At 41.4% G+C, this 121,896-nt stretch overlaps 2 protein-coding genes across 7 annotated transcripts; one reads left to right on the plus strand and one right to left on the minus strand.

The window, feature by feature from the left end:
- Positions 1-29,776: 29,776 nt before the first annotated feature.
- Positions 29,777-38,698, minus strand: DLL1 (delta like canonical Notch ligand 1). Its single transcript, XM_014263357.2, has 11 exons — positions 37,792-38,698; positions 37,287-37,598; positions 37,021-37,081; positions 36,531-36,788; positions 34,015-34,075; positions 33,409-33,539; positions 33,093-33,262; positions 32,737-32,953; positions 30,979-31,771; positions 30,749-30,863; positions 29,777-30,387 (listed from the first exon to the last, which is right to left on the minus strand). Exons 1-11 carry the CDS (start codon positions 37,849-37,851, stop codon positions 30,382-30,384), a joined length of 2,184 nt encoding a protein of 727 aa, XP_014118832.2. The 5' UTR covers positions 37,852-38,698; the 3' UTR covers positions 29,777-30,381.
- Positions 38,699-45,178: 6,480 nt separating this feature from the next.
- On the plus strand, positions 45,179-120,428 carry FAM120B (family with sequence similarity 120 member B). 6 transcript variants are annotated; one of them, XM_088052795.1, is made up of 10 exons: positions 45,179-45,205; positions 46,016-47,061; positions 51,390-51,570; positions 57,706-57,801; positions 63,980-64,152; positions 67,854-67,946; positions 83,594-83,800; positions 87,708-87,816; positions 89,071-89,184; positions 120,407-120,428. In XM_088052795.1, the coding sequence occupies exons 2-10, from the start codon at positions 46,042-46,044 to the stop codon at positions 120,409-120,411; spliced, it is 1,998 nt and encodes a 665-aa protein (XP_087908921.1). In that variant the 5' UTR covers positions 45,179-45,205; positions 46,016-46,041; the 3' UTR covers positions 120,412-120,428. The 6 variants fall into 6 exon arrangements, with proteins under 6 accessions (XP_087908921.1, XP_087908919.1, XP_005518625.2 ...); XM_088052793.1 differs by lacking the exon at positions 120,407-120,428 and adding an exon at positions 114,103-114,217; XM_005518568.3 differs by lacking the exon at positions 120,407-120,428 and adding an exon at positions 92,108-93,886.
- The last annotated feature ends 1,468 nt before the right edge of the window (positions 120,429-121,896 follow it).

The raw sequence follows: 121,896 nt of genomic DNA on the forward strand, positions 1-121,896 counted from the left end.
TTGAACATATGTTCTTTTAAACTCTCTTAAATCTACCAGAGCCTTGCACGAGAGAGCTGTGCGGCCATGCTGTTCAAGAGGGGGGAGGATGACAAGGGGGTATTGAGGGTGACTGGGTAAGTAAAACATAACCTGAAGGTGGTCAATTTAATGCTGTGTTAGTGGCCTGAACTTTCAGTTCCCAAAGGGAAAGGATGATTAATGCCACTACCAAATGTATACCCATACCTGACCCTGATCTCATCAAATCCTGCTGCCACCATCTGCTGTTTTTAATTCCTCTGCAATATTTGTATTTGCTACCTCCCTCCTACAAAGAGAGGGAGAAAAAAAAAATGTTCCCTGCTTATGAATGGTGTGATCTGGTTGTACTGGCTGAACGCTGGCCAGGAGGCATCTGTTGCTTATAGTCCTGACAGCATCTGCTACTATTTCTCACTTTTCCCAGCATGCTGTGAGATATGGTTTCTCCCAAAGGTGGCCTTTGTATGCACCATTGTCAATTCCATCATTGTCTGCCACAGCCTGTTCCCACGATGCAGTGGTAGTTATTACCACGCTGCAAAACCTTTTCTTGCAGGCTATCTGTAATCTAAGATATTGTGTGATTGAGTTATGCAGTTAACCCTTTTCCTATGCATCAAACCATTAAAATAAAAAGAAATAGGCTGGACCATTTTTGGTAGGAAAAGCTCCAGAGCTTGCAATGGATGGGAAAATGAAGCGGATTTTTTTTTTTTTTTTTTGATAGGTTGTTTTGGTTTGGGGTTTGTTGGTTTTTTTGCTTTTAAAATTGTGACAGTTTGGCATTAAGTCAAGGTTTAAAAACAAATGAAGATACAAAAAACAAAAAATGCCCCAACTAGCAGTTTTAATTCCTTTAAAAATACTATAAAGGATGCATTGTTTTTTCTCCTGATTCCTGATACGGCTATTAAGCATTGTAACCAAATGTGTGTGAATGCTATTATTTATGTGTCTGATCTTTAAATACCCTCTGCTAGTGGGATACAGACTGAGACTTCTGATGGACATAGGCGTCCCAAGCTGTCATCTTGCCTTGTCCTTCTGTCAAACAGTTAGTGTGTCAAGCACTTCTCCTGGGAACTTTTAGAGTACGAGACTGGAAGCGCAGAACGGTCCCGTCTCCAGAGAGCCACTTTTAACTCACGACAATATCCTTGGTGTCAGCTCAGAATAGCCCACTATGGGGCAAGGAGAAAGAAAGCGCAACAGATGTTACTAGTAAAACCATGTTTACAATTCGGTCAAGTTATTGCCCTTATGTACCTTCTGACCAAAGCCCACTTAAAAGACGGCCAGGTTCCTAGCGGATGGATTTTTTAAGTCAATTCTGTTCACATAAATCCTCACGTAGAGAAACGGTGCCATTAAAAGAGACATCACACCTCTCATATGTACGAGTCTCTCTCTTTCCCCCCAAATCATCTCCAACACTGCAGACTTTCAAATAATATAGTTACGACCTACATATGTATTTATGGCAATTTCTATAGCCACATAAGCATTGTAAATATCTCTCCCTATAATACATAAATCACAAGTGATGTTTTATCTCCCCAAGTGCATTCATGTATCTCTTATCCTCTTTTTTTCCTCTTCAACTTTTCGTTAATTTGGAGCTACTTGGTACACATAAAATCACACTTAATCCCCTCAGAGGTACCTTTAAAATTTCATAGTAGTTAAAGTAACCAAAATGTATGACTCTGGAAGTAGTAATGATAATTAGCTGAATTTTTAAATTCATTTTAGTGTTGACCAAAATACTGGAGAGAGGGAGGGGAATAAACAGCTATGGAATTTGTGAAGAAGGCTTTTAAATCTAAGCCCCCCACTCCCCAAATCAACATCTCTCCTTCTGCCTAGTCTGAAGGAACTGTCAGGCAGTGCAAGTTTTGCACATGGTGACAAAACAGATATCAGAGAATCATTTATAAGACTGCATTTTGTTACTGTTCCTCTTAGTCTCATTTGTATATTTTGCATCATCTCTATTACATTTTTGGGCAGAAAAATACCGAGGAAAGGAAAAATTGTGGCTTTTAATATCTCTGTGATTCCTATTTTAAATGGGGACTAGTGCTATTTTAACAGTGTTTTACACTGCCAGCTCCAATAAGGCCAAGTGCAGTATTAGCATGCAAGGAACGTGAAGAACAAGTATTGTATAGACATACTACTCTCTTTAGCACCAGATCACCTTGCCTTCACGCATTTGCAAGTTATTTAAGGTCCATTTTCAGTTTTATCATAAATTTAAATGAGGACTGCTGATTTAAAACTGGATTGTGCTCTCTCTGTGCATGTAACAAGTTTAGGAAGAATAAGGGCACTTTACAGGCTAAGCCAGGTATGATGTTAGACAACAGATCTGCTGAGTTGCTGCTGGTTAAGACCATTTAAAATACATTGCTGAATCCACAATCAAGGTCCTCTCTGCAGTCTGAAATCCTTTTTCCACAGGCAAGAGATAACAGAAAAACGTCTGGGTAACTCATTCACAGCTTTTCTCCCACTAAAATGAGATGAGCTTGGGGAAGTACAGGCCATCTACAGCTGGAACCCTGGACTTAATATCTAGTCTCCACAATAGCTATAAAATCTGAACAAGTTCATTTGCATGGAGAAATAAATTATTACTTTTTAAAAACTGAAGGATGAGAAAGCATGCATGTGAAGGAATTCACACATACAAACTGTGTAGGATCCACTTTTATACAAATTTATATCCATAGGCAGAAAGCGATAAAATTATCTTAGCACCCAGGAAACACGAATTGTGTCATTGAGCAGTATTATAAAATACAAATGCTCTGAACTATAGATTTGAAACTACCGATTTCTTTCTAGGTCGGCTAGGAGAGCTAAATTGCTGCAAACCTACCACCCACCGTTCCTGAGTCTGTAGTTCCCTGAGGCACCACTGTATCCTCTGCTATTGCCATGAAGAGACGGGATCCTTTACTGACAGCTTTTTTTGCAGGAGGACCTGTGTGTTTACTATTCCCTGTGACAAGGTGAACCAAGGTAAGACCTGTCATGAAGGGCACCATGACCTCCCGGAGACCTTCAGTAAAACACAGCAAACCCTAGATGTGACGTGGGGAGGCACGTAAGCGCTGCTTTCAACAGAAAGAGATTTGCACCCTAATGGCACGATATGGCTTCAAGGAGCCTCACTGGGTGCTTTTCCCAGTTTCAGGCCAACCATCCAGACTCTGCTGCTCTTCATTTTCACCGCTCTGTGCTGGTGGCCTGGCTGAAGGCAGCGCACGGCTCCTGTGAGAGGTGCCAGCCAGGGGCACCAGCCCCACCTGAACCAGCGTCAGTCAGCCTGCCCGCAGCTGCCCTGAGTCAAGAGCAGCACTGGCACCTTTACAGAAAAGCCTGTGTATAAATGTTTTCGCGTGTCAGGAAATACTGCAGGGAGGCAACAGCGATTTTTTTTTTCCTTGTTGTTCCAGCAGCAGGAACAAGTATGGACAAAATTCCATTTAGGATGGGTGTGCAGGGTATTTAGGTGAGGAGCTGTTGCCTCTCCTCCTGCCTGCAGCATTGCTGCCAGCAGATCCGTTCGCAAACAGAGAAGGGCCCCTGCTGTGTGCGGGCAGGTTCGGATGGCAGGCGGGAGCTGCCGCCTGCCCCTGCTCACCCATCTCTGCTTGGTGCGGGTTTAGCCAAGCGGCTCCAGCTCCCGCCCCGCCGAACACAGCTGGAAACACAGCACAGCAGCGGCAGGAGAGGCCTGTGCTGGGATCGGGAAGGGGTCACAAGGGGAGCAGATCACGGGTGACCGCCCACGCCACCACGGCGGCGGCCTAGGTGCTCGCCCTGGGTCTCCGGGCCATGAGCCACCTCCTTGCCATCGGCCATGAGGCGTCAGCCAGCGGCCTCCACCCGGCCACCGCAGCAGCGCCCAGCGGCGGGGCCGGCATCCTTCCTCCAGCCTCCTCTGGCCTTTCCCGGCCTTCCGTGGCCTCTCGCCGGCCTTCCTTCCCCGGCAACAGCGGGGCGGCAGCCAATGGGGCCATGGCGGGTCAGGGCGGCACGGTGGCGGCCGCGGCGGCGGCGGCGGCGCGGGCCTTTGTGCGGGGTGGCAGGTGACCACGGCGGGGGAACAAAGCGGGGTCAGGGCGGGAGCCGGGTCCCTTTTCTCAGGCCCATGTTCTCCACTCCTCACAATCTGTCTGAATTTAACTTGCCATTGAGGGCCCTGCCTGTAGAAAACAGCTTTATGTCGACTAATCCAGGCAGAAGTAAGGGTAGACACAGAGACAGGTTTGAAGGCGGGGACGTGGCTATTCTGTTGCTTCTTTTTTTTTTTTTTTTATTCCCTAACTCCCCCTCCCTTTCCCGCTGCCTTCAGTGAAAAGTTTTCTGGGGAAAAAAAAAAAAAAAAATGGTGACAAGATTAATCAGCCCGTGGAGCTGAAACACATGCTTGACTTAAACAACCTCTTTGCTGTTATTAACAACTGCTCCAGCATTTCTCTTGTTATGCTAATGGTACAGATTAGAGTAAAATCTATTCCTTCTTTGCTGAACAGGCCAATTGATAGAGGCTGATCTATTTTCCTCCCCCGTTTTAATTCTTTTTTTCTCCAGGCACAAGTGTTTGCAGCAGCAAGAACAACAGAACATGAAAAAATAAATTCTAAAAAGCAAAACTGCACACAAGAGTGACTAACCACCACATTCACTACAGTCATTAATAAATACAAATCTATATCATTCTCCACTACAGCCTGGAAATAATGTCTGAATGTTGTAAGATACTGACCACAAAAGACAGGAAATTCAACACTGTGTCTGATGTCCTGTCTTTAACTCATTCATTTTTTTTAACCTGCAGACGAGTGCCTGCTAAAGGAGATGGCTTTGATTAGTTTTATTACATTCCCTGGATGAAATATGAAGGAGAAGGGAGTGTTGCTGGCTAGTCCTGGAGAGGGCAGCTTGGCTCAACACCACACCGTGTGCTGGAGTGTCATTCGGATGGAAGGAGACAGTCCTGTTGCCAGCCTAAGTTGTAAGGCCATTTGCTCTATGGCATCAAGGGGAGCAGCGAGGGGCCTGCGTGTCAATTCTGGGCTTGGTGGTTTGGTCCCTCCTGTCAGCTTGGGCCTGACCCTAAGTGCTCTTTAGTTTTGCAGCGTTTCCCCCCACAGCTTTTTTGTAATCAAAGCCTGGGCTCTGTGTCGCAGGTAACAGCAAAGATAACTTTGCAATCTATGAGTCTACAGTATGGTAGATATTTAAAAGCCTAATATGTCTGACATGTCAGAGGGGAGCATTCGGCACATAATAGCTGCTGAATTAAAGTGACTGCACCATCAACTTCCATTTGCAGCATGTGTATGTTATTTATATTAAACCCTTTATCACTTCCTCTGGATTTGAATTGTTCCTATTTAAATAAGTGAAAAAATATCATCACCCTGGTTTGGCACAATCCTAAATCAGATTAAATCAGTGAGAATCCTCCCACTGATCTTGCTGATTTGCTAGATTTGGCCCACCACTGTATACAGCGTATCTGTATACAATCACTGCCAAAAGGTAAACATCTGCTGCTGCCTACCTCCTTCTTCAACACAGCCAGACCCAGTCACAGCTGTAAACGAGCTCAGTTTCCACATTCCATTACTTCAAGAGTCCATTGACTTGTGATGCCTAAAGTATTACCAGGCTGATCTGCCTGGATCCAAAGACATAGAAGACAGTCCTGGGCTAAGCCTAGATTTGGAGGTCTGCACTTGGCTAGCACTAAATTTGATTAGACAGATTTCATAATTGCACAGAGTCAAAGACCACAGGGATTTTTAGATCATCTGCTCTGACTTTCTGCTTACCATATGCCATCATATTTTTCCAAGTTACTACCATATTGAGCCTAATTACCTGTACTTGATTAAAACAGATCACCCATCCTGCTTTAATGAGTTGAAATTAAAAAAAAAAAAAAAAAAAAAAAAAATGGCTACCTCCTGTGGTAGTTTGTGCCAGTATTTTAATGAATTTAAGTTTGAAAAACATGTACCTAATTTCTCATTTGAGTGGGCCTTGCTTCTGTCACTTTATTGGGAACAGCGAGACGAATGACACAGACTCTCTTGTGGAGTCGAACTGGAGAATTTTTCTCAGTTTATTACCTCAGATCTTTTTTACAAACTGATACGTGAAAGTACAGAAAAGAAAACTCTTATTGGTTAGTAAACTAACACATCACCATCATTGGTCAGTGGGGTACACCACCCCTCGACCGTCTCTTGCAAGAAAACAAGGAACAGACAAACAGCACCTGCAAGGCTGTCTTCTATCTCTGTGGATTGTTTTAATTCCTCCTTATGATTTCCCAGGCCACTTTCTCAGGAGAGACTGAGAAAGTTATGTGGCCTGCTATTCCACAGGCACTATACTGCCTGCTTCAGAGTTAGCATCCATATTGCTTCCATATCCATTTTTGCCTGCTTTGGCCTTCCTGAACCTGACATTTTCACCTTGTAAAAATATGAAGATTTTTTGCAAACTTGTATCTATACTTAATTTTTTGGCGCAATGTAAGCTGGTTGAACTCCTTAGGGTGTTCAGTGAAAGCCGCTTCCTTGATCTTTCTTGGCTATTAAGTGAGGATTGACTGCTGGCACTTGCAAATCCTGTGCAGGTGCCCAAGGACTGCTTTGACCCCTTTGCCATAGCTCAAGCAATTTGTCCACTGTGAGTGCCACCCCTTTTCAAAATTGTCATATTTCAGGAGGGAAACCCACTTTAACCAGGAGTGGCTCACCTATTTTGCTCCTAAGTGTGCACCATTTTGTTTTGTTTGCCTGACACACAATCACATTGCTCCATATAAACTGCATATATGTGTCCTCAAGCATTCCACTAATACTTTTATGTAAATTTATATTTAGAAGGGCAATTATTTACTCCAAGATAAGCAGGATGAGCCTTGCATCTGGCTGTTGTCAAGTATGCTAGGAACAACCTCATTGAAAGATAATTACCCAGGAATACCTTCTTTTCCATACAGGCCAATGTCTAGCAATTGATCTGTTTATAACATTATTTATTGTGATTTTTAATATATTTCAGTCTTATTTAGTGTTCCATAGCATCAATGCTGTATGAAGTATATATTTCTGTAGTGATCTTTAAAAGTTGAACTTCAAATCTCATTAAAGGAGTTATCTGGCAAGTTCAGCTTCCTTTGGTGTCATTAATGCAAAAAATATTTCTATCATCTAATTCTTTATTGATTAAAATATTTACCAGTGTAGGCATTATTCCCCCTTAGATAAATGGTAGGCTGATTGGGTCACTGTTTCTTGATTCATCCTACTTGCTGTCTTTTAATGTTTTGCACTCTTTACAGCTGGAGTATCTGACTCTGAGGTGAATTTAAACTGAATGTCAACAAACTGAGGATTTCGTCAGTCAGTGGTTTCCGAACTTCTGTATGTAAGTTACAGATCCCTGACTGTCATAAATGACTGTCACTGAAAGATGTTGTTTTTTCTTCCAGTAGCTCAGTGTCTGAAAGGTACTTCTATGAAAATAGGAGGACATCAAGAAAAGGGAAAGAAAAGGTTGTGAAATACCTATTTTTCCACATCAGTTTTTGTAATCTTCATCTCTTAATATTTATCACATCAGTAGGATTTCTTTTGTTCCTACTGTGGCTTAAAAATTCTTGTTCATTGTCTTTAGCAATTCCAGATATTAATTTACTGAACTTTGGCTTTCCCTTATCAATTTTCTAAATTTTGTCCCTTATTATATCCTTTAGAGGAAGTTATTGGGTTTTTAGAGCCACCACAGTGTTCAGCACTAATGCCTCTTGTATCAAAAAACTGCAACCCAACACAGTATCATAAAAAGGGATGAAGACAGCTATTCTTGCAAATCAGTGAGGAAAGAGAAAAACTGGCTACAGTTGTATATATTAGTTATATAGTAATATTTGCTGTTATTATTATTATTATTATACATCATTTTTATTCCTAATGCTTCAGCCAGAGACAGTGAACTTTCTGAGACAGCAGATAGTCAGGAAAGCTGAACAAAACTACAGTTTCCATTCACCAGCATTCACACAATTTGCTTTGGTCAACATACCCTGCAATCCCTGGTTTACCCAAAAAATAGCTTGTATACAGAATCTGTGCCTAAAAATAAGTTAGCAAGAGAACTAAACAAAATAATAAAGAGACTCCAATTATATGTGTACATTTTTTTAAAAATTGCACAATATCCAGTAATAAGCACTTTTTCAAGCATGAACTACTCCATCATTAGATGTGTTGTGCACTGCTTCCTGTGTTGTTTATGCTTCTGTAGCATTACAGAGTCCTATTTGTGGACCCATTCTATTTAGGCATCAGCATTCTGCTGAACAATACCAGATTTTGTGGTCTTTCAAACCAGCTACTGGTTGGAGAAGAAGTAATGCAGAGTTGGGAGATTTTCTCAGTGTGGAAGAAATCAGGCTTTCTGGATTAGACTTGTGACAGCCATTCACATTTCTGTCTGTCATGAGGTAAACCTTAAACATTCACCTTTTAGTTCAATGCACTCCAAGGGGAATATTGTTTCATGAACTAGCTCCTTGGACAGCTGATGGTGTACTGGACTCAGGCTGGAAAACAACTGATTAGGCAACATTTCATAAAAGCTCCAGGGGACAGAGTTTATGAAATGAATCAGAACATATTAAAGAAATGCCTAGACTCTGCATCACTGTTTTAGGGTTTGGCTGCAAAAACCTTTGTAGCCTGACACAAGCTTGCTCTGCCCACACTCCAGGCAAGCACAAACTCTTTCCACTCTAGTCAAAAACAAGGAAACTTTGTTCTAGCAGCTGTGCAGCTGTCTTAGTGCTGCATGGGTCCAAGGTGGTTTCTCTTGCATCTCTCAACAGGACTTCCCAGCAAACGCTCAGCATCCCTTTAGCCACAGATTTCAGTTTGGAGCTGCCGTGGGTCCAGTTACTGCACTGAACAAGCAAATTATCACACAGCACCATACAAAAAGGTATTCTGCATACTCTTGTGTGCACAAGAGATGGGCAAAAATGACTTAAAAATCCATTGTGTAAGACCTCTCAGCAAAAAATATTGCTGTACAATTCATAAGAAAAAAATCTTGTTTCTAGAATTTGTTGTAGTTAGACAAAAACAGGCCAAAATCTTCTAATCTGGAGGTGACTTCTCCAGGAAAGATGCAAAAATATCTAGTCTAGCAGTTTTTCAAGGGCAGAATAGTGTTCTTCCCAAGAAAAACAACTGGTAAAGCCACAGGTACCAGCCCCATGCTGGGACTGTGCCAGACTGCAGTTGTTGTACACTCTGAATGAATGATGCCAGTGCTGTATTAATTTGGCTTGTACAAGAAGATGTTCTGTTTATTTTCATAAATATATATAATTATATAGTCTATCTTCTATGTTACACATATATATTGACTTTGCAGCAGTTATTGTCAGTGTGCAACAGTACTGAATTTAGCTCTTCATTGGTGCTCTGTGCAAATTGGAGTATAGCTGTTGAAGCAAGATGCACAGAAATTGGAAGAATCCCAAAGAAGATGAGAGGAAGCTGAATAATTTCAGGCAGTCACATTCAGAAAAGTCTGATTTGCACTAGGATTAGAGTCTTCAAATACACAAAAGGTCTCCAGTAAAGAAGAGAATAACCTGCTCTCCTAATCCACTAGTCAGAAGCTTATTCAGACATTAGAAAAACTTCCTGACAGTCATGACAGTGAAGCACCCAACTGGATCACTAGGAGTAGTTGCCAGATCTGTGTCACTAAAAGTTTGAGAGAAGCAGATAAAAAATATTTCTCAGGACGGGGCATGATCCTGCTTTGGTGCAGTGCTATGGACTTGAAGACTTCCCAGGGTACCTTCCAGGCCAGTTTTCTCTGTTTTCAGTATTACAACCTGAATGTGAAGGGCTCACTCTCCATAAAAATAGAAAGAATTCTTCTTCTAAAGGCCCAAAGAGCAGTGTGTTAGCAAGCTCCAGCTTGTAAGTGCTGAAAGCTACAGAATAAGGGCTAGTGCTAGCAGATTTGTGTGGGTTAAATGAAAGTGTCTGGAGGAATTAGCTGCTGCCCACTCCTGGTTCTCAACCATCACCCGTGTGCTGGAAATGCAACTGCAGACATGATAAAGAAGCAATTATCCCAACAAAATCAGTTATTACCAGTGATTCATATGGTAATGATGGTGGTGAGGATGATGATGGTACTGCTGAACTGTAGTGAGGATGATAATAACCAGTGTTTTAGGGGATGGATTACAGGTTTAATCAAAATGAATAGTTTATCACAGATAATGAATTTTATGGGGGAATATGGTCCTAGAAAAATGCCTTATTCTGAATGCCTGAAAATTGCATTGATTTAAGTAGTGGGCTACCATATTTCCACTATTCATTTAGCAGAAGAGAGAATGTAGCATTTTCATGTAGATATTCTTTTCCATCCTTAAAATATGGATATTAATGTCATGACCATGGCAAGGAGAACTGCTGCAGAGCTCCACATCTTTATTGGCATCACTTGTATAAGCTCTAAAATTTTACTTGAGTCCCATTATTTGTTTTGTCCCTGACATCAAAAGAAAAAAACTATAGATGTGCTAACATAAAACTAAAATTTGTGAGCATCTTGTGAGTTTCATAATCAACAGTTCAGGAGACTATTAAGACTCCTATTATTACAGTGGGACTTAAGCACAGATGAGAGGGAAGTTCTCTCTGACAAAGAATAAATGGAGAAGGTCCCGAATGGTATTATCACAAAAGAATTTGTTAACCATATTCATTTCCCAGCATATGTTTTTTTTTCAAACAAGAAACAGGTTAGAAGCTTCATTTATATGTTGTAGGAGGAGACTAAGGAACAAAAATGAGAGAGAATGGGGTGATGAAATTAAAGAGTTGTCCATATTTTAAAAATGGACAGAGACATTTCAGATCCAAGAGAGTTGCTTTATTCACCAGAAGAAGCAAGTCTGGGGTACTAGCATATCTCCTGTCCCATTCATTTAACTTCTCCTTCTGTAGTTTGCATGTTGAAGTCTCTGTAAGACTGATTCTTGTTCATGATTTTTTGCTACCATTGTTGATTTCAACCTATGCTGTGCTTTACTTCACCAAGTACCCTCCAAAATCAAACAAGCTGCAGAAATGCTGAAATCAATACATGCCTCTTGAAGGATAGATCTTTTGTAACACAAATGGGAGAATGACTAATAGATTACTGAAGCCTTAACAAAACCTCAACAGATCCCCATATGGTGCATTGCAATTAAAAAAGTAGAGGATGGATTTCTAATTTTTTGGATGGAGAAAATAAAAAGAAAGCATTTTGGACAAGAAAATGAGTGAGATGGAGACAGAAGTGATGTGTGACCATACACCAGATAGAAACCCTTCTTTCTGAGCCTTTCATCTCCGGGTCACTGATTCCAATCGAGCCCAGGTCGATAGCGAACAAAAATCATTTTAATCTGATGGCTGTTTGCTGACCTATGTGAAATGAACTGGTTGTGTCAGTCCACTTCCCAGCTGACAGCTCTCCCCATCATCAAGGCCATTGCTACAGGTGGCAGTAATTGGTGCTTTTTTGAGGCCAGCTCAGCTAAAAGGCTGAAGAATGGAAAAATCAGTAGGGCTGAACCACCTCCTCCTCCTCTTGTTCAGCTGCTCCCTCCAGGTGAGTGCTGGGGGAAGCTGGCACTGCTGTTGCCTGCACCACGTCTGCTCTTTGAGCCAACAAAAGACTTCAGGGCAAAGGGGAGTCCTCTGAAGTGGTAAAGACCTCTTGTCAACACAGATCTTGGGAAGGCTGAGGGGTAGTAAGGCCCCAGGCCGGCAGTGCTCTGCCAGTGGATACCATTGTTTGTTGGTGGCCCCAGGAGAGTGTTGGTGTGAGCATGTGGCTCTGAAAGGACCCATCAGGCTATCAAGCCCAGTCCCTGGAGCCTAAGGGTCTATAGTTAAAATTCTGCCTGCAAAACAGGACCAAGGCCTAAGCCTTAACTAAAATCAGAAACTTAACTTAAATCAGTACTGATGTCAGTGGAGGGACATTGGGACTCACATGCAGGTTGTCCAAAGAACTTTAATAAGCTTATGTGAGGGGGAACCTGACAAAGTGAGCTCAGTCTAAGATGTTGAAATAATACAGGAAGAAATAAAAGGTGAACTTTGAGAGCTTAATAAAAAATAATGCCCCGGAGAGGACACCTTTAATCTTTGATTTGATCAGTGTTTCTCTGAGCAGCTGATACCTCCCCTGTTGTGAGAAGATAAAGTATTAGGAAGAGGATATTTTGAGGAGGACTTCCAATTACACTGTAAGCCACAGCCACCTACCTTGTGTCCCTCAGATGCCTCCTGGGAATGTTGAGTTTGCCATGGCACATAAGAGATGCCAGAATGGTCTGGCTAATGGGAGCACCAACAGGTCCTCCAAAGCCTGCCCACATGGTGCTGGCCAGTGATGTTTTCCACGAGGTAAATCTGTGCCTCCCCCACTGCAGACAAGAAGAAAAGCAGTGTGAAGGGTGTCAGAACTGCCAGCAAAGCTGTTAAACCAAACCTCAAAAAGTGGAAAATGCACCTTGTGTCTGCTTTCCCTTTCAGGGACACATCCAGAAGTATTAAGAGGGCGAGTTCCCATCAGGCAGTCTCCAAGTAGAAGGATCCATGCTGCTTGTGGATTATCTGATATCTGAACGAGCACTCCACAAGACGATTGTGTGCTAGTGCAGCTGTGAGACATGAATGCATGTGACATAGACAAGGAATGAAAGAGGCCTTAAAAAATTAGGAGGAATCTGTCTTTTGCACATTGTGCCTTGTGCAAGTCTTTAGCATACGTGCTCCTCTCACATTTACACAAATGTCCTTTTCAGCACCTACACCAAGCACCACTGGTAATTGGCAGACTAGGTACTAAGGACAGCAGCACCTCAATTCTCAAAGTAGACTCAAAAAAAGACGTGGTTGTCCCTCATGTGGTGCCCTCCTGAGATCCCACAATTCCCTTTCCATCATCAGATGGACTGTGGCTAGAGGCAATCCATGTGGAAGGCTGGAAGTGGTCCTCACTGGCATATATAATCTCTACTGTATTTCTCTAGAGCTGGAGAGAAATAAGTGATATATCTGCATGGAAGATATTCCTTTTCAGTGGTGATCCCCCAGTTTGATTTCTGTCAAGAAAACTCCTGGAAACTTTGAGCAGCTTCAGTCTGGACACTAATGAACATGGTCCACAAGTGAAGCTGTCCATGCACACAGAATTCCTTTGTAACTTCAGACTTTGTAGCAGTCTGAAGAGTGGGAATTCTCAGAGTGTTCCCAAAATCTAAAAGAAAGCTGTTGCTTGCTTGCCAGCTGAAAGTATTCAGAAGGTCATAGGAAGAGGTAATGGTTTTGTAGGCATTGGTCCTACCTGAGCCTGAGTTCATCTCTAGGAGGATGAAGAGCAAGCACTTAGAGGACTGCAAGTCAGAGGTCCCTGTGATGACAACTGAGCTATCTGGGCTTTGACTGAAGTATTTTACTTTCTAGGATCCTTTCTCTGTTCAAATGAAATTAAGCTTACTTTGCTCAGAGGCTTACCAGTAGGGTAGGGGCAAGATTAATTTTGCTGCCATGGATGAAGAGTTGGAATGAATATCCTGCCATGGTCAAGGAAGTTAAATGGCAGAGCCAGGATGTAGAGTGTGTGGGATGAGCCCATCTCCACAGTATGCTGTGGGATATAAGGTCTGTAATTCACCAAAGGGTGAGTATTTATATTAAGAGGAATGTCATTCAGATATCATAAATGGATAAACTAAAACATGCATTGTGTGTTATTTGCTAGTCTTCATCTCTTAGACTATAAACCATAAAAAAAAGTTTAGAGGCAGATGGAAGTATCATCTAGAGATGAACTGCACCTCCGAGGTTTCTGACATTCCTCTGAATAATTTGATCTATTCATAACTTAAATCAGTACTGGAATAAATAGGCTGTGAATGGCAGAATGCTGTTTCAGGTGGAAACAGAGAAATTTCCACAGTGGCTCAAACCTCTGGTCCATTTAATTCAGTATCCTAGTGGAGTCACCAGCACATGCTTCTTCAGATGTTACGTGCCTGTAATAGACTGTTCTCTGAACATACACCTGTTTTGGCAGTTTATATCTAAATATTACAATATTGTCAGCTCTTCAGAATTTGGGTGAGCCTCAGTGAATATTCATAACTTGTAAGCTAGGGGGTTTAGGGCACTGGAGTTTTACGGTAATTGGGCATTACACGAGACCACCTACTTCATTAAAACAAAATGAAAGACAGAGTCAAAGCCAGGCTGCAAAGGTAAACAGTGCATGAATTCACTGCCTCCATATTTAAAGCCTTCAAAGCCTTTCAGTTAAAATCCTTTTCCGCTCTGGATCTCAGCATGAGTCTGGCTGCAGGGAGGTTTTGTGTGGTGGCCTGTCAGCTTCCATCTCCAACACAGTGAAATTCAACTAATTGTAAGTGCACATTGCTTCAGGCATACACTGCACACTGCCACTCGGGCCATGCACACGCGCTGTGACCCCATCCACCTACTGCAGAATGTGGTATTCTCTCCCCACACACACACACACTTCTCTTTTTTGTTACTTGCAATCACTGAAAAGATGACAGGCCAGAGCAAGGAGCAGAGATCCCTGTTGTGTTTCTGCAAAAACCAGTATGGAGGGATTTAAACACACAACTACATATGTGCCAAGAATTGCAGCAATCTTTGGATTGTGCCTCCATTAATGAAAATGGGTTGGCCAGAGAGCACAGTGTGAAGCTGTGCCTGCCTGTGGGCTTTGATCTTACCTGCTGAAGCTGACCTCACTGCCATGTCAGGCTCTGCAGTGCAGCTGAGGATCAGAACGCATCAAGAGAAAAAGAGGAATAGAAAAATCAGAAATACCTCACAGTTGAAAACCCTCTGTGACCCAAAATAGCCTCTCTTAGTGCTAATTCTGAGCTGCTTGTAAAGTTCTGCAAGGTTCATAGGAATAGTGCAGTCACAGATTACTCGTGAACTGTCCCCAGCAGGCTTTTTTTCAGCACATTCTAATTCCTCAGAATTTTCCATCTGAACTTCACAGAAGTTGTCTATGTTTGTTTTCTATTTCTAGTTTGGACAGACCAGTCTTTAGTTCTGTCAAAGCAGGATTTCTTCTCTCTCTCCTTAAACAAGAATATTTTTCAGCTATTTAATTTGGCTAATCAGCTTGACCATCACAGGTTATGAGTGATGAACTGCTTGCACGAATGCCATTATCTTCAACTGGACTCTCTTCTGGGGGGCACAGTGTAGGACTACATTTGCCTTCCTCCCCACTAAATTTCCTAATTCTTCAGCTGAGAGGATCATTCGCATCATTGCTGCTGCTGCTGCCAGTTTATCAGCAAACTACAATGTCTGAAAACCATACATTTTATCCTCATATGTTCACATTTTGTCTTTCTTTGTGTGCCCAGGGAGTTAAGCAATCACCGACTCTACCCCACCTAGCATCCTTTGTACAGTCCTCCATGTCTTGAGGCGCATTAGGATCCAGATACACTGTGAGGCCAGCCCTGTTAGGGTTCTCAGGCAGAACACAGATGTCTCCAAAGTTCAGTGAGCTCAGCCTGGAGGCAAGTGCTTGTCCATAGAATCATAAAGCTCCTGTAGCAATAAGGGAATTTTAGGGAGCAATGTGATCCAAATCTCAGAAGCTGAATCGTACCAAGATTCTCCCCAGCAAAGGGGAACTGGGCGTCTGAATCAATCTCTTCGTGCCTCAGTTTTGTTTTGCTCCTGCATAAGGTTCTGGAAGGGGTAATTTCAATCCCACCCTATGCCTTTATTGTGTGTTAGTACCTGATCCTTCACTGCTGACTCAAGGTGCTACAGTTGAATGAATCATGTAAGTAAGATTAATACTTGGTTATTTGTTATCACAACTTTCAGACTGATCCTCATAAAGTTAAGCTCAGTTCTGAGCAACTTTCCTGATGTGACTAGCTTTTATTTTTTCTGTTACTCTACTGCAGAAATGTTTTTTATCAGTCAGATCATCTGATAGTTCTGCTCTCATATTCGACCTGTGGTACTCTGTAATTCAATGCTGCTTCAGTGACAAAAGCATTGAAAATCAACCACATAAGATCAACAATTTAAATAAATATAACTGCTCTGAAAGAACCCGTAATCCAAAAGGCTGTCACTGCTGCTCACCATTGAACCTCACCACTTCTGCTCACCTAATTATGCAACACTTTTCTTCCCAAGCCATTGCACCTGAAGTGCTGCTTATACTGTACTTGGAGTGCTCTGAAGGGCTATTTGCCATCTTTGTGAGGCTGCTACTTCCTGACAGAAGTGATCCCATTGCTATTTCTACTTTGTTTTGGGGGGAATAACTGAAGTGCTAATGTTCAGAGGCGCTTCTACACTACAAGAAGTACAAGTGCAACAATTCCTTTTTTGGAGATAGGAAATTGGAGCATAGCAGTTAGCCCAATATCTTGTCCTCAATTCAGTGTGAGAACTATGATCCAGAAGTACTAGACCTCTCTCCTGACTTTGAGAACAGCTTTGTCCAAAAATACAATCTAGTCATGGGAGCTCTGAGGAAGATAATAGCTGCCACTAGCTCAGCCAGAAATTCATTGAAGATAAGACAGTCTCAAAAATATTTGAAGGAACAGTTCAATTTCATTAAATAAATTTTAAAATCTCTGAGAAGTTCATAGAAAGAAACAGAATATGGTGATATGTGTGGTGTATGTGTGCATGTATGTCAGAGTTACAGATAAAGATACACATGTGTAGAAAAAAAAAAATATATATAGTCTCTCCCTAACTATTCTCACTAGTTTTATGACTTCATTTCTTTATTTCTAGGTGCTTGATAAATTAATTTAAAAGAAATAAATAATTCTAAGTATTAGAGTCAAGAATTACTTTTCTTGAACCATTTGATGTTGATATGAAATATATTGGATTTTTCTGACAGAGCAAAGACAGTCTCTGAACATATGGACAGAATGAACTAGTGTACCAGTGAATTCTTGTTTTCAAGGGCTTAAATACTAGGAACCTATAGATTTTTACTGATACTCTGCAAGACATGCATTCCATGCACAAGGCTTCACAAGGTAAAAAGTGGCACCACAGCAAACTGGAGACACAAGTATTCCTCTTCTCACTTAGCCTGAAATGTCTCACCCATTTAAGCTCACGTTTCCAAGAAAAGATTACAATTAGGAAGAAGCAGATTAGGTAGAATTGAGTGGCTCGTCTGATCTTCACATGTGTTCTGATAGGTTTTGTGTTTCTGGAGGTAGCTATCCAAGAGAGGGCTCCCTCCTTTTAAAGGAGACTCCAGGTCTGTCATAACAAATGGGTTCTGTCAGAACACCTCACCCACCTTGTGGACAGAAAGCTAGTTTCTAACACCAAAGTGTAGAGGGAAATGGAGGAAGCAGAGCTCAAAAGAATGACGAAGATAAATCCTGTGTCCTCACATGCCCTTCTTTACACAGGTTCTCAAGAAGAGCCAGACCCACTGTTTCCACAAATTTCTCAGAGCCCTGACTCTTGTCTCCTGCCTTAACATTGTTTTTTTTGCAAAAGGCTATTAAATTTTTCCAACCAGGAAACTCTCGATGGACATCTTCTGGCTCAACTTGCAGAGCAAATTGAACTTTAAATTCACAGATCATCTGCCTATTGTCAAATTCGGATTCTTCCTTGAGCATTCTAGATATGAAAGCAAAGCATTTTCTCACAACAGGATAAATTCACTTGCCTGTTCTCCCCTGCAATTGCCCTATGGTTTCTCTGAGAAGCCAGAAATGACTAGAGTTATTGCTAATATGAGTGATTTTTGCCATGTTGACAGTGTATCATAGTCATTAACAATCAAACACTGAATTTCCCCTGTTGTATCTTTTTCTTGCAGCTAAAGACATTTTTCATCTCTCTCTTTCTTGTCATGCTTCTTCTAAGATATCCATAGGGTGCAAAACTCATGATTAGCCTTCCACACTTCTAATCTTGATAAGCAATATTTTTAAAGAGTTACTGAGAAGTCAGGAGGAGCTGGTTTGAGGTGAAGCAGAAAATCATTAACCTTCAGCTAGTCAATAATTCCCAGGAAATGTCCACTGTGCAGACATTACTGCTCTGATGATGAAAAGTGTTATATAAAAACAGACTATAATTATGAGGTGGGAAGCAGAGGAAAAAGTTGTTTTTCTGAGAGTACGTGCCCTCCAAATTTTATTTGATTTTGATTTCCTTTTCCTAACAGTATTAAACGTAAGCAGAATGAGCAGTGGGTTGCTTTAAACCATTGCTTCCCTCATATGTAAGCCAGTTTGTACAGACAAGTGGGGAGATTTGGGCATTTGGGGTTTGGGGGTGGTTTTTTTGGGAGGGATTGATTTTTTTGTTGGTTTTGTTTTGTTTGGGAGGGGTTTTTTGGGGTTGGTTTTTTTGTGCGTTTGGGTTTTTTTGTAGGTTTTTTTTTTCTTGTTGGTTTTTTTTTTTTTGTTGCTCTGAATACTGTTTATTTAAGTGATTGTTGGCTCTTTTCCTGTCCTTTGTTGACCCCAGGAAACAACTTTTTTTTTATGCGTTTCCATTCTGGGATTTCTATTATCTACTGACTTGTGCTGGGTGTACCTCAGTGAACAGGCCCAAAAGAGAAGGAGAGAACTGAGGTTCCTATTGAACTGAAGCCAACTTGTCCTTCGGTTTGAGGCCCAAGAAAACCATCACTTGAATCAAAGCACTTTAGAAGGTAGTTTACAAGTCTGCTTCCCAAGAAGAAACCAGGATGCAGTGTTATCACCTTCATGAAGGTAAAAGAGGTGGTTTTACAATTTAGTGGAGAGAAGCCATGCTGTTAATTAGTCACATTTATTTGACAAAAAAGTGGGGGAGGGTGAAAAGGGGAAAGGAAGTTGGGAAAGAAAAACAGAACAGAAAGGAAAAAAATCTATGATGAGGTGTTTGGCAGGATGAAGGAACAAAAGGAAGGTTTTCTGCCTGTCTCCTGATATTTTCCAACTCAGCAAAAAAATCCATTGTGTAGCTTAAGGGGAAAAAAAAGTTAAAGTTGAAAGCTTAGTGTGTGAAAGCAACTGCTCAACCATTGTGTAATATGGGCTAATGTAATGTCACTGTTTCCCCATGATGTAAGTTGCAATTTTTGTTCCAGTTGCTGTGGTCAATGTTATCGCTTTCATTTTCAAAAGGGGGCAAGGAGGTGCATGGAGATGGTATTTCTCTTTACCCCCCACCACCCCTTCCCCACTCCCAAACAAATACTTCTGTTAGGACATATCAGTGCTGACCAGATGTCACTGATTTTCTTTTTTTTTTTTTTTTTTTTTCTTTTTTTGCATGTGTCCCTTAACAGCTGGCAAGAATATCAGCTCAAATTATTCACCACAAGCACACTCTTTCTGTTTGTCTCCAGATAAAGGGATTTGAAATTCTGGTTGTCAGAGAGGGATGCTGAAAACTGTGGAATGGATTTCTTTGGGGAGAGGGAATACTTCTTGAAGAACTTTAAACCAGTTGGGGATGGTCATGACTAGAATGCACATCCAAAGACATCCCTTAGGGTTGGCACTTCATGTTTTTGGAAACTGTTTTAAGCCCAGGATGTTTTCTTGGAACCACTGTGAAGTGTGCATAGCAATCAGTAATTCTAAATGTAGAGACTCTTCTTGTTTTGGTCATGTCAGCTAAAAAAAAAATCTTGGATGTGGTTCCAGGTGAGAAATGCTGTGGGTGGATGGCAAATAGACACCACGGTGAAAGATGTTCTAGAATTGCTTGGCACCATATCCATGTGTCTTTGCTCCATCAACCTGCAATCTCTACATTTTGCAAATGGGCTGAGGGCAGTGCTGGGTTTGCAGTGGGACCAAACACAGCCCTGGTGTCACAGCACCTGGGATATGGCAGTGGGGACGTAGCAGGTGGCATTACACCTGGAACCATATTCAGTGGGTGCCATGGTGCACAGCACACAGCAGGGGCTGATTTATCCTCGTAGATAATGAGCTACTGGCCCTTGTCATCCATGTCATTACCTTCTGCCTAGCCATAACCTTCTCCTTCTCCCCTAATATTTACAGTTCTGTCTGCTTTTCTCTTCAGAACTGTCACAACTAACTGGTGTTGTATAGAATAGTGCAGCGTTCTCCCCAGTTATGGCTCTGTTGCAAAAAAAAGTGTGTTTTCCTTATGTGAGCAAAGATAATCAAGTGGGTCTGTATATGGAAGTCATGGCTTGACAGCATTTTTAATGTTATCTTCAGATGGGTGAAAAAACAAGATCAGATGAAGATAACTCGGAGTTTCTGCCTGCTCATACACAGTCAGGATACAAATCAAAACTTTAGCTCTGTCTCTAAATGGAAAAAAATCATTGTGTTTATTTCATACTGCATCTTGTCTTTGGTGATGTTTTTAAATAACCACTTTAAAAGAAAGAGAAAAGTAATTTTAATGAACAGTAAGCAGAGAAACTCACCTAAGAGTATGTAACATATGACATAGCCCAGGTATGGTATAGTTAAGCTTCACCATATTAAGGCTTGTATTCTATTACTTATTGTCTCTGCTGTTGCCTCACGGTTCATAAGAATAGAATGCTTTTCTAAAGCATGCTAAGCTCTTGAAATTGTTGTCGTTCATATTTACCTACACTTTAGTGAGGAAACTCTAACATTTTGACATAGAAGCCTTTCCATATGCCCCACCACCTCCACCAGTCTGTGAAATCCATCCAGTTATGAGGCCACCTGCTTTGAAATGCAGACATGGGAATGGACAGTGGATTCTGTCCATTTTAGGATGCAGGGAGATGGGGCTGTAGGCCACTGGAAAGGCAGTCTTGAGTGACCTAGATTTCTGTAAGAAATTCTGCCTCCATCTGAGCAAATACCAGCCTTGCCATTGACTTCAAAGGGGCCAGGATACAAGCCCCTGTGCCATCTTTGCTAAAACTGAGATATTTCTGAAGTGCTTTTATATACATATAAAATAAAATTATTAAATAAGAATTAATTCTAATTATTACTGTATTTTCCGTATTATTTTCCATCACCCTGTTTTGTTTGTTTCCCTGATGGCCCTTAGGCACAGAGCAGATGTTTTCACTGAGCTGTCCTCAGTGACTTTTAAATTACTTCATCATTGAGAAATGGCAACAGTGGCAGCCTTTCTTGTGGCATTCAATCTCATCATCCTTCATATGCTTACAAAAAAAACAGCTTCAGGGCCAAATACAACCAGCATTGGAACCACCATCTCCAGATACCTCAGGTGAAAAGAAAGAGGGGCATGGAGAGGTAAAGCGGAGGAGAGAAAGGGGAGGAGAGAGAGGGGGAAACACAGAGTGAAACACAGAGTGAGAGAAAATAAAAAGGAAATTAGCAGAAAAAAAGAAATTAAAGAAAGCAAGTAATTTGTGTAATTGAGAAGCATTATGGTTTGAATCCTCCTGAATTATTGATGGCTTGAAATTCAAATATTAATTTAGATTAAACCTTGAATCTGTTTAGCCTTAGAAATAATTGGGGAGCACATTATTAGAAAAAGGAAAAAAAAACATTCCTCCAATGTCTTACAATGGAGTATTACTGAAAACTTCTGATTCCCCCAACAGAAAACCTATTTTAAAAAAGACAAGTCATTAATCAGTAACAGCTGCTCCCAGCACCTGTTATTTATTCCTGTCATTAACACTTCCTTCAGCATTTCTGACAGAAATGAGTATCTTTTCTAAGTGATAGAAAAGTGATCTTTGGAACATCCCCAGAATTCAGTGGCTACATTTGATCTACAACGTGTGTTTACATCTTAGCGCAGCTTTTCTTTTTCACTTGAGGGCTCCTTCTCTTTTTAAAACGTAGATTCTAAAAGCACTGAATATACCATACCTTTTGTTGAATATTTGTGGAGCCTCTAATTTTTACAGTGCCATGGTTAACTGGTCACAGAGGCGGGGGCACACAGTGCCTGTGGGGTGTGTACAAGTGCCAAAGTATTCCCAACCAATGTGGCCCCCCCCAGTGCCTAATTCTCATTGAGGTAAATGGAAATGCAGAGTATACAAGCTGGGCTTTCAGTGATACAGGTGTTGCACTGTTCCTGTATCAATTTTGCCTTCTGTCAGAGCCTCCCTGCTCAGATCAAGCGTAGCCAGGGTACTCCACAGAGCTGCAGAAGAGGTTCCTCAGCTGGCTTTCCCCACCCTGACACTGTTTAGAGGAGCAGGGTTCCCCAGGCAAAACCATGTCCTGTCTTACCTCTTCCTGCAAACAACCCTCGGCTGCCTCCTGCCCTTTCTCTTCCCAATGCAGGAGGCATCTAAACCAGGAGAAAACATAAAATCAAACAGCAACCAGCATTGTTTAGAGACACTTTCCTTTATGTCCATTACCTGTAGACTTCCAGCAGCAAAACTAATTTGGGACAGCTGCATTCCACAATACTCCTGTGCATGTTCAGAGGTAAGGCCTAAAAGGCAAGCATGATTTGAAAACCTTATTGTAAACAGTAATTTATAGTATAAAATAACATATAAAAGATGTGTTGATGTGGCATTTGGGGACATAGTTTAGTGGCATATTTGGCAGTGCTGGGTTAACAGTTGGACTTGATATTAAGGCTCTTTTCCGATCTAAATTACTCTATGATTCTCTGTTTCTGTGCGTAGTTAAACACAGCACCAGTAAAGAAATGTAAGCATACGTGTAATGCTGCTGCTTTTTGTCACCATTTTCTTTTTCTAGGTCTCTGTTTTTGCTTAATAAATATCTATGAAATCTGTTTCATGCTTGTTCATAGTTAAAACATTGAGATTTGTAGTGGTTTCCTACCACCTTTAGATAATGCTTTTCATCTGAAAGCCACTGTTTTCATTTCAGACTGTTGAAGTTGTGACATTTCTGTTAGTCTTGGGGTTTATAATGTTGTTTTAGTAAAAAGTAATCCATGGGGCTGGATTTAGGAGAACATTGTTTCTTTAATACACATAGATAAAGAAAGTAGTGTATTGTATTTATCAAAAGGAAATGTCAGCAGAACTTTATAGTCTGGTAATTAGATAACGCAGATAAGTTCGCTGAGTTTGTGTGCTCACAACTGCCATTCCAGATAACACTTCCTGAAGTCAATTAGAAGAACTTACACAACATCATACATTTTTCACGGTTCCTTTCTTTAAATTGATACAGAAAGCAAGAGAGAAAGAAAGAAAATTAAGATACAGGCTAAGACAAGCAGGACATGTAGTTTACTCTGAACAATCCTGCTTGCTTTGAGTGAGAGTAACGGGCATCCAACTTTTCCAAAGACGCCCACAGTCACAGAAGCAGCAGCTGTGCCAAACCATCACCACTGCAGGGCCCTGCAGAATTCCAGAGCCCTTTGATTCATGCTAAGGTAAAACCAGACTGAAGTGAGAGTTACATTTACATTTTTCAGACAGGTGGCCTTGGTAAAGACCCGTTTGCATGTATGGAAAACCTTGTAAAGTAAAATCTCTTAGTGCCTTAAAAAGGAAAGCACACAACTAACAGCCAAATTATCTTGGTTGCAGAACTTGGATCATGCAGAAGGCCTGATTCTCCTCCATACAATTTTTATTTTAAATGTCGATGAGTGTCATGGTTTGACATAGCTCGGTTTTTAGTTAAAGTATTTTCACTCTGTGGCTGTTGAAAACTTTCTGAATTGTTCAGACTAATGGTAAATGACTATGGTAAAGTTCATACCTCATTACACTTTTTGCCTCATGTAATTAGTTGTTCTTGAGAATACCAGTTTTTTCCTCATCCAGGCTACCATTAAAAGTATTTTCTGATATCTGGCCAAAAATGCAGTTTGCTTATACTAAGTACAACCCTCCTCAGGACACTGAATTGCTACTTAGGGCCAGAAAATGGGATAAGGGGGAGAACTTATCTTTAAAAATGCTCACATTCTACAGCAAAATCAAAAGTAAAATATACAATGTTTTAATGAGACAAAATTCCCAGATGAGTTCTATTTTTATGGGGGGAAAAAAAAAAAAAAGAGAAGAAAAAGGAAGTTTCCAGATAATTTGTTGTTTGCTGGGAAACACTTGTCATTTTGCTATCTTGCTTCACAAAGAAAATGAAACTCATAAGATGTTTTCAAGAGGGTATTTCAGTTTACCGTTGTTGAAAAACAGTTTCCCCACTGAAAATCTCCGTTGTAAAAGCATTGACTTGCAAGTGTTATGGAAAAACACGGTTTTCTGGTAGGTAAAAATTCTGATTAGAAATGACCATCAGCTGCCTCCAACATGAATGTCTTGGCAATGTGGGGAGCAGAAATGTCTCTGCAGCACATCCTTGCTGCAATAAGGGCTGGTCAGATTTGTCTATCTGCTGGACTTTCCCACAGAAAAGTGCTGTCGTCACAAAGTTACAGTTTCATGTTATGAAAAACACCGGTCAGCCCAGTTCTGATCCTTTCTCCTGCTCTGCCTTCAGCACCCTGGGAAACTACCATGTGAAGATACAATAACTTGCTGTAAGCGCTCAAACCTTATCCAAACCGCCATGTATTTTTTTTGAATGATATTGCTTCTTTATAGCTGCACAGCCATGCTGTGGTACAAACTTGCCTTTATTAGCACACTTTAGATAAATAAACAAGGGAAGAGTAGGCATCTGCACTGAGGTACGTGACTTTTTCAATATAGCTTCATCCACACTTCAGATGGTATTATTGTATTCCATTAAAAGAAAAATTTCCCTGTTCCTATATTACACATGCATAAGGCAGGCTTTAAAGTAAGCAATGCCAGTTGATATAGTTGCCCTAGCAGGTGAAATGGATCTGCACTGACCCTCAGAGTTACTTCCACAGCTGACACACACCATTCCTCATCTGTGCCAAGGAGTAAGGCATTCCTGAACGTGTTACTATGATACTCTGGGTACACCTGTCCTGGAAAACTAAGCAGCTTCTGGTCTCTAAAATGCAATCGTTTGTAGGGTTGCACTGCTATGGTGGTCCCTGACAAACTTTTGCCCCCACAGTTATCAGAGTCCCAGGCTGTTCTGTGGCACAAAACAGGAGCCATCCCTCACAGGCAGGGTGGATGCAAGCAGTTGATTTGATGGAGTAAGGCAGTTTAACACTGTGGGTGCAGACTGATCCAAACTGACTGGCTACAGGGCTAGAGAGCAGCCCCAGTAGTGTTGAATTTATTGGTGCAGGAGACAAGGCTGCAGCAGCAGGAGAAAAGACGAAGGATATTTCTTCCTAAGGAAAAAAGCCTACATGTCATGGGGATGCTGTGACCTTCAGGCCCACCACTGTGATGCCCTGCCCCACTGAGTGGGCAGCAAACCCCCACATGACACTGGGTCTGTCATCCACCTCTGCTCCATCGAGAGCAGCAGGAGCAGCCGTCCTGTTGTCACAACAGTAGGCTCCAGGCTGCATCTGAAAAGCTGCCTCACGGTACGTGTTGGGTCCTTTTTGGCCAGGCTCTTGATTTCTCTGATTTGCATAGCAGGTAACACAGACACAGGCAAAAAGCCAGGTCTTAACAGCCAGGTGAAAAATGTACCTCCCAAGGAGGGAAGGGGAGGGAACAAAGAGGCTCCTCATTCTTCTGAAGTAGATGTCAGGTGACAGAAGAGATTGCTTCTCAGGTTGGGATTTGGCCTAGGAATAGTTCCCAGGTAATTTTATTTGGAGTACATGACTTTGGATGTTAAGCTGTAACAATAGGGAAGTTTCCCAGAGTCTGTCAGTAAAAAATTCCCATCTTCATAATTTCTGCAGCTTTCCTCCTTGACCCTCATAGTTACAAACTGAGTTTAATCTGTATCTCTACCTGCAAAATTGTTTTGCTGTAAGAGAACCTACCCCAGCAGAGGCAACTACAGACCTTGATTGCAGATGCCAATCTGCAAGAGGAGGCTGATGGCACTGTGGCCATCCATGTCAACACTGTGGTGTGTGACATCCTCTCTGGGCCATAGACACACAGCTGTATCACATTCCCCCTGTGCACACTGTGCACACACATAGCACCACAGCTGCCTCCCTTTCCCTTCCAGTTTGTCTCCTTGCTGCCAGTGCAGGGTTTGCATATCCTCTTTGAGATGATGGATGTTTCAATTGTGAGAGGGGTCTCTATGCCATGCAAGTGACTGAAAGTACTTTGCAAAAATAGCTCACCACCTCACAGACGAGTGCAGAGTCTGATGCGCAGAAATAGGAAATAGCCGTACTTGCCTAGAAGTGTGTTTTAACATTCCCCACCACCACAGTATCCTCTCACAAGCACAAATGACCTTCTGCCTATTAGAGCAACCAGGAGGCCCCCATTTTCCAAAGGTCCTGGAAAGATTAAGTGACACAGGTCCAAGGTTGCACAGGAAGTCTGGAGGGAGTGCTGGAAATAGAAGGGGGCCCTCCTGAGTCTCTCTGCAGTGCCTTGACCACAAGACCATCCTTCCTCTCCCAAGGTTACACGTCAGGTCTGTGGTGGAGCCAGGAATAGCACCCAAGTTTCCTGACATGCTAACTGTCCTGCACTGTGTACAAAGTAAGCACAAAAATAAATTTAAATCCATTATAAAGCTGTGTCTTGCAATTAAACCTAAGACTGCTGTCTGAACCTAAAGTTTTCTATGTATTGAAAGATGTGACATTCTCAAGAAATCTCTGTCCGCTAGCTGGGCAGCTAATAACTCCCAGCAGCTAATCTCTCCTGCTTCTTCAGTGTTTCTAATTTCTTGACATGTCCTGTCTGTGCCAATAATGCAAATGCCACTTGCCACACAGACACAGGCTGGCAGAGGTGTGGGCTGAGGAATGCCTTCTCTGGCCACCCTGTTGAGAACTGGCCCCAAACAAGGAGGCCAAGTCCTCCCTGGCTGCTGCAGGACAGAGAGAAGGAGACGTTGCAGGTTGAGGTATGCACAGGAATTAACAGTGCCACAGTGATAGCTTGAGGAGAGACCCCAGGTCCCCAAAGTCCTGGCTCCAGGGGGATGAGTGTCCAGGGCACAGACCTGGCTAGGCCAGCCACAGGTTTTTCATATCCAGCACCCGGAGGGCCACGCGCTGCGTCGGTGTGTGCAGCTTCCCTGGGCAGAGGTGGAGATGTGCTGTGTCAGGAGGGGCATGGTGCCATGTGTCCCTGCAGTTTGCTGGAACCTTTCCATTAATTTAATGGGCTTTGGATTGGGCCCTGAATTCTCAGCTGTCCCAGCTAAAAGGACTCCCCAGACAGGCTCTCCTCTCGTTTTAGAATGAGGAGGCCTTTCAGAAACCCTGCTGACCAGGAGGTTCCTGCCATTTTTTGGCAGCAGAGCTCCCATCCTGGAGTGAGCACAGCCCCATCACTGCCCCTTGGCCACAGTGTGCATCACCTGCACACATGGCTCCACATCTGCATCTGCCATCCTCTCTCTCAAGCAAGACATGCTCCGCTTCCACCCCCTGTCCAGACCATCCATTTTTTCATCCCAATAAGGCCCAAGTACTACATGTAAGGAGAACCAGTGCTCCACACTGCATTCCTCAACCTGCTCTGGTCACTGAGAGTCACTGTATACACACATACTCAGGAGAATTGGTAGGCAAAATAAATCCCATGTGTGACTGTAGCCCTAACCCTGCTAAAGACAGAAATAGAAGCCACTGGGCTGGTCTATGTAGACATCATTTCAGGTGCTTCAGAAGAACGGGACCATGCCCTTCCCTTTGTCTATAGTTTTCTGTCACTCACCAAACTCAGCACTGCTGATAGCTGGCACACTTGGACAAGCTTATCTTTCCAAGGCTGTTTTATTTTTAAGCAAAAATAGGTAGATGCCAATTCTGTGCATTTTCACAAGAGCAGGGAGGTGTGTGCTTTTCCAGACCTTTACCTGACAGTAAATTAAAGTAGATCTTTCTGTAGCACCAAAGACCTGATGTTACAGAGGTACTCAAACACTGATGGCCTTCCTTTTGTTACTGCTATTTCTACAGAAGCAGCATTAAGAAGGCCTAGCCAGGACCATGGCACTGACTGCAAAGTGCAGTACATCGTAAGAGACGAGCCTGCTCCATAAAGCTTGGAAAGAAGAGGAAATACAGAGAAATAAAGTGCTTTGGCCAAAGTTTAAAAACAAATGAGCAATGAAGATAGCAACAACACCTTCCAAGACTCACTTTTCTGATCATTCTGTGAGATTATGTTGCACTGAGCACCTGCTGCCATACACACCATCATGCCTCATTTAATATATGATGCATTGATTGATTATTGGCAGGTTGTTATGTCACTGCTCAAATTGAAACTGCTGTTCACACCATCACTGACAGGCTGGTTTTCAATACCTCACATCACTCTCCTTACGAAAACTTTCCTTAAAAGGATACTTTGGGATAGATGAGGATGATAACCATGTCAGGACAGTTTGTGAGAAGTGAGCCTGCATGCCTTGTTTAAGGTTTTGCTTAACAAAAAGCTAAGCTTATAAACAGACAAGCCTCTGCAGTCATTGTGAGTTTTCCACTGACCTCACACGAAAGTGGAGTTCCAGTGGTTCATGTACTTACGCGCACTAAAATATGGGGAATACGTACAGATCACCAGCTGCAATAATTGCTTGATTATATCTGCTATCCCACTCGCTGTGTTTAGGCTATCATCCCCCTCCCTTGAAGTGAATGGGGACAGGTTTCAGCATCTTCACAAAGCTGCAGAAGGTGTCCCACAATGATTGGGGTTGGGCTTTAATGGAGTAAAAATTAGATGATTCTCTAGATTTTCCTTATGCTCCTGAAGTGGAAGAACCCTTTGCCTGTTTCTGAAGGATCTCTGCTGATTAACATGCAGCACAATGTGAAGGCGAGCTTGTTACAGCAAACTAAATTGGGGAAATTGCTTGAGCATTCAGAGCCAAGCCAGGGGATGGGATCACACTCTGTCCCGCTTATGAAGGCAGCAGGTGCCAGGGGCAGAGCAGAAACCACAGACGCAACTGGTACTTCAGTAGGTGTTGTAGTCAGGGGATTGTGACCACCGGTCAGTTCACTGTTATCATTTCCTGGAGAGGGAAGTCTGGGGGAGTTCACGGCCCATGGGAGCGCATCAAGGACATGAGCTAGGGGCCCTCCCTCACTGCTGTGTCCCAAACTCCCGAGGATTCCAGGCAAGTGTTTGAGCTTGCAAAAAATGAGGAGTTGAGTCACAACAAACCCCATGTCTGGATTGCAATGGAGTGCATTCAATTCTTGCTCTTCCTCAGGAAGTGACTCCATATGTGTTTATATAAACACACAGCCCAACGTGACTGGGCAAATATTACTCAAGGTTTTGCTGTTTGCCTTTGGGGTAAGACTGAGCACAGCCATGGGGTCAACAGGTCAGAAGGTTAGGAGGGGAAAGATGGAGGGTCTACACAGAGCAAGTCGTTCCCCGGTCTTTGTAACAATCTCAGTCCTACTCAATGCCCCCATGAGTCCACAGAGGCCTGCCAGATAACTGGTTGCAAAGTTCAGTCGGTTCATCATCAGATATGGAATAAACATAGCACGCTGGTTATCATTAATAATATTTATTTTGGAAAAATATTTTAAAAATGAATTTCTTCATTAACAAAACGGTAAAAAAAAATCAAATAACATTTGCACAATATTCCATAAATACATTTATATACAAAAAAATATAGTCACATAGACCCGAAGTGCCTTTGTACATATTTACCAAAAAATTTAAATTATAAAAAAATGAACATCACAAAATACTCAAGCTTTACAATTATCATGAAAATATTTTTACAGATTCAAAAAAATAACACACTTTTTCTCACCTAGTAAAAACACATTTTAGTATCAAAAAAGACAATAAAGGCAGTGTTTGTGTCTCTAATTCAAGAAAAGACTGGCTCATAATAATCCAAAATATACACTTCAGGCAGTGCATGCTTCTTATGTAGTAATTAAGTCCATTCATTTAAATATATATAGAAAAGCAACTGACCATAGTGCAATGATAAAATTCATAAAAGGCAGTGCAACAGTAATCCTTGAACACAGACCCTTGCCTGGTGTCCATCTTGTTTCTTTATTTTGCAGTCACTTTGCTAACTTCAGTAGAGAACCAGCTCAAGCCTGAATTTAGTTTCTCAGCAGCAGTCAGTGAAGGAATCTATCTCCCATTCCTCTTTCAGCAGCATTCATCGGGGCATGTCTCCTCTGAAATTGTTCTGAACAACCACCTTGCCATATCACCTCTGGTTTACACCTGGAAAGAGAAAACACAAGCAGAGATCAGGAGAGGTTAATGAAACATATGAAGAGTGCTGTAAGGCTGCAGAGGGTCAGGACTCTGCATGATGCACACCAAGCGGTGTGTCAGCACACCTCAACCCTGCTACCATTGTACCCTAGTCTACACAACTTGTCAAACCTACAACAGCCACAGCAGCAAGTCACTGAGCTTGTCTTCACAACATCCACAGCACCCCAAACAAAAGCTGGCTGGATTTCAACAGGTACAAACCACTGTGGCATTATGGAAATGAGTTTATCTGTATGTATTGGATATATGTATTGGATGGGAGCTGGGGACCAAGACTTCTCTCTGCTGTTCCAACCCTACTAACCTCAGTTGCTATGATGCACTCGTCTTTCTCTTCTGATATGACATACACCGACTGGTACTTTGTGTCCTTTGAAGTGGAATATACTGAATCTGGTCGCTTCCTTTCAGAAGTATCACTATTGAAGGCAAAAAGAGAAAGAACAAGTGAGATGGCTGTTGCTTAATGCTACCTATGGAATATACACTCCCTCTTCAAAGCCAAGCTGCCCCCTGCACTCAGATCTGAGATACCTCTTTAGTTGTACTGCACTTTTCTCCTCTGCCTCTGAATCATACGTTTCACACTTGGCTTCACATTTGCCGTGCTCCTCCTTAACTGAGTCCTCATTCTTGAGTTCATGCACCAAATTGTAATCCACTGATGGGTATCTGACTTTGTAGCCATTTTTATCAGAGTTATCGCTGTGAAAGTCTACTTTCTTATTTGTGTTTTTAATCTGCGTGGCACCAATGACACTTATGGAAATGTCCTTCTCGCGCTGGCAGTTTGCCAGGTTATTCATAGTCTCTGTCTCACTCCTGCAGGCATCAGGCTGGTGGTGCCTCTTCTGCACCCTGAGCCTGACACAGACGACCACAGCAGCACACCCCAGCAGCAGCATGAGGACCAGAATAATCCCAGCGCAGACGGCAATCCAGGGGAACTGGGAGTTCTGGCCTTCCGTGTACTTTTCAGTGAAGTCAACGATGACGGGTCCCTGAGGTGGCTCAGGGAGCAGGAACTGGCAGTTGAGCCCGCCGTAGCCCCGGGCACACTCACAGACATAGCGGTTGTTTCTTTCGTGGCAGGTGGCCCCATTGTGGCAAGGGTTGTGCTCGCATCTGCTCACTGGGGTGCTGCAGTTCTTCCCGTTGTATCCTGGGGGGCAGGTGCAGGAATAGTCATTGATGCCATCCTGGCAGGTCCCTCCATTGACACAGGGGAAGGAGGCGCAGTCGTCCACGTTGTCATCGCAGTGTCTCCCAGTGAAGCCAGCCTGGCACTGGCAGATATAGGAGTTCCCCAGATCGACACACTGGGCTCCTGCAAGACAGGAAGGGGGACGAGCTGAGTGGTGGGCAGCCAGACACAACAACTCGCTGCTCTCGGGGCAAAAGGCACAACCAGCAGCTGAGGAAAGCTTTCCTTCTGAGAGGTAAGCTCAACCTTTGCCAAGTCTAATCCAACCAAAAAAGCACATATGTTTTTAAGAAAGAGTTTTGTTAATCAGATTTATTTTTCACTCTCAATCTTATTCCTTTTTTAAGATTTCGCTCAGCTCAAACCAGAACACCAGTCCAGGTCAGGTTAACACCACATCTCATGTTACAGAGTTTGAGTGGCAATGAATAAGGAGGAGTACAGTACAGAAAGTCTTCACTAGTTTAATCAGAAGAGGAAAATTACTGTTACCAGATTCAAAGTAATAATGTTTAGCACTCATGTGGTATGTGCATCTACAGACCTCTAAGACTCTTTGTAAAGGATTGGAAAGTAAAATCTTCTGTGTTTTCATGCATGAAGCTTCAGACCAAGTCACTTGGCCACAGCCATCCAATCAGAAAATGCAATCCACAGCAGTGGCCCAAGCCACACCATTGCTTTCTTAGTACAGATTCTTCTCCACCAAGTCAACTATTGACATGACTTTTTTATAAGATAATGTAGTGATAGGGCAAAGCATAATGGCTTCAAACTGAAAGAGAGCAGGTTCAGATAAGATAGTATGAAAAAATTCTTTACTGTGAGGGAACAAGCTGCCCAGAGAAGTGGTGGATGTTGCATTCCTGACAGTGTTCAAGGCCAAGCTTTGAACAGCCTGGTCTAGTGAAAGGTGTCCTTGCCCATGGCAGGGGCTTGGAACTAGATGACCTTTAAGGTACCTTCCAACCCAGACCATTCTATGATTCTATGATTGATCAGTGTGCGTTATTATGAACTCCAGACCAGAAGCCAAAGTAAGTCTACAGTCTCCTTCCAGAAGACCACTGTAGCATGTTTGGCCTTACCATTAGCACAAGGGCTGGAACTGCAGTAATCGATTTTCTTTTCACAGTTGAACCCAGAATAACCCAGTGGGCAGCGGCAGCTGTAGCCCCCGTCAGGGTTGTCGGTGCAGCGCCCACCATTGAAGCATGGTCCATCAGCACAAGTCATTGCACTCAGCTCACAGTTCTTCCCATAGAAGCCTGGAGGGCAGGTACAGGAATAGCTGTTCTCGAGATCCTGGTGGGGAAGAAATGAGAAACTGTCAAAACATCTGTCTGAACTTGCTCTGAAATGCAAAAAGGGATTTTGAAAATTAGTAAATCTGGTATTAACTCCTCCCTTGGAGTTTCAGATGACACAAACAACTCAAACTTACAGTGCAGCTTCCACCATTCTTGCAAGGGTTGGCATCACATTCATTGATTTCAATCTCACAGTTGGAGCCTGTATAGCCAGGTCGGCAGGAACAAGTGTAGCTCCCCTGACCAGTATTGGTGCACGTGGCACCATTCTTGCAGGGCTTGTGGTGGGTGCAGTAGTTCAGATCTGTAAAAGATACATTTTCTTTTTATAAAGAGAGCAGCCAAGATGCTTGCTACTTTGCAAGGCTAGCAGGGGGTTGGGTGAGCTGAAAATAGTTGCCCGCTTTCTGCATTTTAAATCAGATGCTGAGGCAAGGACTGAGAACTCACCCTGGTTGCAGAAAAGGCCACCCCAGCCTTCCTGACAGTTGCACTGCCAAGGCTGTTGACAGGTACCATGAAGGCAGCCTGGGTATCGGATGCACTCATCACAATATCGCCCCTGCCAGCCCACTCTGCATCTGAAAAAAAAGATGACAACAAAGTCTCATCAGATTTAGACTTCTCACAGTTGGAAACCCTATCACAAACTCTGCAAGCACACTGATGCCAGGGATCAAGTTTCCTAAAAGCCCTCGGTGATCCTTCATGTGAGAAAGTCACCAAGTCGAACCATAGCATCAGCTTTCATCAGTCCTAGCTGTTTCTTCCACTTCCTTAGATAGACCCATGGCTCCAGATAGTTAATCTGTTCACTCTAATAACAAAGAGCCAAACCTCACACACAGCACTGTAAACCCATTAGGTTAATATTAATACCACTGAACTTTGACTTATGGAATATTCTGATCTGGCATCAACCGGGTATCTCAAATTTTCACCTGGTATGAAGAAAGGCCTTTAAACCAACCCTTCAAATGTCCAGTGGCTTCTTTAACACCAGAGCATCAACACTGAAAGACAAAGAAGGAAGCAGGAAGGGAGTGGAAAACTTACTTGCATTCCCCAGGCTTGTCGCAAAAGCCGTGTTGCTCGTCACATCCAGGCAAACAAATTGCTGTAAACAAACCAAGCAGGGAAAAACATCAGCACTGGTGCCAAAACAACTCTCTTTTACAAGTCTGAGTCTGAGAGCACCTTGCGGGTGGGGAGTGAGTCCCTTTTACTAGTTCGGGGCAGTTAAGCGTAGCTGAATTAATCTCTGGAGTCTGCAGGAGTATTGATCTTGCCCCATAACTGGGCACTTCGCTTATCACCAGGGATGAGCATTCTTCTTAATACAGTTGCACACAGACAAAAGAGGGCTCACAATTGCTCCCTTACCCACAGCCCCTCACCCCCCTTCCCTTCCCAGTGAGGGTCAGAAGTCCTTTTTTCCAATTCTATGCACACAGCTCCACCTCTTAATATCCCCCGAAAGTGTGTGTGCAGATAAGAGTGGACAGCTGGTGTGCAGGGTGCCAGTGCAAGACAGCTGCTCTATTGTCTATTCTCTCCCAGCAGCTGCCCCACTGCAACAATACCCCGGCCCCGGAGCCAATGGGGCCGGCGGCCGGCGACCGGGCAGCCTATCCCTGCCCACAGCTAATCTATGGCACGCGCGTGATTTCGCTGCAAAAAAACTTTTTTTTTTTTCTTATTCAAATAAATAAGTCTAAAGTTCTTCCTCCCTCCTTCCCCCACCCTCCGCCCTGCTCCGAAAAGGGGCGGGCGGGTGGGTGCAGCCCTGGTAAAAGAGGTAAGCGGGCCAGCGGGAGGGAGGATGAGAGAAGGGAAAAAAGGGACTTCTGCTCATTACTTCGCCTGGTTATGGAACTCATTAAGCAGGCACTGCAAAGTTTTAATTCAACAAAGCCAGCCGGAGACAATGGCATGAGAGGGGAAGGAGGGGGGAAGAAAAAGAAAGAAAGAATCAGTGCTGATAATCAGATCGCCTCCAAGTTGGAAAGAATGGAGCTGGGGGCAAGGCAACGGGAAGCAATCTGCAACTGGCAACTCCACTCACTAACGGCAAAACATTCTTTTTGCATGCACACATAAACACATCTCCCCTGCCTAGTAGGTTTGTGTCAGTGTTATAAGCTGTTTTTTTTCTGAGAGGGAAAACACAGCAAAGAACGTACGTAATCAGTCAAGAAAGACGGACAGCCTTCTGCTTTGCTGTGGGAATAGCAGAGATGTACAGGCATTCAAAAGTGCTGACAGCCCCAAAAGAGCTCATTATCAAAATGCTTCCTTTTTCCCCACCCCTTGACACAGCTGGGCTAGGCACTTTTGATCATAGGAAAGGTTGTAGCTCTTATTTAAAACACTATCAAAAAAAATGTGAGCCCCTTTGCCTGCTGCTTATTGTGCAACATCGTACCATGAGCTGCTAAAAGCATCCTAGCAGTCACTAATAGTGTGAATAATCAATCAGGAATGGTTTGATAGCAGCTCAGCTGAGACCACGGTGTAGGTGGGTTTAAAGAGAAACAAAAACACAACAAGAAGAAATCTGAGAGGCTGCTTTACAGCCTGGAACTGTCTTCTTCCTGCCTGCCTGGCCCTTTGATGACTGCAGAGGAGCGCTGGCCCAGTACGTCATCTGCCAGCATATTTCAGATGCGTGTGTACACACAAACAGAGAATGCCATCACAGGCTGCAGCAGGGGCTCTGTGTGCACGTTTGGGTGTACACTGCTATGGAGCTACAAAGGGCGGGATCTCGTACAACCGGAAAGTATCTGACATCCTGGACTATCCTGTCTGGGATCTGCTTACTGTCCCAGCATTTCCTGCTGTATCAACACACCACATTCCTCAAAAACTTCAAGCTCTGGGGTATGTTGCGTGTCCCTCACTACTTTATTAATATCAATTATCATGGCAATGGCACAGAAGAGAGCTGGGGAAGAAGCTGAATGTTCTTGTAGTCCCATGTGTAGCAATTTCTGTTAGTGGCAGCATATGAGTACCCCAAATGAGAGATGTACAGTCTAAAAGCCATAGAGAACATCTTGGACTTCCCGATATTTTTCTTAGTACAGGGTCACAGAGGATCAGACCATAGCATGCCTACCCATAAGCCTGTCACATAGATGCTGCCAATGTCTAGTTCACTCCCCTGAACTTATGTACCCTATAGGTGATGACATCAAAGTTGCGTGGTTGGAGGGCAGATAGGTGAAAAAAGTGGTCCTGATATATTTTAATAAATCCTCGAGCAACTGCTCAACATTTTGCCTCCTGATTAAATGGTCTAAGGCAAATGAGCAAGAGTGTAGTGTTGGCACTGACGTTTTCTCGGCTTAAGAAGGGGCTGTCTGCATTAACTTCCTGTGGGAATGCTGAGGATCTCCCATCCCTCTCCCTGGTAAGGCTTGAGCACAGAACCAGACATCCACCCACCATAGCTTGGTTCTCCTTCCCCATGGGGCCTGATGTCAGAGAAACACCCCTCTGCCAACCCCAAGAGCTCAGGAGACACTGCTGCAAGGGACACCCAAGGAGACAAGGAGGTGGATACTCACGCTCAGTGCAGTACTGGCCTTTCCAGCCTGGGTTGCAGACTTTCTCGCCACGTTCTCCACAGGTGAAGTGGCCAAAGGCATCGTCCCGGGGGCGGCAGAAGACAGAGCAACCTTCTCCGTAGTAGTGCTCGTCGCACACAAAGCGATAGGAGTACTTGAGGTCAGTGCGGCCACTGCTGTGCAGGTCCTGGGACCACTCCTCTCCCACTGCCAAGTGTCTCTGGGTGGCCAGGCGGCTGATGAGGCGTTCAGGGTTTTCTGAGTGAAAGTGGAGAGTGGTTAGAGAGCCCAAAGCAGGCAGGGCATAGAGAGGTCTCTGGTGGGAGGGGAACCGCAGAGGCAGGATGACATGGCTGCATGCCAACAGGTTGGCCTCTCTTGCCATAGGTCTACTGTAGAGGAGAATGTGCTACACACCGCAGAGAAAGGGGCCAAATAGGGCTTCAGGGCTGGGATTATTACGGGGAAAAGCGTGTTTCAGGACACTTACCAGTGGTGAGGTCATCGGGTGAGTCTGTATGCAGAGCTTCAATGATGAGCGAGAAGGTGCCCTGTGAAAAGAAGGAGCAGAGAAAACCCACCAGGAGAGCATGAGAGCAGGTAGGCCCAAGGGGCAGTGCCACCGGTCCCCAGGAGTCATCAGTCGCTGTCCCCCTCCCGTCTTGACATTTCACGGGGATTGGTGGCCTCTTGGAATGGCACGGGGTGGGACGGGATGGGTATGTGCCTCCCCCTCCAGCATCGCCCCCCACTTACGGGCCAGGTGAAGCCGAAGGGGAAGCGGATGGGATTGCTGAAGGCGGGGTCGGCGCCGCCCGCGCCGTCGGGGACGCTGAAGGAGTTGGCGCCGAGGACGGGGGTGATGGCGCTGCCGTAGGTGCAGGGCGGCTCGGGGGACACGCTGGCCTGGTAGTGCTTGAGGCAGACGCGGAAGAAGGTCTTGCAGTCGCACTGCTGGAGCCCGCCGGCGCCGGGGCCGCCCCCGCGGCAGCAGTTGCGGTTGCTGAGCAGCCCCTTCTTATTGACAAACTCCTGCAGCTTCAGCTCGAAGACGCCGGAGGAGCCGACCTGCGGGGCGGGGACAGCAGCCGTCAACCACCGAGCAGCCCGCTCCGCAGCCCGGCCCCGGCGGCACTGGCACCCGCTCCCCGCTCCTCACGGCTGCAACAGGCAGCGACGGTCCCCGCATCCCCCGCGGCACTCCCCGCTGCCGGGACGCCCCGGTGCTGGCGCTCCTGTCCCCCACCCCGCGGGCACTTACCTGGCAGCGGCTCAGCAGCACCGAGAGGACGGCGAGCGTCAGCAGGAACCGACCTCCCATTTTGGAGGTGCAGCTCTGGTGCCCTAGCTTTGCTCCCCCTTATCTTCTCGTCAGAGAAAAAAGGGGAAAGTGTCTTTCGGGGTAAAGGAAAAAAACACAGCGGCCAAAGCCGCTCGTCCCAGCAGAGCTGGAAGAGTTAGTGTCACGGTCTCCTTCTTTCAGGAGTGTCTCTGACTTTTTTTTCCCTTTTGTCGATACCTCTAGATGTAGCCTGTCGGCAACTGACAGCTCTTTCGGATGGCAAAAGAAAAAGAGAGGAAAAAAAGACGGGGGAAAAAAAAAGTTAATATTTATCTGTTAAACTCTTTTTCTTTCGCAATCCACGATGCTCCTCCTTTTCTCCAGGAAGGAAAAAAATAAAAATAATAAAATAAAAGCAACTTAATTCCCAACAGAGGCAGAGAAAAGGCTTCCCAAGGAAGATTAAAAATTGGCGATCTGGAAATCCCTGCAGAGGCAGCGGCGGAGGCAGCGGCGATAATTCCCGGGGCGGTGAGATTCGGGAGCGGCTCTGCGCGGCTGCGCTCGCCCTGCGCACGTCGGGGCTGGTGGGTGTCAAACAGCAGCGGTGGCGGGCAGGTCACGTCGGAGCCTTGATCCCCTTTTTTCCTTTTATTCTCTTTTCCTTTTTTTTTTTTTTTTTTTTTTCAGAGGAAGCGATGCTCTCTTTCCTTGTTGTGGGTTTACTTTTGTTTTTAGAGGAATCCCAGCCAACAAAAATAAGCTCGTGTCTCAACAGCAGCGAACAGAGCGTGTCCGGGTGTGCTCCTACGGGGGAGGGGGGCGCCTGCTCTGCTCTGCTCCGCTCCGCTCCGTGCCGCGGCTCGGCTCGGCTCGGCGGCTCTCTCCGAGGGTGAAGCGCTAAGGATCTGCCTCTCCTTGGGCGCCTGCCGCCCTTATATCCCGCCGGCCGACTGCATGCCTAATGAGATGCAAATGAGCAGCCCCCCAATCTGGCTAGAGCTGTCACAAAGGAGCCACTTTTCCAACCCTCCTCTCAATGGATCGCCAAATGGTCAGTGAGCTGTAAAATGTGCAATCCCTCCTCCCCCTCCCCTTCGCGCTCACAAAACGTGTTCATTTACATTCCTGCAAATTTGGTAACCGCAAGAATCCCCCTTCTGCTCTGGGGACAGGGTAACACCCCCTCAGCACCGGGGAGAGGCAGTGCTACACGCTCCGGCCAGAGAGCAGCCCCAGGGACGGCGGGCTGTAATTGCCTCTTGGAACGTGCAGAGCAGCCGCCGTGACCCCAAAAAGTGACTCGGTGATCGTGACCGCTCCAAGGGGCATCTCCGGCGTTAAAGGGACGAGGGAGGTGGGAGCCAGCGAGCCACGACGAAGGGAGTCCCATCCCATGAAATTCACACTGCATTTACCCTGGCATAAGCGGGGTAATTGGGGAGGGGGAGAACGAACGCGGACGAAGGGACCCGGGGCTCGCTCTTCACTTGGCTCCGCTGACGGCGCGCATCCCGCCGGCGGAGGCACGGGGGATCCCCGGGGGTCCGGCGGCGAGGGACGACGCGGGCCGGTTCGCGGCGGGGACTCGTGGAAGGGACCTGTTTGCGGGGCTCCGCGGGTCCCGTGCCCGCCACCACCGCTGCCGGAGAGAGCCACTCGCTGCGCCCGCGTCCCGCACCCCTCTATGATTATTATCATCACCAGCAACCTCTCCCTCTCTCTCCGTCTCTCTCTCTCTCTCTCTCTCCCTCTCTTTTTTCGTCCTTCAGCTTAGTAAAAAGTGAGTTTGGTGTGTGTCGTTCGCGTGGCTGTCATTAAGGCCGTTTGTTATTGTGTGAGGGCTGAATCAGTTAGCTCTTTGTGCTCTCAGCTGTATGGTAATGTAGACAGCACCTGCTCCCTGCACAATGCGAGGGAGAGAAAGAGCTCCCCTCGGCGCACGCTACTGCCTCTACAACAATGTCCGCACATTTTTTAAAGAAATCCTTTCCAGCACTTCCCCCCTCCGCAACACACACACACACAGACACACACACACACGCGCGCGCGCGCGCGCACAAAATAAACTAGCCCAAATTTACGCCAGTCGTCACCTTTATAATTTTTTTAAGTATCCATCAGGCAGTACAACTTTTGTTTTGACCTTTAAAACATGGAAAACAGTTTACTGGTGCGGTGAAAAGGGGATAGAGACTATTACCATTTGAGCAGTTTCTTAATGATGGATGGAAGCAGGGGATAAAAGTTGGAGGGCGACTCTGGCATGTCACTCGAAGCAGGGTTTTCCACTTTGTTTAGGCCCTCTGTTTAAACACCTTTGGTAGGCGCAGGCGGATTCATTAGGATGCAAGGTGTAACTGTCTCTGTAAATGTCATTTTAATTGTAACAGATCATTTCAGCACAGATTAAGCTTGTGTGCGAAAGGAGAGGATTTGGCTACAATAACCTCACTGTAGGTATGCCGTGCTAAAAGCCTTATTATGGCGACTTTATTGGGTTGAAACGTGCATTTGCATGGCAAAATGTGACTTCCATTGAAGCAGATGTCTTGATCACAAATTATCTTACAATGCGCTAGGAAAAAAAAAAAATCTTAAAGACTTCTTAAAGTAAAAGCATTGAGTAATACCAATTAAAAGAAAATCACTAATGAGTTCATTCAGCCCAGCTCGTCTTGACTGTTCCAGGACTGTAGCTGCTCACATTCATTTACTAAGGGTTTGTGGCACCTACCCCAAACCCAGGCCACCTACCCCAACCCTTGGTACAAGCATCCAGATCTTTGCAACGTTTTGCCACTCAGCGTGTCCTTTACGTCTAATTGTAGTCGAACGAGCCATCTACATCCAGGTGCTCTTCCTCTCCCTTCTCCCCGCCCTCTGACGCATAAGTAAAAGTTTTAAATGTACAGGAATGTTTGGTTATTTTTATGTTTTTAATTTTTATTTTTAGGGAGTTTTTTTAGGTTTGTTTGTTTTTTGGTTTTTTTTCTTTCACTCTCGGGAGAGAGGGGACCAGCGATCCCGCAGGCACCGTGCGCGGAGCGGAGCGGGCGGCGGATCCCCGGAGGCCCTGAACGCCCGCCCCCGCCGTGCCCAGCCTCAGCAGCGGGGAGCGGGGGGGCGCATCCCGCAGCAGCGCCGGTTTTCACTGCACATTACTTTTGCCACCTAGCGTCAACATCTTCTCAAGTGGCTTGTCGCTGCTTCGCAAACTTTGCTGCGGTGCTATCCCGGTAAAAGGAGAGGGGGAAAACATCACTTCGTATGAGGTTTACTAAGCGAGTGGGGCGGGGGGGCGGGCGGGGGTGAGCAGCAATATCTGTCTTGAAATTTGGGTGGTGACCCATCGGTGGAGGCGAGAAGTGATATATCAACGCGGATCTTTTAATCTACGAGAGATAGAAAGTTGGTCCATTAGCATCCCCTTGCTTAAAAAACTGGAAATAAAAAGTTACACGCGCGAGGGCTTTAACCTAGTGATAGAAAAAAAACAAAAAAAACAAAACAAAAACCAAACCGAAAAAACTTGCCCCCAAATCCTTAACAACCCCCCTTCGGTACCGGGTATTTGTTAAATTGACGTGGCACAGATTTCTCGATTACCGCTGCTGAGCGTGACTGAAAGGCGCCGTGAGAGCCGGCAGGATCCTGCCCACGGCGCTCATTCTTCTCTGGCTTAATTTATGCCACGCGATTCTGTATTGGGGAAATCAAGCAGAAAGCTCCTTTTTCTGCTTTTTTCCCCCCTCTCCCTCTCTCTTTCAGATGCTGGACTAACGGGGAGACTGTTTAACTTAAGTGTTTCTATAGGAGGCTGTTGTAGTTTAACTCCTGCCCACCAGTAGCTGAGGCGAACAAAGGAGGGACTCGAGGTCTAACTATTCATCCATTCTCTGCACTTTAATTTTCATTGATTTCGAAGACAAGGGGAGCCCTTAGGGATTCTCGCTGAAGGGGGATGACACGCCTTTAGACGCGATCAGCCCCCCAGCCAGCCATCTGCTCCCAACCAAATGGCGCTTTTTCGCTCCCAACCGCGTGTCTCCGCACCGCGCTCGCCCGCCGCCCCCCGCCGCCCCCGCGCTGTTAGCCGTGCCCGCTCACCGCCACCGGCCCCCGCTGCCGGGCACGGCCGGGCCCGTCCCGTCCCGTCCCGCCCCGCCCCGCCCGTCGCCGTGCGCGGCCGCAGCCGCCCCGCCGGGGTGAGCCGGCGGCGGGACCCCCGGGGGCGGGCGCGGGGCCCGGGGCCTCGCCAGGGCGCGGTGACCCCTCACGGCCGGGACGCGGCGGACCCGGCCCCGCCTGCCAGCGGCTCGCTGGGGCTGGTGGGGTATTGTGCTCTCCCTCCCTGCCCCTAATTGATACCCTTCCCGCAACGCCGGCCCCCCTCTCCTGCTCCGGCGAGTATTTACGGTCGCTCTGCGCACCAGCGCGGCCGAGAGCTCCCCATCAGCCGCAGTTTTTATTTCTAAGCGAGCCAGATTATGGGAAAAGTCACTTAAAGAGGGGGGTGGGTGGGATATGTACGTGTGTTAATTAGGGCGACGCGCTGCCATCGCTGGCGTGTAACCCTGATTTTTCCCGGGACGGAGGGCTCCGGACATATGGCGAACGGTGCGTCGGCGGAGGGACGTGTACGTGTGGAGCTATGTGTAACCGAGTGTGCATAATATTTTAATTAGGTCTATAGTCCCTACGGAAGTATGTGTGCGCGGCTGCCCCTCCGCCGCACGACCCCTTCACCTGTTCCTCCGGGCCGGGCCGGGCCGGGCGGGAGGGGATGGGAAGCGGGGGGAGGACAGGCAGGGTATCGTCGCATAGGGGCTCTGGCTCGCCCGCCGGCCCCAGCCGCGGCGGCGTGACCGGGGTGCTGGCGCTGCCCCGGGCCCCGCCGCCGGGCACCCCGACCCGAAGCTGGTGCGTGACGGGCGCGGAGGGGCCGGAGGGGCGCTCCGCCGCCCTTGCCGTGTGCGGGGAGGAGGATTAAGAAGTTTAGCGTGTAGGTTAGCCCAAAGTTGCAAAGGCATGTGCTGATTAGAATAAGAAAGGGCAGTCGCGTGGCTCAGCTGGCACACAGCGAGGCCAGATGATAGATAAGCAGCTCTGGGTCTTCCCTTCCCCCCAGCCCCCTTTTTGAAATCGCAAATCATCTGCTCCGGCCCTATCCTAGCCCCTCATTTTCATTACAATGGTTGTGTGTTTACCTGTGATCCTGGGACGGGGCATTCCTTTGTCTCCCGAGGAGATTACCGCAGCCAGCTGCTCTCCAACCCTTCCCTGGGCAAATCCCGAAGTGGCCCCTATATGTGTTTTACTGATTGCACACGAGGAGAAAGCCAGATACCCCCTCCCCCTCGCCCCGGCCCCGTTTCCCTGCGCTACTTGTTTGTTTGGGTTTGCTCCCTGGTTCGCTTCCGACGGGATTTTGCTCGTGGGAAACTAAGAAGGATAAAATTGGTCACTCGTGTGCGTGAGCTGTCATTGCTCCCTAAGTCGGAAGGGTGAAGGGCTGCTTACGTCCGCCCGAGGGGGCAGAACCACGGGACCCCCCAGGGAACGACGGGACAAAAGGGGTTCGGGGAAAGAAGGTTTCCCCCTGCCTTTCCCTCCCTCAGCCCTCGGGTTCTCCCCCGGTCTGGCACATAATTTTTCCCAAAACCTCCCGTGGATGCCCTGAGCTGGGCAGGTCCCGTTCCTTCCCCTGGCCCCTGCTCTGGGACGTGCAGTTTCAAGTGCTCTTCCTGCCCGTGCCCTTCTTGGGAGCACCTCGGCCTTGCATTTGGAGTACTGGCATCTTTCCCTGCCTTTAAATTCAAGGATACCCAAGATCTTCGCCACACCAGAAGCCACACACCACATTGGAACTAAAAAACTTTCTGAAGTGCCTTACCACATGAAATATCCCTTGATCCTGGTGTTTATCATGCACCCCAGCACCCCATTTGCCTGGTCAAGCAAGCCCAGTGTAACCCCATGCAGCGCTGAGGCCTGGCTTGTCTTGGCAGGGGTGTCACACAGAGGGAGGGTGAGCAACGGGACTCAGATCATGTACAGGTGAAAAAAAATGTGGTGGCACTCCTCAAAAAAATGTGCTGCATTGCAGCTATGAGATTTTGCTGGGTGGCTGGAAAGATCCTCTTCAGCTACCAACTTCAGTAGCAATATATATTCACTGCCTCTTCCAGCTCTTGTAGGAAAACTCCCTCTTTTGCCCAGCATTGTTAATCGTCATCTTAAGCCACAACTTTAAACAGTAGCTTCAAACTACTGCTCCAGCGCAGGTTGCTCTCTAGAGCCCTGTGACAGCACAGAGTGCTGGTGTACTGCGCTGCATTTCATGCATGAAGGGTTTTTGTGTTCCACATCTTTGCACAGTGTGTGCATCTTGTGCATTGTATGCTGGCTGCAGTGTAAAAAACTTGCTGCCGATAAACTTCGGGGGAGGAGAGGGGGCAGCAGTTTGATTATATGGCTCCAGAGCTTTCCAAGCTACTTCCAGTTTGCAGAGTTTTTATTTCTTTCTGCATCTCTCCACATTCAGGGTAGGCAGGGGTTGGGAGAAGGTGGGGGCAAAATTTCCTCTGCAGAAGGTGATTATGAGAAAGAGGATGGGTATGGATGGGGCGGGCCTGAGCTTTTGGAAATGCTCTCCCCTTTTCTGAGAGCATCTGCCCGGAGACGAACAGATGTGGGCACCTGCGGTGACAGGCCACATATGCTCCATCCTATTCACAGGCATTCAGACACCGCTACAATGGTGAGGCTTTGTGCACTCGGAGTCACCAAATATATTAATCTGCGCTCCCCAGAGCACCGCTCTCTTTAATTTTTCACCGGCAACAGCATCTGATCTAATCTTCCCATGGGCTCCCCCGTGTCCCTCTTCCTCCTCCCGGAAAGATGTGAAGTTATTCAGGTCCCCACCTGTTGCCGGCGGGCTGCGAGCGGGTCTCGCTCCCGGCCCGTACCCAGGGCGTTATCCCGGCATGTGCGGCCCGGAGGAAAACGGGGGTTCCCTGCCGCTGGCAATCGCCGGGCACCGCAAAGCGAACTCACCACCCGCCCCCTTGCCCAAGGTCGCGCTGCCAGGGGGGAACAAAAATCTCCCAAGTGCGACCCGGGGGCGTTTGAAGCGATTTCGGTGCGCGACGCTTTCATGTCCCCCGCCCCGTCCCCCCGTGCCGGCCGGGTTTGTTCGGAGGCACAATCGCCCCTCCGACCCCACTGTGGCCGTACACAGCCGAGGGACCGCCGCCCGCGGTCGCCGACAGCCCCTCACGGGCGGTGGCAGCCCCCCACGGCCGGGGACAGCCCCTCACGGGCGCGGCCCGGCCCCTCACGGGCGCAGGCGCGGCCCCGCCCTGCGGGAAGCGGAAGCGGCGCTCGGGTCAGTGCCGGGCTGTGGGGCCGGGCGGTGGGGCTGGGGCCCAGGGGCTTCCCGGGCCCGGCCGGGCCGGGCTGGGGCGGCCGCAGCCCCGGTGTGCGCACGGACCCTGGGGCGGGGGGCTCGACCTTTCCGGGGCTGCGCGCAGCGGCCCCCGCACCTTGCGAAAAGGCCTGAAAGGCCCCTTCCAAACCAAACTGTGATTTAAGAGGGTGGTATTCGGAATTGTGTCTTTAACTGATAGGTTTCGGGAATGCTTTTAAAAGCTGTCTGTTCACGATACATTGTAAGCTCACTTTCTTTCCCTTTTGAATGCCATGAGCATGTATATTTCTTAATAAAAAAAAAAAAATCTATCTTTGTTTTTCTAGTATTGTGTACTTTTCTATACACTATTAACCTGGAATCTCCCTCAGTGGAGATACTCAAGAGCTGTCCGAACGCAATCCTGTGCCATGTGCTTTAGGATGACCCTGCTGGAGCAGGGAGGTTGGACCCTGTGGTTCCTTCCAGCCTTATTCAATGATTCTGAGTTTTGTTTGGTCATATTTATAAGAATCTTCTGATATTTATATTTTTCACTGATATAAAAACCAGAAGTGGAAGGGAAGATGAATGAGTACTTATGTCAGGTTTGCTGAGGGGAAGTAAACTGTTTCAAATTGTGAAAAGCCAAGATACGGCAGTGAACTATCAGCAAAAGCAGAGAAATAACAGTTCTGTTTCCAAGCAGTTTTTTTTATTACTATTGTAGTATTTCATTGCTTCTCAGTATTGCATTTTAGAGCATTGTTTTTATTTTTCTTCTTTCAGACTGCTGTGAGTTTCGGAGATCAGCCATGGGTGTTAGAGGCTTGCAAGGATTTGTGGCAAGCGTTTGCCCTGATGCGTGCCAAACGGTAGATCTGAGAGAAATGGCAGAAAAACATCGCATTGATCATCCTGATTCCCCACCTGTTATCGTAGTAGATGCCATGAGTTGCGTTAGACGCTGGTACACACCAGAATCCTGGGTGTGCGGTGGCCAGTGGCGGGAGTACCTTGCCATTTTAGAGGATTTTATCAATGCTTTTATGGCAGCTGGCATCAAGTTGGTGTTTTATTTCGATGGGGTGGTTGAAGAGAAAAAGAGAGATGAGTGGATCAAACGGAGGATGAAGAATACTCAGGAAATAGCCAGATTATTTCAGTTTGTCAAGACTCACAGGAAACAGCCAGGGAGGGAAATGTTTGTTCTTCCTTCAGCTCTGCCTACTTTTACACGTTATGCCCTGAAATCACTTGGTCAAAAAACAGTCTGCACATTGCAAGAGGCAGACTTTGAGGTGGCTGCATATGGTTTGCAGCACAACTGTATAGGAATTCTGGGGCAAGATAGTGACTACCTCATCTATAATACATGTCCCTACTTTTCCATTGAGAACCTCCGTTTGGACAAACTGGTCACTGTTATGTACTCTCGAGAAGTTCTTTGCCGTGTGCTGGGTATTAGTTTGACACACCTTCCTCTCTTTGCCTGCTTGCTTGGAAATGATATTGTTCCAGAAAGCATGTTGGAAGGCTTTTGGCACAAATGTTTAACCACCAGTCCCCGCAGGAATAACAGCTACAACAGAAGAACAAACATACTGCTGTCTGTAGCAAATTACATCTCAAAAATTCCATGCTCGTACAGCAGCCTGAAACACTTGGAAGAGATTCTACCTCTGGGATCAGACAAGACATTGCTTTGCAGAGGAGTGAACTCCTATCTTTTGCCTGGGCAGCAGTCTCCATGGATTCCTCCCAACGTAACAAATTGTCAAATGTTATCCCTTCAACAACAATCAGCTCTCTGTCAAGATAAAGAAATCTTTCAGGTAATTTGTTTTTTAAAGCTTAATGATAATTTTACTGTTATGACTAGTTAGTGGAAGTTAGTAATGGATACATCAATCCTATTGATTTGAATTTGCTTGTGCAAAAATCTTTTCTCTGTTGAATAGAGCCCCAGTTAGGACTATTGCATGGATTATTATGAGTACAGATGCAGCACATTTAATAAAAAGTCATTTCTCTCTTTTGAAGTGTCAAGTAGGTCAAATAATGGGCAGCAGCTCCTGTATAGACCAGCAGCTGGGCACAGAAATATACTTCCCATGTATTATATGATTTCACGTGTTTATATGATTTTCAAATTGACTTGGTTTTTACTTTGAGAACCCCCAGGTCAGCTGTAAGCTGGTCAGTGATCTGCTTGGCTGTGCCTTGCCGTGGAGGTATCAAAGGTAGCTGTGCTAGGAATGCAGAAGTTTAATTTTCTCATGGTTGAGACATGGAAACTCCTACAGAATCATGTGTTAGAGTCATAGAATGGTTGGGGTTGGAACCTTAAAGATCACCTAGTCCCAAACCCCTGCCCTCAGCAGGGAGTCTTCCACTAGACCAGGTTACTCAGAGCCCCATCCAACCTGGCCTTGAATACTTCCAGCAATGATCCAACACCTCTCTTGTCAACTTGAGCCAGTGCCTCACCACCTTCACAGCCAAGGGCTTCTTCCTAATATCTAATCTAAACCTACTTTCTGTCAGTTTAAATCCATTTCTCCTCATCCTGTCACTGCACACCCTTGTGAAAAGTCCCTCCCCAGCTCTTCTGTAGCCCCCTTTAAGTATTTGAAGGCTGCTCAAAGGTGTTTCCAGAGCCTTATCTTCTCTAGTTGTAGAACCCCAACTCCCTCAGCCTGTCTTCATAGTAGAGGTGCTCCAGCCCTCTTATCATCTTTGCAGCCCTCTGGACTCACTCCTACAGGTTGGAGTCCTTCCTGTGCTGGGGATGTCAGTGCTGGGCACAGCACTTCAGACAGGGTCTCACCAGAGCAGAGTAGACAGGGGGAATCCCCTCCCTTGCTCTGCTGGTGGCACTCCTCTGGATGCAGCCCAGGGTTCTGTTGGCTTTCTGTGCTATGAGTGCACATTGCTGGTCAAGCTCATAGGTCAAGCTGCTTATTCAGCAGCACCCTAAAGCCCTTCTTAGAGCTGCTCTCAATCCATTCTCCATCCAGCCTGTATTTGTGGTCAGGATTGCTCCGACCCAAGTGCAGGATCTTGTATCTGCACTGTGAAATTGATGAGGTTTGCGCAGGCCCGCCTCTCAAACCTGTCCAGATTCCTCTTCCAGGATCCTTCCTTCCCTCCTGCATGTCGATGGCACCACACAGCCTAGTGTCACCAGCAGACTTGCCAGGGGAGCACTCAATCAATCCCACTGTCTGTGCTCCTGGCAAAGATGTTAAACAGTGCTGGTCCCAGTACCGACCCCTGAGGACACCACTTGTTGCTGGCCTCCCTTTGCATAACCCTTTCAGTGAGACCATCCAACCAGTTCCTCATCTGCCAAAAGATCCATCTGTGAAATCCATCCTCTCTGCTTCAGGGACAAGGATGTTGAGCAGAACGGTGTCAAACGCAGTAAGTCTGTATTTTGTCATATTTGGTTCAGGTTAAATTACCCTTGTTTTCATTGTCCCTGAATGACCCAAAAGCATTTCAATGGATTTATTAATTCCCAAAGGGCAGGGGCGTAGTAGCAAGTTTTAGATATGGCATCCTACATGGGCACAGATGCACTGGTGTTGGGGTGAGATGTGGTATGTCAGATTGAGTCACTCTGGGAAATTAGATATATTAGCTTAGGGTGGCGTACCTGGCTAATGGAAAACGTGCTACCTTGCATCAGAGTTTATGGAATAGTAGTAAGTCTAGAGTACAATTCTGTAAATTAGTGGCAATTAAGATAACATATTGAGATTTTTAAAAAATCTATACAAGGAAGTGTATTTTAGACCCTATATTAGCCATCTGTTACTCCCTATTTTATTAGGTCCTTATAGACTTCAAATACAGAACTTTTTTTTCTTTCTCTTGCTTATCTTGAGCATTTTCTTTAAAACTCTTTTTCTGTTTCCTCATATTACTCTAAAGTAATGATATAATTTACTTTTTCCCTCCTAAAAAGACTATGAGACATTTTATAACTACATTGTAACCAATGTAATGCTTATTTCAGTGAAACTGTACATATATTTGGGCTTTTATATTAGCCACACAGATACAATACATATCACTTTTGACTGTTGTAGTTAAATAGAAGATATTTTAAAAAATCAGCAGCCATATGTGTTGAACAACCATAAAGTGTTGAAAAATATTCTTTCTGCTTAAAGTGCAAGCTAAAAATAGCCAGAATGCAATTATCTAGGTTGGATTATGGCCAGGACAATAGTGGCAATATCCTTATTCCTTAAGAGAATGTACCACGTGGTCCTTATGACAAGTGGTCCTTATTTCTTGGCTTGATCTTTAATTTGAAGGGTTGAAGTTCTGAAGCATCATGCTGAGCTACTGCTCTAATAAAATAATAATGTTTAGAAACTCCATTGAAGAATGTCTCACTGTTGCTGCATCAATCCTACATGAAACCAGTCCCTGGGCCAAAGAAATTATAGTCAAAATGCTAGACATGTCAACTTCTCTTTTGTTTTTGTTACAAGTGTTCAAATATTTGTATATGTATTATGTATGCTCTTTGCTTTGTATTTTGAAACCCGTATGTAGTTCTGCTTACCTTGCACATTGTCTGAACTGCACATAAATGGCACACGAAGCTCAATTCCAATCATGAGGCCATAGCCTCTCAGAAGAACATAACCTTCTAGCTGATTGTAGGTATGAATCAGAAATATTTTGCAAGATGGAGACATTGAATACAGCAATACTTTTGAAATCAGTGTGTTGATTTTTCAGTACATAAGGATGTGAAGAATATTGGCAAATTGCAGTAAACTAGTGTTGTTGATGATCTCATATCTGTGGCTGGTTTTCGTGAAATAGTTCAGTGCTTCATTAAAATCATGCTTAGAAATATTTGATGCTCATACAAAAGTATACTTGGGGGATTATATTGTTTAGGAATATTAGGAATACTGAAATATTTCTTGCAGGGTAACCTTTAATTTATTGTATAAGAGCTCTGTTGAGTGGCACTGTACACAGAAAGTATGACATTTTAGTAGAAGTGGTTTTGGTCAGTAATGACCCAATGAATGACGGCAGCTTTGACCTGCTGAGCTGCCAGGTTTGCAGATACTGGCATTCTGCAGAAATGGTGAATTTGTTTCCAGCTAGTGGTCCAGTAACTCCCAGTGAAAGAATCTGTGGTAGCTGTGGCGAGATGGCACAACCCAAATAGTGCAGATAGCACAGCACATGCAGGGAATGCAGAGCATTCCCTGCTCACCATATGACATGGGTCCTGGAGAATTTATTAGCGGCACCCCATGGAAGTACTCGCTCCACTCAGCTGTTGGGACACCCCCAGAGTTTTGGTCTGGGGTTCCGAAGTAGAAAGTCTGCCTGGCTGTGCACTTGGCCAATCCAGATTGCCAGTGGCTGGGATTCTGTGCTGCCTGAGAGCATCTTGGTTGCTGTCTCACCTAGGCTGTTGCAGAGCAGCAGACCCTGCTGATGCTGAGGCTGCTTGTAGCCAGCTGCTGTGGCCAAGTGTATCTGCATCCAGTGTGTGGTTAATGTGCAGCCTGGGTGATGCTGTTAATTCTGCTTCTCGGCAGCATGCCTGCAGGCCTGGTTTTCCTCACTAGAGTAGATGGCATTTCTTTTCACGATAGAGAGCTATTACTAAGTAAAAGTGTGGTGAAGTTAAGTATTCCAATTTTACTAGAATGTAATCTACACCAAGTCAGGTCGGGAAAAAAATTACAGCTGTCTTATATGGTTCATCTTTGTAATAAAATTTAAAGTTTGCATTTTGTTGTGCCTTCACTCACTGTTTAAAGAAAGAAGATACATTTTGAGGTGACCAAAGGAGGGAAACTATGCTGGAATTCAGAATTAATTTTAAGAATAATTACTTTCTAGAAAACTGTTGTTCAAGCTCCCAAGTTTTAAGAATTAAAGGAGGGGCTAAGAAAGGCAATGATGGTTTTCCTGGGGATTCCTGTCCACAAAAAGATGGATGTCTGAAAATATACTATAGTGGTGTTATTTGAAAAAGCACTTGTTCCTGGCTATTCCCTCCATTTCTACTGATAGAGAAATATCTGTTTCCTCAAACAGTGAATACATTTTGTTGCTTTTTGATTCTTCTTAACTTTGGAGATAATGCCTTCTTCCATCTTTGAACAAACAGTTAGCTAAAGAACAGCATATCCAATCTGAAAACTATTCGATCTTCAATATCCTGAGTCATGGAGAGATTGAGTGCAGCAACTCCTTGGAAGATGATTATGATACAGAGATTCCTGGACAGGCACTTATCTATCGCCCTGCTCGTCAGCATATTTATTCTATCTTGTTGGAATCTGGAAAAGGTAAGGATTAAACTACTTACACCATTATTCAAGTATACTTTCAATTTTCGAATATGAAATCTTGAATTCATTGCTTCAGTGACTCTATCAGCATTTAGGATAGAAAATGCATTTAGGATAAAAACTTTGAGCAGCTGAAATGGAACTTCTTATGGAAGTAAGAGAAAATGTGAGTGAAATTGTGGGACTTTTTCTACATGCTGTTCCATTTCAGTGCTTTTAAAGTGATTTTTAAAATTTGGAGCATTTTCCTTGATAAATTGGAAGTTGTGAAAGTTGTTAATGATCAAAAGTTTGGGCAAAACAATGATCTTTAGGAGATTTTTGAAAGTTTGAGAGTATATGAAACCTAATGTTGCTTGGATAAGTGTGGCTCTGGATGAATTAGTGAGTTGTAATACACTTTTACAGAACAATAATGCACTGTTAAAGTTTTACCTTCTGTTGATTTTAAGTCTGCAATTTTCAGAACAGTCAAATACAGTTACTGTAATAATACAAATGCAAGTAGTCATGCCAGCGATTATTAGTTCTTTCATCCAAGTACTTGAAAATATGATTTCCTTATCCAGTGGTATAAACAGATTTGGTAGCAGGTACTTATATCTGTGCTTGCATTCATCTCCTTGAAGACAGAGAGTTCTTTATTCACATCCTTGGACCAATTTCATGTTCTTATGACTTCCATTAGTTAAGTGTTATCTTTACAGTGTCTTTCAGCCAGTGAGTTGAAAATTAAAAGTGTACTGAACTTCCATTCTTTTGAATGTGCTGATTTTTCCGTGGTAATCACTTTACATTTTATTGATGAAAGTGCACCGCCATCAAACCTAATATTCAAACTATTTGCTTAGAAAGGCACAAAAAGGTAATTAAGTACATGACTTCCCTCAGCAGCCAGAGGTTGAAGTTGTGCCATAATAGGAAAATCTGAATCAGAGTTTACATAGTAATTTGGAGAGAATAACAAAAATCTCAGCAGTAATCATGCACATCTGTCATTTTTCATTTTTTGGTGTACTGCCTCCAAATTTTGTAGATAATTATAACTTGGTTGGGATTTACTTATTCATCTAAACAGCAGGATATTCATTGATGTTTTCAGAAACACCCAGACCAAAATTCCTAATTAACAATTGTTTCTACAAGATGGCAGGGTAGTAGGCAGGTTAGCTTTTGTGTTACAGTGGTTTTAGTACTCAAAGATTAGAGTTAAAATACAGAAATGTTTATTTATAGTCATATTGAAAATGAAATTTTAATGTGAAAGTTGTCTTCTTTTAAGGAAGTGATTTTAGAATAAAACCACAGATAGCATGTGTTATTTATTCTCAGTTCAGGCTTCCAATTCCAGAGATAATTTTCTAAAGTCATAGTACACCCTCAATTCTTAACCCTTCCAGAAAGGTAGGTAGATTGTGTCTGCATGGGTGCCTCTATTAAATCTACATTTTCAGTGCATTTATCTACCTCTGACTGCTTTAACAGTGTCAATTCCTAGTAGTTTATGGGTTGCTTTTTAATTCCAGTGTGTAGTTGCTTCTAAGTCAAGAGTGTAGATCATTAATCACAGTCTGTCTTGGAATGCATATGTATGTGTAAGCATTACTTTTTTATGGATTCACTGCTAGACCTACAAAGTTTTGTTCTTTACAAAGTAAGTAGAATCCTTTGCCAGTTTCCCTCAGATGAGGTCAAGTTGACTGTTTTTTGTAATTTGATAAGGGATAGGATGGGAGGAAGTAGTCTACACTGTTTGTAGGTTGTAGTATAATGTAGAATTACATTGGATTACCATTTAAAAAGAGATTACTGGAAGAAGACAATGAATTAAATTAGTCCATGTGGAGTCTGCCACCATTATATGTCTGCTGATGTAGCACATTTGAAGCTAACTCGACTAACTCTACACAGTGTTCCAGTTTGCAGTGGTGATGTATGTGTTAGTGATCCTCTTTTTTACTCCTTAATATAGTCAATTAAAATATGGTGGAAACTGACCTCTTTGCAGTTTGCAGATCTACTTACTTACTGTTAATTGGCAAAGCAGACAAATTTAGTAAAAGCAGTGGTTACAGTTTTAGTAAGAACAGGTTAAAGCTAGCATCAAATGTTTGCCCCACTCTGAAACAAGAGACTTAGTTTTGACTGTCTAGGTTATGATTTCCAAGGGTGCCTAAGAGACCCACAAATCCATAGGAGCAGGATGTCATATCCTTTGAAACCACCAGCCCATACTGTGCCACTTTGCCTGAAGCCAGTAGTGGGATAAGTGTCTCTTTTGCTATCAGTGCCACTTTAAATAATTCTCTTGTACAGCCACTCGTTTCAATCCCCATGCATCGTCTCTGTTGCGCTGGTGCAGCTGTTTGTGCAGCTGTGTGGTGGCCTAGTTTGGGAAACTGAAAATAGCGTCTGTCTCTCTTCCCTGACTTTCTTGTAGTCAGGTAACTAACCTGGTTGTTTCCCTATCTGGCTCTGTGTAGCCACAAACAGCTGTGGTGAAACACCCTCAGGGAATGGCAGGGAGTGGGAATGAGCAAATGAGTGCCTGCCTGTAAAAGGTAGCAGTGCTGCTGGAAGAATTGCTTATATAACATTGCCTTTGGTATAGTTTGGTGTATGATAAGCATGTGTGTACTGTTACTCATGGTAATGTTGGAGAATCACAGCCTTATTTTTGACCCTACAGAAATAAATAGGGGGCTGATGGTGCTTCTGACAACATGACATTTGTTACCTGTGTATTTCAAAAGTACATTTATAATTAATTGAGCCATTTCTGATCAATATGTGAAATATTGAATACAGTGACAGAATTTGTCAATGCTTTAGCATCTTTCCAAGAAAAAGTACTTTTGAGAAAATTCAAGTAGTAGGGGAAAATAACAGTAAATAATGCATCCTGATAGGCCAGCCAAGCTTTCTTATGTGTGCAAAGAGTTCAGAACAAAGACAGCAGGTTTTGGCGCTAGCACAGTCCATGGAAATACCTGCACCTTCATGTCCATTGCCAATTAGGAGGTTATGTAATATAGCCTGAGCCCGTGGCCAGCTCCTGGAAGTCCTGGCATCACTCCCAGTTCTAACATTAGCAGGCCAGACTGATCCTTGCTTTGACACTGTAAAAAACAGTACATTAGCAGAATTTTTGCCAGTTATCACCAGTGACTACTCATGAGAGTTGGCATTGTTGCAGGTGTAGAGGAACACACATAACAACATTTTCCAACTGTCTTGTTCTGCACACAGTTGAAGCTTTCCTTAGGCTGCCTGAGAAGTGCTTTCACAGGTCGTTCAGAATCTATTTAAACAAAGGAACTGCTATTTTTTTCCATTTCATTGGTGATATTCTTTATATGCATTATGGAGAAAAAAAGTTTGAAAAATTAGTGATTTTTTCCCCAAGACATTTCCATGCAGAGAGAGTTGACATTTAGTAATCATATCTCTATTTTGTTCTTGGTATGTTAATGTGCTGTCAGGTTGCAGGACCTTTCTTTCAGCTTTATTTATTTGGCTGTTGATATGAGCAGTGATATGCTTTTGTTACTAATGCAGTATAGTAATATAGCACTTAGCTGATGTGGTGCTATGTCCTGTACTTACATTCACAAACATTAAAAGAGTGACACTGTAGACTTCTTATTGACTTCACTTTCTACTGTGCATGAGTTCAGTGGTTGATGTAAAAAATAATCTCTCACAGGTATTTAGAATCAAGACACGTTTTGGTAAGTTTTTCTGTGAGTTGTGGAGCTCATAAAGAGCAATGCTCCCCAACAGCAAAGTTTTTCTATTTCAATGCTTCTTTATACCATATTAACTTCTCATGACCTTGACAACTCCCTCCTGCAGTATATGGTGTTCCTAAGGATGTTTCCTATTTTATCCTGCCCTTCCCAAATCCCATCTACCATTTTTCTCAGCTCTAGCTCTTCTACAGCTATTTGTGTATTGATTTGCCAGTCAGTCTGTTTGGATACAACAGGTAAGTTGACTTTCCTGCCTTTCTTTCTTTTGGTGCCCTAATGGGATCCCTCTGCCAGCTGAGTCTCCAGTTTCACAAAATCTTTAGGACTTCAATCCATTTGAAATCACTTCTCCTTTGTCAGATTTGGTTGAAACAGAGCACTACATCCAGGAATTAATTATAAGACAGATGTCCTAATTGTATTAGGTTTGCCTCCTTAAGAAACCAGGCTAAAATTTAGGAGTCTGAGTGAGCTGAATAAATTGGATAAAGCAGAATAATCTACACAGTAAATCTTAAAACCAAATGCTAAAGCATCAGAATGTTTCTGAAAGTGACTTTGGATTGTTTAATTGGAGGGTTTTATTCATGAAATAGCATTATCATAGACAATGATTTATAATCAAGATGTAAGACTATTCAGCTACTGGAATGTACAGTTTAAGGCTTCCTCCCCCAGTGTAGGCATTTTTCATTTTATTTTTAATGTATTTTGTTTTTGAACAGATAAGCATGGCATGCCAAATATAATACTGTCCCTCGTAGTCTATATGTTTGTTCTTCAATCCCTCACCTTTATTCTGGGAGTTTGCTGCAGGGAGGGAGGGAAGGAGGGAGGGAGGGAGGGAGGAAGGAAGGAAGGAAGGAAGTGGCGGAAGGAAGGAAGTGGCGGAAGGAAGGAAGGCAGGAAGGAAGGAAGGAAGGAAAGAAGGAAGGAAGGAAAGAAGGAAGGAAGGAAGGTTGTATTCTTTTTTCCCTCTCTTACCGCATCACTAGAAATATATCCAAGGAATTTCTGCCCTTGCACCATAGCACACTACTTGTTCAGTAATGCAAGAGTTATCTCCAGCATTGAGCTATAAGTAAGATCAGGAAATTAATGTGACAAAACCTTTTTGGGTGGACAAAGAAAGGACAGTGTTGGAAAGATTTGTTTGGAAAGGTTTGTGTTAATCTAGTGGAAATTTTTGATTAAGGTTCACAAAGTGGCATCAGAAATACTTCTGCAGTAAATTTCAGAGAGATTGGAATTGGTGATAAAAGGCAGGAACTTTTAAGAATAGTGGCTTCAGTACTGGTTGAGAGCTTGAAGAAATCAGAGATTCAGTTCTGTGAATCTGAAAAGGAAGGAAAAAAAGAAAATATTTGAAAACACTACTCCAAGTGCCCAGGACTAGCTAAACCTCTTTAATTCATTCTGTTTATCAGACTACAGAAAGCAGGGCACAATGACATAGCTACCATAAGCAAAACACTGGACAGAATGCAAAACACCATTGATAGTAACAGTGATTCTATGTTTGTTTGAGTTTTTTTTCAAATGAAGACTTGCATTGGAATGATTTTGAGATTACTATTATAAATTTGATAGTCTGCTTTCAAAAATCCTTAAATGCATGATTTTTTTTTTTATTTTTTATATTTTTTGAAAGTTCGTTTGGATTTTTTTTAAGCATCAAGTAGTTAGATGTACAATTCCTGTAGTGAAATTTTTAATTTAAGGGGCATCTTTATGGAGGGCTGAGCAGGGCTGAGGTTAGAGACTAGGAAAGTCACTTGGAGTATTATGTATAAACAATTTCTTTTTGTTCGATAAAAGATCTGGAACAATGGCCTGTAAAAGCTCTGCATCTGATGGCAGGATGACTCCATTGCTGTTAGCTTTCAAATAGCCATCAAGGTCTCCCTATGAAGATTTTGGCTCAAACCCTGACATAAGAAATGTCAGAGCAAGTTGGGAGGTGAATCCTATTGAACACTGCCTGGATATGTGGCAGTGTGATAGTGCTGAGAGACAGGTAGCTCGTGCAGGTCCCTGAGCTACACCACATGCCTCCAGAGCTTCCTGAGCTGCCTTGGAGTGGGAAGGCCTAAGCCTGTTTGAGAATATTATCCACAGACTCCTGTTCTTACATTTTTGGTTGCAGTTCCCCAGTCCAAACTCAAGTTTATAGTACGTAATTGAAACTCTCTTTATTTGTTCTGATGATTTGTCATAAAGATACTAAACCTATTTTTTCTTGGTTTGTTTCTAAAGCTGAGCAAACAAGTCATCAAGAAGTGCCTTCTGTTAGTTTAGATCCTGATCACAGCTGATTCCAGCTGTTACACTAGTGTCAATACTTGCATTTGACTTACTGATCCAATTCTGTCTTTTTTAGGTGGAAACCGTCCTTTGGTAAAAGAGTGGTTTGTCTATTTTGGAAATCCTCTCAAGCAGCCAGACCTCGTACAACCTGTACAACCTTCTGTTACAGGTAGAATAAAAACATATTTAAATCTAAACTGAAAGAATCACTTCATTAAAATGAGGTTGGGCAATCCATCATGTGTTTGATATAGAATCCAAGATGACTGTGGAGAACAAGGAGCTAAAGAGCTGCACACTTGTAGTTGCTTTTAATCACCCTTTGTAATTACATAGGATTTAGCTTTGAGATACATATTATTGCTGGGTCTTGTTAAACCCAGTGCTAATTCAAACATCAGTTTGAGAATGCAGGCAATACCTTAGAAGTTCTAAATACTGCTCTGAGGCCAAGATACATGGTGTGTAGGGCAATATTAAAACTCATCCATTAAACTGTTTGACATATTGTGTTAATGAGAATAGTGGAGAATGTAAAAAAGAGCCATTTTTAGATCATCTGTGACAACCCAGAGAGAGACTCCAGCTTTTAATTAAAAAAAAATAAAAATATTTGGGCTATCGACTTCTGTGAAGCTGTTTCTACTCTCCTAAGCTTTATATATTTTGGCATTTTTACCTCCTTCCCTTTGGTAAAAAAACACATTAATGAACACTCTTAGTGAAATTAGAGATGATAAATGTGTTACACTTAGGAGGAAGTATCATACATTTCAGTGAAAAGATTGAGCACTGCATATATATAATTATATATATATGTATATATATATATATACAATTGTATTATGCAGTATCAGTTTAGCATGGGAAGTAAACAATTTTGTTATGTCAGGGGGAAAATTATTCTAAGTGTTCATCTGTCCTGCAGTTGTAGTTATCCTTGTTCTCACAGCTCTCTCTCTCTCTGTCATCTGTTATCAAGTGGATCAGCAGCTCAGAGGTTTTTCTAGTCTTTCACATGAAATGTATTTGTTCCACTGATATACAATACCATTGGTATCTTGTTAAGAAAGGTTACTATCCACTCATCTTTTGGAGACTAATGACCAGTGAATCTTCCCTCGGCATCCAGAGCCTTCTGTAGTAGTCCTTGTGCTGATCTGGTCTAAATCCAAATTCAGAAGCTGAAATGCAGGCACTTCTTTGTAAATTTATAGTACATTTTATTTTTAGGTATCCAAAGATTGCACATTTATCTTCATATCTGAAACTCATGTATTTAATGAAAGTCTTTGAATTCAAAGGAGAAAGCCAATTGCTTTTTAGATATCGGACTTTTCAAAATCCTTTTTAAAGGACTGTTTGGAAAGAAGTAGGTTATACAGACAAAGTACAAATGAATTTTTATTTGATATATGGTACCTTCACTGTCACAATATCAGGACACTTTGTCACAGTGTCACGTCACAATGTCAGGACAATTCCCTGACACAATATCAGGAGAGTGATTATCTAATTGGCTTTATGATAGCTTGAAATTGCTGTGAAATTTTCCAAATGGAATATGAATATGCAGAGTAAAAATTGGTGAATCCGTCCTGTGCAACTGTTTTATTTCAGCATACAGTGGTCTGGGAGCATGCTGAAAAACAAGGAAACAGAACTCAACAAAGTATAAACCATACCTATGTAGTTACATTTCAAGTTATCTGGCAAATATACTGTATTTATTGTTGTGAAATTTTCCATCCCAGATAGTATACCTCCTTCCTCCCTTTCTGGAGAGGAGTCCACTTAATCTCATGTACTCTGGCTCTGTATCTCTGCAAACATACAACACATAGAGCCCACCTTCATTTTGACAATAAACAGGATTTCAAGTGTGTTTGTTTATAGCAACCACATAAGTGAAGTTTATAAAACCAGAATCTTCTCAGATACAATCTTTACTAACTCAGTAATGAAAGGCTGTTCAAGCAGACTATTAAAAAATGGGAGGAGGACTTTTAGTGTTTATTTTTAGTGCTCTGTTGTCATTCCTTCAGCAGACAAATATTTTTCTAAAATTTTTGCAGTCCATATTTGTATGCCTTACATTCGCTCATGCATCTTTGATTTTCCACAGCATGACTTTCTAATTCACCAAATAAGGTTCTCAACAGCACATCACATTTTTCAGACAGGGATCATATTTAGAGCTAAATTTAAAATTGTTTCAGGAAGTTAGAGTTCAAAGCTGTCAATCAAGATCAGGTTACTCAAAAAGACAAAAAAAAAATTACCAAAATTCTATTTGAAACATCAAAAGTTCAAGTAATTTGGGAAGGTTCTTTATCTTTTTGGAAAAAACTGATAACCTGATCATCAGAAGTACTTTAGAGCTGTACTGAGAATATATGGAAAATCCTGACTCTTTTCCAGTTTGTTTTAGATTAAAAACACTAAAGAAATAATGACCTTTAAGCTGTAGTGTACATAATGATAAATACTTTAAATTTTGAATTTTTCTTAAAAAAGTAGAATTCCTACTAATTTTTGTATGTGTATAAAACAGCAGAAGTACCTTTTAATCTGGAAAGGTTGGAGGTGATAGATTGAATGTTAGCTTTTTTTTAAAAATGAAATATTGAATCCTAAAGATAGGATGGTAAGTAAGATGATAAAATATATTTAAAATACAATATGTATTAGCTATATTTTTTATTTTTGAAATACAATATGTATTAGCTATATTTTTTATTTTTGAAATACAATATGTATTAGCTATATTTTTTATTTTTGAAATACAATATGTATTAGCTATATTTTTTATTTTTGAGAGACAGTCTTCTAAATGATCATCTCTGCTTCCTTGCATTGTCTGTGTCTCTTTCTTCCTTCTAGAATGTTTCTTTTCAGCTGAATGGATATGATCATGATTTATACACATTGACAGAGCAGCACTTATATTGATAAAACATGTCACTGGCAAATCAATTTTGTTAGAAGATCCATGATCTAAGAAATTACCGTTTCACATCCATATCTTGTGAACATAGCAGGTATATTTGATAAGTGTGCAGTTTATGTGGAACAAAAGAAGTTCTAAAGTCTTTCATTTTATTCTGAGTTTATTTCTTAGTTATTAAGAACTATATTCTTCGTTAATTTTATTTCTGAAAATGGATAAGATATTGCAGCTTCATACCACAGAGTTTGGATGTACTTTCAGTATTCTAATCATTGCATCCTTCATGAATGTGTCATGAATATGTTTAAGTTCTTTAATGGTCAGATTTATTTGGCATTTTTGGTTTTTGGCCACAGCTGTTGAGAAGTTGCTGTTGAGTTTTCATAGCAAGTACATTTTTATAAACATCTTTTTATTGGTCGGTATTTACATGAGCATGTAAAAATGAGGAAATATTAAAGTTCTATTACTGATGTTATAAAATAAAATTTTAGTGGTCATTACTTCAAATATACATGAATATTTACTCTTATAGATTTACATCTCTATACACAGTAATGATGTGCTTAAAGTTGGTACAAATGTGAGGATCACCTTTGTTTAAGTGTTGAGTTAAATGATATCATAGAATTAATGCATTCCACATCCAACTTTTGCATGTATTACATATCCATAAATCGATTACTGAAATTCAAACAGATGAAATAAATGTTTATGTATTCCCTTGAGGTGCTTTTGTTTCTCATGCTGCTTTCTGTATGGTAATGGTATTAAATGTGTGAGTATAAGGGAAAAGGTAAAAAGTGATTTGTCCGTGTTTTTTTTTTTGTTGTTGTTTTTTTTTGTTTTGTTTTGGTTTTTTTTTTTAACTTGTGGGTTGTCTGGTTTTGTGTTTAGGCAAGTAGTATCTCACCTTCATGGAGGTCTTTTTACATCTCCTCTTCTTGAGGTTCCTGAGGACTGCAGTTCACATAATGCTGAATATGGTTTTCACACAATTTTGTGCATGTTGAGAGTAATTATGTTTGCATATGTTTGTGCAATTCATGGGAAATTGTGGTTCCTATCCCAACAGATAATTTTATCATTACTAGTCTTTATAGTAAAGATGTTTCAGTTCAGTACATATAATATATTTTGATGTGTTTTCCTTTCATTACTCAGTTTCAGGGTTTTTTTAGATTTATTTAGTAAATATATTGACATGTTCAGAAAATAAAATATTTTTCCTGCATATCCAAGTAAATTTCTATTTCAGAAATGTTTTCTAATTACTGTAAATAATGTAGTAAAGATGTACCTAAAGAAGAGAACTTTTTGAGGATCTACTGTAGATGAATCTTAGATCTGCTGTGGACTGCATGTATGGTGGGCCAGTCATTAAACTTTAGGATATTTGTTTCTTTGTTTTCTTTGTGTTTTATTTGATACAATAGATTAGTCTTGGGTATTACATGGAATTTTATTAATTGCAGAAGAGAGCCCTTCAGAAAAAAAGTGCCTTTTGTTGGTCTGTTCCAAAAGGAGATGGTATCAAGTTTTCTTTCCCAGAGTAAATAACTCATAATTTATCAATACCTTTCTTTCCCAGGCACAAGAAGATGTTTCTGAAAGTGTAAGAAACTGTTTATGGGAGAGAGGTCTTGAATTTTTTGTTGAGCTCTCTCAATGTAGATCTATAATCTTGCATATTGACGTGGTTAATGGTTTTATTCTGAAGAAAGAAGGATTTCTGCTATTAGGTATGCCTCTGGATGCAAAAGAGAACTTTCCTTTTAAATGATTCTTAGTGTATCTCTTTGTATGCAGAAACCATCAAAACTATTTGAGTTTACTCATGTACAGATTGTCTCACACATCAGGGTTGCTTAGGCTAGGTAGGAAAAGTTGGCGTTGTTTTGGTTTTATGCATGTTATATTTGATTTTCTTCCTGGAAGTTGGTCTCTGCTGTTGTTTTTTTCTTAAGGCACCAATTGCCAATATCAAAACCAGTAATGTGAGTCTTATTGTGCTGTCTTTACTACCCCACTCACTGCCACTATTTGTGTTTTCTCTTACTGCATTTCTACCTCCAATCAGGCAACTGGGGTTTTTTTCTTAATAATACATTTCCCTTAGAAATAAGGTTAGAAACTTACAGATTATGTGATAGTAGTTCTTTTTGTGGTTAAAACTTTTGACAGGAGAGTTAGCCTTAAAAAACAGTAAAGGAAACTTCCATCAGGGAGATAAAGAAAATACTGACTTTTCTTCTAGTTTCCCCCTCTCCAAAGAATTAGTACCATTTGGTTAATGGGCTTCCCTGGCTAAATAAACATCATCTATGTAGATTTCAGCACCTTGTCACTTTAACCATTTATTATCACCAAGTGTTCCTAACTGGTCTGCAGCTGCTGCATGTCACATGAAAAAAGGAAGAGGTGTTACCAAATGTGGCTTAATTAGTTCACATTTAAAATTCACACCTCATTTTGTTTAACTACAGAAGCAGCCGTACTTTATGGTATGATTCTGTCTTTTATTGAGATTCTCAGGCATAACCAGTTAGCTGTTCTGTTATTTCACGTGCATTAGTGTTTATTTTGATACCAGATTAAATGTAATTTAAACGAGGAGCAAATTTTGCATTAGCCCACACATGCCACAAGCTGGGAGATGGCAGCATGGGGTAAATATTAAGGATTTAGAGACAAGTGTGAATGATACTAGAGAAAGTCTGGAAAGATCCATTATTCATAACTGATGACAGTTCTTTTGTGTATATTTGCAACAGTGTTTCATACAGTAGCCTAGGAAGTGAAAAATACCAGATCTCCTTGGTTTTGTTCCCAAACAAAACACTGGAAAGTGCTGCAGAGGGGTCAAACCCCCACAGTGCCTTGTGGAGAATGCCTGCTCACCACCGAGTGGCATAGGTGTTCATTAGAACATGTGATCATGAGGGAGACAATGTGAGCATCCCTCGGGGACCCCTGATATGTTAACTCTAGAAGAGAGAGAGAGAAACACAGATCTGGTTGTTCTCTGCTGAATCATTGTTTTATGATGAAGAAAAGAATGCACTTGCAGGCAAACTTTGCCCTTGCATAGGTTAAATGCTTGCTGTCTCAAGGTTGTCTATGTTATTGTAAGGGTTGAATTCAGTCCACTCTGCTTAAACATGCCTGTATTCAATAAATTTTGTTTAAATTACAGGCCATTTGTGGTTTTTTTAATTTTTTTTTTTAAATGCAAGTTTTGTCAAATACATTTTATTTTTGACTCTGCGGTCCTCGCAAATGCCAAGAGCATTTAATTTCCTTTCCTGCCAGAGAAGTCATTTCCTTTCTGATTGTAATGAGGTAGACATGTTTTATCTTGTTGCTACCAAAATAAAATAATGGATTTCTTTTGTAGGTGGAACACCTAATTTGAAAACACTGTGGTTTGCCAAAGGGCCTGACGTGGAGAAGCAACGGTATAGTACATTTCTGGCATGCTTTAACCTTCAAGATGAGATGGAAGAACTCCAAGCTCTGGAAGCACCTGTTGCAGGATTCTGCTGCTTGCTGGCCTATCTTATGATGCAGGTAAGAGGGACGGTTGCTTTTTCCTCTGCTGTCAGCCCAGATAAGTGCGAAGGACAGACAAATAAACTGGTTTTTGCTAGCCTGTGCTGGGCATTTCTCTTAATCCTTACTGTAGGCATAGCTGCTCATATATAATAGTACTGCATTACAGTATTTTTAATTACTCCACTTAACGTGCACCATCCTGTTCAAGAAATACCTGGGGTTTTTAGTAGCTAATCATAGCTCTCACGTGCCCATGACAAAACCCCTTGGGCAGTCTAGCCAGAGAGTATAAACTGAGGGATTTCCCCTGCTCTTTGGGCCCTATTTGCAAATTAAAGTTGCTCCTTTTGTGTTTCCTTTGTGTCATCATTCCCTCAGGTGACTTTGCAGACTGTGCAAACAGACAATATAAATATTTAGTCAGCTCTCACTACTTTTTCATGCCCTCTTGTCAATCTGCTAATTTTCAGGCCAGAATTGAGGCTATGGCTCTTCTCATTAAATTTTGAGTAATAGAGGATCATTAGGTAACACTTCTGTTATAATTCCAAATACTTGGCAGCCTGCAGACTGCCTTAAATGTAATAAAAAGGGACACAAGATTAAATACAATATTCCTTCATTATTTACTTTTCTCTTAGGTATTTAATGTATTGTCTGTACTTGCCACATTTCAAATGGTGATCTCACAAACAGATTTTCCTCTCTGAGGATGAGCAAATTATGCATTTATCTCATCTGATATGCTCATCTTCACTTGTGCTTAAACTGAACTGCACTTTGTCTTTTGTTTTGCTTTTTTAGACTTCAGTTTCCTTAATAACAGATATGTACTGATGTGTGATACCTGAGAACAAGTTCTCCCTGACTTTTCCTTTCATTTCTCTTCACATGTTTATTGAAACTTAGATGACATGTTGAGGAAGTACATACGGGAATTCCACAAATGGTCCATGTAGGTTTTTTGGTTTATTTAATTTGTATATAATAGAATACAAATTGAAATTTTTTCAAAGATAATACTTATTAAACATCATTTCATGACTTGCAGTTTCAAGTCAGCAAGATATATATCAGGCACCTACCTTTTAACATACTTGAAGTGCTTTTTCTATTAGAATATAAACATGCAGTTTCATTTATCACTGTTTCACTTCTTTATTGAGTTATTCTGTGCAACCTTTCATAGCATGATAACTAAATTATTTGAGAAGGGTTTCTTTAGTAGGATTGAGAAGTAACAGCATGGAACACCTTTCAGAAATGTGGATTTAGTGAACCTTGATCACAGGATATTAATGAAACTGAAAAAAAAAATGCTTGTCAGGGAAATGGTTTTCAGAACTTATTATCCAATGGCCACTGTTATAAACAGAGACTAAACCAGATTTACAGCTCTTGCTTTCAACAGGAGTAAAAGCAGAGAGATCATGCAAAGGGCTCAGTCTGATGGAGGGTTTTTCATGGCAGTGCCAGTTTCTCAAGAACTGCCCCATTTTCCAGATTCTCTTCTGCCCTCAGAGTTGCACTGATACAATCTACCCTGGGAACCAGACTGGGGAATTGATTTGAAGTAAAATGTTTTTCATTGCTGGGTTATTTTAAACTTTGGTTATTTCTCTGATATTGTCTGTTTGTTCTCTTGGGATGGTTGAGAGGAAAACATAAGAGCAAGAGTGTCAGTAGCCATGCTTTGAGCTGGCCATATTGCTTCCATTTGTTTTATAGCTGAGAAAACAAGGCTTGTCTAGCTGTGTTCTGACTCCTGCCCTTACACTTTAGCCTTAAATTTTTATTAGAGAAGAAAGGTGTTTTCCTTCCTTAAAGCAGGCTTGAAGTCTTCCTTCAGCTCATATGAGGGAAAATAAACTTTTTTAAAATGTCATTACTTATCATTTAATCTAAGCTAAAAATGAAGGTTTTGCCAGAGCCAGCATACTGATCAACTCATCTGGCTTCCTTCAGAATGTATGTGGAAACATTTAATGAAAACTTCAGAAGCATTTTTTTTAAAGAAAAAAAATCCAATGAACAAACCTTAACTATGTAAAAAAAAGTGTTGATATGACAAATGTTTTTTTCAAGGGTACCTTTCAAATATTCTCTAAATTAAGAAGAAAAATAGTGAAAAAAATACAAACTATTAGGTCTGCCTTTAAGGCTGGCAGAGCAGTGAATGAGTTCAAACCAAACACTGAAGCCTCCAGACAAAGAGGAATTTTCTCTTTCAGTCTCTAAAAGTTTTGGATTAAATCTGACAGTGGAATTATGATAATTCACCAAGTTTGAATACTGAAGAAAATTTCTGTAAAGTGTTTTGACATTCATAAGCACTTTTGGCTCACCTGCTCTGTTAGGGGCGTTTTCTGGCTGTTGTACTTGTGAGCAATCTTTGATTTCCTTTGCTTAGGACAAAATTGTGCAAGTATTAAGAATTGTTTTTGTAGATAAATATCACTTTTTCTGTTACTTCAGTATATAAAATGTGCAGGTTTAGCAAACTCTCCTGTTGCCATCTACACAAAGGTGACACCTGACTTGAGTTACAGGGTAAAGTAGGGCCATTATCAGATCTTAGCAGACAAGTGGAGTTAATGAATACCAAGGAGCATTTTGAAAGCTTAAAATGTTTCTGATATCCCTCAAATTCTTGTGCATTATGCAAGATTTAACGACATCATAGAGGGGAAAATATTTTAAAGTGGGACAAGCAGTGGGGTCTGATTAAAAGAAAAAAAAAAATCTGAATAGTGCTTGAATGATTTTTAGCCTGTTAAAAGAAAGGCAATGCAGAGTTTTAGGCAGGCTCTTAAGTGTTCTGTATGCCCACAATGCACATTTCCACATTTTGCAAGAGAAACCTTCCCTCAAGTTCCAATTGATAAGGAATTGTAATGCTTTATGGATCTCACTTTGGAGTTCTCTGTATATCCTCAACTGCCCTAACAGATTCATGGTCTTGGTGCACTTGTACGATACATAGTGTTTTATAAGAAGAAGGAAAGGATTAGAGCACAACTGGTACTGTCAGGGAATCATGCCAGCTGCTCTCAAGGTGTTGTCTTTCTTCTGAGACCATCACATGCCTCTGCAAAATCTCAAAACCCTTCTTCATTTCTGTTTCCCCACTTGAACATTTTAGGTTTTAGCTCTGAGTTTTCCCTGCTTCCATATGTAGCCTTAAAATCCGAAAGAAATGAAATATATTTTGATAAATCCTGAAATTTAGGTTAAAATAGGTAATTGAAATATTTTAGAATATTTTTGAAAGTTCTAACAGATAAATGTGTAAGCATTTTTAAAATTCCTAATGGTCATCATATCTGTGGCTCATTGAGGTGGTTTTTATCCTATGTCTTGACTATAAAGGAATTTTTTTTACTAAGCTTGGTCTTGCAGAGAGAGAAAAATTTCCTGTTATTATGAAATTCTAAGGGAAGTGGAGAAGGGAATAAATGAAGGGTGAGCATTTTGTTTGATGTGTGGAAATCCATGTGTATACACTATACATAAGTGTTGGGGTATGCACTTCATTCAAGCTGTGAAAGAAAGTATTTTATTCCCTGTGTGTTTTCCTAGATGATGCATTCATGGTGGTCATCATTACATGAGGTCAGTGTTCCAAGTTTGATGTGCTTGAGCAAGAGGATTCAATTTTCAGAAAGCTCCTCTTCAGAGCCTTCAGATAATTTGTCATTTTTTTTCATCTGTTTTAGGTCAATAGCCTCTCTCTGGAGGATTTAAATGCATTTCTGGCACTCATTCTCTGCCTAAAAGGGAAGTCAGCAGCTCAACTGACAAGCCTGCAGGTATGGACTGGAATAATTGTGTAGCATGAAATACTCATGTGATAAATACATTGTGATAAATATTTTGGGGGTAAATCATTCTACATTGTTTTTTTAACAGGTATAGGAGCTAAGGGTCAGGGTAAATACATAGCCTTTTCATGTGCTATATTTTGTGTGAATACTTATATTTGCTAATCACACAAAAAATTAAAATGGAAGGGACATTTTGCAGTGATTGCAGTTCCAGAGTGAGCAAATTATTCTCACATTTCTTCCTCCCTTAGTTTCCAAACTTCCATCTGGTGAAAAATTGATAACAGTGAATCCTGTCTTACAACATTGCTTCGTTTTTTTTTACTGAGGAGGATTTTGGTCTTGGACATGGGTTGTTCAAAAATCTCTAGATTAAATTAAATTTTGGTATTGCTACTTGAGGGAGAATTTAAACAATATAAACCAAACCAGAGAAAAGTTACATAATGTGACTCACTGTGGCAAAAACCATTTGGATTATACTGTTCTGTAACTATTAGGAAGTTCTTTTAAATATTTAATATATCCTCCATGCAAATCTGTTCTTTCCTTTCTTATCTTCTGCCTTCCCACATGTGGATTGAAGATTCCTAGATGGTTATTGCAGAAGAACCATTTAAACAGTTCTTCCTGAATATGAAATTATGCAAGAGTATTTTTAATTTTGTAGTGTGAAATTGTAATCAAAGTATTAGCAGTGTATAGCACAGAGTCCACATGTCAATTGCTATTTGAGTTGTGGGTTTACATGAAAGTAAGTGGGAAAGGGTTGGAAATGGTTAGAACCTTAACATGTCTTCATTCTGTAAATCTTGCTTGTATTTCCAAAAAATTCCCTGTTTCTTTGAACAGTCCATGAGAGAATTTTGAAAGTATTTTTTGTTGATCTCAAGGTAACACTCAAGATAACTGTTACTATCCATTTGTATCTAGTGCACAAGTACCAAAATAACAAAACCACTGTGAGTCCAGTTCCATTATTTGATTCCTTGTAACAGATGAAGTCCAGGTTCCTGTAAGTTTCTTCAAACTCATCACAAATTTGATTTGCAGCTGACTGTGTAACAAAAAGGAAGCAATGAAATTAAGGCAATATGGAATACAGCAGAAATGTAGGATTTATTTCTGCCAGATACATTACTGCACATAGTGTTGCATTCAACATTGGGAGGATCAGAACTTCATCAAGGCTGCGTGGCAGTCATTCAGCAACAGCATAAAGGAAATCAAGCCCAAGCAGGAAATGTTGAAACAACTTGTTTATAGATGCAGTTACAGGGAATGTTACATAAGTTTCTAAAGTGCTTCAAAGTTTATTCTGCTTAAATTAGAGGTCTTCATATGATTCATTTGTGTTGTGGCTCTTTGAAAATATAAATCTGCATCCAAACACATAACATTAATAAATGTGTGCTACTTATCAGCATTGTGCTGACTGAAAGTTGTTAACAAAATTTTGTTAATTACCCACAAAGCTTATGGCAGACCAGTTGTGCACACAGAAATGCATGAAGTGTGAAGCTGGTCTAACACTGTGTCATGCTTCACTTTATGAAGTGGACAGAATGTTGTTGGAATTGACTTCTGCGTGCCATTGGCAAGTCTTTTCCTAAGTTATGTCACTCTGCTGCTTATATAAGCACTGCGTGCACTGTCCCACAAAGCCTTCTGCTGTGCTAGCAACCAACACAAGATTCATGTAAAGTAGCTGAAATTTTTTGTATCAAGCCACTTTGTAGATCAGCTCCTTGTCTTATTCTAAAATTCACGTTAGTGCCTTTGGTAATAGTTTGAGCCAGAGCAAATCCTTCTGAAGGAGATAGTGAGAAAGCATTTTAGTCTCTCTCTTCTGAGGTTGTGAATACGTAAATAAGACTTTGAAAACTTTCCCTCACTGCCTTCAAATTAACCTCTTTTCCTGTGTTTTGATGACCTGAATTTCCCTGTGGAAACAAGTTACTGTTTCTCAGTTGTGTGTGTATCTGTATCTTGTCAAGCTGTATTAAGAATAGAGAACTTAATAATGTCCTGGGAATTCTCTCTTGAAAGGGCAGGAGGCTAAATAGAATGTCTTATACAAATATTCTAAGAATAATGATCAATGAAGCAAGCTTTCTGAGAATTACCATTGAAGCATCTAATTTTCAAGATCCCATCTCAGAATAGCTTAAACTGTTTTACTAATTACTGTGCTTATTGAGTCATTTTACAAAATTGAGCTGTGCTCAATAGAGTTATTGAATTATTTTAATAGTTAGTAAATAAGGTATCAATAGGTATTTAAAAGCTTAATTTTCTAGATATTTGTGTTTAAAATCAAAGGATCCAAGTGCATGTAGTTGAATAAGAAATGGAGTTTATAGTAAGAAATAAGGAACAGAGTTTAATCTGTTTACCATACTTTTTATTTTCCACTGAAAAGTTAAAAGTAATACCTAGAAACAGTTTAATCACAGAGTTTCCAAGAAAGTTATGGTAAAATTAGTCAGCATCTGCAAAATTTTATGAAGATATTTTCTCATTTGCCTTTTTGGACTTAACATTATAGTATTATTTAAATGTAGAAAAAAATGTTTATTTATTGTAAACAGTTCTGTGAAGAACACTAATTTGATTTTTAAAAAAATTAAATTCTCTCTTTTTGTAAAGAAGTCCATTAGCAAATATGTTTTAGCAGAATACTTAACTTCCACTATGAAATATGAGAGAAAATATAAATGGAGCCCATTCTGATGGAATGAAGATAGTGTTTCAGCCTTCACTTTTAAATCTACTTTCTAATGTGCTGTCCATATTTCATAGTTAATGAGATCCATAAACCCACAAGTCTATGAAACAGAAAAGTCTATGGTTTGAATAAAGTGGGTTAAAGCCATAAAAAATATAGTTTATCTCATGCTGAAAGAAAGTGGGCTGTGAACATGTAACTACATTGTACATTTAATATTACTTTCTGAGAATAACATAACGTTTATACATGAAGATTTGATTATTTTTCAAGATCGATGGTTTCAAAATACCAAAATGTGAACATGATAGAAAAGACATTTTTCTGGTTAGATTTTTTCAAGTTTTCTTGTCCTGCCCCCCTTATATGGTAGATTAGCATTCTACTTTGCCCAAGCCTCCCATAGAGCTTATACATAAGGTCAGAATTAAATTTTGGACCCCAGGTTGTCTGTTTCCCTTCTTTCTATTTTAATCTGGTGTGTGGTGTTGGCAAAAAGCCCAGAGAGCCATCAGTCTAACTTTGAGGCCATTGCAGTGAAAAACAGGCACCAGCATTGTGGTTCCAGACTTGTTTCTTGTATTGTGCTAGCCCTGGTTGTTTACAAGTGCAAAGTCAGCTTTCACCAGTAATGCATGTAAAATACTGCCCAAACAGGAAAAAAACATAATGACTTATAAACACAATTGCATTTTTTCTAAGATTTCTCTAAATATGTGTCTATATGAAAAATTTGTGTTGGAGGTGTAAAGCTGTGAATCACATATTTTCTGAAAGTTGTAACCAAAGATGAGATGGAAAAATTTGGTTAAAAAGGAACTGGAAATTGGTAATTAATTTTGGGTCCTGAAAAATGATTTTAAAAGTGAAATGTATGTCAGAAAATTGGAAATCAAAGTTAATAGCAGGTGCATGTGTGAGCATACACATCATTGCTGGAATTTAGGGCATTTGCAAACCCTTTATAGCTTTGCTTTAAAATGTCCCATTATTCCAGAATATCTGCTTAAGAGTAATAACATCATTTGTACCACTTGTAAAAAGAGCAGCTTGGTTGTGTATGAGGTATAAGACAGTCAAGCGCTGAAATATATTCCTTCAATTTTTTAAGAGCTTTTTGTTATTTGAAATTGTTACTGATGTGAAATGAGCACAGTCATTTTAGATGAAATTACAAGATTCAGAGAGTCTTTGCAACTTGATTGCAAATGAACTTTCACACAATATGTATTAGGTATTACTTAGCTTTTGAAATAATAATGATAATAATAAAAAATACTCAGCAAACTATTAAGTAGCTTGAAAGCTGGAAATAGCTTTAACAAGAATTTGAGTTGCACAGAACTTTTGAGTATTTTTCGTAGAACAGTGTCATGGAAGCAAAATCACCTTAGTTTTATACCTTGTTTTACCTTGGTATTATACCAATATTACACAAAGTATTTTTCTCTGAGTATTTTCCTGAGGGATACTTTGCCACATCCATTTAAAACAGCAGTAGGTTTTAGAGTCATAAGTAGTAGTGTAGTTGTCTTGGTTGGGATCCCTCAGATTTAAAGAAGGATGTTGCTCCATCTATTCTGTGTTTTTTCTTCTATGCCATGCAGACCAAAAAGCGTAAATAATACCCAGATTCTGAACACTTGATAATTTCAATCTCCTGGTGTGCTGGCAAGCCAAGCTATGTTTGTCAACACCATTATGTGTGATATTTTTCAAACAGACCCAAAACAGCCTTTGTGAGCTATCTGTAGTTTTCAAAATACGATTGTTGAAAAAAAAACATTTTTCCCCCAGGGAGTGTATGTTTATTGTGTCAGTGTGACTGTTTCCTAATTAATATTTGCTTGAAGTCTAATTGGATTGGGTAAAACATAAAATACAAGTAAGAATATTGTAAAGATCTTAGGGATAAACCCTTCTTATATACAAAGGACCTGCTTCTGTGATGTACATTAGGATTAACTAAAATGGAATTTGAGTGCATTCCCAGATGCTTTACTGAATCAGGGTTTATATTCCCTCAAAATTTGCATCTGTCAAAAATGTTTTAAAAACTATGGGCGAGACTGTAACTGGCAGGTGGTGGAGAACGAGGGGATTGAGGTGATTTGCTGATCTTGGCATTGCTTCCCAGCCCATTTTCCCATCTGTGGTCTTTAGGTTTCCTCAGTGTTCTGGGCTAATCTGGAACTAAAGTGAAGCAGTATGGGATGTGATTTCAAGTTGGGGTTGGTTCAGTCCCTGTTCAAAATTTGAAATGTTCTTCTCACATACTCAAGATAGTCTTAAATGAACCAGTCCAAATAGAACAGTTCCACTTAAACAGGTCAAGCATTAGTGCAAATACAATTATGTTTCAGGAGCTGTAGTTACTCACTGCTTAGAGCGCTTTTCAAAGACCCATCTCTAAATTTGTGACTTTTTATAAGCATTTGTAATTTCTATAAGCATCTTTTGAAGTTCTGAAGAAAGTTTTCTTAGTCCTCTGACAACTAGCTCTACCTTTTTGCTGCTGTTGGTTTATAAGCATATTAAAAAGAAATCTCGGGCTTAACTGCCCATTCAGCTTGCAGACAGGATTGGTGTTCTGCCCCACTCTCCCAATTTCCTTCTTGACAAAATTTGGTATTAGTATTATTAGTCTATTTCCCTGAATATTTTTTGCTGTTGATGTGAGCCCCAGGACCAGAATTCACATAGCTGTGTAAATTCTGTTGTATAAAATTGGCACAAATACAAACCACAGCATAACTAGATCACAGAACTGTCAAGGTTGGAAGAGACCTCCAAGATCATCTAGTCCAACAATCAGCCCAGCACCGTTGTAATTCACCCCTAAACAGCATCTCCAAGTGCCACCTCCAGATGCTTCTTGAACACTTCCAGAGATGGCAAATTCACCATCCCCCGGGGCAACTTACTCCAGTGCCTAACCATTCCTACAGTGAAAAAAAAATTCTATTATCTAATCTTTATCTCTCCCGGTGCAGCTTAAGGCCGTTTTTCTCTTGTCCTTTCACTTGAAGCATGGCAGAAGAGACCAACCCCCATCTCACTACAGCCTCCTTTCAGGTAGCTGTAGAGAGCTGAGTTGTGGTCATCTCTTCTACTTTGTGAAAAAAATTTATTTGTTTAGATGGATTCAGTTTGCCCAGGGAGAAAATCTTGTGCAAGGCTTTGAGCAAGGGTCTTAAAAAGAGGATTTTTATTCGTTTGTGGAAGATGGTCTTGCATTTTTCTGCATAATTGTGTAAGATTGCTGTGCGTTTTTGCGAGTTTTCCCCTTTACTGTCCTGTAGCTCATAATTAGCAAGGTTTCAACAACATGGAAATAGCAGCAATGTTTCAGTTATAAATTGCTTTTAGACTATATATAGCTTGAAGAATATTTCAGGATGCTTAAGGTAACAGACACTCTGGAATTTCAGATAACAGAATTGCTGTTAATTTTTAATCCATGCCAATAATATTGCAGGAAGTGAAACATGGCTATTAGTAGTGAGGGTAATAAAGCTCTCCCAAAATATCAAGCAAACTGACAGCTTTGAAAAAGTCAGAGATAACTTATTATAGAGAGAGGAAAAATAAATATTTCTGGTATCAACTGGCATTTTCTTGCCAAGTTTGTGTTGGTCAAAGTGTACGTTTGCTTCTGAGTTCAATAGTTCTCACCTCCTCGCATATTGTGTGCTGGAAGGAGCGAGCAACCCCATGAGGGTTGGAGGTGGTGTTTGCAAGGCATAGGTGGGGTTGCTCCCCACTGCCTTTGAGGGCTGACCTGTGTCCCCCAGGGCAGGTGACATCCAGGGGCTGGAGCAGGGAGGGGATGGAGCTGTCGGGAAGCGGTGGCACGCGCGCACCTGCCCGTCATCTGCTCGGGGCTGCCTGCACCTGCCCGCGCGCCTCTGTCACGCCTGAGCAGGAATGTGAGCTGCACATCTGTCCAGGCTTTCCCTGCAGAAGCAGATGGCTGTGCACAGCTTCAGAGAAGCCAAGTGTTTTCTGAAATGAGCCACTTAGAGGAGGATGCATTTATAGGCGTATGGTTACAGTGCTTTGGTGGATGTACTGGAGGTTTTCAAATTACTACAGTAGAAACGTTCATCTGGATGATATCAGAAACAGCAAGGCTACCCAACAACTGATTTGTTCCCTTTCTTTTCAAGTTTATTCTTGATTGACATGGCCATTGTCCAGGGGTTAAAAGTCAAGACAGTGTCCAGTTCCTATCTGTTGTTTCTTCTATGACTTTGGTCAAATTGTTCAGTTCTTCCTTGTATTTTAGTTCTTGCTTGTAACAGTTATGCACCAGTGGTTTCAATAATATAAGTTTTTTGGCCAAAAGTACTGTGTAAATGTGAACTTTTAATATGTTAACATTAATATTGAAGTCACGCGTATAGTCTCCTCCCCTTCATCTTTGTTTTGGGGTTATTTCATTTGATGTTCACTGAGAAACAACTGAGATGTGGTTGAAGGAATTTTTTATAAAGAAATGGAGCTGTGTTCAGAGAAAAGTGATAAAAGTACATTATAATATCCCTTACCAGCATTATTCTTTAGCATCGCAAGACATCATCACTTGTTAAGACATTCTAATCCCAGTGTTACATATGAGGAAAGAACATACGAGGACAATAAACACCAAATGTGTAAAGGTAGTTGTGTATTACCTCCAAAGAAAATTAGTGATTCATGGAGAGATTTAGTTAATGTAATCTCATCAGCATGTCTAGTGTCTCACCAGCGCTATGCACATTAACTAAAAAGGTGTATTACATTCATCTAGGCTGCTATATATTACCCTGATAGATTTAAAAGAAGAGATGTTCAGTTCCTTGCCAAGTACAAAGCTATATAGGTATTGGTTTTAGCAAGGACAGATATGCTTACCTAAGTGTCTTTTCCTATTTAGCAATAGTTTTCTATATACTTTCTCTGTACTGAATACACAAACACATCTTGGCAGAGAATGTTACTGTGCTAGGACTTAAGCTCTGTAAGTTCCTTAATGAGAGCATTACTTTTGAATGTAATAAAACCAGAGCTGTGCCAATACACTTTCAAAAATACATCCCTCAACTTGCTCAGTGCTTTTAACTTTCTAGCAAAATCATACAATTGTATGCTGTATTTGTACCCTGAGGCTTCAGTACAATAGAGGAATAGTTCAGGCTAGGAGCAATGGTAAGTAGTATTTTTCAAATACAGGAGGCTGAAAGCATGGTGGTGTTCTGCAGGAAGTTTATTTTGGCACAGCACCCTCTGCATTAAAAAAAAAGGTATCCTTTGTTTTAAAATGGCTGCAAATCAGTTCCTGAGGCTGAAACGTTATCAGCAAAGTGCCTGCAGAGTCCAATGCTGGCTGAAGGGCTGCAATGCCAAAGTTTGGCTTATTACAGAGCATGCATTTTCTTTATAACAGCATTCTTCTCTGTAGTCAGTAAGTCTTTAAAAATGGCCAAGTTACTCTCACATAAACTCTTTCCCTGATTATTTGTAATTTGCTCTGACAAAGTGGTAATACAAGAAAACATAGAATATTACCTGTAAATAATTTTATTTTCTTTAAAACCTAAATCTGTAGTTGGTTCTTGAATAGTTCAGAAGACCATCATTATGCAACAGCTGTCTGCACCAAAGAAGGATTCTCTAGTTTCTCTGTATGTATTCATCTAAACCATAACACAGAGTTAGCATTCATGTGCCAAAAGGCAGCAACTTTCATGCTGTGTATGGCAATTTTCCATTTTGAAAGGAGTAGGTTTTCTGGAAATTAATACTCTATAGTAGCTTAGTTACAAATTAAATCCTGATATCTTGAACATACTTGACCACAGGTTACAGTTTGTCAGTTCCCTTCACAGGTCATCTGAAATGCTGCTACGTGACTCATTTCATTTGTCTTGGAGCTTGGGATTGTCATGAAATAGAAGCAGACAAGCTCTTCTTTTCCTCCTCAACCCGTGGACTTAACACCTAGAAAATTCCTTAGCCAGAACTGTTTACTGTGGACCATATCACTTCAAAGGGTGAACTGCAGTATCAACAATCTTATTGTGCAGCTGCTTTGCAATACAAAGAAACCCAAGGAGAAAAAAAACCCAACAAAATCTATATTGCACTGGCAAACAATATTTGCTCTACTGGCATTCTCTACACAAGGTGTCTTGGTTCAATGACAGTTTTATTTGAAGAGCTTATGACATGGATAGCAATTGTGATAATGTTTCTGGTACCTGCAGTGCTTCAGATATGCTAAATTTTGCCTGATATAATTCTGCTGAAATTCATTGATCTTCCTGTTGGTTTCAGTGGGAAATAAATCAGACCCCTAAGAAATATAAACTCAAACAGCTTAAGAGAAAGGGTGGTCCTACATTAGCACAATTGTATAAATCTTCAACTTCCGCTCTGAATCTAGGGAGGAAAATAAAGAATACAAATTTTTAAGCTTGGCTAATTAAACCTGGGACAACTGTAGCAGTAAACTGAGCAGTTGCAGGCCTAACCAGCTGTCATTTGCCAATAGAGGCAGTCTGAGGCTGTGGAAGGACAGACTGCATTACAAAGGCAGCCAAGCACACTCTGCCGAGTAGTTTTGTTGATGGCAGAATTTTTATACCTAAAACTGTGTTCCCTGGACCAGTCCTATGATTAAACATAGGGATAGCACTGGATTAAGGTGTGGATAAGGACCTTAGGTCAGGACCATGGTCAGGATGAGGCAGCAGCCAGTGAAGACCCTCATTTTGAAGATTTTGGTAATGGAGCTAGACAACGTAGAGTAGAATACCGAAATACATACTAAGTATTTACAAAAAGTAAAAGAGTGGAAAAAGTTCGGTATTTGAAGGCTTACAATGGAAAGTTACTGGGAGAGACATGACCTTTTGCATGCTTTCTAAATTTTTTCTCTGTGTCCCCTAATAACTTTTGAATGTGTTGGCCAATTTCAGCTGCATTTGACAGAAATGTAGGAGTCTGGGAGAGCCATAGTTATTGCTGGTTGTTTCAAATAGGCAGCAGCGTAGATGGAGAAAGCACTCTAAGTTGCCCGACAGGACAAAACTTTATTGTGGCATCACTTTTATTGGGGCATCCATGTGAAAGGGAGACATCTCTACAGGCTACAAGAATTTTCAGAGTCCCAAAAAAATAAAATGTATTTTCCTACCAACTAAATTCAATATTATGTATGTGATGGCAAGGTGAGGAGGTTCGAGGATAAGCATGTCACCAAAAACATGAGCAAATACTTAAGACACTAAAAATTAAAATCCAGATGAATCCATTCACTTTTGTAGAAGGGACATGGCTGCTGGCTGGGCTACAGTCAGATGGTTAGCTTGATGACTATAATCCGAAATTGGTGTCAGCATTCTATAGATGTCACAGGTGTTGCAGACTGTCACTGGCACTTTAGGCCAGAGTTGAGCAGTTATGGCTAAAATAAGAGAAGTAATGTTATTTCAAATAAGCTGAGAGGATTAAACTTTTTAATTGTGAAATTCATTATCACGGAAGTGTCATTTATGCTGGGGTTTGTTGTGGATATGATTAAGAGTTTTGATAAAGGCAACTGTTTCTGAAAATTAAACAAGAAATGAGATGTAATCTTTTTGGAACTGAAGGAAACTTTTTTCTAGTTGCAAATCGGTTAGCAGTAGTACTTTTGTGTTATTATTTGTAGAGTGCTTAATGGTAAAAGCAATTTTTTTTATTTTTTTTTAAGTTTACTTCAGTGGTGGATTTGGCTTACTGTAAATATGGGTGTTATTCCACAGAGAGGTATCATTTTACATCAAAGTCCTGATAAAACTCAGTAAATAAACTTTCCTGAACATATAAATACTAAACAATTGGGTTGTTTACAGCTAAATATTTACTTCAAAGTCTTAGAAGTGTTTAAAAACTGGTTTTTCTAGTTTCTGTTGCAGCCAATGCCCTCATAGGATCTCTTCAATCCCCATTTTCCTTTGCACACACCTTGTTTAAGCAGGAAGAGCTTAATTTAAGCCATAATCTTTTTATCAGAATAAACCTTAGTCTGTTTTCAAAATACTGGTTCTCCTCTCCCCCCTCAGTTTGACAGGGCCCAGCAGTTTACGGTTTAAAGCTGACTGATGGCCAGTAAATGCTCCATTTCACCAGCCCACCTCTGCAGGGTGACATTTACCAGGGTGAATTTACCAGCATTGCACCAGTTCAGGTTATCTTTTTCTCAGGAGCAGAGAATAGAGCTCCAGTGTGCAGGGGCTTTAGCAAGCATCCTCTGCACACTCCCACTGAGAATTTATACTAATGGCTGAAGGCAGGACTATCTGGTCTCTGTCTTTGGGTTGAGGTTGTTTAGTGATGCTTTCCATCGCAATGACAGCTGAGCCTTCATCTCTCTATATTTAGAACACAGTGTGCCTTAGTGCTCTCAGGCAAAGCTAAGCCTTACTGTTTTAGTGGTAAGTTCCTGAGATAGGATCTACCTGCTGCCTTTATTGCTCAAGCACAAATTGTCTGTGGTTAAATATTTGATCATTTAAGATACAGGTGGCTGCTGGGTGAGTTAATGTAAGAAGCAGCAATACTGATGATATACTGGCTGAGTTCAAATGGATCTAAAAGGAACTGGTTAAACTAGACAAGTACACAGATTTTGATCACTGCCGCTTGAATTCCAGCAGTTTATTGCATGGGAAAAATTACATTGATTTGTAACTATTGTTATTTAATTGAGTAATTTTAACCAAAAATCATCAAATACTAACCTGTCCTGGAGTGTTACATTTTCCCTTTTATCACAAAAACAGGTATGTTCTTTTGTAGGTGAGTGGGGAAGGGAGAAGAGGGAGAAATGCCTTATGTAATTTTAAAACTTTTTCTTTTTAAATTTCTGTATCAAAATGTTAGCCATAGTCATATCTTCTGTATTCAGCTTCACCACAGGAATAAGGCAACAGACCAGGAAAAAAGTGAGCTCTAACCTAAGTAACAATTATTAATACAGGCGTTTTACATTGAAAAAGAGCATGCCCAGAATGTTGCTGAAAATCCTACTAAGGGAACCAGTTTTTAAATGAAATGTTGTATTTAGTACATTGAGATACAGAGGACATGTAAAGTAGCACAAGTAAAGAGCAGTGAAATTGTCATCATATCTTTTCTCCTTGGTTTCAAGAACTTCAGGTGGTAAGATGGCTTTGCTGTGTCTGCTGACATCTGGCATGTTCAGATACTCACCCTCACATTTCAACTGTCATAGAGCCTATTTATCATTTTGGCAGAATTTGAAGCCTTTAAACTCCAATGAGTTGAGGGGCAAACAATTTTTTTAGTGTGCTCCTGGAAACAGTTTTTGCAACTTTCAAAATGGATAGTATAAGGTTTATGCCTCTATCGAAAAATCCTTTATGAATCTACAAAGAAGATTCAGAGGACTAATAGTATTTCTTTAAAACATAAAGGTATTTTTACATCCTGATTATTTTTTAAGTTATTATTTAATAAGATGAAATTTGAACTGGAAATTTGAATTCCATATACAATATCCATGCATTTTCTCTTCCTGTAAGTTAAAACTATTCATCAGGTTGTGCAGTCTCTCAGTGTAGGCTTGCAAAGCGCTGCTGTGAGCAAACACCTTCCACCCTGCCAAACCTCTTTCTGTTGCCAGTGCACATGCACACAGCCACAGAGATCGGCCTGAACTCGGTGATATGAGATAAATCTATAACTCTTCTAAGAAAGAGATTTCTGAAATTGTTAGAAATACAATTTCTATACATAGTGTTGTGAATGCTGTAGCATTTTCTTTGCTCTTTTCAAGTAGCTTACCCAGTTCAGATCAAGCCTCTGGTATCAGTAACTTCTGCTGCAATGATGCTAGAGGACTGTGAATTTTAGAGTTCTCAGTCTTCAGTTAATGCTGCCAAATAGGAAAAAGTAATCTTTCTCCCCAAGGGCTGGGAGGGTGGGGTGCTGCCATTGCTGGGCTCAGCATCAGGGCCACAGCACAGGCAGCTGGTGCAGGAGGAGAGGTTCTCACACATTCCCTGTGCCTCTCACATAAATGTCATCAGCTGGTGGTAGGAGTAGCAGCAGCGAGATCACAGGGCTGTATCTCACATGGTTCACTGGGGTCCTGAGTTTATAGAAATGGTAAAAAGAACAGACACGATTTCCAGAAGGAAGTCATCTCTAGGGTGTAATGCCCTGCATGACAAGACTTCTTTTCTTTTGGAATTTTCCACTTCTCATCATGATGTCTTAGCATTCAGACACCAGCCAGTTGTGAACATTCCCATGGTAAGGCAGCTCTCGGGTTTGCCATGTGCACAGCCTCATTGTTACAGACTCACTGTGCTTTCATTTTCTTTGGTTTTCATTGCCAGACATGGAAAATAGAAACTATCCTTTAGTGAATGTATTTCCTGTCCTATTAAAATAAAGAAATCACTGTTGATAGCTGTTGCCTTGGTCTTGGTCATACTAATTTTCATTAAAATACCAAGCCTTGCCTGATGTCTTCACACACACACAAACCCTCCACACCCCAATACTACAGTGCTTTGGGAGAACTCTGGACTGGTGGCTCTAGACAATGAAGTCTTCTAACTGTAGAGTCTGTCACCAGCAACATTATTTTATCTTTTCGGTCAATATGTCTCAAGTTTAACTGAAAAGAGCACAGCTAGGGTTGTAAATGATGTGGACAGACTTCCTTAGCAGGTCTTAAGATTTGATTTGGTGATCGCAAACAATCTAGTAAATGCAATGTAAGAATCTCAGCTGCAACATAAGTGACTGTGTGCACTCTAGCAGTTTACTTTAGTACAAATACTGTTTCTCTTAAACCACATTCCTCTTTTGAGTACCCTTCAGCATAAACAGTTTGTAAACGCCTGCTTTAGTTGCCAGTGCAAAAGAGTTATGAGTGTGCATGTAGTTACTAGTCTCAGTTGGCAAAATGATAGCTGACATTTGGAGGCAATAACTTCCTGAAACTCAGTGTCCTCATCCCCTACTGGAAATACATTTGTTTTAAAGGGAGGGCAGAAGAGAGTCTCCTTACTCAAATATGAAGTGTCACAATCAGAAAAATATGGATGTTTCATTTTCTAAATTACTGCTCAAATTCTAGTGGGAGGTGTTCCTGCCCATGGCAGGAGGCTTGAAACTGGATGAACTTTAAGGTCCCTTTCAACCTGAACCATTGTACAGTTCTGTGAAATTAACTTGTGTTGTCTGCATTTTTCTGGATGTCAGTGGCTGTCTCCAGTTGTCTGCACTGGATGAATTTCAACTACTGACTGTCATGTTGGGTCAGTGCCCTGGTGGCCAGCTTCATGCCTTTCCAGGAATCACTAGAGATAGAAGTGCTTCCCAGAGGGCTCTGAATCTTCCTGCCTGGCATCTCCCTGCCTGCATCTTCGTAGCTAGGTCCTCTTTGACTTCTGCACCGTAGAGAAAGCAGCCCATGGAGATGCACCTCGTATCTTCAAGTCAGCTTAACAGAACCCTCCTGCCCCTTGCCTGTGGTTAGGAGCAACCCCATCACAGAAGTCAGCTTCACCTGGGCAAATTATGCAACAGTATTCAACTCACTGCATAACAGTGCAGAAAACCTAACTCCTTCACCAGGGTCTGGTGCATTCTCCAAATTATTTATGATTTTCATTTTTGGAAGAAGCTTTGTAGCTCTTTGTTGCTAGCAAAGGTTTCCTGATTTTGTTATGTGGACCTTAGGAAGGAAAAATTCTGATTTATTAGTGCTACATTTCACAGATTTTGCTATTATTTGTAATTTTTTAAAGCATAAGGCATTGATGGTGTGTATCTGTACCTTTAAGTCTTTTGGAGATCTTTCAAGATGTAAGATGTAGTAATAATGGCCAACCCTTTCCATTGCATTTCAGACAAAGAGTTCACAGCCCTCCAGGAGCTAGGGCTAAGACAATTTGAGTCACTTTTTGCCCATTCTGTTTGGCATTGTGTTGGATACTATTCAATCTCCGATATCATTTATACTGCAAGGGTATACTAGCTACCATAGATTACAGTATTGATGGCCACACTGTTGTGAATCTCTCCTGATCCTAACAGACTGCTTTGGTACAGACTGGAAAACGCATTGCCCACTGAGGAGCTTTGTACTGTTTAAACAATACTTAAAATCAGAGTTTTCCCCATACTGGATTCAAGGTTTTATATTTTTCTGTCCTCTGCCACAACAGGATGTTAAATGTACCCATGGAGTTTATTTTGGCTGTGAGTTTTAATTGTCTTGTTGAGTTTCTCATTTTGCATTTTCTAAATGTTGTCACACAATTCAGTATTTCTTCTAGATACATCCAGGTTGAAGTGAAATAATTTGACTTTCAGATTACAGTCAAAGGAAATTCTGGAGTGTTTAAAATAAAAGCTTGCATACAATAAACTTGATTCTGTCAAATCCTGCAATTTAAATGATCTCTAAACACTGTAACATTTCCGGGGTAAGCAAACTCTGGAAGGTCAGTGGATCGCTGTACACATCAATTTGTACTCCCAGTTCATGTTTTGCATTCCACTAACAGAACTTTCTTTCCTGCAGAGCTGCTAATGCTTGAAAAATACTACAAAACCATTTATTTTGTCTCTCCATGTACATTTTGATGTATTTGTCTTAAAAATTTGAATGGGATGCTGTGTTTGTTAAACTTAACTTCTTTCACTTTATTGAATAAAACTAGATGCAGAGCCCCGAGACAAATTCTGCTGTGGAGCAGAGGGCCATCATTGTTACAACATCGGGACAGTTGATAATTTTCTCTGCTGTTTGCATGTCTATATGTGATGTTAAGATGGCTCATACTTCCTGATTTGTGAGACCTGCCTTTGTGTGTGTGTGTGTGTGTTTTCACAGCTTGCACAAGTAGACTCCAGGGCTGTACATCTGGGCGCTGTCCTTATCCGTGGCCTTACGACTTTGCTCATGGCCAACAGTGCCTGCGGCTTTCCGTTCAGGATGGATGATCTGATGCCTTGGGCAGTGTTTGATGGAAAACTTTTTCAAGAAAAATACCAGCAGTCACACCGAGGTTGCTCTGTGGAAGAACTTTTGGAAGGCAATGTGAGTAATCACTTCTTTTTAGTTCTGCGTTCTTTGTAAAAATGTACCTGTCCATTTTGTTTGCTTTAATATTCATGTTTACACTGCAACCTGTTCTTTGTAGTTTTCTTCTTTCTTATTCCTTTCTCATTCTCTCCACAAAAAAAATATTTTAAAAAAAAAGTAGAAATACTGAGCTTATGAAGGAAGCAGTAACTTTACCTTTATTTTTGTACCCGCTACTCAGAAAATAATACAAGGAAAATAGTTGTCAATTTCAAGAATGAAAATGCCCACAGTAGTTTTCTAGTACTGAGATATTATTGAGATCTTTCTCCCATAACATTTTAAGCAACATATTAAGAATACCTTTAAAAAATCAAATGTTTAAGATTGATATTTTTAAAGGCATTAAGGAATCTAAATTTTGAGATGAGGGTTTGGCAAATTCAAAGAGGAACTGGAAATCAGAAGAAGGTGCATTCTTTTAGAATAGGTAAATATGGGTATTTCTTTTAGAATCTCACCAAGTACCTTCCTATAGCTCTAAGTACTTATTTAGTTCCCAGTCCCACTTGATCTTACAAATCTGGGGATTTATAAGATTTGCATGCTGTGTACCAAAAGACCAGTATGATTTCAAACATGTCTGGGCAGGGAGGTACCAGGGTCCTGCTGAGCACTGTGCATTGCAAAAGGGCATCATATCCAGGCTCAAAGGCAGGGTCTGCTAGGCTCAGTGCAGGACTGTACTGATGCACTTGGTGAAGCCTCAAACCAGACCTGGCTCGTGCCCCACCAGCACAGAATATGTGGAGAGATGCTTGGGCAGACCTGTGCCCATCTGGGAAGGTAGCTCTAAAGATCTTCAATTAATGTGCCTTTTTCAAATAATGTGTCTGAAAAGCCTGTATCATTTAATTACTTTTGAAAATCTTACCTTTGAAATGCTTTTACCTGCTACTGAATGTATCACTTCAGGTTAAAGTAATTACAGAGAAAAAAGGTTTCAGTTTTGATTTATTTTGATCTCATGCATTCAATGCCAGTTGTTTTTGTATGACTGGTTTTCTTTTGTGATTTTGTGTCCAGCTGCATACCATGCTGGTCTAGAGTGAGGAGTGCAGCTTTTGTGGGTGGGTGGAATGAACATGTTTTTATCATGAAGGAGGAGAATAATCCTTTCCATATGTGTTCAATCATATGATTAGGACCATAACCTCTATCCAAATCCTGTGGTTCCTATTAATTGGTCTGTTGATTTCAGTAGATTTTGGATTGGGCTAATGGTTCATCCAGGAATTTCATGCAGGACTTTTGCAAAACAATAGAGGGTTTAAAGAATAAATGGGAAAATGTAAAAGTATCCAGATCTGTCTGAAATTGATACTTATTTTCCATTTGGGTAGAATTCAGTTTAGTGGATGACTTTGATAGTACATATTTAAATCTGTAAAACTTTTATATTAATTGATACAGGTGTTTTTAAATGTGTTATGTAGTATGTTTTAACTAACATTTTCAAATCTTGTGTTAGCACTGGAGTTCTAATTTACTGTTTTATAATGAAGATGAAGAAAGATCTTACTTTCCTAGAACAGAGTTAGAAATATGGTGGGTCAACTGAAATATCTTGGTTAAGGTTTTTAAAAGCCTGATGCTCTGTTTTAAACAAACCCAATAAACTATTCCATTGTGAGGAAAAATACTCCAGCTATGTGAACTTTTAGAGCAGTTTAAATATCTTTTTCTTTTTTAGGTACAATTTTGTGGTACATATATGGCAGAGATATGTACCCAGACTTATAAAACAGCTTTTCAGCTTATCAGTTTGAGGCAAGAATCTGTTTGGGGGAGAATTGCCAAGACATGCCAATTTAGCTGGGAACACTGGAAAGGCAACAAGTATATGTGATTTGTTTCTCCTATTATTATAAGTTCAACTTTAATAAATAAAAATGGTACTTCGTTCCTGGCAGAGCTTAATGCACTGCTGGAAGGCAAGATCTTTCAGCACTTGTTTGTTAACAATCTAACCTTGAACACCATAAATCTAATCTGGTGGTAGTGACAGTATTGTATTCAGAAAAAAAAAAAAAAAAGTTATTCTACATGGGATGTTTTATTATGGAAAAGAAAAATAATAGGGAAAAGTTATTCCTTTGGTTGTTCAGTGCTTGTCTCCTAACTCCTAGGGTCCCTTCTCTATTATCTGGACAGTTGCATTACTTCAGGGACTTGAGGCAATCTCAGAATCAGTGTTGTTTTGAATACAATGGGCTAAAATACAGTTAATAGGTTTCTGACAGTTACAGTGGAAATACAAACCTGGTTAAATATTTACATGTATATCAAAAATTTTGAACATTTTAGTATTTGCTTCCTACAGGTTCTTACACCAAAAGAAGAATATGTGTGCAGTAAATACAGTTGATATTTTTATGGGCAAGTTTTTGTGTAGCTCAGCTCTTTGTAGCCTAACAGCTGTTAAAGATAAAAAAATTGACAGCTTCTGATAAGAATAAAAATAGACCCATCTTGGTTTTTTAAAAAATTATGCTAAGCTCATATTATGCTAGTTCTGTTTTTCAAAACTGTAATCATATTTGTTTGTTTGTCCACACAGAAAATTGCCTATAATAGTCTCATAAAGAAGTGAGGCAATGATATTATCACTTTATTAGCCTTTTTATTGTGCTTCTCACTAATGAGTATGTTCATGATCAGTTGTTTTTTTTTTTAAATTAAAACCAAATTACATGATGAGGTCGACATAAATGATATGTTTTGTTATTTTCTGATCTTGCTTTCCATCTGACCTCCATACATTTTCCCAAGAATAAAATGGAAGGTATTTCTCATTAGAGGATGTTCTTCACAGGCTGGACCCAGTTTGTGTGGTAAAACAAAATTTAAAAAAATCTGTGGGTTTTAGTTAAGTCTCTGTACAAACTAAACTAAAAACTAAAGAGTTTTGTTAATTCAAAAAATGTATTATGCAAGTTCTCAGCAGTGTTCAGGGAGTCAGACTACCTCTAATTTAAGAAACCTCTCTAGTTACTGCAGTCTTGCTACCTATTAGATTTTTTAGCTTATCCTTTCATCTTCTTCTCTCCTTCCTGCTCCGAAAAAAGGAAATGTCATCCTGTAAAATCAGTTCAATTTTATGGAAATCACAAATTATGCTATTGTTCTAAAATCTCTTTTCCTAATTCTCTTTATTGTGTAGTAAATCCCACATGCCCAGTACCAATCAGGAAAAAAAGAAGTACATTCTAAGATCAGCTACTTTTTCAAAGCTCACAGACATCAGAGAAAGTTAAGGATGTATCACATCTCTAATATTGCATCCTTAAATAGCTTCAGCTTATCCTTTTGACACTATAATTTTTCATCAGATCACAAGGTCAACACTTGAATTTAATTCCCTCATTTCTTTTTAGACTTAGTTATGTTTTATTAGTCAGGAGTTGGGGCAGATGTTGGGTTAAGTTTTGTTTCTAATGTATGAGATTAAGAGACTGATTTTAACTGGTGTATTTTCCATGAGTTTACCAGTCCTTTTCTGGACGCTTTAACCATCTCTGCCTGAGGTACTGCTGATGAAGTCTAGTTAAGTATATCTACAGGTGCAGGGTCATAGAACAGGACAGCAAGGGAGTTACAGATGTGAGCAGAGAAGGGAAAAAATACTTCACTGAGAAAGAGGAAATCATTTCTTCTGCACCCCTACTCATCCCTCCAAGTATCCACATTTATTACTGAGTGTTCAAACTTCGTTTCCTGTAAAAGTGTGAACCAAATCTACCACCTTCATGCATGCAAAAGTGTGGCTCAGTCAAGTCTTATTGTTGTTATATGTTTAATTTGTGCTGCACCTGAAGAAAGAGGAGCAGAAGTCATTGATTTTTAACTGTGTTTTCTGCAGGAGTCTTTGTACACACCCTTCCAGAATCTGAAATCTCTCATTTGCAAGGTTTGCAAGACAAAGAACAGAACGATACAGAGCAGACCAAGAGGGCATGGATTTAACACAGGTTGGCATTGTGTGAATTTTCTCAATAAAATTAATATATTGATGAGCTAAATTATCCTTCAACAGCAGCAGCAATTACATAGGCAGTCCATCAAGCTAAATAAATTCTCTTTCTCCGAGAAGCAATGAATTGATCTAAGAAAATACTTCCCTTTTTAGCAATTTATGTGAATGTGATCACCCAAGTTTACATAGAATATGTATCTTCTAACTAGGCACATAGTCAGTGAGATATATGCAATAGGTATCATTCACTGAGAGAAACATCACTATTTATTCGGTGACTAAATATATTTTTATAGGAGAAATTTAATGACAGCTTTTTCTTTCATTCCCATGGGGGAGCTATTTAACATAGATAGTTGAAGGTCTGAGAGAGGCATTGAAGGTGAAGTACTTCTTACTGGATTTGCTGACATATTTCAATATAGAAGAGAGCTTTTGGGCAATTTGAAGAACTGTGTTTAAGATCTTGCTCTTTTCCCCCAGCTTTATGGATCAGTTTGCTAAAGAACTCAGTTTGCAAATTTGTTTTCCCTACCTGATCTGCCTAACTTTTGGGGAAAAAAAAACATCTAAAAGGTTTTTAACATCAGTCACAGATCAGCCTGAATGTTGAAGCTTTGAGACTTTGAAATAATTTACACTGAATCTCAGTGTTTATGCTCATATTATATCTACTACTTGCTTAACACCTAATCAGTTATAATGTCTGTGAGGATAAAAATTACCCCTTCAGAATTTCTTGAGCAGATGACAAGACAGAATGGTTTTCTGCTAGTCCAGTACTTTGCATTATGTGGCATCAAGACTTCTGATTTGGCTCTACAACAAGCCCATGCTGGACACTCAAAATTGAGGATATCTGTTGGTGATTTATAATACCAGACCTTGGTAGCATCTGCTTTTCCTTGAGAGCTATATTTAACCATTTTAATAATGATTTGTGATTCCAATTTGGAGAGAGATTTCTGTTTGTTTTAATGACTGCAGTCTCCAAATCTGTGTCATAAAATTTTGATCTGGTTTCTAAATACGCTTGTTAACAGCTTGTAATCATGATGTGCATAGATGGAAATGAGGACAAGAACCATACTCGTTAGGCTGACTTTAGTTTGGAAAGGCCGTAATTGTGCATGAGTATTTTGGCACAAAACTAAGAAATACTCTTTCCTGAAAAAGAATACACTGTCTCTCTTTTTCTTCATTTAATCTTACATACTGTCAGAATTGCTTAGTAAATACTGTTTTCCAGGAAGAGAACAAAGAGATTTTAATCCCAGGCTCCAACAGCCACACAGAAGTCATTTTGTTTCTCCATATCATAACCAGATGAGGGGGTTCACACAAAGACATCTGCAATCCCAAGGTAAAAAATGGGTACACGTTTGTGGGTTTGGAAGTGCTCCTATCATCAGTATAACAGCTCTTTGTCTACCTGCAGTTCATGTTTATGTGTGCAGTTACCCTACAGCAGTCAGCAACAAAATTTGCATCAGTTACACAGTTGTGTATTGCCATTTGCAAAAACTAACTCTGCAGGGTGAGGTGGAGTGTAGCACTGTAATCTGCAGTCATCTTCTACTCAAAGTGTTCTGGGAAATGAGCTTTCATGTGGTATTTGTAATTTTCATGCTTGGTCTCAGCTGAGCTGTGTTTAAAATTGTAATAGTTCTAAAACAAATTGGCACAGCTGCACAGAAATGTGTCTGAAGTCTTTAGCTGCAGATCTTCGTTCATACTTCAACAAAACACTCAAGCATATGAATACAGTTAAACACATTCTTAAGTGGTTTTCTAGATCAGGGTCTCTGCTTCCAGGTCACTGCCTAAGTGATACCAATGCAAGTTCTATCTTGCCTTGGCATTAATCTTAAGTCATTCACCAGTCTCACTTCTTGAACAGAACAGACATTTCAGTGAAAACCACTGTGGATAACATTGTTGAGCTGATTTAATTCAGTTCTACTTCCTCGTTACTGTGAGTTGAAGCTCATGCACGTAGATTAAAGAAAATAAGCAAAAGGAAGAGAGGTACCTAAGAAACATCAATTATTTTATTAAGTCTACAGAGCCTGAATTTCTTTCATGTTTCCAGGTGAGGTTTTCAAATAAGATCGCTGATGTGATTAGGAAATATAAATAATAAATAGATACAGTGAAGTCTTTAATGTGTTTCAGCTGCCACTGTTGAATGCTTCAGAGTAAGATAATATCATTTGATTTACAAGTAAAATTCTTTGACCCTCTATGTAAAATATAAAACTAAATTATAGAGTATGTATGCTGACATAGTGACCCAAACTGGTCACTGTTACCAGTTCTTGACCATCTGAAGAAATGACCTGATATTCAGGGGTCACATAATCTCTGACTGGCTCCAGAGGTCTTATGGCTAGGTGCATTCCACAAAGTATGTTCCACAGTAACTGTGCTGCTGTGTTATAAATGTCTTTCAGTAGCATTATTTAAACATCTTGGCTTCTTCTACACTAGACCTATTTCTTCCCCTCAGGATACTCTTAAAACATGATCCCATAACTGCAGTTATATCACCTGTGTTATAAGTAAAACAGGTTTACTGGAAAAATAAATCTGTCCTTATAAAAGGGCCCTGCAATGTTTTAGAGCTCCTTTTAAAGTGATCTGCCAACATGACTCATTTTGACAAAATCCTATTCCTAAGTTTGCTAATATTAGCACAGGTATTTGGGTTACTTTTCTATGTACCTGTTGTCTCTGCTGTATGTGTGTCTCACCAAAGAGAGAGAAAAAAAGGAACAAAAAAGTAGTCTTTTTCTGTTTGTGGTAGTTTATGTAATAAAACTCCTTAGTAATATTACTGATATCTGTCTATCCCATCCTCTGTGTACCTTTTCATGGTACAGTGTTATGGCTCCTGCTGTTGCTTATAATATATAAATCATTGGATTAAATGCAGTGAAAAATAATGGAACAGTAACCATGGGACCCATATCTTCTGTGTCAGGAGGGTACATAATGATTAGGCAGCCTTTGCTCTCTCTTATCAGTTAATGTTTAAGAATTCTGTGACAATGTCTCAGCTTCACCAGTGGAGGAAAGAGTGCCTCCACCAAGAAAGCATCAGCCCAAGAAGCAGTGGTATTTGTCTGAGAGGATGGCTTGAATCCTCTCAGGCAGAACAAGAACTGGACTCAGACATCCTTCATTATATGGTCAATAATAATAACCAGCCAGATGCTGTAATAAGAAGTTCATCCTCTAGCTGTATTTTGAGAACAGGGAATTCAGCTGTGGCTTTTTTTGTGTTTTGGGAGGGTTGGGGGGCTTTTTGTTTGGTTTTATTCATTAACTTCTCTCCATAAATTTCTTGGCTGTGTGTTACAAATGGATAAAAGCATATCCATGTTACTCAGAGCAGGACATCTAAGCCTCAGGAAGATAGATTTTCCCTTAATATTTCTTATTTGATAATTTATGGATTTTAGGTTTGTGGCTGCAACACCACACCATAGCCCATATACCCTATTGATAGACAAACTTCGTTAATTAGAAGTTAAGACCACTAATACATTGTTTTACATCACAATGTAAACACATTCTATAAGAACCTAATAATAAACTGAGCATGAAGAACTATGGAAAACACTGTTAATTATCTGTTTCTTCACAGAATGTAATTGCATCAAAAGGGTACATTCACTTCAGTCTTAGTGCACTGTAAAACACATAACTGCTGATAATACAAGCAGCCTCTCATTTGCAAGATACTTAGGTCTTCCACACTGGTGTTGCTTTCAAGCATATTTCTGATTAATAGGATTTTGGTAGAAATGTAATGCTGATGGGGACCTGGTAGAACTTCAGTGCTGAGAAAAGATTTCATTTACGTTGTGAGTGCTCCTTTGCTAATAGGACTCTAACTAAAGCAGTGTTGTGCACAGACACACTTAAACCAGAATGAAAATATTTGTAAATATAGTTTATGTCTGGTTCTAAACAGTATATTATCCTTACCTGCATTCATACAGTTAGATCTACCAGCCACAGGTGAGATTCACTATCCCAACCCATTAATATGACTGGGTTTGAAAGTTATAGTCACCCAAGGGTTTTAAGAAGAGCCACCATGTACTTTATCCTCCAAGATATCAGAATACTAGCCACAGTTACACACCAACTGGACAGGGACACTTTTTTTTTTAAGATATGTATAAATGTAACTTTTCTTGCAGGCTATCTTAATAAGCCCTTGTTTTCCTGCTTTAATATTCCTTGAATGTATTTAATTCCTCTCTTACTCTCTCCAGGTAGAGAATCAGGACATCCACACCGGAGGAGATATCCCCTTCCTCCTCAGTAAATAATTCATTTCTACAAGTGGCAAACTGAGATGGTGGAAGAGTTGCCACTGGGATAATTTTTGTTTATGAGAGCCTGTTTTTAAGAATTTTTTAGAGTAACTGAAGGGTGTGACTGTGGAGGAAATCACACAAGGCTGTTCAGCTTGTTAATCACTTATCATGTTAGGTCTAAGCTTCTTACGAGACCTGAATCACAAAAACTTAAATTACAGGTACCTGAGGGACAGTAGCATCCCAGTATAGATATGTTGATTTGTCAATTTGGCAAAGGAAAGTCTGAATTGTTTTTTATAACATTGTGAAATATTCCTGAGTGTAAATTTAAGACTTGAACTATAATTTTTGCATATTTTTGTAATAGTCATTTATAATACAATACTTTCCTGACCATGAATAATGTGTCATGTCTATGCTGTATTGTGGTTTATGTCTTGATTGTGGATTATATCTGTATCTTAAGGGTTACATCATTACTGAAACCCTGAGAAGTTTGAAACCTGACATCACTGATGTAAGCATTATCTGCCAGTGAAACAATGTGACCTTCTTGTAAAATGTCACACTTTTTTTACAAAGGAATAAAATTGCTTTTACATTTGATACTTTTAGTTAAGCAAATTTATACTTTTAGTTAAGCAACTTCTTATAAGACTCTATCATGATGTACTTCTATAATGAATAATACATATGAGAACCCAATATTTCTTTTCTGACCAAAAGTCTAATTAAACACTTACCTTCAAAGTTATTTCTTAAAAATTGGTGTGTTTCACTTTGGGATTCAGTTTCAGTAATATATGTATTTGTTTATTTCTAAAATCAAGGGGGTGTCAAGAGGTTCTTCTCAGTGGTATCAAGCAATAGGATAAGAGGCAGTGGATAGAAACTGATGCACAGGAAGTTCCACTTGGATATGAGGGAGAACTTCTTCACTGTGCAGGTGACTGAGCCCTGGAAGAGATTGTCCTGAGAGGTTATGGAGTCTCCCTTGCTGGAAATGTTCAAGAACCACCTGGCCTCAATCCTGTGCCAGGTGCTCTGGGATAACCATGACTGAACAGGGAGGTGGGATCAGGTGACCCTCTGTGGTCCCTTCCAGCCTGACCCTCTCTATGATTCTGTGATTATTCAGTTAATGTTGTTTCTTTGGCCTTGTGCAGGTAACTCCTTTGAGTTGACTGTGAGTGGGACTTCCTTCCTGTTTAGTATCCATGTTATGTCAAAGTGAATAGCATTGTCAGACATCCATAATTCCATACTCAATTTCCCCCCATGTATTTTTCTGGTTGTAACCCAATAAACATATTTTTCATACTCTGTATATAGCAACAATCCAGCTAAATAAATAAGCAATAAGGATTTCTGTTTTTATTCAACGTTTGAGCAGACAGCATTTCACACATCACACAACATGGTGTCTTGATTTGCATTTCAGGAAATGCAGTGTCATCATAGGGGTATTCCTGCTTCCTTTTTCAATCGATTTGCCATTGACTGTAATTGTACTATCATTTCTTTACTATTGTTTTTATCCCTCCCCTCCAAACCTTTTGAAATAATGTGGTCTGAATTTTATGAAAACTTCTCTGGTTTCAGGGATCTCATGATGTATAATAGTGTATTTTAAAAGAATGTGATTGTGTGCCAGAATTTGTTCTAATTCCCTCTTCAGGCTTTGATATGAGAAAAGATGTCTGTTGTCCTCAATAAACAAAGTTAAATACAGTTAGAGTGGGAGTTTTGCTGTGCTAGCTGTGGTATGAATTGTTGGTAATAATTACCCTGCCTACTGAAGAATTGATAGCGTCTCTGTGAGGTTGTTTTTCTTCCTAATGCTAGACCATAAGCAGAAGCTGCTTATTATTATTTCCAAGCCAAAAGATTTTTTTCCCACCAGGAATAGTAGAGGGTAAGCAGAAGCATGAAGTTGAAACATAGAGGTGCTGATTTCCTGTCTCACTGAACTTTGAATTGTTCATAATACTTCAAAGCTTATGGACTCTAGAGAGAAATCATATCAGAGAACTTGACCATAAAGGTTTCAATTTAACAGGGTTTCCTTCATATGTGGACTGCAGGGTTGTTTTGAATGGTTACAGAAGAGAGGAAAAACAGACATGCAGATTTGAAGTGAAAGAATGTATGTTTGTGAAGAAAATCATTCTTATTCAGCTGAACTGCTTAGTGTTCTCTAGTCTGTGCAACTGCTGTCACCCATATCCCTGAAAACTACAAATACAAATATACAGCACCAAGCCTGACAGAGTTCAAGAGCATTTGGACAACGCTCTCAGGGACCTGATGTGACTCTTGGAGGTGATGCTGGGCAGGAGTTGGACTCAATGATCCAACTGGGAATATTCTGTGATTCTGTGAAATAGGGAGATAGGCATTTCTTTTGGGCAAAGAACTATTCTGAGTGCAGAATTTTGGTCACACGGTGTTGTGTTCTGTACTTGGTGTTTGTGCTTGATATCAAAATTGTATCTTGCATCACCAGAAGACTCTCCTCAGTGATGATATTTGTGACTACTGTTTACCATTCCTTTGGACATGAAGGACTTGATTTGGTGATCAGATACAAGAACAAACCTGAAAGTTACACTGGCTGGGAAGCAAGGACAAGACAGAATGCAAAGGATGGGTGCACACAATCCATCAATTTAGTATTTTGAGGCTTTTATCTTTGCATTGGTTCTGATTTTCCTGGTTACACATTAAATCACTTATAAAATGACCTTTTATTAGTAATGGTCACATAGATAAATGGGGATATATTAATTGTTAATATAGCTAATCTAGGCATGATTTTTGTATACTAATACATTGATATTGCAAATGTATTAAGCTTCTCTTATTCATGCCAAAAGACACAAGAAATACTAGGCACAGAAATCAATCCTGAATATAAGCTCTCTGAAAATGCTTGATAAGTGCAGGCTTTTTAATAGAAAATAGTGCCCCCATCTCAAAAATTTGGTAGCCAAGGCTGCAGCTGGCTTTTGGACTCATATTAAAGAGCAAAACTGTACTGTAAGAGCTGTTCTGATATCAGATGGGTTTCCTAAATACCCTTTAGGTGGCTTCAAAATTCATTATTCAGTGAAAGCAGTCATAGTTTTTAGAAAAGCGATGAGAAACTTGCATGGTATTTATGGCATTCGGAAAATTCAGGTCAAGGTAACCATTCAGGAGCTACCTCCATCACATTTAGCTTTGTTTTAGGCAAGAGGTTGGTTGTTAATAGCAGAAGATCAGCAGGCTCTGTATTTCCTGCCTGATAATACTTTAATTTTCACTTGTGATCATGATGCAGCTCATCTAAAAGGGATGTAAGTATATAATGTGCTGCCTTTTGATAATCATCTTTGTCCCCTACTTTAATTACCCATCAGGTCCTCCAGTCCTTCTGATCTACATTGTGTTGGAGGGTTTTCAATTCCAGTGAAGTTTATGGAAGTCTGAGGCAGGGTGCTGGTGACAAAGCTGACCCTCTTGTTGCATAATACACATATGAATGATCACCACATTTAAATGGGTTGATAAGGCTGCCCCCAAATCTTCACCATCTTTGTGCAACTTGCAACACTCCTCTCTTTAACAAAGCCTTCATTTTGTAGGTGTGATTTAATTTCTACTTCACCTTCCCTATGCAGAGGGGGGATTTCACAAAGGAGCAAATAGGAGAGTTTCAAACAAATCCACTATGAAATTGCATTTCCAAGCGAAAGAGGGAGAGCAGCTATACAGTTGGTGTACAGTAGCACAGAGAATTTAGAAGCTGGCCAGTGCATCTGACCAAAACTTCTAGGTTTTTGAAACAAATCAGAAACTGTATCAGAGCATACACTGATTTGGAATACACTCAATGCAGATTTGTTTGTGGTTTTTATTGACTATCTGCATATCTAGGCTCATCTTGTAACTGTGTGACACAAGTGCAAGTCTAGGCATTGACTGTGGTTTATGCTTTAAATAAAAATTAGATTTTAATGATTTCCTAAAGTTTTTGAACAAAAACAGCCTACAAATTCAGCCTCCTTTTATTTTGAGGAAGGAATTCTTTTACTTCTTTGCATTGCTGATTACTATATTAGTTCTTGGCAACAAGTAGTGCTGTAAGAAACCTTTGCTTCAAGCAAGTTAAAAAATAGCATCAAAGAAAAAATATTAAGTGCTAACAGGAGCCAGTTTGCATGTCTTAACACTTCCTTGTCGGGAGCAGGAAAGAAATCCCAAATTTGTCACTCTGCATTTGTTTACACTAATGTGTTATTGCTTAATCACTTCACCATCCCTCTCCCTCATGAACACTCCCATCTGCCTGTAGAAAGAGTCCAGCTTAAAAAGGCTGTTTATGATGTTAGAAATTTGGAAGGAATGGGGGAGAGGAGAGGGCAAAAAGAAAAAAGAGAAATAAAGGTTTTCTTCTGTCCCTATGGTCTAGGAGTGCAGTGTTTCAGGGGGTTGTTAAATGCACTGTGCAGTGCTCACTGGGAGTTACAGCTGGTGCCAGCTCGAGCATTAAGATTTTGAGAGGATGAGTGTCCAGCCTCCTGGAGGATGAGATGCCTCCCTGTGTGCTGGATATGATCTATCCTTCAAGGGGAAACAGTTTCAGTCACAAAACAGTTGTGCTTTTAGGTATGTGAGGGTAGCCCGTGTGAAGTTTTCTGTAGCATTTTACTCCCATAGAAAAAGTTTTCTCGGTCTTTCTTTGACTTCAGTAAAATCCCTGAAGGGCCAGAGGGAGGGTCTTTTTTTTTTTTTTTTTTTTTTTTTTCCTGAATTCTGTTAGTTTTAAGTTGGGACTACCAGAACAGAAGTTTAAAAGTAATTTTACAGAAGAAAATTAAGCGTATACGAGGCCAGGGTTGCTTGAAATACTAAAAATTAAAGGCTGTGCTTTGTCTTAGACAGCTTGTGCAACTTACTTCATCTGAGCTGCGTCCTTTTAGATGTGTTAGGCTGACAGTGCTGGGAAATTAGCCCAGGCCTTCTGACTTCTGGTAGTTTCCCTGACTGCTGGACTACAAACTGGCATGACAGATTGCATCCAGCACAGTAGGCTGCAGAAAGTAGTTAATGGAAAATAGACTGCTTTGATGTTCACTTCTGGTGGGCTGATCCTCTGGTTTAAAGGCTAAACATCTATTGTCCCCAGTAGGAGTTTTCTTTATGAAAAAACTTTCAGAAAATCTGTAATTTCCATTTTGTTTTCTGAGACTGTGGTTTGCTCTGTTTCTACATTCAGTAGCCAGCGAATATTTTCAAGAGTGATTTGTAATTTTTGCGTCTCTAACTTCAGAGGCCGCAGACATGGCCTTATTTCTCAGAAATAAGCTAAGCATCTGTCCTCTTCTGCAAAAGCAGATGTCTCTAAAGTATTTCCATCAGAGCACCAGAAATGAAGGCACCTAAACACATTGCCTACTTTGCTGCAAAATGGGGTTAAGCACAGCAGAGATGCACCTTAGAAAACAGCCTCGGCTAGAATTAAAATGGGGGGGAGGGTGAGGAGAGTGAGAGCAAATACAGTAACAGCCTATGATTAGAAATCTTAACAATGACAGTGAGTTCTGTTTAATTCCTAACTGCTTAAAAGCAGGCCTGGGGAAATGCTCTGCTTAGAAATGTCATGGAAAGTGCAGCTGGTCCATAGGCTTTATCTTGAAAAGCAAAGGATCTTTCCCATTTTGCAGTAACACTGCCATTTACTGGGCCATACCACTAGCAATTTGCAACAATGGGAGGGGAAAAAAGCTGCCATTTGACCTAGAATGCAATTTTCAACTAATTAATAAAGTGACCATTAGTGCCCGAGGGGATAATAACAGGAATAAGAACAAATTACTGTGGGGTGCAAAGGAGGCTTGGGCATTGTATTGCAAATTTCTTATGGCACTTATTCTTTTTTTTTCCCCCCTCACTAATACTTTTAAAGTGCCCCCACTCAACACTTGCTCCTTGTAGGACCCTTGCAAACCACATAAGAATTAGCCCTTCAAAGATGAATCAGGATCTAATTGTTGTTAACAAAGTGCCACCTGGAGAGAAATGTTACAATATACCTTCATTACAAAGCATTCAATCTCTCTCACGCTCACAAGTCCTGGCTACAGCACAGACAAAAAGAAGCAGTTGCTAGCATTAAGATCAGGCACCTGCAATTGCCTGTAAGACACTGCCAGTCCCTGCACAAATATGCTCCTAACATTGCGTGAGCCTGGTTAGAGCTGCTCTGTTTATGCTGCTTCAGAGCAAGTTTTGCTGGGATCTCTCTCTTTGCAGCTCTCTAACCTGTCACTGGAGCCCTCATGTTGGTGGGGACGTCAGGAGAAGGAGCCGCACCATTTGCCCTGCTGTTTCAGGACATGCTCTAGGATATGCCCTCAGTAAAGACCCTTCCATATTTTATGGCCCCTGCTCTCAGTGCTCCCAAGGCAAAGGTTCAGGAAGCCTCCAGTGAATTGATAATGCCCTGGTTTCATTTCACTGCCTGAATGAGATTTTACTTGAGGGTGTAGCACACCCATTACAGGTGGACCTGTACAAACCACTGCCTGTGGCCACACTTTGCAGCTTCAGTGGTTAGAACTGAGGGCAAGACCCACCAGTGTCTGTCACTTAATGCTTGGACACATTTATGGCTGCTTTGTTGTGAAATTGAAGTCAAATGATATTACTCTTTTCTGTCCTGAAAATTTCCAGTGCACTGTTTTATAGCAAATTGGAAACTACTGTCCACAGGCTTGCCTTGCTCATGCCTTGTTTACAAAGTCAGGGAGTCGGCTTGACTGAGAGCTAACCTCCTTGAGAAACTAACAACAACTCTGGTTTTTGATCAGGAAATCTGTCTGTTGTGGCCAGCACAAAGGAGGGACAAGTGCAGGTAGCTGGAAGCAGGTGAGGGAACACAGGACCTTCCCTTCCCTTAAGGAGAAGGACTTGCTCCACATTTAGGTGAAACCAGTCTCTCTTCCCAAAAGCATTTTGTAGAACTCATTTGGTTTTGGGTTTTTTTAAAGCAGTGGGAGATACAGAATCATAGAACAACCCAGGTTTGAAGGGGCCTTGTAAAATCACCTGACTCAAACTTGCATGGGAGAAGGAGCCCAGGTGAGATTATTTAGCACCCTATCTGATCATATCTTGAAAACCTCCAGTGATGAGGATCATACCACATCCCTGCAGAGTTCCAGTGAATGATTGTTCTCATTGTAAAGAATTTATTTACTATATTGAAATGAAACCTTTCCTGATGCAACTTGTACCCCTTGCCCCTTGTCTTCTTATTTCAGTAAACATGAATAACCTGCTTATTCTGAGGATCAGGAAGTTGGAGAGTGAAGGAGAGGCAGAAGCAGTTTCCCCTCTTTCTGTTCTTTGCTCAGATTACCCATCTGTTTATCCATCAGATTATCCATGCTGCTTCAGAGAATTGAGGGAATCACTAGAAGGGAATGCTCAGGTACCTTGGCCAGGTTGATTCCTTAATTAATAGACATAGGAACTTCTGGAGATCTAAGCAATGTTAACATCCTTTGGCTGCTGGTTTTCCTAGAAGAAATACCTCTGTCCAGAAATAACACACTCAGGGCCTGTTTGGTTGGATAAATAATCCAAATGCCCCACTTGCCTCATATTTTGGAACATGTGTAGTGCAAATAGAGATACAGAATTTATTTTTTTTTTTACTCATAAAAAGCACATTATAATGAAACCAAACCAATCCTTCTTGAAGGAAGATCCTGAAAAACTTCATTTGTTAAATGTCATTCTAAACATTCTTAACTGGCAGATACTGGCTGTATGTGCTCACCCTGCAGCTGTTTTGTAAACAGACAGCATTATTGCTGCAATTAAAACACATGCTTTGGGTTTTTCATTTTGATTTTGGCTATCGTTGACCATCTCCAACTTCCACTTAAGAAGCCCGTTCACCCTAAAGGATCTGCACTGCTTTAACATCGGTGAAGATTTGCCAGAGGACTAAATGGTGAAGATGGAAATAGAGTCTTTGGCCTGACTGGGACAGTGAGGCTGCACCACACTAGTAAGTATGTACCAGCTTTGGTTGTACATGCGGTGGAGGAAAGGAACAAAGCATCCCCTATGACAGGAACACCATTCCTCAAACAGCACTAAAAGAGGTGAACTTCCAAGAGCACAGTCCCAGACTTGCAGATTGCCTTTTTGATACTGGAAGTAATTGATGGCATAAAGCATGACACAGCCCAGAGCATAAAATTATCATGTCTCAGTAGTTTGGCCTCCTTGTGCTTGGAATTTCTCAAAAACGGCTCAGCTACTCAGTCTCCTCAGGTTAAGAGTGTTCTTAAGTGGCTTTGCTAGAGTTGCAGTGCTTGCCTCTGGCAGCTAGCAGCAAGAGCACAGTCTTGGGATGCCTTGCTCCTTATGCAGCGATCTGCAGACTGTGTGTGTGTCTGTCCACTCATTGACACACATGGTTCATTAGGGAGTTCTCACTGAACACGTGTTCAGAGTTGATGAGAATCTCATTTGTTCTGCTGTAAGAGGATTCTGTCTAATCGTTAGGACGGGGGTCGGGAAGCCTGACTGATTCCCCTGCACCTTCCTAGATCTGTCATTTACTTACTCTGTGACCTTGCTCAAGATATACCAGTATCTTGTGGCACTCATTGTCATCAGCTGTAGCACAGATCCATCTTTAAAAGTTCCTAGGAAGCTGAGAGACATGGGAAGTGATTGCTGTGTGTGGAATATTACCCCAATAACTCTGTAATGCTGAGGCCAGATACTGAGCTGTGCAAAACTGGGAGCCACTTGAAAATATCAGCAGATAACTCCCTGTGCAGCTCTTTGCTAAGGAGCTGTATTCACCTCTCAGAGATATTGTAGTTTGAAGAAGGGCAGGAGATCCTTTGTGTGAATTGGGCTATACAACTGCAGAGCATCTGGGTAAAGCTCCAGAGAAGAAACTGTGAATAAACAGGAGGATGTACAGGGGGTTATCCAGGCTGCAAATCTGACCAAATTCATGCTTTCCAAAGAAAGGCACAAGGAACAGAGATGGAAGCATTTGCCATTTCCAAAACAGCTTGGCAGTCCCCCAGGACTGCAGACAGGCTTCACTGGAGGGTCTGTTCTGCTGACACAAGAGATGGATGTACATACAAGTCCCATTAGCATTGAAGGGAGGTGCCTGCTAAACTTTCCCACGCGCTAGCAGAGGAAAAGGCTTCTAAAGGTATCTCATGAGGTAACAGAAGGCTGTGGCTGCCTCTTTAATATCTGCCTGTGATACAGCTGTACACTTACATCATTTGGATGTATCTACTTGACATCTTGCTGTCTGTCACAAAGAGGCACTTTGGAGCCATGCAGCGTGCATGCCCATTATCATCAGTGCAAGTCTGTAAATAAACAACTTGCATGTAACCTGTTTGTATACTGATCCTCTAGGTCCCAGATCAATCTGTTATTGATTCCGAGGACTACAGTCTCCTTTGAATCCTAGTTTTTATTGAATGTTCATCAGCAGGAATTGATTTTTTTTTCCCCTTTTGTCGCTGTTTTTCTGTCTTTTGTAGCAAGCATTAAAGTTTATTTTGGGCTGAGGAAAGTTATGCCCTTTGTGACAATATGTTGTGGAGCTTTATTTAATCCTGTGGGGTATTTGGGTGCATTTTGTTGAGGGAGGGATGGAAGGAGTAAAAGAAAAAGCTGTAGAAATAGTGGAACTGGAGATCTAGACTCCTAGAAGGCGGCGATCTGTTAATTAGTGTTCTTGGGAAAACCTGTCTGTGATGAAAATAAAGCCCCATCGTTAAAACCCAGTGCATTTTCCTTTTCTGCCCCTGAATGTTGTTAACAATGTTGCACTCTGGTTAAGTAAAAATCTAAAACTGCAGTGAAGTGTTAGTAATCGGTTCCTGAGCAGATTCCCTAATGCTATTCACTTTTCCCTGCTAATCTTCCTGTGTGAGTTATAACAATGCAGCACCAAATGAGAAGGAAATGTCAGGTTATGTTTCAGGGCCAGCCTCCTGCCCACCCTCCATCTGTGCTGATGTCAGTGCTTATTGGAACATATGCTGCCTGTTGCTCACTGACCATCTGTTAGCTGAGCTGATGAAGTGTTCCCGTTGCTGGGACAACACGGCCCTTGATTGCCAGTGGCACCGCAAACATTTTCTGCTCAGGTTTCACTTTTATCTGTGCTCTGGAATGGCAGCTCCGCCATGGCAGGGGTTACCCCATCCCCGCGTCTTCCTCCGGCCCAGGCTGGGAGGCAAAACTCAAGGCGCGAGTTTTGGGGCAAACTACAGAAAGGATGCAGCAGAGCTAATGTGCCCATGGATTAACTGCTGGCATTACAGCTAGGACACAGGGCCAGGCGTGCTTTCCAGTGGGAGCCCAGGTTAGAAAGTTTTTGTGATGAGACTCTGACTGGCATCATGTGGAAGCCCTGAAGACATGCAAGGCTACAGAGGGATTTTTGGAGAAAAGCAAAAGGCAAGGGATGGGTTATTTTTGGCTTGGTTAAGAGTCACTTGTTCGGAGACTTCTGCATGTTGTAGTTGTACCAGATAGTCACAGATCTTTTGGACGTAACTGAATCCAAATGTAACAATTTTTTTATGGTGTGGGCCTCACTTTAAGCCGTGGCAGTGATAAAACCATTTGTCTGCACGCAGCCTTTTAGCAGCTCTGTCTGGTGAGCTTTCCCCCTCTCTTAAAAATGTCTACAAACATTAATCAATCCTCATGACAAGCCTGTGGGGCTGGCAGGTGGTATTCCCACTTTACAGAGGGAGAAGCAAATGTGAGAGCTGGCACGAGACACGGCATGCCCACCTCCCAGCCTCGCCTGCTGGGATCACTAGACCAGATTGCCCCTCATTAGGCACCAAGAGCCCCAGCTCTGCCATGGTGCCAAGAGGAGCTGCATTCCAGACACCAGGGCTGAGAAGTCCTGTCCTTTAGTTCCTTCTGTCTCGTATATGAAGGGGATAGAGCCGCATCTGATAAATGAATGCTGTCGGTGAAGCGGGCCACGACAGATAGGGTGAAATGTGACAGCCATTAGGATACAGAAAGTCTGGATGCTTGGGAATGTTAAACACTCTGAAGGTGTGAAATGTCTTGGTCTTTCTGTGTTGGTATTCCTCCGTGTTTTCCTCCCTGACCCTCGGGTTTTGGTTCCTGATCTCTCAGCCCCAACTTTGGAACTGGAGACTATCCCATCCTTCCATTTCTCTCTCTTTCCTTCCCCCCAGCTTTGCCTCTTTCAAGTTTTCTGAAAATCTTTTCTCAGACATATTGTCCCTTTGCAGTCCCCAGCTTGCAGAAGTGAACTTCTTAGTCTTTGATCCAGTCTATCCTTTCTGTTTCCTACCTCAATTCAGTCGTTCCTGTAGCCTGGCCAGTCAGCTGTACTCTGTCTGGCCTTTCTACCAGCTCCTCTTACTTCTCATGCCTCTAAAATCCCCTTTTCTTCTGTTCCTAGCACAAAAATCCTCTTCCCATTTTTGTCAGGAAACTATACCATCTTTTCGTAAAGCTAAGTTGTAAGTTTTTCAGAAAAAAGGCTCTTTATTTTTCTTCCTATGCATCAATTATTGTTTTAATTAAATGACTGAATAGTACAATAACGTGTGCTCAGCAACTACATGACGTGTGGTAGAGCTGGATAAGATATGATCCATTCTGATGTAATTCTAGGTGTTAATAATAATGTACAATTTCAGCAAATGTTGCTATTTCAGGACATTCTGGCAGAACAGGCTGGTTTTACTCAACCCTGGGACAAGCACATGAACAAATTACCACAAAGCCAGCAAGGGTGGGGATTTACATTGCCTCATCTGCTTTGTGGTGAGTGCCTGAGTGTTGGGTCTGATTCTGTGGCACATGTGGGGTAGTGCCCCGTGCTTGTGCCGAGCTGCATGCCAGGTCTTTTACCTTGCCTTTATTGTGGTGATGATAAAAGCGTTTATCTGCAGCTTATCACAACACAGCCTGAGCTCTCTAAATTCAAACCCTCTCTTGTGGCAACTTGTTTCATGCCAGTCTGCTTTTAAATCCACTTTGGTGTCCTTGCTTGTTGCCAGAATGGTGAAAATGTGCCAGCATGTAGATGAAAATTGGGCCAATATTTTCTCCTCTCCAAGAATGTCATAGAGCTTGGGAGTTTTGGTGTCTTTACAGACCAAGACACCTCTGCATTTGAACCAAAACAAAACAGAATTTAACACTTTGCTTGAAGATTTGACAGCTCGATTTTCCCTCAATCCAAAAATGTGAAGGAAAACTGATATCATAAGTCATTGTAAGTCCATTCCCCCAGCAGGATTTGTAGTGAAAGTGCTGTTTTTACCCAGGGCAGGACTGCACATTTTGTACAGATTTTAGGCCTAGATTAAATGGTGGCACTGCTTTCTAGACGTGCTGAGAAGATAGATTACGCTGTGTCTTAACTGAGTGCTATTTGAACAGAGGGGTCAATTCAAGAGCTTTGGAGCCTTGAGATGCTACTAACAAGGTGAGATGAGGCACATACGTGTACTTCACCAGAAATGTGCAGTCTTTGTGCATTTCTGGGGGAGTGTAGCGGCCAAGGGTCACGTTGAAACTCCAGACAGGAATTCCCTTGCTGCCATCATGGGCACCTATGGAATGATTACTGTCCTTCCCTTGAGCAATGCCAGAGGTCCCTGGTGCTGAGCCTGTTTACAGCACTGGAAGGCAAAATGTAGATATCTTACTGGGAGCACAGGTACAGAGGTCTGGGGTGCACACACAGCCTGCAGAAAGCAGAGGGGTGATTACAAATTGCCTGTCTGCTGTTGCTTAGGCAGGTATACCAGAGCCAGCTACAGAAGCACTGCTGGGCTGCCAGGGAAGTTCATCAGCCAGGCAATGTTTATTGACACCATTAGAGAAAATACTGATTTTTGCTAGCCAAGAACCTGATCTCTGCAGTGACTGGAGTGTCAGGCATTCAGAGCTCTCCTTAATCACAGCTTTAACACACTTCCTGAGTCTGGATACTGTAAGAACAATAAATGCTTGCACTTCTCTGCTCTAAGGTTGGCAACGAGGAGCTGTTGTGCGTGCTTTTGTGAAAAAATCCCGTCCTCACCCCAGTGCTGGGGGCGGGCTGCCACCGATACCAGTCGCACGAGGATTTCCCCTGCGCTGCCTGGGCTCTGGAGATCACTCTCTGCACAAATTAATTAAAAGATGCCTTAGGTAGGTGTCCAGCCGGCACAGAAGGAACCCAGCTCCGTTACTAGCCTGCAATCCCCAGTTTTCCAGCTGTCACTATGTAATACGGTCTCCCCCTCACGTAATTCCTTCCTGTAGTCCAATAGAAGTCCTTTAAAGAAGAAAAAAAGAAAGAAAGAGGAACAACAAGCAAGTAATCCTGTCATACGATCTGCCCCAGTAGTTTGGGGCCTGTTTCTCTTTCAGGGGCTGTGAGCATGCTTTGAGGTGCACAATAGAGATGCCTTCTCCATTGACTGGGGAGCTCAATGAGCCAAACTGGGCAGCGGCCCTGGGAACAGCAGCAGCAGCAGCAGTGGTGCAGCGCAGCAAAGGGCCCAACTGTTAACTGATTTAACACTCTGCCAGCTGCAGTCCCTGAGCTCTGAGAGGAGCGGCGGGCCTTTGAATATTACCTTTCAGCCAATTAGACATATGTCACTTGATAAAACCTCTCGTGCGCGCTCCCGTGGAGGGCACGAACTGCTGGGGACAAGGAGGGAACTGCGCTACCTGCCGCCCTCCTGCCTGCACCCTCCCTCCCTCCCCTAGCTGTTTCTGGTATTATTTTTAGCAGTGAAGCTAAATGAGTACGCAGGTGTCAGGACGACTGCAGGTGCTGAATGCAGAAGCTTGGCCTAACAATCAATTTCACCAAAAAACAATGTTCATAAAGTTGCTGGTAGCGAGCTGCAGCTCAGGGGGAGCGCTGGGAGCTGTGTGCTTTGTCCAAAGGAGGTGCAGCAGCATCCGCTGCACCACCGAGCCAGCCAGCACAGCCAGGGTCTGCAGGGGTGGGGAGGACTTGGGGCATGATGCTTTCATCCAGGATGGGTGTGGAAAGAAAAAGTGTTTCTCTAGGTCAAAAAAGAGACTTTTTGCTCTTTCAGATTGATTTAATGTCTTTAAGGCTGAGATTCTAATTTCAGTCATGTCAGTTTTTTTATGCTCCTTGTGTTAAAGCACTCCAAAATGCAATATTAAAGGGCATATTCATTCATGATAAAATATGGCAGAATATGGTAAGTTTTAAAAACAAAATATTTATTAAAATGTGTTTAAAATAATTTGATTACAAAAGCCAATTTACTTTAATAACAAGTGAATTGAAGCTAAGAAGTTGTGACAAAATTAATAAAATTAAAAGTATAAGGATTTGATTTTCACAGCAATGTAGAAATCAATGCATCCTGGAGATGGGGGCTCTAATGGACAGAAAGACATTTACTTTAAAATCCTGACCTAAAGCTTTCAAGCTGGCACTTGCTGCTGACACTGTTAATGAACAGAATAGTGAACAGAGTCAGCCAGAGCTGTGTGAATAATGCTTGTTTTTTTCCCACTGAAGATGAGAGACCTTCATGGGGTTTGCACACTATCAGAGCTCAACAAGAAACTGTGTGTGGCATGCAAGAAAAGAGGGAAATAGGGGGATGGTTTTGCTTCCCTAACTTGGGAGAAAAGTGCTCGGGCTAAGTTAGGCTGGTCTCTGAATGAGTGCGAGCAATGTATTCGGCTTTGGCTTTTGGTTTTTGGTTTTCTTCCTCAGTCTCTGCAATCATCTTCACAGTAGGATGTTCTCTGCTTTAAACTTTCTGTGCTCAGTAATCAGGCAGTAGTGATTGTCAAGAGCAATGAGACAAAGTGGGTTTTGGGGTGATCCAAATATGCAGGAATAGTCTTCAGGTATACTGTCCTTTTCACACATGAAGAAAGCCTCCAATTTAGTTCTTGAAAAAGAAACTCTCTTTTCCAAAAAACTCTTCCCTTGCAGTGTTTTGACCGGCTTCAGGCAGTGATGACAGAATTATGGAGTGGAATATATAAGCTGGAATGAGAAGCTATTTGGAAGATCTCAGGATTGTAGTCAGACAAATAATTTAAGCTGGCATAAGTTGTCAGTATTGATAAAAGTAGTAGATACACACTTCCTCTGCTTCTGACTGCTTGTTCTCACCCTGTGCTGTTCTCTTCCTTTCACAGTACTTTTGCCAGTTTAATGGCAAACTGGAGCAGATCCAGCTGGAACTGGGAGAGGACGAGGGTGTACCTGAACCTACTTTCCCCAGTCCAATTCACTGCACGAATACAAGCCCATGTTTCAGTAGGCAGGACAAGGTGCCACCAGGATGGACAGTGACAGCCAGGACACGAAAAGAGCAGGGCTACTTTTTCCCTGTGCTAGCACTGTCTCATTGTCTCCACTGAAGCTTATTTCATTTCCATTTAACAAGGACAGTTTCCCATTCTTAGCAGCTTTGGCAGGATCACCTTTCAAAAGAAGAGAGTTGAGGAGATCTTACAAAGCACAAGTGTCTTGTCCAGCCAGCATCTGGTGAGCCAAGGTCAGGCATTCCTCTTGCTCAAAGTTCCTGTAGTCAAAATTCTCCTGAAGCTCCTTGCAGTTGTTACTACCTCTAGACTTTGTTACTACCTCTAGACTTTGTTTAGACGAGCAAGCTTCCTCAGTGGGGTAGTTCAGAGCTGTTAAGCATGTTTTTGTTGACAACCTTCCCTTTATCTGAGTACATAACATTACATAAATGTACATGACAGTACATTTTTCTTGGGTGAAAAAGAGACCCTGAACACAAGTAGGGAGCTGATAATTTTAAATATACCGTAATAAACAACATTATATTTTCCTCCCATGGAATCATGACAGATAGTTGCTTCACAGGTCTTGTATAACTTGATTATTCTCTTTTTAATCTTTCTCTGCCAAATCTTCACTGAAGTGATCTTGCAAAGTGTTCATTTCAGTCTTTTACTTGGTACAGCTTGGAACTTGCATATCTCTGTGCATTTGAATCCATTACTAATGCAGAAGCATTCATCAGTTTGGCAGGAATGGACACTGCACATCTGTAATTCATAAGCTTCAAGACAGTTTTTGGTGATGATGATTCAGGCATCCACACTGAATGTCCAAATTCCCTTTGGCATCAGTTGTCCAGCCATAACTTGCTGGATCCAACAGAGTGGGTTCACATTGCAGGAATCATCTCCAAATGCCTGCTTAATGGTTTGCATGCAGTTCATGCTGGAATAAGCAATCTTTGCATGGGGGAAGCTGGCTGGAGTCGATTTCATCCCTTTTGGCAGAGAAGGATTGATAATGGCATCAGTTGTTGCACTTTTAGGGACAAACAGATGGCATGTGAATTCTTGTAATTTCTGAAAGAAGCCTGATGAAAGCTCCCAGGGCTGTCCAAACACTGAGAAGTTATATTGATAATGACATTTTCTTTGCATGAGTTCTAGGGCTCCCAGTTTTCCTTTGTCTGAAAAAAACACCAGCAGCATTGCATCCCCAGAAGACATGCAGGCCAATCAGTGCCCTGCATGCGTCAGTCCCGGGGGAGCACGCTATTATATTTCTGTCAGTGAGTGATGCTTTGTGGCTGTTTTCTGACTTTCTCATGCATTAGCCGAGATCTGTAATTCTGCTGGGCTGTGCCCATTGTTTGAGCGTGCAGTATAACACGCATCTTCCTCCTCTGAGAAGTCCTGTGCTCTTGTGGTGGTCTCTGACTAGGAAGAAAGAGAGGATCACAGTGGAATTGAGATGTACTTTACTGTTGTGATTTACACGCACACACACACACACACACACACACTCAGCATCTTTAAAGGAAGAATTTCATGAGGTTTGACTTGCTGACAGTACAAGAGAAAAACTTTTCTTGAATTTGGATTTCAAGTCCTGCATTTGTGTCCTTGAAATAATTGCTGGTTGTGGATCCTCTTGGATTTCTCAGTACCTTTTGTTGTTATTGTCTGGTAAATGCTTAACAATGTTTTAACTTTATGACTTTCTGCACCTTCGTATAGTTCAAATGAGCAGAGATGCCTTGTTAACACCACTCAGCCTTCGGACAAGTCTTTGTTAATAACACAGACAGATGGGATAGTGATGGTTTCAGGGGGGCTTTGGTGGATTGCTTTTTTTTCCCCATCTGACTAAATAAACTAAGTCTTAGTCAAAGAGGTTTATCCATTGCTCTGTTCTTGCTGATGGGCTTAAGTCTTCCTTCTATCCTGTTAGCATTGTATGAAGAAGCCATGTGCATTCGACTTAATTCAGTTCTGAGGACTGAAAAGGCCACAGCTCACTCTCACTGCGTACTTTGATGTCTGCTGTCCTCTGTAAAACTGCTCTACACAGCACCACTTGGATGCCTATTGATTTTTACTTGGTTGCTTTCAGCTCTGTGTTCAGCACTAAATTATCTTTGGCAAGCATATCCATCAACAAGTTGTCTGGATACATGATTTGTTTTCCCTCTGTCACCCTGGCTGATACATCCCTAGTGTCTTCTTCAAACCTGGTCTTTTAGGACCCGAAGGTTTTTTGTTATTGTTTCTGTTTTTTCTCAGCTGAACTACTATTTATTGGTTTCTGGCTTTTCTCTTTCAATAAGATCACTCTTGCTTTGAGATAAAAGTTGCTATCATATCTGGATTGACAAAGACACTCCATGAAAAATGCAGAGAGAGTTTGGTATGCAAAAGGGTTTTTTCCTGTGAAATATCCAAAATCTGGATTATCCATTTGGTATTTTTCAGTGCTGTTTTTTTGGTTGCCTTTGCTTGAAAGTAAAGTAGCAACACCACCAGAAATTAGTGAACTCTTGAAGCCACAGTTTATGTATTGAAAATGGCAAGGACCTGGTTCTTTGCAATGCTCCCTCTGCATCAGCACACGGTGTATTACATCTTACAGGCAATTGCTAGTCCTCTGCCTTCTCTATCTTCGCAAGTATTTCAGGTGGGGGGAATGCTTAGGGGGGATGTGGGTTTTAAGTTTTGTGCTTCTTTGCTTTTTGAAGACAAATTCATACTACTTGAATGCTGTTTTTTTGTTTTTCTAGAAGTGTCTCCCTGTGCAGCCATTGCTGCTTTAACCCTTTGACCCAATGGCACCCCAAAAGATCTATTCTTGGCCATGGTTATTCATACTTTTCATAATCTTGAATATGTGTTGGTTCACTTTTCTTCAGGCAGCATCCAGAAACAGAAGCTGGTTGCAGATTTATGCAGTCAAATGTGACTTTTGCTTAGAGCTTGGCATTTCAAAATTGTGTGTAGTGTTTGGACCCTCACACGCTTTCTCTGTTCTTTCAGAAATGTTGACTCCTCTCTCCACCGCTTACTTTCACTGATGTAACAAATTTTCAGTGAAAGATGTGTACAGGGGGCAGCATCAAAGCTCACCATCATGGAAACATAAACAGAATGAGCACATGTATAATGAAAATGGATACAGAGGCATTCAGCTTTCATTTATTTGGCTACCATCTTGGAAAAGCTAACCAGACTGACAGCAGTAATTTGTCATCAAACTGCTAAAACACAGATAAATTCTGTAACAACAGCCAAACCAAAGAGATAATGAAAAGTCTGATGACCCGTATAAAAATCAAATATAATAAATCCATCCTAACTCAAAATTTGGCCCTTTGAATTATACCACTTAATTATCAGTGATTGATTAAGAAGAAAAGTACTCTATTTCCACATCAGAGAATACTCAAACAGGAGTAGGAGGAGGAGTACAGGTATTCTTTACACTATCCCTGACTTCCCTTAATCACAGAGTGCGTGAAATTTTACCATAAAGGCAGAATTTGACAACTTCAATAAGATACGACAGCAAAATAATGCAAAGATGGATTTCCATCAGAACAAATTGCTTTCATTCAAATCTTTGCTTTATTCAACTCACATAAATTTCTGATATTGCTATTATTTTTCTGTCTCCCCTTTAGAAGCAGATAGAGAACACCCCTGCTACTGGATTTTCATGTACATAGTCTTGAAAACTGAAATCTTTCCATTCATTCTTTACTGTCTCTGTAATAAGAAGTGACTAGATGCATCTGGACCAGAAAATTGTTAAAATGTAATTAATGAAATGAAAAAAAATTCATTTTTAATAAAACAATATATTTAGCAAAAATTTATGTGGTTGCAAATGCCCTCATTAGGCCCAGAGATCAGAATTTGGTAGTGCCGTAAATGAAATAAATATTACCCTCAAAAAAGCATCATCCTGTGCAGAACTGTTAGTAAAGTTCTCCCACTCACCATTCTTTGATCACCCGCATTTGGATGGTAGGTTTAATGGGTGGACAAACATGCAAGACTAAATAAACTGATTAGTAAAGCAGATTGACTGCCTATATAATGTATTTTTGCTTAGATTTAGATGTTTCAAATGGCCTATAAGCACCAAGGCAGGGAAACTTGAGATTCATCCACCTAAGCAAGTTAGTTAAAAAAATAAGTCAAGAATTTCATGGCAAGAGTAGAGGAGCTGGAGGAGCATAATGTCTGCAGCATTTCTCCTTTGTGTTTGTACTCTGATGTTTAATAAAATGTTGGCTCTCGTCAAGGTTTTTCCCCATGTCTGAGAAATTTGTCATGTTTCCCATACAGATTCCCTGCACCTACTAAGCTTTAGCATTTTATAGGGGCTTTTCTTCAATGAGGCCACAAACAGAACCAACTTCCTCAACCCAGGTGTCCGTGTACATGAGACTTGTAGGAATTTAATAACTTGTAGTGTAATTTCAGCTTTCATCAAACCTAGTGGAAAGTGGCCAGTCAACTTGAACGCCATTAAGGGAGCTGAGTGTACATGAATCTGGGCAAACATGAAGAAAAATTGTTGAACAAACCTCTTTTTTTAGTAAATTTGGTTTAAAATGGTTGTTAAACATTGGGCTCTTATCTCTGTGCAATTATACTCCATCCTCCTAGTGCCTTTATTGCAGTTGTGAATCCTTGATGCTTTGGGCACTTTCTTACCTGCTGATGTGTCCATTTAGGAATCTGATGTGAAAGTCACTTTTTCTAACAGCTTGTCTCCTTTGAAAATTTAGGCATGTACAATGAGCATAGACCCAGGTCTCCAAATGTGAGGTTTTGTCCTGTTTCAAACATGCTCCACTTGCTTGAAACTATTGGTTATTCTTGTCTTTTGTATTTCTTTTCCCTATGCCTTGGAAAACTTGAGAATCAAACACAGGTTTATCTGTCTTAGAGCAGGACAATTAAGGTAATTAGCCAAAGCAACCACTCAGTCTATGTAAAGCAGAGGTGAGGAAAATAGGAGGGATTTCTCACCATGAAAGAAGTAATTGAAGTTACCTCCATACTCTCAGTTACTGCTGTCAGCTTGAGAATTTAGCCACATGCAAACCAAAAGGAACAATGCCCAAGCCAAAGGAAAAGGGAAAACAAGGCATTTAAGACCATCCCAGAGGAGATTAAGTGAAGATCCCACTACAGGAACTCTTGACACTCCAGCCGAAAGCTTAAGAGACTGCCCTGACTCAGCCGTGTCAGAAAGCAGAGCTGACAAAAGCCCCTGTGCCGAGCAGGCTGGGCTGTGCTCCCCGGAGGCCTGGCTGCCCATCAGAAATCAGTCACTGGGACCGAGGAGGTGAAAGAAAGGGAGCCCTGCAAGCCAAGTGAGCAACGTGGGCAGGAGGTGTCCCTTGGGATTGCTGCAATAGCTCCCTTCAGAGCAGGGCTATGGGGTAGCTGCTGGCAATAGGGTGTGCACCAATGTTTGAGATCTGATCTGCCACAAAAAAATACAGATGTTACTAAATAAATTGACTGAGGAGCTTAGAGATGATGGAATGAATGTCAAAATTATTTGGCTGTAGAGAAGCACTATGGCAGGAGTGAAGAGTAACATTTTGCACTGGTCTTTTTTCAGCCCTTTGTTCCCACCACTGTGGTGGCCTTTGGACCCTAGTGGGACAGGTTGGTGCCACTCATACTCGTCCCTTTCAAGGCAGCCAGTGGCTGGTGAGACCTGGGAGTGATGGCTCTCTTGCCCCACAGCTGCTGCAGCTCAGGAAACACTTGGAGCAGGGTGTGCTGCAATTCATTGCAGGGGTTGAGGGATGGTGGAAACACTGCTTTACATTTAGAGTTCAAGCTCAGGGCAGTCCTGGAGAATTCCTTGCAGACAGTGTGCCATTACACTACTTGTAAACATTCTTCCACCGGAGCTCGCAGGAAGAAATGAGGAAATGGTTTAGAGATGTACCTTTTCTAAAAGCTCCAACTCTTGGCTCCTGAGGGAGGCTGTGTTTGGGTAGCACTACGTGTTGCTGATTGATCAGTGTGTTCAGCTAGGAGATCTGTGCAGGGAGGCTGGGCAGGGCTCCTGCTAGCAGGGCTTGGTGAAACGTGGGACTCGGCAGGTGAGCGTCCCTCTGTCCAGCGGGATCTATCCTGCAGAGTGCTTTGTGCCACTCATCTCAGACACGCCCCGATGCAACACTCAGGAGCAGCTACCTCTTGTCATTAACTCCACCAGCTACTGGTTTTCTAACCCTTCCCTTCATCTGAGTGTCAGATTTTTCACTTGCAAATATCTCCAGAGCAAGCCTTCTCATCCAGAGGAAGCAGAAGGAAATTGCCCTCCTTAATGAGCACGGGTTAAAAGAGGAGGAATGCTTCCTGTCTTCTATGAACACAGTTGGTACATCATAGATGCTGTTTGATGTGCCTGAACTTCTCCTTCAAACAGACAGCAAAGGCAGGGTCCTGACTCGTTCTTCTGTTACTTTTCACAGCTGGCAAGTGCCAACTTGCGCATTTCAGCTAAATTCCAGCTAAATTTGGAGTAACTGAACTTCTCCGTCTCATCCACATGGTTTCAGTTCTCTCTTGCAGGTGTCACCCTGAACTGCTGGGTAGCACTTCATAGGCTAAACTGCTTCCTTGTGCCACACTTGTCAAGAGCAACCTCATTCCAGCAAAAAGTTTGTTTTGCACGGCATTGCCTACAGGCTGAGTCCCATGGGGTTCTTACTCCAGCTGATGCTTCCCTTGCTTTCCACAGAAATGTTGTGAGGAGAAGTTAAGGTAAGGACTGCAAAATGCCTCCAGCCCTAGGTCTACAGTCAAGCAGACTCTGGTGCTGGACTTAATTCCTTCTCTCCAGCTCTGAGAGACTGAAAAGGTTGTTCTGTCACCAGCCAAGTGCAGCCATGGGATCTGAGTCTGTATGTCCCTCACATATAACAGCACTGTGGAAGTCAGAGTTAAAATAACCTGTGCATTGATGTTGTCATCATTGTATGAAGCCTTTCGTAGGCTAACAGAATAGCTGATGGAAAAAATCCTGGTGGTTATTTTTTTTTATTGGTGGGGGGCATTTTTTTGTTTTGTTTTTTTTTTAATGACCAATAGGTCAGCTTTTAAAAAAAAAAAAAGATTGACAGGTTTAAGTAAGAGCTCAAAAAGATCTTGGAAACAGAGGCACTTCTGAGAGCTCCAAGTGTGAAGTTGTAAAGTCTTCATATGCTAAAAAAAAGGGATCTTTAACACTTCAGCATTTGTCCTTTTTATTCAGCTATCCTGTGTTGTTGCAAATCCAGTAAGAGATGAAAACAGGCAGCCTCTTCACAGTGCCTTTTTTTTTTTTTTGGCTGTTTAATAAACATACACTAGATACAAATTTAGCCAATAAAAGGTTCATGTAGTATGTATGTATGTATAATACATGCACAAAAGGGCTATTCAAAATGCATAGCAACCACTCTGCAGGGTTTAATTTTCCTTAACAGTTTTCCATTTTCCTTTAAATTTGAGATGGGAGTGGGGGGTAGCAATCAGAATCCTTGGCATAAATAGGATAATAATAAGGAAGTTCCTGGTATTGTTGAAGTAACAGTTCTTAGCAAAGCATACAACTGAATTCAGATAAAAGAAAGTTTCTGATTAAAAGGGACTGCATGAATGAAAAATGTGAAAAGTTATTGGAAATTCCTCATGGCTGTAAAACACTGCTGTGTTAATCACATGAGAAATGAAAAACTAGCTGATATTTTTATAACATGTTTCTTAGTTTGGTTGACACTTTTAAAATATATTTTAAATGCTATTAACATTCTGTATGATAGCACACATAAATTATGTCAGCCAAACAGTACAGCAGGTTACATCATTGCCTTCTGTGACATTTATGAAGCCAGCATCTGCTGTGCACCATGGGTTGGCTTTTTCCAAAGCCTGTCTAAGGGGTTTACAGCTGGCTTTCCAAATCTATGCCCTGCCATGTTCTTAAAGTGACACACACACTCAAACACACACAAACCCCACATCATTGGCAGGTTTAGATTTTCATCCACTTTTCTCACTTAGTGGAACCTGTTGCAGTGTCAGGTGTTTCATGTCCTGCTGGGGAAGACCCAGGTGTTAAACAGATGTTTCTGCTGCAGTAAATGCCCAGACTGAGGCTGTAATTCCATTTTAGCACAAGTGAAGAAGCAGAAATTTTTAGTAGTTGTTCATAGCACAGTGCAAAGGTTGAGACTGCTGAGTGCAGTAAAACCTGAAGAATACAGAGGCAGGGGTTGTCTTTAAGTTTTTGATGCCTGATGATAAAGATTTACTTTTTTTCCCAGAAGTATCTAACCTTCTAGCTGCCGCTATAACCTGGTAGCTGGCTGCCTTCAGACGCTGAATGGCCCGGGGGCTGGGCGCTTCTTAGGCACCTAAACAATCTAGTTTTTGCATTGTGCTGGGGGAAAGGCTGGGAACGTGCCCGCAGGGCTTTGTGGATGCCAGGAAGATAGGGTTTTAAAGGATCTGGGATCTAGAAAGATGCAGAATCAGGAATGGTGATAAAAGCACCAGTTCTGACAGCCTCAGCATGACACTGCAAGTCAGACTGCCTAGTTTATTTGGACCTGTTAGTTTTTTTAGTTTGTTTTGTTTTCTGTACTGAACAGCACAAATCTCCTGTGATGAGTTGGTGAAATAGGTGGAAGAACATCATCCGCTTCTCTTTGCTTCTTTATCTTCCTCTGCTACAAAAATAACATTTTCCTGAACAGCCTTGTGACACATGGGTGCAGATACATGCGTACATGTGTGTGTGTGTCTGTATACATGTTTATGAAGCACTCCACCTGCAATCAAACAAAGCCTGAGACCCCTGGTGTGCACCAAATCCTCTCACATGATGTGTGCCTAATGTAGGCAGCACTTCTTCCTCAAAAAGGTTTTCTTGCCTCTTTGTTTACCTGGTTTTCTGAGAATCAAGCAAGGTGAAAATCATGTTACCAAGAGACATCCCGGCTCTCTCACCTGACTGAAGGAATCAGCTTCAGATTCCACTGCAAAGTGAAAAGCTGCTACTTTGCCCTTTTTTGTTGTTGGTGGTTTTTTGTTTGTTTGTTTGTTTACCCTTGAAGTCCTCAGTGGCTTGAGATACCTTTCTTTGGGGCAGCAGTTCTTGCAAAAATCCAGTCATTTCATCATAGCCCCAGACTCTGGAGAACACGGGCTGTGCCATCACAGGGCTGCTTTTCAAGGAGGCATCTGTGCTTAGCATATGGCAACTATTTATTATAGCTGTTGCATTGAGAAACAACAATTCCCATGATAATTGTTTCTCGTATATCAAGATGCTTCAATCTCTGTTTCCCACAACATTCTGCTTGTCTGGTATGTGTGTGCCAATGTCACCACAGTCCTAGCAGACAGTTGTCTACGTTTTGTCATTACTGAGGGTAAACAGACATGACTTGAGTGGGAAGGAGAGCGGGGGAAGTGGACTGCTAATTTAGTCTGTCTTTAGTACTGCTCTGTGAAAGCAGCACTGAATGATTTGCGGGCAATATTTACAAATCTCCCCTCCCTCAATACATCCATCCCTTTTCTTCAAGCACACATTGTTTCAGGGCATTAATGGTTATTATTTGCCAGCCTGCAGTACAGACGATGCTTGGTTTTGCAAGGGGATGGGGTGACTTTTACACCCCACCCAATCATCTCTCATTATTCCAAAAGAAGCACTCCTGTGTCCCCTTGAAAATACACGGCATATATGGACACTTACACGTGTGTGTGTGTACACTTTCAGCATTATGTACAATACACACCTTTTCTCCTTTTGCATACAGTGATCACATACACACCTTTCATATGTCAAAACCCCTAAACATACACACATTAATTATTTTAAAAAAAAGAGAAAAAGAAAGAAAGAGAGAAAGAGGGAAAGAAGGAAAGAAGGAAGCAGAGAAGGAAGAGGAAAAGAAAAGAAAAGAAAAGAAAAGAAAAGAAAAGAAAAGAAAAGAAAAGAAAAGAAAAGAAAAGAAAAGAAAAGAAAAGAAAAGAAAAGAAAAGAAAAGAAAAGAAAAGAAAAGAAAAGAAAAGAAAAGAAAAGAAAAGAAAAGAAAAGAAAAGAAAAGAAAAGAAAAGAAAAGAAAAGAAAAGAAAAGAAAAAAGAAAAGAGTAAACTATAAGGCAGCCTCCCAAAGTTTCATCCCCAGCAAGACCTCAAATTTTGCTGCCTGACCTGTCTGTGATATTCACTTATGGGCTTTGGGTCTTGGAGAACATTACAAGGACATATTTTGAAGCTGCAGCAGTTCAGCATCTAGTCTCTTTGTTTCATAAATCAGTGCAACTCCGTAGACTCTCTGCATTAATGTCTTGGCCCATGCCAGGTGAGATTTAGATCCATGACATTATAATGCTTGCTTTTTTTTGTTTGTATGGTTGTTTGGGGAGGACAAGGGATAGGATGCACCTTTTATGAGTTAATGAAAGTGTATTATAACTAGAGATGGGTTAGCAAAATCAGCATCTGAGAGGTCTGTGCAACAAATAAACATTGCACTCATTTCCTTAGATAGCCAGAGCCACTCCTGAGAAGCTGCAAGCACTGAAAATCACAATTTAATTTATATAAATGGAATTTGGGATTTATATTATAAATGAAGATGTAAGTGTGATGCAGCAATCCAGACTTAGGTAGGAAGGGTGTTGACTCTTATAATGTTTGAACATAGGCCAAACATAATCAAGATTTGACTTCAGATCATTCTGTGAGTACTTAAGCAAAAAGAAGAGTCCATTGATTTTTGAGAAATTAGGGTCTGTTCAAAACACAGCACTGCTTCCTTTTGAAGGTGCCAAGCTCTTTGTATCATGTTGAGCAACACTCAGCATTTATGAATCTGACTCTTGCTCTTTTGTGTAGCACGGATGTGTTTACAGTGACCACAGGACATTCACATGCACTGTGCCATTCCTAAGTTCCTCCTACTGTAACCAGCTTCTGTGCTTTTATGTTAAAACCTGAGATGAAACAACGTTAGTTGTCACACGAGGTGGTGCAGCTCTTTCTGAAGTTACATGACTGCTGCTTTATACCCTGCTAACTGGGTCCTGTATTTGCATGTAAAAGTCTGACTTCATAATGCTGCTTTATTTTTGGCTTTGTGCAAGCTGTTTCTAGTTGAATCAATAGTTAAAACTGCTCCTTAAGGCAGATAAATATGTAATTAGTAGAAATAATGGAGCAGTAGTCAGTCAGCTGCAAAACTGATGCTTCATCTAAATGTGTGTGAGGCACTTTATTTAGTTGGCATGTTGCTAACATCTATTAAGTTAAATTATGAGAAGTGTTTTGAGGCCTTTCACACAGAATGTGAAGCCTTTCATTCCTTATTTACATGTGTGAATATATATGCATGGAGATTTCAACCCATGAATTAACTCCAGAGGAAAACAAACCACCAGATAAACACAAAGCCTGGGGTTGTGTTTGGGTTTAGTATTTTTTCCTTTAGAAAGCAAAGAAGCATCCTTACAGAATTTTCTGATTAATTTATTCAAAGAACTTAATTGATGTATCACAACACAGCGCTATCATTTACATGGCATTAAAAAATGGAATTGCTTAGTTCATCACACTGACAGCTTCCAGCTGAGAGACTAGCATGAAGTCAACCTTTGGTGGTCATTTTTATGAATCTGAAATGTGTTCTTCTATTTAAGTCTGACTTTGCACTGCTGGGTGTTCTAAATACTGAAATACTGTGGTTTATTAAGCACCAGTTAACACTGTAGGGATGGATGGATGGATGGATGGATGGATGGATGGATGGATGGATGGATGGATGGATGGATGGATGGATGGATAGTTCCAGATCCTGTTGGAAGTCACCATACATCTAAGAGTTTTAATGCAGGCAGAAAACTCATGCAAAGCAACTTCTGATCGTCCCTACTGAAGAGATGTTTTCCATTTATCCCACCTGGTCCTTCAGAGTTTGGATCTAGTGACCTGGACACAGGCCACTAAGTGGTGTAGAATGGGGCACAGCTGAGGCACGACTCAGACCTGGGAAGTGTCGACTCCCAGACAATAGATGTCTTTGCTTTGCAGCCCAGGATTCTCTACCAGCAACTCTGCCATAAAACTGCAGGGGAGATGGGGAGTGAGAGGAGAATAGATGGGTGAGCAGAGAGTATCTCCCTGTACCAGGGTCTTTTACCAGTAGCATAAGAATAGCTGGAAAAAAATTACAGATCTTTGGATTTTCATCTCCCTACAAGCACCAAGTACCTTGTCACACTGCCTCATAAAGATCTTACAGATTATTTTAATACTTGAAACTTCCTCTGGCTTCAAAGAACAACAAGACTTTGAGACAGATATGTGGGAATTCACTTAGCCAAGCACTGCAATTTCAGTTTCCCTGCAATGATCTGCAAACCACAGACTCTGAAATGAGCAAGGGGTTATGTGAATGTTCCTTGTAAGTATCTATTTTTATTTCCTCTAGCAGAAGCTGTCAAATAAAGCATCTCCTGCCCTTCATAGCTTTTGCAGTCTGTGCAGAGCTTCTGCAAGCCAGGCCTTTGCTTAGTACACTTAATTAGAGTTTGCTTATTATAACAGTGGAAAATACAAGCTGGTTTAACTCTGGGAATTAAATTTTCTGTGTTCTATTCTTGGTTGCCATCAGTTGCTTCCTAGTATTGGCAAAGATGCTCATGAAATCTGGGCATGTCTGGAGCAGGAAAGGTTAGTAGATTTTACAAGGAGGCATTAAAAGTTGATTTAATAGAGCAGTAGCTTGGACTTTAGTGTGTACCATAATTTCAGCATTGCTCCAGGGTAAGTATTCAATTTTAACTTTTTTTTTTTTTTCTTTCCAGACTAAATGAAACAGATGCCTCTCAATACTTGTCTTTGATAAACATATTCTGAGAATCCTCCATCCAATTGTAAGTGATTACATGGCTAAAAATGCAGTCTGTAACAGAGAAAACAGATGTGGTGATAATTATCCCTGTGCCCTGCATATCAAACATTAACTATTGCTGCTGGAAAAAATGGGGCTGGAATCAAAACAAAGTGGGATTTGCTACACCAGATCAGACCATCAGTTCACTTTGCCTGACACCATCTTCAGATATGGGCTGAAGCCTGATAATTTATAAGGAAATCAGGAATGTTTCTTTATAACATTGTATAATTTATAACATTTTATACATTGTAAAGAATGTATAATGCTTCATTGGTTCACTATCAGTTGTTTGCATGATTCTTCCACGTCAGGCACGAAACTCAGAGTGTCCTGAGTCTAATTATAATTATTTGAGTGTTTTAAATCTGCAACCTCAATTTTCCATACGGTTTTACTATCCCCAAAAGCAGTAGCCATCTGTGCTCTGTCTTCGGTTATATGGGAATTGAAATGCCTTGATAGGAAGTTTGAGGTTGGATCACTGAAAATAACTTATGCCTGTGGCTATTGCGGAAAATTCCATGTGGATGTGCAAGCTTATCATCTGACCTTCCAAGATGCTGGTGAGATTAGCACTAGCCAGAGTGACCAGGCTGTGTGCAAGATCTCAGCCCAGGCTGAGAGGCTTCTTCCTTCAGCAAAAATCACTGCAGCTGTTTCTGGTTGCTCTTGTTTTGCCGTCACGTAGCTGAAGATGATTCAATTTGAAGACATAAGTGTCCAATAAGTTAATAATTATCTCCTCTGCTACTTTTCCTGATTCTTTTTAAAAGGGTTTCAGTTCTGAAAATGTGAAGCTCCTCTCTGGGGCTGACAAAGGTATTTTGCCCATCAGCTAACTGGAGGCATCTAACCTATGATACCTAAGGGCACTCATCCAGCACTGGCTGTCTGAAAGCTGCAGATCCAAACTGGGAGTCTGTCTTTCTTCACTTGCCAGTCCAGGACACAGCAAGTTATTTTCAGAGGCCAGTTGAGCCCCTCCTAATATAGGTGGGAAAATATTCTCCTGGCTGTGCCTGTTTTGTCTCTGACTGCAAAGGGAGCCTGCAGTGCTGACACAAGCTAGAAGCCTGCTGGCTTGGTGGTGGTGGTGGCTTGGTTCCCTGAGGTGTGCTATTCCAGTCAGCCCCACTGTTCCTTTGCTTCTGCTCAAGCTAGGGGAGAGCCAGTCTCTTGCAGAGGTTATTCAGTTCACTTGAGACCCAAATCTGTTCTTGGGAAGTGCTGCTTTTCCTTTGACTATTAGAAATGGGCAGCTCAGATAGCATTGGGATGAAACCAGACTGTTTTCCTAAAGTCTTGTACCAGAGTAGAGGCAGAGAGGACTTTCTGCAGAAGCCAGGAGCTCTTTTGGTTCTCTGGAAATCTCTGGGACCTGTTGCTCTCCCAAATAAG

Source organism: Pseudopodoces humilis, chromosome 3 (assembly GCF_049639895.1).
Source record: "Pseudopodoces humilis isolate 2021_Gansu_Grassland_sample_001 chromosome 3, ASM4963989v1, whole genome shotgun sequence".
Classification (NCBI taxonomy): domain Eukaryota; kingdom Metazoa; phylum Chordata; class Aves; order Passeriformes; family Paridae; genus Pseudopodoces; species Pseudopodoces humilis.

Bases quoted from the DNA above. Each gene is read 5' to 3' on its own strand.
- DLL1 (XM_014263357.2), bottom strand. From the start codon at position 37,851: ATGGGAGGTCGGTTCCTGCTGACGCTCGCCGTCCTCTCGGTGCTGCTG. The intron at 33,540-34,014 runs GTAAGTTTTCCA...CTTTTTTTTCAG, and splicing joins GACAAGCCTGGGGAATGCAA to ATGCAGAGTGGGCTGGCAGG. The intron at 30,864-30,978 runs GTATCTCAGATC...TGCCTTCAATAG, and splicing joins AGTGCAGTACAACTAAAGAG to TGATACTTCTGAAAGGAAGC.
- FAM120B (XM_005518568.3), top strand. From the start codon at position 46,042: ATGGGTGTTAGAGGCTTGCAAGGATTTGTGGCAAGCGTTTGCCCTGAT. The intron at 64,153-67,853 runs GTAAGAGGGACG...CATCTGTTTTAG, and splicing joins TGGCCTATCTTATGATGCAG to GTCAATAGCCTCTCTCTGGA. The intron at 83,801-87,707 runs GTGAGTAATCAC...TGTTTTCTGCAG, and splicing joins AAGAACTTTTGGAAGGCAAT to GAGTCTTTGTACACACCCTT.